This window comes from Lineus longissimus, chromosome 1 (assembly GCF_910592395.1).
Source record: "Lineus longissimus chromosome 1, tnLinLong1.2, whole genome shotgun sequence".
Classification (NCBI taxonomy): Eukaryota; Metazoa; Nemertea; class Pilidiophora; order Heteronemertea; family Lineidae; genus Lineus; species Lineus longissimus.
In genome coordinates, this window is record NC_088308.1 from 17610105 (window position 1) to 17720999 (window position 110895).

The window sequence follows — 110895 nt, forward strand, 5'->3', positions numbered from 1 at the left end:
CCAAACAGATGTATGCACTATTCCAATTTCCTATAAATAAGGAAAAATCGTTTCAACTACTTGTAGCGTGGGGTAAAGCTCCTATTTTTTCAGAAACAAAGTAACAAAGTGGATGCGCAAAAACAAAATTTAGATTTCGAAAACCGAAAGAATTTGGTAGTGAAACATAATAAAATTTGTTGACAAAATTATCTATTTATCTATTTCCCAGAATCTTAAAAAGGCGCGAAATTTTACAGGTATTTCTGACCTATCAGTCAGTAAATCTTCATGATCATTATCTTCCAGATAAAATGAAGTTCGTCATCCTACTGGTCCTGTCCGTGGTCATTTGCAGTGTTGCCACTGAAAGAACCATCAAGAGAGAGGAAGATGTGACCCAGGAAGAGTCCGAAGAGGTCGCCAAGAGATTGTTTTTCAAGAATTTCGTGAAGAGCCACTGGAAGGAAGCAGCCAGGGCTGGTCTTAATTTTGCTAGTAAAGCCCTTGCAAAGAGAGGCGAGGATGTGACCAAGGAAGAGTCCGAAGAGGTCGCCAAGAGGTTGTTTTTCAAGAATTTCGTGAAGAGCCACTGGAAGGAAGCAGCCAGGGCTGGTCTTAAACTGGCTGGTAAAGCCCTTGAAAAGAGAGGCGAGGATGTGACCAAGGAAGAGTCCGAAGAGGTCGCCAAGAGGTTGTTTTTCAAGAATTTCGTGAAGAGCCACTGGAAGGAAGCAGCCAGGGCTGGTCTTAAATTGGCTAGTAAAGCCCTTGAAAAGAGAGGCGAGGATGTGACCAAGGAAGAGTCCGAAGAGGTCGCCAAGAGGTTGTTTTTCAAGAATTTCGTGAAGAGCCACTGGAAGGAAGCAGCCAGGGCTGGTCTTAATTTGGCTAGTAAAGCCCTTGAAAAGAGAGGCGAGGATATGACCAAGAATTAGAAGGTTATTGTAAAGGAAAGTAGAATGGCAGGTGTCATATGAAAAAGATGCGAGTAGGTACTTCCCGTATTCCTATGTAATGGCTAGTCTTCATTCCATCTGAAGATTGAAATAAAATCATCACTGCTTTGACATTATCGTTTGCGTGAGCCAGTCTTTTTTGTTCTGGTGATCTGTTCATCGAATTCACAAGGGTTGTCTAGCAGGGTGTGTTTTGTTTTGGACAGGATTTGTCACTCATAGTTCACGAAGGATTAGAAATAATTTCGTCAAGAGATCACCTCACATTCTCAAATTTATTCACTGATTTTAACCAAAAAACGGTCAATGGCCATAATTGTGCTCAGCGGATTGTCATTTGGATGTGAATGATGTTCCAGTATCTATATACACCCGAACGGCTAAATCAAGATCCCTGATATAACATGACCTAAGAGCACTAATATATACAAATTAATGAATCATTATTCAATTCAAAGATTGTACATGTTGTACTTTACCTATAAGGACATTGTTTTTGACAAACAGGCAAAAACTAACTTATCTATTTCTATTGGGTGTAAGGGTAAAGGTAATTAAAGAATATGGAGTAAGGGTAGGCGTGGGGTCACTGGCCTTTTTCTAGGTCCAGAATCTTTCTCTAACGGTTACTGCGTTTAAATGTCTCGTTGGAGTTTAAGCTGGGTCGATCGCCGTCGGCTAACCTATCATCACCCGCCGCGCCAACGGTCGACCAAGAAACGTACCGGGGTAGCACATGATCATTCTGATGCGATCGTCCAATTGGTTTTAATGTCAAATCATACTCCCCGCGATGTGGTTGGATAACGCTACAAGAGAGCTCCATGTTCATTGCTAATTGACTTCCTACCCCTACTCTTGACCTTGTTTTATAAAAATGCGGGTAATGAAGATTTCCAGATAGAAATGGCTCGCCTAGTGACGCACGTACAGTGGAGCGTGTGATGCACGCCTTAGTCGCCGTTGTTTTGTTGCACCATTACAAAATGTAGATTAAAATGAACCCAACACCAGCGAAAATCCTTTATTAGAGATCAGCCAGTGTTATGCTACATGTGGTGGCGCAAAGTGGCGAGAAGGGGAATTATCATCCTTGCTAGCTATCGCCCACGGCCTAAATGCGCATTTGAAAACACGAATGGAGAGTCTCGTGCCCAGGCCATTTGGGAATTGACTCTCCCTACTGAGTGAGGATGCCATTTCACCGCAGATCATCAGATCAGGCCCCACATGTCTCCGAGATAATTGTTTTTCTTTGGCACGCCACCAAGTAGAAAATGCAAAAATATTCATTAAATTGGATGATAACCAGACAACAAATCCTGATGTCGTGTGCAGGTAACGGACGACATTCATTTCTTCAGATACGCTTACTGTTTTTGCATATTCAAACCAGTCATATGAAAGGTTGAAAGGACAACTATAAGTGACACAGAAAAGATAAAATTATGACGGGTACGCCTAAGATATCTACTTGACCCTCAATGTATTGACATTGTTCAGCTTCCAGACAACGCGGTGCGAAGGCAGCACCGCTGGAAGTTCAGTATGCCTTTCTGGTGGCAACGATTCTGCTTTTCATCGCACTGACCAGTCATCTAATTAGCTGTCACCCATCTGCCTATTTCGTGTTACTGGGTGACTATTCATCAGTGGAAAACCAGTGTCACTCGCATTTTATGGGAGTGACATTGGCTTAAAGATAATGAATGTGAGGAGTATCCCAATTTGGTTATTGAGCCGAGTATGGCCAATCTGAGACAGGAATTCTAAACCTCCGTTGTAATTAGGAAAACACCAGAGTTGTGATAATTGTAACGATGCCTTAATCGTGACGGCTATAACGTCCTTGATCTCTCATTTCCAAAGGTAGCGACTAAAAATAAGACTGCCCATTATGTGTGATATTGCTAAGCAATGAATGGAATATCAGATTTTAATAATAGACATATACACGCCGTGGAAGATATATCTTTGAGAGCTGCTATTAGAAAGGGTTCTTTCAGTGCTATAGGAATATAACTTCTGATTTGGCCAATCCATAGATAAAAGACATAATAAACGCAAAGGAAAATTGTTTTGTTCCGGCGAATTCATCCATTATTACCAAGCCACGGTCGAATGCTTCTCTTCGACAAAAAATTTCGATTATGGTATCAACTACACATTTTGATTTTGATCAGTGATACATTCTGAATCAACTTTTATTTCCAGTTTCCAGTTTTCTGTTTCAAATTTACTTTCGCATTTAAAGACGAAAGGTTAACACGTGGTGTCTTAGTTGTCACATGTATGAGCTACATTTGAAACTTGAACAGAAATTATTTGAAATCCCATGTTTTCAGCTTTCGGAGGCATCTACTATGAAGGACTGACTGGTACCAATCTTTCCTGCTACACGTGTAAGGAAAGTTACAAAATCACGCCATACGACCCAACAGCCCACACCTGCCAGTCAAACCTTCCCAAAGTAGACATCATCTCCTGCGGCATGAAAGATAAATACTGCAAGGTATGACTGCAGAGAATAATTATACCCACGCTAATCTCCTGTAGCGGATAGGTGCCGTCAAAGCAGATCTCACAGACATCCGTGCAGTGCAGGGCCGGAGAAGCGAACGTTAACCCCCGATTTCCTCAGGATGCACATAGTAGGTGGCTTCCTTAAAAGTGGCATCTACAATGTTTACATGTACTTCAGTCAGGTTTGCAAGATATTTCGCGGGTGTTGAACGATTTGAATTTACTTGAAAGTGTTTCTGAATAAGGCCGGGTATAATCATATCAAAATTTTGTTCTCCTCCCTGGACGACTCAATTTATATGGTTCCGTAAAGCAAATATGCCTTTTTAGAAGTTTACCTTTTGCCACCATTTTGCTTTGAGGAGACACATGGGCAGTGTTGCTGAGAGCATATATATGAGTATGGTTCTTGGCACTTCATTCTTGAGTATTTAAAATTATTCGCTCGATCACACTCACACATAGGTTGTTATACGGAGATGCCTTTTGAGGTACTAGTATAAATCATGCTTGGAGACACACAACTTTCATGTAAACCACCAGCGACGAGACGACATTTCGTAGCTAATTATTTTATTCAAAGTGTAACAAACCGAATTACATTAGAGATAATTTTAAAATACCCGAGTGAGAATATTTCATTTTCATAATGGATAATATATAAAGCATCGTTTTCACAACAGTGGTTTGGGCGAGACAACCATAACCGCTTGGGTTAGTGCAAAATGTGGAAGCACTTCAAAAGCATTTAAAACCAAATTATTCAATATTTGATTTGAGATGTTTCAGAATAGAAATTGATACCTCACTGTCGGTATTGATTGTCTCACCCAAACCGCTCGGGTGGAGCTAAATATAGGCTACGCCTCGGTTTTGGTCTACATTACGAGCGGTTTGGGTGAGACAACCAATACCTCCAGTTCGGTATCAATTCCTTAATCAAACAACCTGTACGTATATTTCTAATCTAGAATGAATTACAATTTAAGGTTACAATTGAAAGAAGCTGTACGGACACATGTTATTATGGATGTAAGTTCCAAGGATACGGATTGACCTATCTGAAATGTACGTCGTGCTGTAGAGGACATGCGTGCAACACAGACAGCCACGGAGTGATTATCACGCCAAGTTTATTTCTTTATGTGATGATGATTTTAATTGCTACATTTATAATCCGAGGATAAACGATAAGTCCGTATCGTCGTCTGACGGTGGCCAGTGGTACCAGGCTATATCCGCAGTAGTTCGCGTACGCTCAGGAAAATCTAATGAATATAAAATGAGGTCTAAAAATAGTTTTAGGAATACCATTATTATGAAGTCAGCGATGGAATTTCCTGGTTGGACTTAGGAAATTTATGATAAAATAACTAGGACTGTGCACTTGGTGGGAGTGGCCGTCCCTTCCCTTACTTCGTTACTTCGAGATTTTTTCCAAATGTGCTGGAAGACCTCCAACGGCAGACGAATTTGGAGTTGGTTCTCGAAGTTGTGTTCCGGCGGAGCATTAGGAGGAGAAGATGAACCACCGGCTGGTGACCTCTTAACTCGAACTTCATGGCGACGGCCCGGTTCTTTGATAGGGTCAGGCCAGCGGAAAACCCCAACACCTTCAGTTTTGCTGGAGTTGCCGCAAAACATCGCAGCACAACGCCACCCGACAACCCTTTTCTTTTTCTTCTCCATAATCTTCAGTTCTTATCGTGTATATATTGTGTAAGGACAGGATGGAATGTCAATGGTCAATGGCAGTTGTAAATAAACGAATGAGATTTTTTTTTTCGCGGGAATGTAAACCATCGCGACAGCGAAAATGTTCATGTTGTGACGTCATCAACAAAAACGTCGTCGGCGTAGCGCGATTTCAACGGCATCGAAGCGAGCCGTCCGGGCGGGATTAAAACCATCAATTTCTCGAAAATGTGCATTTCGATTCGAAAACCTTACCGATTTATGAGAAAGTGACGTAGTAATTTGTCAAAAACAGCTAAAACATTATATGGTGAAATTTGACACGAGTTACCCTTTAAAGTTTTTCAATAGAAATATGCATCGATATGATAATCGCCACCCTCGACGAACTTTTTGTTATTTCTGTTGCCTAGTTACTCCGCAAACTTCACGTGTTTGTTTCATATGCAATGATATTAGGAATCAACAGATATATACTTTTGACGACAACGTGTAATTGGTTCCAAAATGGCGCAAGTGAGGGGCATGCTCCTCATATTTCTGGTGTTTCTTCTGGAATGTCAATGGATTCGTGGTGAAGAAGAACCAAGGCTTCCACTGGGAATATCAAAAGGTAAGCCATCAGAAATTCAATTTTGGCTTTCTAAAAGCTGTCCCCATGTAGGAGGCATTGCAGTTTTGATGCACACATTACAAATTCTTAGTGGCAATCTGAGTGATTTAGTGTCTTTCCAAGAGGTCACAATAATCACGGACTTGGTGTGTAGGTCCGTGCAACAAGCGATGTGTTTTGACAACATCGATCAGTAGTTCGCAGCCATGAATCGGCCGGCTGTGCGCCACCGATCAAATGTCGATATGCAGCAAATCTATCAAAAAACCAGATTTGTCGGGCTTCTGTTTACCAAATAAGCTCGTTGCGGAGATTTTGTTTGTTTGGTGATATAGTAGCTTACCGTTATGGATTTTACAATAATTATAGACTGGCTGTCCGGGCTGTCGTGATCTTGCGGGCACATAAGCATGTACATACAATGTAAGGGATATTCCCGTTTTTATGTCGTGATGACGAGTGTTCAAACCACACTCCCGCTTGACGTTCATGTATCATGCTAAGACTATTAAAATGCAAAATGACACTTTTTTTACAAATTTTCGGCCAAAATCATGGTCAAAAACAACTTTTGGTCAAATTCTGTGAGGGGCGAGGGCATTTGCCCCCTGTCCCCGCTAGCTACGCCCCAGCTGTGTTGCATCAAGCCAGCAGCAGTTCTACACACAGCAACTGAGAGATGACCAGCGTTGCAGCCAACAAACAACCCATGGAACCTACCTTTAAATGCACAACTGTCAATAAGAACGGTCGGTGCTAAATCCAGCGAGCTGATAGCAATTAACGGAGAAGAGAGCAGCTTCGAGACACTGCATGGCCTGGAAGCGATCAGTTCTCATAAAGAAAGCCACGCAGAGACGATCAGTATTAGATTCAGGTGAGCAGGCCAGGTGACCTCTCAACGGAGCTTACCAGGAAATTATCATGACATTTCAGCTCTCGAAAATGATTTATGTTTTGAACGAACTCTGAGGATCCGATTACGATTTCAGATCCAGATCATGGGATGAGCGCCGGGTTTTTGCTACTGAAATTTATCTGGATACTTAGTGGTTTAAAGTTGAATCGTTAGGTTGGACTGATCGCAAAACAATTACATGTGGTGATAATTATTATTAGTTTTATAATTGTTCAAGTTTTCGTTGATATTTAATGCTTTCTTCGGAAGGAAGCTTGGTGGTGACATTTGCTGAACCCCTAGAAACATGTTAGCAGCACAGAATCAATTTCATCGATTCCGAAAGGAAGGGTCGGTTTATCTGAGAGCAGTCAGCCTGTGTGTCCAAGGCGCTGTTTCGAAATATCACTAGTGACTTATTTGTGTTTCTATGTAAGTGTGTGCGACTCGTGAGAGTTTTCCCCAGTAACGAATTTAGCAAACCACTAGCGATTCGGTTGACAATACGATCAACATAAAACTTTCTACGCATTTATATCAGACTAGCGGATCCGAGACGACCATTTGGATATTTGATTGTTGTTTATATCCTTTTCAAGTGGAGATATCTTCTTTAGACAAAATATCCGAAAACTTCATCATGTCAACAGTTACTGAAAGGTGACCTCGAATCATCTTTCGTAGCAGTCCGTGTCAACCTGGATGAGTGACAAGCAAGATGGTGTCCAATAAGTGGATAATTATATGGATTGCACTCTTTAATCTACTTATAGACAAAGGTAAGAGCTTCTTACGATACTTAAGAGACATTCAGTGATCAGCACTTCGATATCTGTAAATGTGTCTGGGTGACCATGTGATACATAGCTTTTTTCTGTCTATAATTGATGTGACCAACTAGAATTCACGCAACAGAAGTTATATGGGTTCATGCGTAAGCTTGCACCCATGGGTGATCGGGGGTCATGAAAATAGGAAAAAAAACGGCTCCCTGTGAGAGACAATACAATCCAAGACAGTAACATTTTCCTAATGATCCGAACCCGCTCATTCGGTTGATCCGCCACGGTTTGGTATCTCAAATAATCGCAGTCTTCCCCTGAAGACAACAACTAAATCACTAAATTACGGTATAATCGAGTCCTATCACCCCGCGCCATGTGTGATGCAGAGCCAAGACGCCACCGCTCTGTTAAGATATAATGGCGTTCATATATCTTCATCTGTCGATAAACATGGGAACCAACTCAATCATTTTAAATTAGTTTCTCGTCGTAGCCGAAGGTAAAATACTGTATTATAACGCGCAATTGGAGATGCGGTGGCTGTTCCCTCCGAATGCGACTGCGTCAGCACAAATATCAATTGCAAATATATCTAAGAGTCCAATTTTGTTTTAACTCTTTAAGGCTTTTTTTATACATATAGCTTACATCGCAACTACATGTACATGTTGTTTTCAATTGACAAGGTATGCATTGACAAACTATGACGTTAACCGTTATATCAATGCACATCGGTAATTTAGTCCAATGGAGAGCATTCCAGTCTTCCTACTGGAATGCTCTCCATTGGTGCTTTGGCAGTCTTAGGTGGTGATTTGATCATCTGGCAAGTTGGACATGCTCGTATGAATTCAACCACCAATCGCTTCAAACCTGGTCTCCAGAACCTACTCCTTACTTTAGCATGGGTTTTCAATACCCCAAGATGTGCCCCGGCGTACCCTTCATGAAGGTTACTTATTGCTTGGTCAGCCAAAGATTTTGGAAGGACCCAGCGAGGGTTATCCCGGTACTTTTTCTCTGGCGACCTCAGAATAAGGCAGTCATCCTTAACATCTAGTAACTGAAACTGGGCCATGATAGCTCGTGCAGTGGTGCCGAGGGATCTTAAGACTGCTTCAGATGGCTTCTTGTGCTTTTCTATGTGCTCAATCACGGGGCCTATGTCCGGATCTACCCGTTGAGCCTTTGCCAAGTCTGTTGAAGTCCATGAAAGGATGCTTTGCGATTTGCCTTCTGTTCTTACCACCAAGGTTGGTCCTTTCACTTTTCCCTCTTCAAGGTGTTTTACGCAAGTGCTGTCACCCCTGCAATCCTCGTTATTTGGTTTATCCGTTGGCCCACATGACGGGCAGTCTCCATGTTGGCGGATACGCTTTGGCCGACGAGAGAGTACATCTGCATTCCCATGGAGCTTCCCAGGGCGATGTTCGATCTCATAGTCAAATTCAGCCAATCGCTCCAACCAACGAGCTACTTGTCCAGATGGATTCTTGAAATTTAGCAACCACCGCAGGGCCATGTTGTCCACTCTGACACGGAACTTCTTACCTAGCAAGTAATAACGAAAGTGCTCACAAAAGGTGACTAATGCTAGCATCTCCCGCCGTGTTGTGCAATAGTTACGCTCGTCGCTGTTAAGAGTTTTGCTGCCGTAAGCCACCACTCTTTCAGTGTCACCAGGTTGAACTTGTGACAGGACAACCCCTATCGCAAAATCACTCGCATCGGTATCTAGAATGAAAATTCCAGCATCTTTGGTGCAATCAGGATAAGCAAGGATCGGAGGAGATGTCAACAGTGCTTTTAGCGTAGTGAAAGCTTCTTGGCATTGCAGAGACCAGACATACTCTACTCCTTTCTTTGTAAGATTGTGCAAGGGGGTTGTTATTTTAGAGAACTCTGGGACAAATCGTTGGTAATAGGTTACAAGACCGAGGAAAGAACGTAACTCAGCCAGGTTTATTGGCACTGGCCAGCTAGCAATCTTCTTGGTCTTTTCATGATCAGTGGCGATACCATCTTTGGAAACAACATGACCTAGGAAGGAGACAGACTTCCGAAAAAAGTTTGCACTTAGTCGGTTTAAGCTTCAGCCCGGATGTTCGGATCTTTTTGAAGACCTCCTCCAATCGTGTGAGGTGATCATCAAATGACACAGTGTGGACAATGATGTCATCGAGATAAGCCAAACAATGGGTTAGTCCTCCCAACACCAAGAACATCAGACGGGTAAAGGATGCAGGCGCTCCGGTTAACCCGAAGGGCATGACATTCCATTCAAACTGTTTATTTCCAAGAACAAAGCTAGTCTTAGATCGATCTTCGGGTGCAACCTCCATTTGCCAATATCCGGACGCACAATCTAGGGAGCTAAACCAACATGAACCGTTCAAAGCATTTAGCGTGTCATCCACCCGAGGGAGAGGTTGTGCAGACTTAACCGTACAGCTGTTAACCCGGCGATAGTCAATACAAAGACGTAGGGACCCATCTTTCTTCTTGGCTAAGACGATCGGGGAACTCCATGGACCTTGGGCGCATACTTGATAAGGTTCTTTTCCAGTAGGCCTTGAGCAATCTCCTCTACTGCTTCCAACCTGTGAGGTGGAAGTTGTCGGGGAGCCTGCTTGATTGGCGGTGAGTTCCTAGTGTCAATGTGATGTTGAATTAACTCACTACGGCCAATGTCAAAATCGCCACTCGAAAAGATGTCCTCATAGTCTGTAACCAGTTGTTTTGCCTTTCTTAACTGCTCTGGGGCAAGATCAGTCTGCTCTAGTTGCATCTGAGCAAAGAGGGTCTCCATTTCTTGCTCATCCCTGGGCTTTCTTGCTGCTGACGGCTGGTCTCTTGACGTGTCTGCATCGGCTGGCCTACCACAGTTTTCAGTCTTTCTGGTTGGGTCTATAGCACCAATCAGATGACGCTCCTGTGTGTTCTTTTTTCTGGGCAGTCGACGTAGATTCCTTGTTGTTCATCTCATCTGGGGAGAAAGGAATAGCCTTGGCATCCGATGCACAACTTGGGTGGAACCATCCAAGGGTATGGTGTGACTTGATGTGCACCTCAGAGTCGGAGAGATTTGCCACACGTACTGGAACCTTTCCCTTCTGTGGGACCATTAAAGTCCGGCCGGTAAAGAAGGACTGGTTTCCCTTCCTCCTCTCAATGATGCCAGGAGTGCCTTCATTAAGATGCACCGACGACCTGAGATGTCCTGTCAAAATCATCTCTGAATTGGGTGGTATCGTTACAGATCGGTTAAGGGTCACTCGACTTATCCGTGGGTTTTCTCTGTCCTGATGGAGAGGAAGTTCCTGTCCGGCTATGGCGAGGGTCTTGGTACCATAGTCAATTGTGCAGTCATGTTTTGCAAAGAAATCACTACCAAGGAGACAGGGATAGTCAAGATTATCAATCACATCAACCTTATGAAGAATCTCTAAATCACCAAACTGGAATAAGACCGTGGTGCACCCAAGAACATGCAACTCATCACCTGATGCTGACGTGAGAGAACCATCTGCTGGCCCAAGCTCTTCCCCAGAATAGGAAAATTGCTTCCATACCGCTGCGCTTACTGCAGTAGAAGTCGCTCCGGTGTCAAGCAAAATTGGCATAGACTCCCCATTGACCTGAACAGTGACAAACAAGCTGCTGTCTACCCAGTTAATGCTACCTTTCTTGGGTTGCGCTGAAGTAGGTTCAAATCTCGTTGCCGTTGGGTTCAATTTGGACGTCTGCAATATGTTCTCTGGGCTTGGTCGTTTTTCTTTGCTGATAGGTGGTGCTGTTGGACCTAAAACTGCACGGTCTTCTGAAATTATATGGTAAGCTGGACATTCATTAGATAAGTTTGTACCAATACTAGTTGATGGTTCTATAATGGTATTACCATTCGCAACTAAATCAACCGCAGGAGGCGTTCCCAGAGCAACGTGTAAATCAGTCACCTTGGGTACACCATCAGGCACCTTATTTAATGGGGGCAAACCATACCTCTCAGGCAGATGAGAATTAACTGCCGTATTCTCTGGTCTCAGGGGCAGCTATAGGACATGAAACTTCTCTCCACGATGTACCTGTACTAGTGTTAGGCCCTACATGACTAATCAGTGATGGGTATAGATCACCACCAACTGATTTCTGCTGGAGGACATCCCTAGTGATGTTTACATCAATCACAGTGGGTGTCTCTCCAACACTAATAATATTTACATGTGGTGGGGGCCGTACATTTACAATTGGTGGGAAGCATCTCGGCCCTTCGATACTCCCTGGTTGGAGTTTTCCGACACATTTGTACAATCTCTAGCAAAGTGGCCCTTACCATGACACTGGTAACACTCAGCCATAGGGCACCGGCTAGCCCTGTGTCCCTCATTATTACAAATACGACATTTATTGTCACGCCTGGCATAGGAATTTGATCTCCTTGCATTAGCGCCTTGCTCAAGCTGGCTGAGGCGGGTTTCCATTCTACCTAAAATGTCAAGCATTTTTGCCATTTCTGACTGGTTTTCTTTGTCTACCCTATTTACCTCACCTTGAGTTTTGGTTGAGCTCGTCGCTGCAACTTTCTTTGGTTTTTGAAGAAGCGCCTCCGATTGCCGTGACATCAACTTGGCCGCTTGGAGCTGGCGAAACTTTCTCACAGCTTCACTCAAGGTGGTAGGCGCAGCCAAAAAAAGCTGCTCTCGGGTAGTTTCGGAGGCCTCAACCCCACTCATGAAGCGATCCAATGCCATCTCCTGTTGGATCGAAAACCCACTCCCTGGATAGGCGTTTAATGCCAATTCTTGGAGTGCATCCGCATAAGCTTCGGGGGTCTCACTGCTCTTTTGATTCCGTCCTCGAAGTTGCAATTTGAAATCTTCTTTCGTGGTGTTCATGAAGCGGTTGAGGAGGGCCTCCTTATACTCCTCGTACTCCATCCCCGATGGCAAATGGAGATTTGCAATTGCCACATAGGCCTGGTGGTCCAGCCTTGACTGCAGTTGCTCCCGCCTTTGACTCTGGGGTATCTTGCAAAGGTCGGCATAGGTGTCGAAACGTTCTAGCCAAATTCAAAAGTTTTGACCGACCACAAAGTTTTTAGGTGCCTGTACTTTGTGGGCAAGGGGAACTGCTGAAACGGTGGGTGCGGGCAGGTCAGGGTTTAGACCCGGGGCTGGGTGACCACTGTTACCCACATGACCACTACTTGCAGCCAATTGACTGAGCAATGCCACCACCAAAGCATTCATATCTAGGCCAGAAGGGGCCTGAGAAGCACCTTGTGATGGCAAAGAAGCGAGGTTTGGTGACCCACTGGCCACATCTGCAGTGGGGCTTAGTGGTAGCTTTGGCCTATCGCCAGTAGAACTAACCTTAGGTCTACTACCTGATGTAGACATCGTGACCTCTGCCCCTGACCTCGCGATAAACATGTCACTTGGCTGACTCATCGTCGGCCTACTTATCATTTGTGAGACGGCCCCCGTCTCTGGGTCACTGCCATCATGCGTTGCCATTGTTCTAGCTGGTTTACGTTAATGTACACGAAATGTACGCTATACTCTCAGGCAAGATCGACAAATGGACACTCAGTTCGTTACTGGAGTATTGACACAGCTAAAACTGGCGCCGGCACAGTATATTTCATGTGCAAATGTCGCGGGAAAACACCTGTAGGTTCGCATACAATGTACACAATTTTACACTATGCAATGGCGGAGCTAAAATGCGTCGGCCGGGCTCGATTAATTCTTGTAAATTATCAATGATAATGGGCTTTTATCCCATTCCGCTGCTCACCAGTGTAATATTCGAGTTTCTAGCTACTACGTAATAACTCACGTCTACGATCTATGTATGGTTATTCTTGATTTCAACGCTCTTTATTCTCTTGAAACTACAGTCAAATCGGTGTGTCTCGTCGATCCGCTCAATCACCGCGCTCTGCACTTGCGCGACCTCTCATTCGTCGCTCGCTGGTGAGGGGCCGTCTCATAAGGCCTGCTCACCACATATAGATGAGACAGTTGTCAGTCCATTGCAAGTTGGTGCCCCAAATGCACCGCGGCCAGTGATCCAAAGGTCTGTCCTAATAGCAGTCAGGCTGGATATAAAATAACATTTTCATTAGTCTGCAAATAAAAAAAGCAACCAAATGTGAGCAGGGCCTGGTTGCTCAAAAAAACATTTTGTCACAGGCACTGGCGTCAACTTAACTTGGTATTTATCGTCTTAAATCAAGTTAAGTTAACGGCAGCATCATTGACACTGACACAACTTGCTGAGCTCTGGCTAAATGAGACGCATGACACGTGTAGGGAAAGGGGAAAAGGGGAAAAGGAAAAAAGAAGGTAGTCGTTTTAAAAATTCATTTTCCAATTAGTTAAAAAAAAGCCATAATTACATATTGAGTTGGTGCAAATGTATTGTTGTGAGTAAAACAACAACAAAGTTGCTGTTTCTTGATCTTTTCCACACAATGACGTCTCTTCAAGTTGTTTTTTCCTATTAATCTTTTCCTAAAATCGTGAGAGATATGGGAGTGTTCTCAACTAACTCCATCTCATTTAATTTTCAAGAGATTTTCACTTTTATTGAACTTTACGGATAATCTTGTCAGACATCTACACCCATGTTACATGTACGAGCCTTTTCCAAATCTTTGGCCTGCATATGGTCAATACTTAGCCAGAACCGATCACATGCAAATGACGGTGCCCTGGATATTGATTTATGCTCTGTTTACCTGAAATATCCTCATTTAAAATGCAGGCAGCAGTTGGTAGACATAATTATTTAAATATTGTCATACTTTTTAATCAGATTAGAATCAAATTAGTGAAAAAACGGGCTGCTACACGTATGCGCAGATATCTGGAGCCAACCATAGAGCGCCAATTCTTCCTATTTTTACTGTGGTCCAGTGGCTCTACCCAGGCCATATCTTCCTCGGGTTGCATGCCAAGGTATACATTACCCGGGTCTTTTCAGGATGGGTGACATCTGAAAATCGCCCCCTAGCGGCCGCCATCTTGAATTTCAAAATGGCCGACACAGCAGGACCACTAGACAGTTTTTCATGAAAACTTTTGTTCTAAATTAGCTACAGAGATAGATGAACGGCTAACCGCATGTTCTTGGGTATGGCCAATCGAATGGCAGCGTCAAAATTGAGTCCAGATGCCCGCCGTCTGGGATTTTAAGATGGCGAATGGTAAATGGCACGCATAGTTTTCACACCAACCTAAAGATTGTAGGCTGTCAAACCATTTAAAGATTGGTAACAGTGAAAAGGCGGCTCCTGTTTTGACCGCCATCTTGAATTTCAATATGGTCGCCTCGTCGAAGTCGATCTAAAACAGTTTTTTGGCTATAACTTGAGTTTTAATACGGCTCCAAACAAAACTCAAAGCTAGGTCATCAAGTCTAACCCAACCAATCGAATGGTGCCATTGACGATGACGTCACATGCCGCCATATTGGATTCCAAGATGGCCACCACTAAAATTATGCATCTCATTTGCCAAGCCTGATTATTTGCACAGACATGTATTAAGAGCTTATTACAGCAAAACGTTTTTTGCTCAAATGTACTTAATGACCATTTGCTATATTTTAGGTATCAGTGACATGATAGTAGTACCTGCTGCGACCGCCATTTTCAATTTCAAAATGGCTGCCACAGCAGAACTTCTGGACATTTTTTCGATGATATGTTCCCCAGTTCCCCAGTTCCCCGGAATTTATATCCCCCTTTATTTTCAAAGAGGATGAAAAATGACACTTCAGAAATGATGTTGGACGGACTGGAGCCAAGACCTATTACCTGACACCCATTTGTTAAAACAATAATTATGGTTTCAGACAGGGGGTCTACGTTTAGTTTCAATTACATGTAAGGCAGAATCCTTCAATAATAGATGAATGTCACACCACGTAATGCTACATATACACAAGGCCTACGTTTATTATACACAATGTATTTTACATCGTGCCTCTCACAAACGATACGCGGCATAAAACACCCGAATGTGGATAAAGGCCTTTAATGATTTTCAGCCAGACACTAACAGCTGGGCCAAACCCAGAACGGCAGTTAAAATTAATGACTCAATTTCTATTCGCATTTTTCTAATTCTTAATTATTTCTTGATTAATTCATGAGAAAGACGATATAATGCGAGACCCTCAATGATTTCTGTCAGCATTCGAATCTGGAAGCACCCGTTGATAAGGTAAGTGCCACGCTGTTACATCGTTACTCTTCTTCTCATTATCACTCCCGTAAAACATGCCAACTGAGCCAAACCCAAAATCTGCTGACATCGCCATACTTTCATCCATCGCCCAAAAGGCAGATGTATCAGCCAATGAAAAGGATTTTTCGTCACTACCGGAGTTCCTTTTGATAATACTCCTGATCTGTTTTTTAGCCGAAAGTATAAAACCCAGTGAAACCCCATGATGTGGCGAAGTTAGCAAGTTTTTTCAGCATCGTTTTTCACAAAAACTCAATCGATCGGGGATTGTGCCAACAAAACATTGTACATTTTAAGAAATCTTCCAAAATTCACTAGACCCCGCTTGATAGAATTGCAGATATTTGGTATGCCTGTTTAGAATACCCCTACCTGTCTTTTGAAAGCTATTTACGGGCGTGGAAAAGTTTTTTAGTGCAAAGTGAGCATGTTTGACGGTCCGTGTTTCATCAGCGATAATGTTTCACCTCTTGGGTTTGTTGATGAACAAACTCGTAATACGGGTATATTGGTACATGTATATCACTTTTTTTATTTCCGAAAACCAGTCTAGACAAAAACGTAATTATGCTATTTTAAAGGTTAGAGCCTGTACTCTTAAAACAACATGAAATGCTTACAATTTCACAGAGAACGCAGCACACTTGAAATTCAGTGTTGGCCACTGGCCTCCGACACTGGGATGAAGGCAATACACTGAAGCAAAACACTTTTTCAAATTCTGAGGCAGGAAAAATACCCTGATTTAAACTGCATTAAAAACTGAATAATAAAAACACTAAAAAGAGTTGGGGTCATTAGGCACTTTTCCGAGCAACTCCAATTTTTCTGTCCCGCCCCGTATTTCGCGACGTTCTTTAATAAACTGGTTTTCTGAGACCAAGCCGAACCACATAGCTTATAGTCCATTCATAAATATTATGTCCGCATCGTTTGGGGCTCTGGAGGACGAACAACCTTTCCGGAATTCTTTGAAATTTGGTTTTTATTGATCCTTGCCTCAAAACCAAACAGATGTATGCACTATTCCAATTTCCTATAAATAAGGAAAAATCGTTTCAACTACTTGTAGCGTGGGGTAAAGCTCCTATTTTTTCAGAAACAAAGTAACAAAGTGGATGCGCAAAAACAAAATTTAGATTTCGAAAACCGAAAGAATTTGGTAGTGAAACATAATAAAATTTGTTGACAAAATTATCTATTTATCTATTTCCCAGAATCTTAAAAAGGCGCGAAATTTTACAGGTATTTCTGACCTATCAGTCAGTAAATCTTCATGATCATTATCTTCCAGATAAAATGAAGTTCGTCATCCTACTGGTCCTGTCCGTGGTCATTTGCAGTGTTGCCACTGAAAGAACCATCAAGAGAGAGGAAGATGTGACCCAGGAAGAGTCCGAAGAGGTCGCCAAGAGATTGTTTTTCAAGAATTTCGTGAAGAGCCACTGGAAGGAAGCAGCCAGGGCTGGTCTTAAACTGGCTAGTAAAGCCCTTGAAAAGAGAGGCGAGGATGTGACCAAGGAAGAGTCCGAAGAGGTCGCCAAGAGATTGTTTTTCAAGAATTTCGTGAAGAGCCACTGGAAGGAAGCAGCCAGGGCTGGTCTTAAACTGGCTAGTAAAGCCCTTGAAAAGAGAGGCGAGGATGTGACCAAGGAAGAGTCCGAAGAGGTCGCCAAGAGGTTGTTTTTCAAGAATTTCGTGAAGAGCCACTGGAAGGAAGCAGCCAGGGCTGGTCTTAAACTGGCTAGTAAAGCCCTTGAAAAGAGAGGCGAGGATGTGACAAAGGAAGAGTCCGAAGAGGTCGCCAAGAGATTGTTTTTCAAGAATTTCGTGAAGAGCCACTGGAAGGAAGCAGCCAAGGAAGCTTTGAAATTGGGTGTTAAAGCCCTTCTAAAAAGGAGGGCCGAGGATGTGACCAAGAATTAGAAGGTTATTGTAAAGGAAAGTAGAATGGCAGGTGTCATATGAAAAAGATGCGAGTAGGTACTTCCCGTATTCCTATGTAATGGCTAGTCTTCATTCCATCTGAAGATTGAAATAAAATCATCACTGCTTTGACATTATCGTTTGCGTGAGCCAGTCTTTTTTGTTCTGGTGATCTGTTCATCGAATTCACAAGGGTTGTCTAGCAGGGTGTGTTTTGTTTTGGACAGGATTTGTCACTCATATAGTTCACGAAGGATTAGAAATAATTTCGTCAAGAGATCACCTCACATTCTCAAATTTATTCACTGATTTTAACCAAAAAACGGTCAAGTGCCATAATTGTGCTCAGCGGATCGCCATTTGGATGTGAATGATGTTCCAGTGTCTATATACACCCGAACGGCTAAATCAAGATCCCTGATATAACATGACCTAAGAGCACTAATATATACAAATTAATGAATCATTGTTCAATTCAAAGATTGTACATGTTGTACTTTACCTATAAGGACATTGTTTTTGACAAACAGGCAAAAACTAACTTATCTATTTCTATTGGGTGTAAGGGTAAAGGTAATTAAAGAATATGGAGTAAGGGTAGGCATGGGGTCACTGGCCTTCTTCTAGGTCCAGAATCTTTCTCTAACGGTTACTGCGTTTATTAAATGTCTCGTTGGAGTTTAAGCTGGGTCGATCGCCGTCGGCTAACCTATCATCACCCGCCGCACCAACGGTCGACCAAGAAACGTACCGGGGTAACACATGATCATTCTGATGCGATCGTCCAATTGGTTTTAATGTCAAATCATACTCCCCGCGATGTGGTTGGATAACGCTACAAGAGAGCTCCATGTTCATTGCTAATTGACTTCCTACCCCTACTCTTGACCTTGTTTTATAAAAATGCGGGTAATGAAGATTTCCAGATAGAAATGGCTCGCCTAGTGACGCACGTACAGTGGAGCGTGTGATGCACGCCTTAGTCGCCGTTGGTTTGTTGCGCCATTACAAAATGTAGATTAAAATGAACCCAACACCAGCGAAAATCCTTTATTAGAGATCAGCCAGTGTTATGCTACATGTGGTGGCGCAAAGTGGCGAGAAGGGGAATTATCATCCTTGCTAGCTATCGCCCACGACCTAAATGCGCATTTGAAAACACGAATGGAGAGTCTCGTGCCCAGGCCATTTGGGAATTGACTCTCCCTACTGAGTGAGGATGCCATTTCACCGCAGATCATCAGATCAGGCCCCACATGTCTCCGAGATAATTGTTTTTCTTTGGCACGCCACCAAGTAGAAAATGCAAAAATATTTATTAAATTGGATGATAACCAGACAACAAATCCTGGTGTCGTGTGCAGGTAACGGACGACATTCATTTCTTCAGATACGCTTACTGTTTTTGCATATTCAAACCAGTCATATGAAAGGTTGAAAGGACAACTATAAGTGACACAGAAAAGATAAAATTATGACGGGTACGCCTAAGATATCTACTTGACCCTCAATGTATTGACATTGTTCAGCGTCCAGACAACGCGGTGCGAAGGCAGCACCGCTGGAAGTTCAGTATACCTTTCTGGTGGCAACGATTCTGCTTTTCATCGCACTGACCAGTCATCTAATTAGCTGTCACCCATCTGCCTATTTCGTGTTACTGGGTGATTATTCATCGTGGAAAACCAGTGTCACTCGCATTTTATGGGAGTGACATTGGCTTAAAGATAATGAATGTGAGGAGTATCCCAATTTGGTTATTGAGCCGAGTATGGCCAATCTGAGACAGGAATTCTAAACCTCCGTTGTAATTGGGAAAACACCAGAGTTGTGGTAATTGTAACGATGCCTTAATCGTGACGGCAATAACGTCCTTGATCTCTCATTTCCAAAGGTAGCGACTAGAAATAAGACTGTCCATTATGTGTGATATTGCTAAGCAATGAATGGAATATCAGATTTTAATAATAGACATATACACGCCGTGGAAGATATATCTTTGAGAGCTGCTATTAGAAAGGGTTCTTTCAGTGCTATAGGAATATAACTTCTGATTTGGCCAAACCATAGATAAAAGACATAATAAACGCAAAGGAAAATTGTTTTGTTCCGGCGAATTCATCCATTATTACCAAGCCACGGTCGAATGCTTCTCTTCGACAAAAAACTTCGATTATGGTATCAACTACACATTTTGATATGATCAGTGATACATTCTGAATCAACTTTTATTTCCAGTTTCCAGTTTTCTGTTTCAAATTTACTTTCGCATTTAAAAACGAAAGGTTAACACGTGGTGTCTTAGTTGTCACATGTATGAGCTACATTTGAAACTTGAACAGAAATTATTTGAAATCCCATGTTTTCAGCTTTCGGAGGCATCTACTATGAAGGACTGACTGGTACCAATCTTTCCTGCTACACGTGTAAGGAAAGTTACAAAATCACGCCATACGACCCAACAGCCCACACCTGCCAGTCAAACCTTCCCAAAGTAGACATCATCTCCTGCGGCATGAAAGATAAATACTGCAAGGTATGACTGCAGAGAATAATTATACCCACGCTAATCTCCTGTAGCGGATAGGTGCCGTCAAAGCAGATCTCACAGACATCCGTGCAGTGCAGGGCCGGAGAAGCGAACGTTAACCCCCGATTTCCTCAGGATGCACATAGTAGGTGGCTTCCTTAAAAGTGGCATCTACAATGTTTACATGTACTTCAGTCAGGTTTGCAAGATATTTCGCGGGTGTTGAACGATTTGAATTTACTTGAAAGTGTTTCTGAATAAGGCCGGGTATAATCATATCAAAATTTTGTTCTCCTCCCTGGACGACTCAATTTATATGGTTCCGTAAAGCAAATATGCCTTTTTAGAAGTTTACCTTTTGCCACCATTTTGCTTTGAGGAGACACATGGGCAGTGTTGCTGAGAGCATATATATGAGTATGGTTCTTGGCACTTCATTCTTGAGTATTTAAAATTATTCGCTCGATCACACTCACACATAGGTTGTTATACGGAGATGCCTTTTGAGGTACTAGTATAAATCATGCTTGGAGACACACAACTTTCATGTAAACCACCAGCGACGAGACGACATTTCGTAGCTAATTATTTTATTCAAAGTGTAACAAACCGAATTACATTAGAGATAATTTTAAAATACCCGAGTGAGAATATTTCATTTTCATAATGGATAATATATAAAGCATCGTTTTCACAACAGAGGTTTGGGCGAGACAACCATAACCGCTTGGGTTAGTGCAAAATGTGGAAGCACTTCAAAAGCATTTAAAACCAAATTATTCAATATTTGATTTGAGATGTTTCAGAATAGAAATTGATACCTCACTGTCGGTATTGATTGTCTCACCCAAACCGCTCGGGTGGAGCTAAATATAGGCTACGCCTCGGTTTTGGTCTACATTACGAGCGGTTTGGGTGAGACAACCAATACCTCCAGTTCGGTATCAATTCCTTAATCAAACAACCTGTACGTATATTTCTAATCTAGAATGAATTACAATTTAAGGTTGAGAGGGTCGAGCTTCAAGGTGTGAAGATCAGCATTGAAAGAAGCTGTACGGATACATGTTATTATGGATGTAAGTTCCAAGGATACGGATTGACCTATCTGAAATGTACGTCGTGCTGTAGAGGACATGCGTGCAACACAGACAGCCACGGAGTGATTATCACGCCAAGTTTATTTCTTTATGTGATGATGATTTTAATTGCTACATTTATAATCCGAGGATAAACGATAAGTCCGTATCATTTGAATCGGGCCTAAACTTGTTTGAATGAATGACAACAGAGTGTGAGTACACAGAAGGACATACTAGTTCTGGTGATTTGTTTTCTCTCTTAATACAGCCCGGCTGCAAATTTAGGGCAATGGCGTTAAAAGTTAGAAGTGGGACAATCACGAACCCAAGGGTTTTGTCATTTTGACGCGAGTTGTTTACTACGTTGAACACTAAAGATCTGATTTCACTGCAGTGGTTTGCCGCGGCGTAAAAGTTTTTCCGCTTTCACGAGCTTTGTGGTCAGTTTCATTCCGCTTTCGCGGCTGTATGTACTTGCAAGCAATAGTATATTTATGCACTCTTTACCAGTGTCTCAGATAAGAAGGATTGGGTTAATGTTGTCAAGTGTTGAGTAACGAAAAATACTCGATGCTGAGGGAAACCACAATTCCACACACTGCCATCTATTGGTGATTCATAGTAAAACATGGTCGATCAATTATATATATATACATAACCAGCGGATATAATAAAAGGTTCAAGAAACCTAGTTTAACATATTGTATGACACAAACTTAAAGTGATACTATGATGTGATTTATAACTTGGCGGAAATACGTCCGTTTTTAATTGTTGATCACAAATGTAAAGCTCAAATTTTCCATTTTTGATTCGATTTATTATAAAATCGCTGTTTTAATCGCGTCAGACTGGCCAACTGCCGAAGACGTTTTGAAAAACCCGCACTAAGTCACGTGACCTCATGACCTCACAACATGAACAAGTCAGACCGTCGAATATTTTCCTATTCGCTCTAGGAAGAAGCTATATCCGCAGTAGCCTGGTACCACCGGCCACCGTCAGACGACGCTGTTGTGTTTGACCTATTTTGACTTTTGTATTGACGGGACGGACGGAGGCCAGGTTCCAGCCAATCTTTGCACGACTCGGAATTTTGAGTCACGAAAGTTGTTGATTTCCAACGTCTTTTTATATTATATTGAAATCGTGTTTAATAAACACGAGTTAGTTGTGCTTGCTTGAAATACTCAAATATTGTGTATTAAGTGTAATCATGTTCACAAAAGTTTTTTTCGTAGAATACTTTGTGAGATTACGGATTGGACGTATAATTGTGAACCGACGGCTCATTATCAATAGACGCTTAAAGCTTCATTTTGTCAACCATTCATTTCTGCATCCATTTTCTAGCATCATTTCGATAAAATCTGCCTTTATTTAACCAATGGAATAGTACAAAGAAGTACTGGATTTCTCATTGAAATCCAAACTTGCTTTAGGAAGGGTGAATGTTCGCCGTAGTACTGAATATAAGTTTCTAAAGCCGTTGCAAGCTGTCCACAAGCCACACAGAAATCGCTATCACATTTCAACACATTTTCGTGGAGTAGCCATAGTCTTTTTTTAACGCACTCCGTCTCTGCCATCTGACACAAGGCATCTGACATATGTATGACAGCTAATACACACGTGTTCGCACTTACCTCGCTTTCGGATTTGTTGACAGGCTTCCCCGCAATGACGTCATTGTTCAGACGAACTATGATCAATTTCAAAGCGCCCGTGCGGGTTCCTGGAAAACTCGGTTAAATAAGTACGCGGCCGAATAAGTACTCAACATGTGACAAGTTGCGTAAGACTACTAGTTGTTGATGTCTGAGCGAAAACGAGGCTAGCGGATCGGAGGCGGCATCGGGTTTGGAGGAGCAGGACGTGTTTTCTCATCTCTCCTGAATAGTACAGTTTTCGTCAAGAAGCCGGTGAATCTTTCAACACTACAAGCAGCGAGTTTAGTTAGCACGACTAGATGAGAGTCGAGTGATCCAGTTTCCGAACTTCCGACCAAGTTTTTAGAAGAAGTGGTGCCCCTCCCAACGGACCCAAGCCTAGTTCTGTCTCTCTCCAAACCCAAGAAAACGATGAGCGTCTGAATGAAGGAGAGTGTAGTCCGGACCATAGACATGCCCCGGTAACGTGAATCTTCATTCTTCTATATCTGCCACTCCTAGTTGCCAATGGTTCTGGGATGTTTGGTGGAATAAATACGCTTCATTATAAACAGATCAATAAGCCTGCCGGCAGCGCGGTTCTGTAAATTCGTTTGTCTAAAAACCACACCCAACCGCGTATTATTTCGTTGGGTGTGGCCACAAATATATATATATTCAGGAGTAAGTCTCCTTAGTAAAAGAACACTAGAATAAGCCAAAAATAGTTTATTTAACCGAGTTTTCCAGGAACCCGCACGGGCGCTTTGAAATTGATCATAGTTCGTCTGAACAGTCATTAGCTATTTATAGACGGTGGCTGGAACCTGGCCTCCGTCCGTCCCGTCAATACAAAAGTCAAAATAGGTCAAACACAACAGCGTCGTCTGACGGTGGCCAGTGGTACCAGGCTATATCCGCAGTAGTTCGCGTACGCTCAGGAAAATCTAATGAATATAAAATGAGGTCTAAAAATAGTTTTAGGAATACCATTATTATGAAGTCAGCGATGGAATTTCCTGGTTGGACTTAGGAAATTTATGATAAAATGACTAGGACTGTGCACTTGGTGGGAGGGGCCGTCCCTTCCCTTACTTCGTTACTTCGAGATTTTTTCCAAATGTGCTGGAAGACCTACAACGGCAGACGAATTTGGAGTTGGTTCTCGAAGTTGTGTTCCGGAGGAGCATTAGGAGGAGAAGATGAACCACCGGCTGGTGACCTCTTAACTCGAACTTCATGGCGACGGCCCGGTTCTTTGATAGGGTCAGGCCAGCGGAAAACCCCAACACCTTCAGTTTTGCTGGTGTTGCCGCAAAACATCGCAGCACAACGCCACCCGACAACCCTTTTCTTTTTCTTCTCCATAATCTTCAGTTCTTATCGTGTATATATTGTGTAAGGACAGGATGGAATGTCAATGGTCAATGGCAGTTGTAAATAAACGAATGAGATTTTTTTTTTTCGCGGGAATGTAAACCACCGCGACAGCGAAAATGTTCATGTTGTGACGTCATCAACAAAAACGTCGTCGGCGTAGCGCGATTTCAACGGCATCGAAGCGAGCCGTCCGGGCGGGATTAAAACCATCAATTTCTCGAAAATGTGCATTTCGATTCGAAAACCTTACCGATTTATGAGAAAGTGACGTAGTCATTTGTCAAAAACAGCTAAAACATTATATGGTGAAATTTGACACGAGTTACCCTTTAAAGTTTTTCAATAGAAATATGCATCGATATGATAATCGCCACCCTCGACGAACTTTTTGTTATTTCTGTTGCCTAGTTACTCCGCAAACTTCACGTGTTTGTTTCATATGCAATGATATTAGGAATCAACAGATATATACTTTTGACGACAACGTGTAATTGGTTCCAAAATGGCGCAAGTGAGGGGCATGCTCCTCATATTTCTGGTGTTTCTTCTGGAATGTCAGTGGATTCGTGGTGAAGAAGAACCAAGGCTTCCACTGGGAATATCAAAAGGTAAGCCATCAGAAATTCAATTTTGGCTTTCTAAAAGCTGTCCCCATGTAGGAGGCATTGCAGTTTTGATGCACACATTACAAATTCTTAGTGGCAATCTGAGTGATTTAGTGTCTTTCCAAGAGGTCACAATAATCACGGACTTGGTGTGTAGGTCCGTGCAACAAGCGATGTGTTTTGACAACATCGATCAGTAGTTCGCAGCCATGAATCGGCCGGCTGTGCGCCACCGATCAAATGTCGATATGCAGCAAATCTATCAAAAAACCAGATTTGTCGGGCTTCTGTTTACCAAATAAGCTCGTTGCGGAGATTTTGTTTGTTTGGTGATATAGTAGCTTACCGTTATGGATTTTACAATAATTATAGACTGGCTGTCCGGGCTGTCGTGATCTTGCGGGCACATAAGCATGTACATACAATGTAAGGGATATTCCCGTTTTTATGTCGTAATGACGAGTGTTCAAACCACACTCCCGCTTGACGTTCATGTATCATGCTCAGACTATTAAAATGCAAAATGACACTTTTTTTGCAAATTTTCGGCCAAAATCATGGTCAAAAACAACTTTTGGGCAAATTCTGTGAGGGGCGAGGGCATTTGCCCTCTGTCCCCGCTAGCTACGCCCCAGCTGTGTTGCATCAAGCCAGCAGCAGTTCTACACACAGCAACGGAGAGATGACCAGCGTTGCAGCCAACAAACAACCCATGGAACCTACCTTTAAATGTACAACTGTCAATAGGAACGGTCGGTGCTAAATCCAGCGAGCTGATAGCAATTAACGGAGAAGAGAGCAGTTTCGAGACACTGCATGGCCTGGAAGCGATCAGTTCTCATAAAGAAAGCCACGCAGAGACGATCAGTATTAGATTCAGGTGAGCAGGCCAGGTGACCTCTCAACGGAGCTTACCAGGAAATTATCATGACATTTCAGCTCTCGAAAATGATTTATGTTTTGAACGAACTCTGAGGATCCGATTACGATTTCAGATCCAGATCATGGGATGAGCGCCGGGTTTTTGCTACTGAAATTTATCTGGATACTTAGTGGTTTAAAGTTGAATCGTTAGGTTGGACTGATCACAAAACAATTACATGTGGTGATAATTATTATTAGTTTTATAATTGTTCAAGTTTTCGTTGATATTTAATGCTTTCTTCGGAAGGAAGCTTGGTGGTGACATTTGCTGAACCCCTAGAAACATGTTAGCAGCACAGAATCAATTTCATCGATTCCGAAAGGAAGGGTCGGTTTATCTGAGAGCAGTCAGCCTGTGTGTCTAAGGCGCTGTTTCGAAATATCACTAGTGACTTATTTGTGTTTCTATGTAAGTGTGTGCGACTCGTGAGAGTTTTCCCCAGTAACGAATTTAGCAAACCACTAGCGATTCGGTTGACAATACGATCAACATAAAGCTTTCTACGCATTTATATCAGACTAGCGGATCCGAGACGACCATTTGGATATTTGATTGTTGTTTATATCCTTTTCAAGTGGAGATATCTTCTTTAGACAAAATATCCGAAAACTTCATCATGTCAACAGTTACTGAAAGGTGACCTCGAATCATCTTTCGTAGCAGTCCGTGTCAACCTGGATGAGTGACAAGCAAGATGGTGTCCAATAAGTGGATAATTATATGGATTGCACTCTTTAATCTACTTATAGACAAAGGTAAGAGCTTCTTACGATACTTAAGAGACATTCAGTGATCAGCACTTCGATATCTGTAAATGTGTCTGGGTGACCATGTGATACATAGCTTTTTTCTGTCTATAATTGATGTGACCAACTAGAATTCACGCAACAGAAGTTATATGGGTTCATGCGTAAGCTTGCACCCATGGGTGATCGGGGGTCATGAAAATAGGAAAAAAAACGGCTCCCTGTAAGAGACAATACAATCCAAGACAGTAACATTTTCCTAATGATCCGAACCCGCTCATTCGGTTAATCCGCCACGGTTTGGTATCTCAAATAATCGCAGTCTTCACCTAAAGACAACAACTAAATCACTAAATTACGGTATAATCGAGTCCTATCACCCCGCGCCATGTGTGATGCAGAGCCAAGACGCCACCGCTCTGTTAAGATATAATGGCGTTCATATATCTTCATCTGTCGATAAACATGGGAACCAACTCAATCATTTTAAATTAGTTTCTCGTCGTAGCCGAAGGTAAAATACTGTATCATAACGCGCAATTGGAGATGCGGTGGCTGTTCCCTCCGAATGCGACTGCGTCAGCACAAATATCAATTGCAAATACAATGTATATCTAAGAGTCCAATTTTGTTTTAACTCTTTAAGGCTTTTTTTATACATATAGCTTACATCGCAACTATACGGTGGCCCATACATGACATGCGTTTATTTTCTATATATTTGAAAAAATTCCTAATACAATATGATTTTTTCTCTCCCGATTTACAACCGCCGTCGGATATATTTGTAACCGCCGGTGGAAAATAATTACCAGCGCGGTTGAAAACATTTCTCACCGCGGTTGAAAATTACCACCGCGGTTGAAAATATTTACCACCGCGGTTGAAAATATTTACCACCGCGGTTGAAAATATTTCTCACCGCGGTTGAAAATATTTACCACCGCGGTTGAAAATATTTCCCACCGCGGTTGAAAATAATTACCACCGCGGTTGAAAATATTTCTCACCGCGGTGGTAAATGTTTACAACCATGAGCGTGATTGTTACTAGGAATCAGGTCATGAAGCAGGTCGCTCGCGCAATTACGTGAGTACGGAAAGCTAGCTAAGACGAACGATGAAGACAATTGAAGAGGTAGGTGTACCCGGCCCCAGGGCCATAATCGACATCGTATTATTTACTGCCACTAGCTAAAATCTTAGCATAGTAGTCATGGTAGTAGGCCCCACACGTATATAGTACCACATCACTACGGCTATAGCCCCAACGTTTAGCATGGCAGTTTTGCCAGCATCACGAGGCCTAGAGTCTATTGACCTAGCTTATGCAGTGATGGGCATCCTTGCTGTCTACACGATGTACACTATGCCACCTTGAGACCTATGTTGACCCACAAGGAGGATACCGCGGTGACGTCACGGCTTTTCCAAGATGGCGCTGCATAATGTAAACAAACTCGATCCACGGCCAAGGGAAAATCAAGTCATCAAAAAAGTTAGATTTTTCGCATCAAATCAGAGTTATTAGTACTTTTCTGCTATGAAATAAGTCTTCAGACAATAAGCTATCATTTGAATAATGAAAAGTGCTGTTTTGATGGGGAAAAATAGGGTTTTTAAAACCAAATAGCCGGGCACCGATCTTCCAAAATTAGCGATGGTTTAAAACAGTCTCCCAGATATGGGGCAATCTCTTCATTATCATAATGGGATTTGGAGGCATGTTTACAGATTTTACAAGTTTGAGACCTGTTGGACCTAAAACTCGCATAGATCCCCATAGATCCCCTCTATTTGTCGAGTTAGCGCCCCTGTAAGATCATGCATTTTCGGACACTAGAACGAAATCTTCCTGCGGATATCGCGGTTTCGGTGATGATTTAAGGAGAAATTGACTGTTCTTAGAGTTGTATGGGACAGAAATGAGTTCATACTTCATGAATACATGAATATATTATGATATGGGCGGGCTTCTAAGTCAAAACAATAACAAACTCAACTGCATCTCTACTGTATATTGCGTAGTGCATTGCCTAGTGTATTTCGTAGTGTATTTTAGCGGAGACATTATTTCCGCACTTTGGCCACGCCAAACGTCTTTTTTATTCGTGGAAGTTAATCTGCTCTGTAAATATAATTTTACACAGGAAGAATCCATACTAGGTATTGCAATATTTCATGTCTATTGGTGTTTTTGTGTACAGGAGCGCACCAGACAGTGAGACGTGGAGATGTGTTCAGTGCTGCTGCTGTCAGTAGACTGAATCTGATTGGCCATAGCGATCAGTAATATGGGTCGGGATCACGTGATGTGACGTCACCGCGGTATCCTCCTTGGTTGACCCATGTCGACTCGTATGGTTTATGGCTTACTCGATTATGCGGAAGCAGAACGGCGGATTGACGGAATGGGAGCATCAATTAGTGTAGGCCTACGTAGCTTCTCTTTAAATAAATTGCAGCTACTGTGGCTTTTTTGTTTGTCAGGCGGAGTGTTTCTCATGGGATTCTACACGTAGTCTTTCATTAGCGTCAGAGTTTATATCATCACTCTTCTGTTCCTGATCATCTTCCTTGCCTCCTAGCACGTAGCGGAGGTGTCTAGTCTGCGGTTACGTCTTGAAGTCTTAATCTATGTTCTGACCAGATATGTTCTCGGATCAGATGACTGCTTTCTGTTGAAATCCGGAGAGGTTATAAGGCATATACGGTAACTTGTGAACTGTGATCATCTGAGAGATAAGGAGTCATAAACCATTCAATGTAAAATCAAACGAATGAGGGATGAATTAATATTAGAGATAAATCAGAGTTCACTACAGCATAAATCCATCCTCTGGGGGGGGGGGGGGGGGGGCTTCCAATTTAACAAACAAAAATGTGAAGAGCCAGGGACCGTCTTTATACAAAGTAACAATGATGTGTATATCAAAGTTACTAAGTGCCTAGTTACAAGGCACAAATCAAAGGGCAACAAGGCATTTAATGCCCTTCTTCTCTTGATTTTTTTACATGTAGATCTGTGAGTTCCTTGGTTCAAGGGACACCGACCAGTCCGTGATCGAAACTCTCCGAAAGAATAAGGTAAGTAGCAGTACTGATGCTGAATGTTTCCTGGGGAAACATTTGCAACTGATTATATGTCATTTTTGTTGGTGCATCCTGAGGAAATCAGGGGTTAAATGTTCGCTTCTCCTTCCCAGCACACAAACGTTTGTGTGCAGGGTCTCCAAGCGAACATTAACCCCTGATTTTCTCAGGACGGTTTTGGTGGCACCTCCCGATACTGCAGTCACATCATCGAAAGTTGATCACCGTGAACACGAAAATTTATTCAAAACAGTTTTTATTGAGTTCATGTAGTGTTTGTTGTGGCTCACATGAACAATGAAAGTTGCCTCATCCCCCCATGGGTGCCTTTCATTGGCAGAATGGAGCGGATGGCCCCAGGCGGATGGCTTGAGGATCGATAGTGTATGGTGATAAGTTAAGCCACATTTCATTCCCATCGTGTAAGTGGTCACTGTTCGTTACCCATTGCCTCAAAAACTATAGACTCCCCCGCACTCCATGGAGTTATCGAAGAGTTGACTCCACTGTGTCCGGAGTGTACAAGGAGTTAGTAATCTTTTAATTTTTTTCAGGTTGATGGTGAAGTCGTTCTGTTAATGTCCGACCAACAAATGTTGGAATTTGGGCTAACAGCCCTCGGAGATCGCATGAAATTGAGAGAGTTCTGCTCTGAGAGTAAAACTATAGCCAACCAGTCAAGAGGTGTTACCGCAAGCGGGAGCGCTGCTTCATCAGCTTCAACCAACACAGCACATGACAGCGACAGACGCAAACAGCTTCTTCAGTTGTTAAGGCAGAACTACTCGGGTAGCCGAGGTAAACCTCCCAAAGCGAAAATGCCGCGTGGGCGTGGAAGACAACCACGTAAGGAACGGGTCATCCAGCTTGGACTTCGTTTAAAAGTCAGCTCACATGGACCATCTCTGATGCAACACGAGACCGTAAAATCTCCACTTGGTGATAAAAACACCATCGCCCTAAAGATCGACGTCGAGATAGGTTATGAAGAAGTTTTACAGATTGTAAAAAGTGCGTTTTTTCCTGATGGAGTAAGTCCTGTGCTCGGCGATATTCGTGATTATCTGTCTTTAGAGCTTGTCAATGGTCACAACAACAACGTAAGTGACGGCCTCTCGGTGTTCAACATTCAACAATACATAAAGGAACATATGATTCCGGGCAGCGTCAGGCTTTATTTACTCTGCAGCCCCCATGAGTCTTCCAATTCCGTTGAAGGCGATGAGGATTGCAATGAAGTGGACCCGGATCCATCTTACCTACCAGAATTGGCCTGTCTTCAGCCTTCAGCCAATTTCACAGCCACAAGTCCCAGCAACGAAGTCTTTATCAGGAGCAACCTTGTGTCCAGAACACAAAATACGCGTGCATCAAGAATTGCTAGTTCATCTGCAACAACGAGCTCTGGTATAATGTACCATGAGTAAGTATTGTCAGGCTGTTCAATAATTTGATCAACGGAATAATCTGTTTGTGACAATGCAGTGTATATCCTTCGTTACTCCGTTGGTCCTTTAAACAATTGATACAAGAAAAAAAAACTCTCCCGCTTATGGCAGCTACGGGTCTTGTAAAGTAGTTTGATTACGGCCTTATATGACTTCCGTGTTTGAATCACAGCTTTGTTTAGGGCCGATCTTTGTACATTTCTCATGTCAAATGACTATAGTGTGTGTGTTGAGGGGGGGGGGGGGCGAAAGGCTATAGCAAACAATTTTTTTGCCGATCAAAAAACTCTTGAATTGTACAACTGTGTTCTGAAATTTACTGATATATATATCTTGCAGGAAATACACAGATATTATTGTGGATAGCGATGAAGAGGACGACAATGATCAAGACATGCAAACTGCTTTGAGGGCTAGTTTGTTGGAATCTCGACCAAGGTAATGCATGCTCTCAACTGACTATGGCTAAATGTTAAGATAGGGTTATTTGCCTATGACTTCGCCTGTTCTATATCTTGACCGGGAGAGGAGCAATCCAAAACTAATGTCCACTTGAGTGGGGTCTCCAAGTCAATATAGGTTCTATAACGCAAGGCGACGCGACTTATCCGAAAAAAAAACAGCATGGACGCTGTGAGTTCTTTGATTCAAGTGATTCATTTATTTAACACAAGTAAGCCTATACATACGGAAATCACAAAAACAACAAAGGCATAACAGTAAGACCAGGAATAATATGAAAGTAAAAGTAACATGAAAAAAAGAGTTGAATACATATTTTTTTCCTTTTCAGTAGTTCGTTAAAAGAACTTTTGGTTCAACTGCGTTCTCAGGTAGATGAGACGAGGAGCCCAAATCTGATAAATGTGGCCAGATCAAGGTTGTTGGATGCGGCTTCTCAAACGTTTAAGAGACGCAGTTTTGAACCTGCCTCCCCGATGTCGGTCAAATTCATGGATGATGTCGCCACATCCGAGGGTGCGATTGATGGAGGGGGCTGCAGGCAAGAGTTCTTCACACTGTTACTGCATGCCTTCCAAAATCATGCCATGTTTGAAGGACCGGGTGACAAGCGAATGTTTGTGCCATGTCAAACTGGTAAGTCCAACTTGGGTTTTTGATTTTTCTTTCTAATTGCCTTAGACAGTCATTACGGTTAGGTTCCGATCATGTAGATCGATCGACAAACATGGATGCGGGCATAGATGTTTCCAATTGTTGGTGTCGACAGCCTTTAGCCAATTCACACTTATTCACTACGATTTTACATCAGTGACGAATAAAAAATGCAACCTTCTAGTCAATCTGTATTGCAGCAGTTGATCAGGACCTATACTACCTGTGCGGTATGACAATTGCATTGTCGATAGTGCATTGTTCACGAGGGCCGCATTTCTTCTCGACCACTCTCTATGACATTATCTCGAAAGGGTACGACGCAGTGGAACCGAGGATGGACGAAGTCTACCCAGTACAGATCCGGAATATACTTGAAAAGGTCGGGCTTTTTTCACCGGCCGGTGTAGAAGTTTAAAACGTCCTAGGATAAAATGTCCAGGAACAAAGGGTTCTATTATGCAATAAACATTGTAAAGATGCAATAAACATTGGTGGTTAAGATGATACCACTGAATTATGTCCATTGCTCAAAACCAACATCTAACTTCATATCAGTACCGTAGTAAACAAAAAGGGGAATTAGCTGAATAACTTTTTCATTACTGCATCATCATATCGATTCTCAGGGTAATCTCAGGGTATTCAAATTTCTTTATACTATGGTCGGATAATGCAACAACCATGAAAGAACTAGAGACGGCGATGGACAACGCTACTACATTGAATGAATGAATGAAATTGTCATTTATATAGCGCCCGTATCACTGGAACAATGTTCACAGGCGCTCATAAGCTTGCACAAACAAATATGTTTTTAAGTCTCTGCGGAAAGTATTGACGTCCTGTGCAGCTCTCAGGGTGGACGGTAGTGAGTTCCACACCTGAGGCGCAAGAATGGAAAAGGATCGTCCTCCGAAAGTTTTTAGTCTGTATTTGTTTTCCTTTAGAAGGTCCATAGATCCAGAGCGAAGGGAGCGAGGGGGTGTGTAATGTTCGAGGAGATCGTTGAGGTAATTGGGTGCCAAATGATGGTATACTTTATAAGTGAGAAGAATTAACTTGAACTGTATGCGCTCGCGCACAGGCAGCCAGTGCAGCTCGGCAAGAACTGGAGTGATGTGTGCCATTCCTTGATATCTCCGGGTGTTATATTCCGGTGAGACGGCTGGAGGATAAGCATCGAATTGTGGCGTCTGCGATTCGATTTCAGGTGGTTATTCGGATCAGGGCGTTCATCGAGAGGTGAGTTGCACAAGAAGTTAAATGTATTTATTTTTTGACGAGGAATTCAGAAATAAGAAATGAATGAAGATCAAATTTTCATTTGTCATCGATGCAGAACAGTCATAATCATGACCGAAGATTTATTAGAGTTTGTTGCATGATAATGTTCCTAGAAACCGAAGTTCACATCGCATCTTGGCTCTTCACGTATAATTTTTGGTTCCAGATTCAAAGAAGGACTGTCAGTCCTCGGGGTACTAACTGAAATCAGACGAAACCCCGAGGTCTTCAGACCAATCTGCTGCCACAAACCCGCTGAACCAACAGCGAGTTTAATCAAAGACCTCTTCGCACCAAATCTCCCAGAAGAAGGGCACTACCTGAGGAATGATGCAGAGAGCGCCCGTGCCTTATGGCTAGACTATATTAATGGAGTTGAGGGTGTGTATACATACCCTCAAATCGGCTTCATAAAACCAGACCATATATTTCTTGCCCGGCCATATAACATTTGAATATTCATTGGGATATTTTATGAGCCTTACCCAAAGTCGTTATTCCAACGGAGGTCTGACGAGAATTTTTATAGACCTAGCACCCATGACCTGGATGTATAACCCTATGAATAAACATCATAAATGTGGTATTGGTCGATATTGGTCGATATTACCAATCTGGTCTTATGGAGCCGAGTTAAGAGTATACTCAGCAGTAATGATAACTGAAAAGTAGTGGTTTTACACGTTGTCAGCAGACATGCTGTGGGCTTCGCAGAGCTACATGTAGGCCTAGACAGCTTAATCCTTTCTAAAATTCTATTCAACATTAGAAGAATACACGTTATTAGTTACGTATGTTTCTATAGATATACACATGTCACATCATATTTTTCTTGTTACAGAGGGACGGTGTCAGGCCACATTCAAGCAAATATTGTTCTTTGCCACCGCACATGAGTATATCCCGCCCCTGGGATTTGACGATCCACCATCACTTGGGTATCACCAAGAAGGTCCGTTTCCTCTAGCAGCCACTTGTGGATGTCAGATTCTCCTGCTACTGGTTGAATTCAAGGATTCGGACAAGTTCGAGGCAAACATGGATGAAGGCATACTCAACTGTATGGGTTTCGGTCGGGCTTAGACCTGTATATACAAATATTGGTTTAAAGGTGTGACTGCTAAAGTTATAGTCTTAGGCTGACATCAGGCTTTATCTTTGTCACCTACTGGAATAGTATTTGCTGTTAAAGCCAGGTAATGATGCTGTGAACGTCCTGCTAAAGGTGGAGCTCGACTAGGCTGAACCCACACTATGTCATTTGACAGCAACTTTCAGCAAGAAACCCCCTGTTGAAATTCTTCGTTTCAACCAAAATATTTTCTCCAGTCCAGGAGTTATATCTAATCAACTCCATTTCTCGTTTTACAATTCTCATTTCTCATTTTACAAGATTTCATTCTTGATTTCTTGCTTTAGAGACACCCGATCTGCAGTAGGCCTACCCCGTTTTTCACAGGCCTGCTTTGATAGAAAAGCGACAAGAATAAGACCGGTGTAATATATGGGAGTGTTTCCCGTGTGTGAGTGTTTCCCCTCATTGTTTGGGAACGCTCAAAAATAGATTGACAAGTTTTTCTGTGTATCCCCCCTATTGAAAAGTCGTGGTCTCTCTAGCTGCCTATTGTTTGGAAACACTGACACATGGGGAGCAACCACAGATGTTACACCGGTTCGGATTTCTTGTTAATGCCGGGTGAGTTGAGTGTATAGGACGATTTAAAGGGCGGGCTATATCAATAAAAAAAACTTGTTAAAATCCATGACTGTATGAAAAGATGACAAAGATAGTTGTCTTTTCAGGGATAACATATAAAAGGAATGCATCAAGTATATATCTAGTGATTTAAAAGTAATTGTAGAAATGTCTTGGAGACTGTAACTATAATTCCTTTAAGTACATGTAGTAATTTTAAGGAATAAAAGTCCTGGTGTTCCGGAGGTTACATAAGGTAAAGTGGAGGTAATTGTAGCCCATGCCTGTGTTTTGTTTTGTTTCGTTTTCACTTACATGCTTACCAGATAGAGAGTTCACTACAAAGCAAGCGATACATTATAGATGTTACCTTGTATCATTAGTTTTAGTCAAGAGATTAGTTCTTATGAATAAATACTATATTTAGCAATTGACTGAGTTTTGAGTACGTCTTTCAATCTGCTCATAACAGGGTGATTGACACTGTAAACGCGGTTTTGAGGAGCAAGACACTCCGGTGACCAAAATGTAGCCTAAATTCTGAAATGAACCTGACGTCAGCCACAAACTTCTGACTATATCCCCGGCGGGAATATATCAAGATAAACCAATGCAGCACTCAGACTAAATCACGATTCTCTCTTGTAGTAAAATCTGCCTCAAGACAGCGTTTACAATATAAGTCACTGGAATCAAAAGTTGTCCTTATCAGAGAATTTACATCCGAGCATAATAGTCATCAACGGAATCTAGCAGATTAACGAGTAAGTCGTCAGCTTCCTCTACCGTGGATGGATATGCCACTATATCCCTGTCCAACATCAGCAATTCAAACAGCTCTGAATGCTCTTCCTGACACATGGGTGGTGTAACGGTGAGTATTTCAGAAACTGCAGCGACGTCAGTGGCGTCAACCTGATTCAGATAGTCCATGCCACCAAACAGTTCAGGCATGTAGTAAATGACGTCTGGCTTGCCGTGAGGAACATGCTCGTTGCGAAATTTACGAATGTAGTGTGTGTTCCAAAGTTGCATGATGTCCTGTAGTTCTGCGCAAAGAAGCGGTATGTAGCAAAATCGACAGCATTCAATATGAAGTTCATTTGAGAGGTCGATGATACCGGCTTCAGCCATTTCCTGGAAATGTGATATCCAAAAATACATCCCCTGTTGTCCGAATTTGCCCCACCATCCCTCTATACGCTGATTTGCAGTAGACCTTCCATACATAAATGTTGTGTTCAGTAGAGCGCGCTCATCATGGTGTGCACTGCGAAGAAAAGTCTGCATAGCTTCCACGTTGACATTTTCCGTCCCGCGGTCGGCTCTCACAATTTTCGGGACAGCTTTCAATTCCCCAACTCTGTCGGTAAAGTACCTGCATATGACATACGGATCATTGTTTGTGGAAGCTACTTGAAGCCAAAGTATTCGCCTCGAATAGCCGTCAATGCATCCATGAACACAGAACCCGTAAGGTTTCAATTTGTCCCAACCATCTATATGCCAAATGTAATTAGGGTTAGGGATACGGTATGATCGCCTGCGCAATCGGCGTTGTCTACGCATATGTACACCGTCTGGGTCGAGCTGTTGAAGAATCAAACGCACACTCTCCCGGTCTGTAACAACGTGGTGGATTTTACGCAGCCTCTCATGCATAGATCTGTATCCCAAATCCCTACCAGTACCAGCCAGCTCTTCCTCCACCAACGCAATAATGGTGTGTAAATCGTCCTTCGACTTGCGTCGCTGAAGACCTAGCCTCCTCAGAATTCGATTAAGCTGTCTTAAACTCATGACAATATCATGATAAAGAGCCAGAAATCCAAGGATATCTGAATAGCTGAAGTCCAAATTGAAGTACATCTTAATAACATCATCCCTGTCTGCTCCAACAGCGGCGTCATGCAATGGAAGGTAGCTATTAGAAGCCATAACGAGTACTGTTGACTATAAAAATTAATGAATGGAGGCTGCCATTTGCAATTTCCAGAACGAGGCAATGACTACAATAAACTGACCAATCACGCTCATGGTTGTAAACATTTACCACCGCGGTGAGAAATATTTTCAACCGCGGTGGTAATTATTTTCAACCGCGGTGAGAAATATTTTCAACCGCGGTGGTAAATATTTTCAACCGCGGTGGTAATTATTTTCAACCGCGGTGGTAAATATTTTCAACCGCGGTGAGAAATGTTTTCAACCGCTGTGGTAATTATTTTCCACCCGGCGGTTTCAAATATATCCGACGGCGGTTGTAAATCGGGAGAGAAAAAATCATATTGAAAAGAAAAAATCGCATTGTATTAAGAATTTTTTCAAATATATAGAAAATAAACGCATGTCATGTATGGGCCACCGTACAACTACATGTACACTACGGTCTTGATTCAACATTCCGGTTTGATCACCGTCTTTACCTGTGTCAACGTGTGCAATTTAAAAGGATGTTTATGCCAGCGTTCATAAAATGGTTGATGATCAGTGTTTGACAGCCGTCTTCACTGCATTTAGTACACTCTTAGAAATAAAGGTTTTATGAATGTATACATACATCATACTGAACTTCCAGCGGTTTTGCCTCCGTAGCCTCCACACATACCACTGAAGTAATACGTGTCATTTTTCTGTATATCGCGCGTCTCATTTTACGGTGCACCTCACCCAAATTTGATCTGATTCTGCTGTATGCAATGTACACTATCTGTATACGGTACATAAAACAGCATATGGTGAGCCTGTTTTTCGATCACACCGACTTCACCTTCCATGGCCAATGCGCTGCTAATATGAACTGGATTGCGAAAGGACTTCACGAGGTTTCCCTTTTAATCTTCTCTAGTGACACTGCGGAAAAAGCAAATTGTGGTTTTTGCATGAGATTTAAAAACGCTACACTTGCCGAGATATCAGGCTTAGGTGCACCCAGGACGACATTTACCCTTTCCGCGTTTATGAGTGAGTAAAACTGATCAACTTCAGTGTCAAATAGATTGCATACTTTTCATCAATGTATAGACGCGCGTTGACTGGAAGCTTGGCAATGTCAATATATTGAGGGTCAAGATGTCATACATCCGTGATCAATCCTGTCGCACATGAAAAGAAGGCAGTCATATAAAACTTGCGCCTAATGTCATTCTCCCGTCGGTCATTCATCATATCCTGTCAGAGGATTGAGTTTACTCAGGCTAAGTCGATTTGGTCGTGAAAATTGCGTGAGCCCTCTAATATTTTGCACTGTATTCGTGGGATTGTCAGAATTCGCTCTATATCTCGAACATATGGTTGCCATGTATCCCGATAATTGTCAACCAACCCGACTAAGAATGATAAAGAGAAGGGATTGATTGTATTGGCTAGATTAATGAGAGCGAGCCGCAAAACCACACGATGTCCAGAGCTTAAATCACGGATCTACATGTATATCGCAGTGCTATAGATCCGTGCATAAATATACTCGGTGAAGAATGATTGCCCCATTCAAGCAAACAAGATAATCATCCAGTCATAATACAATGTAATATACCGGTAAATGCATTTTCTGAGCATCTCATGTACATCTTATACACTACATCTCTCTGAGCCAAACTAAGCATCACATCAAGCATTGAGCCGAGCTTTATACCCCGCTTTTCATCCAGCTGTTAATATACGTCGCGTTGCAAATGTCGGATTCGATCGGATCTCATCGGGTTTTTGCCTGTGTGTGTAAGCGGCCTTATACCATTTTGTGTCATTCAAACTTACTAACACTTTTGCATGTTACTCCATTTGGGCTCAAACACAAGAGTATCCCTTTAATTTTCTAAAGGGAGAACTGAGTTAACAGCTCGGCCGCCAGGCGGCGCCCTGACCGATCCCGCGAGATCGCGCCGATCTCATGCCGCCATATTCAGTCTTTACTCTTGTGCTTCTACGAAGCACATCGTTTTTTCAAAGCTGCCGTGAATTCGATTTAAAACCAAATTCAACCAGCCAAGTCTAGACGATTTTTGGGTTCATTCACCTACGGAGTAGACCGCCAAACTAATCTTGGCATTAGTATTGTCCAGTCTATTTAATTATAGACTTTTTCTTAGCTAGCTCAGTCGACCCGGCTCCATTAATAATTGCGTCCTTTCTGGCCTACTTGGGGTTTCCAGTGTTTTTATTGTCATTGGTACCATTTTTTATATGGCGTACCCCTCCGACGGCATCCTTTATCTCACCACAAAGGAATGCGTCTGGTGGCGGGAAACGGGCCGCGAAGACGCCTAAACCCTCTTCCGGTTCCGTTTCCGGTCATATAACCCGGAGGTCTACCAAACCTCCCGCCACCACCCCTTCCGTCAGCCGAGTTCCGGTTCCGGCCGCGGCTGCGAAGGATGCGGGATCAGACATTATTAATGTCTGTGGTCCCAAGGGAGACTTACATCCAGTAAGTCTCCAAGGGTTTAATATACCCTGGACCTCAGGGAACCTTCCGGTTCCTCTGTCGTCCGCTCCCCCGAGTACAAGCCCTTTGTACCCGCGGGAGCACCCTGCTTCCGGTCCGCCGATTGCAGTTCCGGTTGCTGACGCGGGTTCCCGTTTATCAGTAACCGAAGACTCTACTGGGGGTTTTTCTCAGTCTTTACTGCGAAATAACCCCAGTCCTCACGGACACAGTAGAGTAGGGACGGACTATATGACGCCACCTCCGAAACGCCATGCGTCTTCGGTAACAGCGTTTCCGCCCTCCGTACCTCCTTCTAAAAGGGCAACCGGTAGCTCCATACCGGCGAAGGAGTTACGGGCATTTCCGGTTTCGGACTTCGTCCTGCCGGAAATGCAGGCACCTCCCTACGTTGGCCAACCTCTTAGGTGGAGCCAACCGGAAGTGCCACCCCCTCCTCGTAGCAGAGGCGTCGTTCCCATGGAACGAGCTACGCAGAGAGGACATCTGAACTCTAGTTCAGAATATGGGCATCTTCCGCTTCCGGAAGACCCATTCGCCCGTACATACGGCTACGAGGGTTCGCTTATGCGCTCACCCTCGCCTCAACCGCCCGTCGTTGAGAGAAGCCGCACGTCGGGTCCGGAACCCATGTCGGGACAGCAATTGTCCCAGCTCATCCAGATGGTAGCAGGTCTTACTGATAGACTCAGCCATCTGGAGCAGGGTTCCGGTTCCTCTGGTGCGCCTGGTCCCATCGGATACCCACCATCCGACTCCTCTATTTTAGAGGAATTTTCTGAGAACGAGAGTTCTCAGCCAGGCTACCGCTCCCCCAATCAGGAGGAGCTGTCACCAGAGGAGGCCAGTATCTTGTCGGATATGAGGACACTCAGATCCTTGATCAGAGCGTACCTCCCGCAGGATCTGTGCCCTACCCCGCCGGAACTGCCAGCCTTATCTACACCGACCTTTTCACTTTGGGGACAGGAAGTGGATCCCAATCCACAGGTTTCTCAGGGCTCCACTCGGGCACTTGAATTCCTTCCTCCCTCCCCGTCGGTGTTAGCAGTCTCTGAACTTTTGGAGCGTACAATCAGAGACTCCCAAGGCGCCCACCAACGTACTTCCATCCCTGTCCTTCCGGCAGTCGGACCGGAAGCTTGGTGTAAACCGGGGAAGTTGTTCACGGCACAACTTCCTCCCGTTAGGCAGTACCGCGCTGACTATTATCGAGTCAGCTCGGCCGGCCGTCCAGCTGCAGCATCGACTTCCATATTAAAGGACGATGTACAGCTGGACCAACTTGTGCCTAGGGTGACCTCCTCCTCGGCTTACCGAGACCTTAGAGCACAAGAGGGTCTGGCCAAAAACACGTTAGCGGTGCTCTCCTACGCAGAGCACACTAACCTGGCCCTAGCCAGATCCCTAAAGGATAATGAGTCACTATCTGATGACACAAAATCGCTTGTGACATCCTTGTCACATTCGATTAGGCACGCTATTGCTCTGTCCGCCAAGACCGCAGCAAATAGCGTCCTACTCCGTAGAGACGCCGCACTGGGCTCTCTCAATGTCATCAGATCCCTCCAGCTGGAAGGGGCCTTAAGAACCGCTCCTATGGACGGTTCTTTCCTGTTCGCAGATTCTGTACAAGAGGCGGCTCAAGCACAGAAAGATTGGGACAAATTATATGCCCCCACTGCGACACAGAGGGCCAATACCTCTCTACCTAACGCTAGAAAGATAAAGAGGCCCCAGCAGGCATCGGGTTCAATCCCGTACGCCAGGCAGGTCCTGCCTAGGCCTACCCCGCCTAGTCAGCCTGCTCCTGCTGGATCCTTCCGACGGGAAGCGGAGGGTCGCCGGACTGGAAAGAGGAAAAATACTTCCTCTAACCAGGGTGGATCCGGTCCGACTAAGCATTCCTTTCGTCCAAGGGGTGCAGGCCGGAAGAAGTGACTCCCCCCCCCTCCTTTCTCCTCCCGGACGCAAAAAGGAGCCGACTCCGGTAGTCGGGGGCCGTCTGCAAAAATTTGCAGACATTTGGGACGATTGGTGCCCAAAGGGGTCCCCAGTCCCAAACATGTTGAGGTACGGAGTGAAACTAGATTTCAACCGTACCCCCCCCCCCGACTACCATATATCCAACCCCAGTTCAGCCACCGAAGGACCCATTCAAGGCCTTTGCCCTCCAAGCAGAGGTCGCGACATTACTGGAGAAGCAAGCTATCCAGGTCCTTCAAAATCCATGCTCCCCCGGCTTTTACAGCCACGTTTTCTTGGTTCCCAAGAAAGCAGGGACATGGAGGCTGATCATAGACCTTTCCAGGTTAAACACCTTCTTGAATGTTCCTCATTTCAAGATGGAAACCACCAGGTCTATAGCAACGGCGATACAGCCCAACGATTGGGCGGTATCGATGGATTTAACGGATGCGTACTTACATGTAACGATCCATCCAGACTATCAACACTTCCTTCGATTCCATTACGAAGGAAAGACGTATCAATTCAGGGCCCTACCGTTCGGTCTGGCATCGGCACCCCTAATTTTTACGATGATAGTCACAGCCTTCGTCGCTCCCTTTCACGTGATGGGGTTCAAGCTCCATCACTACCTAGACGATTGGCTACTCCGTTGCAAATCGCGGGAACTACTACTGCAACAACTTCAGGTTCTAAAGCAAAAAGTAGTTTCCGCAGGTTGGATTATCAACGAAACAAAGTCAGAATTCATACCATCCCAAGACTTCGTTTACGTTGGAGTTCGGTTCCTTACGGCCATAGGGAAAATGCTGCCCCCCCCTAGACAGGATAAAGAAAATTCTTCATCTCGTCGCAGAATTCAGAGGAAGGACTCAAGCTCCCGCAAGGCGATGCTTGAGCCTTTTGGGACTTCTGAATTCGGCAGCAGACCAAATCCCTCTTGGCCGTCTATATATGCGTCCCATCCAGATGTTTCTAATGTCTCTATGGAAACCCCACAGGGACCCATTAGACAAGTTGGTATTGATACCTCAATACCTACTCAAGAACGTCTGGAACTTCTGGGAGTCGGAGACTCGTCTCCAAAGCGGTGTAGATCTTGCTCCACCGCCCCCAGAAGTGTCCCTGTTCACAGATGCTTCCCTACTAGGGTGGGGAGCACATCTGAACAACGGGGACATGTCCATAAGGGGTCTATGGACAAGGGAGGAGACCATTCTTTCAATAAATATATTGGAAATGAAGGCTGTCCTTCTTGCCGTGAGGGCTCTTTCCCTTCACCTGAAGAATCGGAGAGTAACCCTGTTCTCCGACAATTCTACAGTAGTAGCATATGTCAGGAGACAGGGAGGCACAAAGTCCGGCATTCTTTGCCAGCTAACTTGGGAGCTTTACCATCTTTGTGCCGACCTTGGAGTATCGATATGTGCCAGACACATACCGGGCAATCGCAACATCCTTGCCGACGCCCTGTCCCGTCAGAACAAACTAGTTCAGACAGAATGGACACTCCATCAGGAGATTGTAGACGACCTTTGTCGCCTTTGGCAATCTCCGAAGGTAGATCTGTTCGCCACCAGGCTGAACAATCGCCTTCCCATCTATTACTCTCCACTTCCGGACGAAGAGGCCCTGGAAGTCGACAGCCTTACAGCCTCTTGGGTCGGGCTGAACGCATATGCGTTTCCACCCCTCCCTCTCATCCAACCAGTCCTGAACAAGATCTTGACCAGCCACCCGGTGAGAATAACTCTCATCGCACCTTGCTGGCCAAATCAGGCCTGTTCCCAGCCTTGCTGGAGCTCCTGATAGACCACCCCAGGAGTCTTCCTACTTGGAAGCACCTCCTGTGGCACCCCCTGGGGAGATGCTACCACCAGAACCCTGGATTTTTCAAGTTTCACGCCTGGAACTTATCCAGTTGCATCTCCACCAGAAAGGCTTTTCGGACATCGCTGTCAAGCGCATGTCCGCACCTCAAAGGGGGTCTACCCTTGATGTGTATCAAGGAAAGTGGTCTACCTTCACTTCCTGGTGCAGGGAGAACGGAGTTAATCCGATCTCTCCCTCTATATACAGATTAGTTGATTTCTTCATTGAATTATTCACGGAAAGACAACTATCTGTCAAGGCTATAAAAGGGTACAAGTCCGCCATCGCTTCTACCCTCCGTGTTTTAAGCACCTGGGATCTTCGTTGGGAGGACCAAATAACCCCTCTTTTCAGAGGAATGTTATTAGAGCGTCCTAGACCGGTTCACAACACCCCTAAATGGGACCTTTCTGTTGTCCTTAAGGTGCTCATGAGGCATCCTTTTGAACCCATGTCTATTTCACCCATGAAATATCTGACACTCAAAACGGTCTTTCTAGTAGCCTTGGCTACCGCCCAACGGAGATCAGAGCTCCATGCACTTTCTTTTAAGAAGCTGGCTTTTAGAGAGGGAGGGGAGGTTATCCTGGCTTTCATACCAGGCTTTCTGGCGAAGAACCAGGGACCGGCCGCCTCTCGGCCCCCGGTTACTATTCCCTCTCTGTCAAGAACGATCTCATATGATCTTCCTGACAGAACTTTATGTCCCGTCAGGGCCCTAAAGTTCTACATAAATAGGACAAAACCTCCCGGTATCCGCCAGGGGAGAGAGCGTTTGTTTTTGTCCTATAAGGAGGGAAATAAACGAGAGATAGCGGCCGCCACTATTTCAAGGTGGATTGTGCAGACTATTCGTTTTTCCTACAACACCTTGAAGACTTCCTCTGATCTTCGTGCGCTAGCTAACATCTCAGCGCACGAAGTTAGAGCACTAGCCACCTCCTGGGCTAACTACCGAGGAGTTGCTCTTCAAGAAGTCGTTTCCGCTGCATGTTGGAGTAATCACTCCACATTCTCTCGTTTCTACCTACGAGACGTTTCTTCCCTCGTAGATGGCATGCACACAATCGGCCCGATTGTGTCTGCGGGGCATGTTGTTTGATCCTGGCTAGATCAAAAGAGGGGAGGGGAGCCCGATTGAAGAGTCAAACGCGCATCTTGCGCCATTTTTGATATGCCCTATCTTCAACAATCCAGGCAACCCCTAGTAGACTAGAAAGGACGCAATTTCTTATTGTTGTTTAGCAATAACTCATTCTACACCCTTGAACATGCCTTACTTGCTCTAAGCTCTGTTGCCGGAAAGAAGATGGTTTTATTACGCAATTCTAGCGCTTTCCGGAGAATGGGTCTATTACTCTCTATAATTCGATTGTAATACCGAGATCAAAATACCGGTCCCCCGGTTCTCCCCATTTCTTTCCCCTGGCGGTCCTCCTTAGCTAATATGCCGGTGGTGCCTCCTTGATGGAACAACAGCTCAGCCTTAGGTAAGTCCTCGTTTCCCACCTCCAATAGGTTGCTGGGATTCGATGCAAAAGTGTTCCATAGGTAAGTTTGAATGACACAAAATGCCCATTTCCTTACAAGAAATGGCCATTTTGTTAGTTCATACTTACCTATGGAACACGGCCCTCCCGCCGTCCCCACAAACGGGACATACTCTTTGTTAACGCTCAAGAGTAAGACTGAATATGGCGGCATGAGATCGGCGCGATCTCGCGGGATCGGTCAGGGCGCCGCCTGGCGGCCGAGCTGTTAACTCAGTTCTCCCCTTAGAAAATTAAAGGGATACTCTTGTGTTTGAGCCCAAATGGAGTAACATGCAAAAGTGTTCCATAGGTAAGTATGAACTAACAAAATGGCCATTTCTTGTAAGGAAATGGGCATTTTGTCTGGTCATTTGGCAGTACGGACCCACCTGATTCAGCTAGGATGTTGCGACTGCAACCGCTGGTACATGTCAAAATGGGGCACCCTGCTCTGTCATGTCTGTAGCAATGGAATGTAGGCCTAGGTAAAAAAGGTACTGAAAAAATGGTACAGGAAAAAAAGGTACGGTAGAAAAGGTACTGAAAAATGGTACAGGAAAAAGATTTAGAATTTAAAACAGGAATTTAGTTTGTTTTCTGCATTGTACAGCAGTGCCCAATTTATTATTTAATTTTGATCAGGAAGCAAACTTGTCTTGTCGTGGCTTTTAGGGTTTCTCCAGGATTGGGAATAACTACTCGTACATAATTTGTTCTATCGTAGCATCCAGTCTAATTGGTCCGATCAGGTGATGCGGATAGCCATTAAATAGATCTATAAGCAAATGAGATTGTGATTGGAGTTTTTAAAATTGTTTTCAGATACTATTGTTTTGCTTTAGGCTTGGATCTCTCTGAAGACATACTTAGGGGGAGAGTAACTAGCCAGTTAGATTGATTATAATTATGCTTGTTCTTGAGATGGTATCCGGCTGAACAAGACATATGCAAGAATGCGTGTCTGAATAAATCACCTTTCATTTAATTAAGAATAAAACAACAAAAGATGTTTTTTTAATGAATGGAGTGATACCTTTCTTTCGTGCAGAGGGGAGAGGGGGGGGGATTCAACGTCTTTTTTTGTATAAGATGAAGTTATTTTGGTTTCCCTTTGCTCATAATCTTGCTCTCCCCCTCAAACACAGCTTATTTTTCCTGGAGAAACCCCGGCCTAAGCCACAACAAGACAAGCTTGCTTCCTGATCAAAATAATTCGGCACTGCTGTACTTAAATTCCTATAATCAAGAGAAAAACATTTCCTGTACTTTTTTCCTGTACCTTTTTTCATGTACTTTTTTCCAGTAACTTTATTTCCTGTAGCTTTTTACCGTTCCTTTTTTCCTGCACCTTTTTCATCGTAAACCGTAGCAATGATACACCCGCAAAAAAACCCACTGCCGGATCTGCACAATCATGCATACAGTGATACATGTATAGTCTTTATAACAAGGACACAGCCGCACATGGCTTACAGGATAGAAATGCAAGCGAGCGAAGGAGCATACAGTTGACACTGGTCTGCGAGAATGGGTTTATGGGGACTTGGCTTCATTGTCAATTGTATGAGTTGATCAAGCATATAGATGAGACAGCTGTCAGTCCATTGCAGGTTGGTGCCCCAAATGCACCGCGGCCAGTGATCCAAAGGTCTGTCCTAATAGCAGTCAGGCTGGACATGAAATAACATTTTCATTAGTCTGCAAATAAAAAAAGCAACCAAATGTGAGCAGGGTCTGGTTTCTCAAAAAAACATTTTGTCACAGGCACTGGCGTTAACTTAACTTGGTATTTATCGTCTTAAATCAAGTTAAGTTAACGGCAGTATTATTGACACTGACACAACTTGCTGAGCTCTGGCTAAATGAGACGCATGACACGTGTAGGGAAAGGGGAAAAGGGTAAAGGAAAAAATAAGTAGTCGTTTTAAAAATTCATTTTCCAATTAGTTCAGAAAAAGCCATAATTACATCTTGAGTTGGTGCAAATGTGAGGTTGTGAGTAAAACCACAACAAAGCCACTGTTTCTTGATCTTTTCCACACAATGACGTCTCTTCAGGCTGTTTTTTCCTATTAATCTTTACCTAAAATCGTGAGAGATATGGGCGTGCTGTCAACTAACTCCATCTCATTTGATTTTCAAGAGATTTTCACTTTTATTGAACTTTACGGATAATCTTGTCAGACATCTACACCCATGTTACATGTACGAGCCTTTTCCAAATATTTGGCCTGCATATGGTCAATACTTAGCCAGAACCGATCACATGCAAATGACGGTGCCCTGGATATTGATTTATGCTCTGTTTACCTGAAATATCCTCATTAAAAATGCAGGCAACAGTTGGTAGAAATAATTATTTAAATATTGTCATACCTTTTAATCAGATTAGAATCAAATTAGTGAAGAAACGGGCTGCTACACGTATGCGCAGATATCTGGAGCCAACCATAGAGCGCCAATTCTTCCTATTTTTACTGTGGTCCAGTGGCTCGGGTTTCGTCGGCGTGATACTGGGCAGGTGTCTGCCTAACTTGCTTTACTCTACCCAGGCCATATCTTCCTCGGGTTGCATGCCAAGGTATACATTACCCGGGTCCTTTCAGGATGGGTGACATCTGAAAATCGCCCTATAGCGGCCGCCATCTTGAATTTCAAAATGGCCGACACCGCAGGACCCCTAGACAGTTTTTCATGATAACTTTTGTTCTAAATTAGCTACAGAGATGGATGAACGGCTAACTGCATGTTCTTGGCAATGGCCAATCGAATGGCAGCGTCAACATTGACTCCAGATGCCCGCCGTCTTGGATTTCAAGATGGCGAATGGTAAATGGCACGCATGGTTTTCACACCAGCCTAAAGATTGTAGGCTGACAAACCATTTAAAGATTGGTGACAGTGAAAAGGCGGCTCCTGTTGACCGCCGTCTTGAATTTCAATATGGTCGCCTCGTCGAAGTCGACCTAAAACAGTTTTTTGGCTATAACTTGAGTTTTAATACGGCTCCTAACAAAATTCAAAGCTAGGTCATCAAGTCCAACCCAACCAATCGAATGGTGCCATTGACGATGACGTCACATGGCCGCCATATTGGATTCCAAGATGGCCACCACTAAAATTATGCATCTCATTTGCCAAGCCTGATTATTTGCACAGACATGTATTAAGAGCTTATAACAGTAAAACGTTTTTTCCTCAAATGTACTTAATGACCATTTGCTATATTTTAGGTATCAGTGACATGATAGTAGTACCTGCTGCGACCGCCATTTTCAATTTCAAAATGGCTGCCACAGCAGAACTTCTGGACAGTTTTTCGATGATATGTTCCCCAGTTCCCCGGGATTTATATCCCCCTTTATTTTCAAAGAGGATGAAAAATGACACTACAGAAATGATGTTGGACGGACCGGAGCCAAGACCTATTACGTGACACCCATTTGTTAAAACAATAATTATGGTTTCAGACAGGGGGGCCTACGTTTAGTTTCAATTGCATGTAAGGCAGAATCCTTCAATAAAAGATGAATGTCACACCACGTAATGCTACATATGCACAGGGCCTACGTATATTATATACAATGTATTTTACATCGCACCTCTCACAAACGATACGCGGCATAAAACACCCAAATGTGGAATTACCTTTAGCCAGACATGTGGGCGGTTATTGCCGCAAATATTCACCAACGCGCGAGGGATGGCAAGTGACTCCTAGTAGCCGATGAGGCGTATAGTTCGTGGCGCGTACAGCTGTAATTTCTAAAATCTGCATTTCCTAGAATCGTCGTGAGGGATAGATACCGCGAGCTCTAGAACCCGCAGGTTCTAGAACCGTGAGCGATAGATCTCGTGAGGGATGGAAATTCCAAAAAATCCGTTATGTGGCGCCACTGTCGCATATTGACGTCGTCGTATTGTTTTTGCTGTAAGCGACACTACTGTCAGTTGGCCTCAACACGTGGTACTTGTCACTGTCAGAAAGCGCGTACATGCGTAGGCTACTTTCGTTGCAATTTTAAAAATGTGCGACCAGTCGCAGCTGCAACAGGCAGCACTACTGCTTCAGCAAGTAGTGCAGATTTCAGACCAGCAGCAGCCCGATCAGCTGCAGCCTCCAGCAGAGGCTAGTGATATAAACCCGAGTATAAACCCTGATTCTACACCATAATATTCTACACCACGAATATGCGACAGTGGCGCCACATAACGGAACTCGTTTGAACTGCTATCGCTTACGAGATAGTGGCGCCACATAACGGATTTTTTTTTTGGAACTTCGATCACTCACGAGATCTATCGCTCACGGTTCTGGAACCTGCGGATTCTAGAGCTCGCGGTATCTATCCCTCACGACGATTATAGGAAATGCAGTTTTAGAAATTACAGCTATACGCGCCACGAACTATACGCCTCATCAGCATCTAGGAGTCACTTGCTATCCCTCGCGCGTTGGTGAATATTTTCGGCAATAACCGCCCATACAGACACTAACAGCTGGGCCAAACCCAGAACGGCAGTTGAAATTAATGACTCAATTTCTATTCGCATATTTCTAATTCTTAATTATTTCTTGATTAATTCATGAGAAAGACGATATAATGCGAGACCCTCAATGATTTCTGTCAGCATTCGAATCTGGAAGCACCCGTTGATAAGGTAAGTGCCACGCTGTTACATCGTTACTCTTCTTCTTATTATCACTCCCGTAAAACATGCCAACTGAGCCAAACCCAAAATCTGCTGACATCGCCATACTTTCATCCATCGCCCAAAAGGCAGATGTATCAGCCAATGAAAAGGATTTTTCGTCACTACCGGAGTTCCTTTTGATAATACTCCTGATCTGTTTTTTAGACGAAAGTATAAAACCCAGTGAAACCCCATGATGTGGCGAAGTTAGCAAGTTTTTTCAGCATCGTTTTTCACAAAAACTCAATCGATTGGGGATTGTGCCAACAAAACATTGTACATTTTAAGAAATCTTCCAAAATTCACTAGACCCCGCTTGATAGAATTGCAGATATTTGGTATGCCTGTTTAGAATACCCCTACCTGTCTTTTGAAAGCTATTTACGGGCGTGGAAAAGTTTTTTAGTGCAAAGTGAGCATGTTTGACGGTCCGTGTTTCATCAGCGATAATGTTTCACCTCTTGGGTTTGTTGATGAACAATCTCGTAATACGGGTATATTTGTACATGTATATCACTTTTTTTACTTCCGAAAACCAGTCTAGACAAAAACGTAATTATGCTATTTTAAAGGTTAGAGCCTGTACTCTTAAAACAACCTGAAAAGCTTACAATTTCAAAGAGAACGCAGCACACTTGGAATTCAATGTTGGCCACTGGCCTCCGACACTGGGATGAAGGCAATACACTGAGGCAAAACACTTTTTCAAATTCTGAGGCAGGAAAAATACCCTGATTTAAACTGCATTAAAAACTGAATAATAAAAACACTAAAAAGAGTTGGGGTCATTAGGCACTTTTCCGAGCAACTCCAATTTTTCTGTCCCGCCCCGTATTTCGCGACGTTCTTTAATAAACTGGTTTTCTGAGACCAAGCCGAACCACATAGCTTATAGTCCATTCATAAATATTAAGTCCGCATCGTTTTGGGCTCTGGAGGACGAACAACCTTTCCGGAATTCTTTGAAATTTGGTTTTTATTGATCCTTGCCTCAAAACCAAACAGATGTATGCACCATTCCAATTTCCTATAAATAAGGAAAAATCGTTTCAACTACTTGTAGCGTGGGGTAAAGCTCCAATTTTTTCAGAAACAAAGTAACAAAGTGGATGCGCAAAAACAAAAATTGAGATTTCGAAAACCGAAAGAATTTGGTAGTGAAACATAATAAAATTTGTTGACAAAATTATTTATTTATCTATTTCCCAGAATCTTAAAAAGGTGCGAAATTTTACAGGTATTTCTGACCTATCAGTCAGTAAATCTTCATAATCATTATCTTCCAGATAAAATGAAGTTCGTCATCCTACTGGTCCTGTCCGTGGTCATTTGCAGTGTTGCCACTGAAAGAACCATCAAGAGAGAGGAAGATGTGACCCAGGAAGAGTCCGAAGAGGTCGCCAAGAGATTGTTTTTCAAGAATTTCGTGAAGAGCCACTGGAAGGAAGCAGCCAAGGCTGGTCTTAAATTGGCTAGTAAAGCCCTTGAAAAGAGAGGCGAGGATGTGACAAAGGAAGAGTCCGAAGAGGTCGCCAAGAGGTTGTTTTTCAAGAATTTCGTGAAGAGCCACTGGAAGGAAGCAGCCAAGGCTGGTCTTAAATTGGCTAGTAAAGCCCTTGAAAAGAGAGGCGAGGATGTGACAAAGGAAGAGTCCGAAGAGGTCGCCAAGAGATTATTTTTCAAGAATTTCGTGAAGAGCCACTGGAAGGAAGCAGCCAAGGCTGGTCTTAAATTGGCTAGTAAAGCCCTTGAAAAGAGAGGCGAGGATGTGACAAAGGAAGAGTCCGAAGAGGTCGCCAAGAGGTTGTTTTTCAAGAATTTCGTGAAGAGCCACTGGAAGGAAGCAGCCAAGGCTGGTCTTAAATTGGCTAGTAAAGCCCTTGAAAAGAGAGGCGAGGATGTGACAAAGGAAGAGTCCGAAGAGGTCGCCAAGAGGTTGTTTTTCAAGAACTTCGTGAAGAACCACTGGAAGGAAGCAGCCAAGGCTGGTCTTAAACTGGCTAGTAAAGCCCTTGAAAAGAGAGGCGATGATGTGACCAAGAATTAGAAGGTTATTGTAAAGGAAAGTAGAATGGCAGGTGTCATATGAAAAAGATGCGAGTAGGTACTTCCCGTATTCCTATGTAATGGCTAGTCTTCATTCCATCTGAAGATTGAAATAAAATCATCACTGCTTTGACATTATCGTTTGCGTGAGCCAGTCTTTTTTGTTCTGGTGATCTGTTCATCGAATTCACAAGGGTTGTCTAGCAGGGTGTGTTTTGTTTTGGACAGGATTTGTCACTCATAGTTCACAAAGGATTAGAAATAATTTCGTCAAGAGATCACCTCACATTCTCAAATTTATTCACTGATTTTAACCAAAAAACGGTCAAGTGCCATAATTGTGCTCAGCGGATCGCCATTTGGATGTGAATGATGTTCCAGTATATATATACACCCGAACGGCTAAATCAAGATCCCTGATATAACATGACCTAAGAGCACTAATATATACAAATTAACGAATCATCATTCAATTCAAAGATTGTAGATGTTGTACTTTACCTATAAGGACATTGTTTTTGACAAACAGGCAAAAACTAACTTATCTATTTCTATTGGGTGTAAGGGTAAAGGTAATTAAAGAATATGGAGTAAGGGTAGGCATGGGGTCACTGGCCTTCTTCTAGGTCCAGAATCTTTCTCTAACGGTTACTGCGTTTAAATGTCTCGTTGGAGTTTAAGCTGGGTCGATCGCCGTCGGCTAACCTATCATCACCCGCCGCACCAACGGTCGACCAAGAAACGTACCGGGGTAGCACATGATCATTCTAATGCGATCGTCCAATTGGTTTAAATGTAAAATCATACTCCCCGCGATGTGGTTGGATAACGCTACAAGAGAGCTCCATGTTCATTGCTAATTGACTTCCTACCCCTACTCTTGACCTCGTTTTATAAAAATACGGGTAATGAAGATTTCCAGATAGAAATGGCTCGCCTAGTGACGCACGTACAGTGGAGCGTGTGATGCACGCCTTAGTCGCCGTTGGTTTGTTGCGCCATTACAAAATGTAGATTAAAATGAACCCAACACCAGCGAAAATCCTTTATTAGAGATCAGCCAGTGTTATGCTACATGTGGTGGCGCAAAGTGGCGAGAAGGGGAATTATCATCCTTGCTAGCTATCGCCCACGACCTAAATGCGCATTTGAAAACACGAATGGAGAGTCTCGTGCCCAGGCCATTTGGGAAATGACTCTCCCTACTGAGTGAGGATGCCATTTCACCGCAGATCATCAGATCAGGCCCCACATGTCTACGAGATAATTGTTTTTCTTTGGCACGCCACCAAGTAGAAAATGTAAAAATATTTATTAAATTGAATGATAACCAGACAACAAATCCTGGTGTCGTGTGCAGGTAATGGACGACATTCATTTCTTCAGATACGCTTACTGTTTTTGCATATTCAAACCAGTCATATGAAAGGTAGAAAGGACAACTATAAGTGACACAGAAAAGATAAACATATGACGGGTACGCCTAAGATATCTACTTGACCCTCAATGTATTGACATTGTTCAGCTTCCAGACAACGCGGTGCGAAGGCAGCACCGCTGGAAGTTCAGTATACCTTTCTGGTGGCAACGATTCTGCTTTTCATTGCACTGACCAGTCATCTAATTAGCTGTCACCCATCTGCCTATTTCGTGTTACTGGGTGATTATTCATCAGTGGAAAACCAGTGTCACTCGCATTTTATGGGAGTGACATTGGCTTAAAGATAATGGTTATTGAGCCGAGTATGGCCAATCTGAGACAGGAATTCAAAACCTCTGTAAGTTGTAATTAGGAAAACACCAGAGTTGTGGTAATTGTAACGATGCCTTAATCGTGGCGGCAATAACGTCCTTGATCTCTCATTTCCAAAGGTAGCGACTAGAAATAAGACTGTCCATTATGTGTGATATTGCTAAGCAATGAATGGAATATCAGATTTTAATAATAGACATATACACGCCGTGGAAGATATATCTTTGAGAGCTGCTATTAGAAAGGGTTCTTTCAGTGCTATAGGAATATAACTTCTGATTTGGCCAATTCATAGATAAAAGACATAATAAACGCAAAGGAAAAGTGTTTTGTTCCGGCGAATTCATCCATTATTACCAAGCCACGGTCGAATGCTTCTCTTCGACAAAAAACTTCGATTATGGTATCAACTACACATTTTGATTTTGATCAGTGATACATTCTGAATCAACTTTTATTTCCAGTTTCCAGTTTTCTGTTTCAAATTTACTTTCGCATTTAAAGACGAAAGGTTAACACGTGGTGTCTTAGTTGTCACATGTATGAGCTACATTTGAAACTTGAACAGAAATTATTTGAAATCCCATGTTTTCAGCTTTCGGGGGCATCTACTATGAAGGACTGACTGGACGTACCAATCTTTCCTGCTACACGTGTAAGGAAAGTTACAAAATCACGCCATACGACCCAACAGCCCACACCTGCCAGTCAAACCTTCCCAAAGTAGACATCATCTCCTGCAGCATGAAAGATAAATACTGCAAGGTATGACTGCAGAGAATAATTATACCCACGCTAATCTCCTGTAGCTTTGATAGGTGCCGTCAAAGCAGATCTCACAGACATCCGTGCAGTGCAGGGCCGGAGAAGCGAACGTTAACCCCTGATTTCCTCAGGATGCACATGGTAGGTGGCTTCCTTAAAAGTGGCATCTACAATGTTTACATGTACTTCAGTCAGGTTTGCAAGATATTTCGCAGATGTTGAACGATTTGAATTTACTTGAAAGTGTTTCTGAATAAGGCCGGGTATATCATATCAAAATTTTGTTCTCCCTGGACGACTCAATTTATATGGTTCCGTAAAGCAAATATACCTTTTTAGAAGTTTACCTTTTGCCACCATTTTGCTTTGAGGAGACACATGGGCAGTGTTGCTGAGAGCATATATATGAGTATGGTTCTTGGCACTTCATTCTTGAGTATTTAAAATTATTCGCTCGATCACACTCACACACAGGTTGTTATACGGAGATGCCTTTTGAGATACTAGTATATATCATGCTTGGAGACACACAACTTTCATGTAAACCACAAGCGACGAGACGACATTTAGTAGCTAATAATTTTATTCAAAGTGTAACAAACCTAATTACATTAGAGATAATTTTAAAATACCCGAGTGAGAATATTTCATTTTCATAATGGATAATATATAAAGCATCGTTTTCACAACAGATGTTTGGGCGAGACAACCATAACCGCTTGGGTTAGTGCAAAATGTGGAAGCACTTCAAAAGCATTTAAAACCACATTATTCAATATTTGATTTGAGATGTTTCAGAATAGAAATTGATACCTCACTGTCGGTATTGATTGTCTCACCCAAACCGCTCGGGTGGAGCTAAATATAGGCTACGCCTCGGTTTTGGTCTACAATACGAGCGGTTTGGGTGAGACAACCAATACCTCCAGTTCGGTATCAATTCCTTAATCAAACAACCTGTACGTGTATTTCTAATCTAGAATGAATTACAATTTAAGGTTGAGAGGGTCGAGCTTCAGGGCGTGAAGATCAGCATTGAAAGAAGCTGTACGGATACATGTTATTATGGATGTAAGTTCCAAGGATACGGATTGACCTATCTGAAATGTACGTCGTGCTGTAGAGGACATGCGTGCAACACAGACAGCCACGGAGTGATTATCACGCCAAGTTTATTTCTTTATGTGATGATGATTTTAATTGCTGCATGTATAATCCGAGGATGAACGATAAGTCCGTATCATTTGAATCGTGCCTAAACTTGTTTGAATGAATGACAACAGAGTGTGAGTACACAGAAGGACATACTAGTTCTGGTGATTTGTTTTCTCTCTTAATACAGCCCGGCTGCAAATTTAGGGCAATGGCGTTAAAGTTAGAACTGGGACAATCACGAACCCAAGGGTTTTGTAATTTTGACGCGAGTTGTTTACTGCGTTGAACACTAAAGATCTGATTTCACTGCAGTGGTTTGCCGCGGCGTAAAAGTTTTTCCGCTTTCACGAGCTTTGTGGTCAGTTTCATTCCGCTTTCGCGGCTGTATGTACTTGCAAGCAATAGTATATGTATGCACTCTTTACCAGTGTCTCAGATAAGAAGGATTGGGTTAATGTTGTCAAGTGTTGAGTAACGAAAAATACTCGATGCTGAGGGAAACCACAATTCCACACACTGCCATCTATTGGTGATTCATCTATTGGTGATTCATAGTAAAACATGGTCGATCAATTATATATATATACATAACCAGCGGATATAATAAAAGGTTCAAGAAACCGAGTTTAACATATTGTATGACACAAACTTAAAGTGATACTATGATGTGATTTACAACTTGGCGGAAATACGTCCGTTTTTAATTGTTGATCACAAATGTAAAGCTCAAATTTTCCATTTTTGATTAAATTTATTATAAAATCGCTGTTTTAATCGCGTCAGACTGGCCAACTGCCGAAGACGTTTTGAAAAACCCGCACAAAGTCACGTGACCTCATGACGTCACAACATGAACAAGTCAGACCGTCGAGTATTTTCCTATTCGCTCCAGGAAGAAGCTATATCTACGGTGGCCCATAGAGGACCGATTTAGCGCCACAATGCGGGTTATAATGGTACTATGCAAGCTCGTTCTTATGTTAGCTGCTGTCTGGCTTCCGCTGAATGGATTGATCGCTCCAAATATGTATGAGATCGAAAACAACCGTGTCCGTGAACTTATCCTTCACCATATTGGTATAATGAAAATAAGCCAAGAGAAAATACTATAAAACTGACAATCAAAACGACATTAATTCCCGCGAAAATACACGTGTTTATGATGAAAGGAAGTATTGCCGAAGTACCATATCCAATACGCATGCGTGTAGGTAAAAAAATCAGTCCAGATGAGACCGCATTAGGCCCGATCGCGTTTAGACGACCAAATTTGATCCGGATGCATCCGGATGCATCCGGATTAGCCCCGATGGAACCAGCAAAAGAGGTGGACCACTTGAAGACCCGATGGGACCACATGAGACCCGATCGGTTTGCGTTTACACCAGAGAAATTTAGACCGCATTCGGATTCGATCGGATCTCATCGGGCCTTTTTTCTGTCGTCTAAATTCAGGTGAGCAAGCCAGGTGACCTCTCAACGGAGCTTACCACGAAATTATCATGACATTTCAGCTCTCGAAAATGAGTTATGTTTTGAACGAACTCTGAGGATCCGATTACGATTTCAGATCCAGATCATGGGATGAGCGCTTAGACGCTTTCCAAAAAGACCGCATAAGACCGCATTCCGATCCGATCCGATCGAACCCCATTCCAGACCGGATGTGGTCTCATTTTAATGTACCTGTTTAGACGCTAACAGCAATGAGGACTGATGTGGACTAATTTCTTTTGGTTCCACCAATAATCCGCATGATGTCGCGGTGGCGTCACCGATTTAGCGCCACAATGCGGGTTATAATGGTACTAGGCAAGCTCGTTCTTATGGTAGCTGCTGTCTAGCTTCCGCTGAATGGATTGATCGCTCCAAATATGTATGAGATCGAAAACAATCGTGTCCGTGAAATTATCCTTCACCATATTGGAATAATGAAAATAAGCCAAGAGAAAATACTATAAAACTGACAATCAAAACGACATCAATTCCCGCGAAAATACACGTGTTTATAATGAAAGGAAGCATTGCCGTATCCAATACGCATGCGTGTAGGTAAAAAAATTAGTCCAGATGAGACCGCATTAGGCCCGATCGCGTTTAGACGACCAAATTTGATCCGGATGCATCCGGATGCATCCGGATTAGCCCCGATGGAACCAGCAAAAGAGGTGGACCACTTGAAGACCCGATGGGACCACATGAGACCCGATCGGTTTGCGTTTACACCAGGGAAATTTAGACCGCATTCGGATACGATCGGATCTCATCGGGCCTTTTTTCTGTCGTCTAAACGGCCCTACTGAAAGGTGACCTCGAATCATCTTTCGTAGCAGTCCGTGTCAACCTGGATGAGTGACAAGCAAGATGGTGTCCAATAAGTGGATAATTATATGGATTGCACTCTTTAATCTACTTATAGACAAAGGTAAGAGCTTCTTACGATACTTAAGAGACATTCAGTGATCAGCACTTCGATATCTGTAAATGTGTCTGGGTGACCATGTGATACATAGCTTTTTTCTGTCTATAATTGATGTGACCAACTAGAATTCACGCAACAGGAGTTATATGGGTTCATGCGTAGGCTTGCACCCATGGGTGATCGGGGGTCATGAAAATAGGAAAAAAACGGCTCCCTGTAAGAGACAATACAATCCAAGACAGTAACATTTTCCTAATGATCCGAACCCGCTCATTCGGTTAATCCGCCATGGTTTGGTATCTCAAATAATCGCAGTCTTCCCCTGAAGACAACAACTAAATCACTAAATTACGGTATAATCGAGTCCTATCACCCCGCGCCATGTGTGATGCAGAGCCAAGACGCCACCGCTCTGTTAAGATATAATGGCGTTCATATATCTTCACCTGTCGATAAACATGGGAACCAACTCAATCATTTTAAATTAGTTTCTCGTCGTAGACGGAGGTAAAATACTGTATCATAACGCGCAATTGGAGATGCGGTGGCTGTTCCCTCCGAATGCGACTGCGTCAGCACAAATACCAATTGCAAATATATCTAAGAGTCCAATTTTGTTTTAACTCTTTAAGGCTTTTTTTTATACATATAGCTTACATCGCAACTACATGTACATGTTGTTTTCAATTGACAAGGTATGCATTGACAAACTATGACGTTAACCGTTATATCAATGCACATCGGTAATTTAACTAGTCCAAGCAGGGTGACACACGTGTGCGTCCCGAATATCAATCAGCGTTTAATTTCACTAGCAAATATTGTTTCATGAACTAAATAAAGAGTGTATCGGTCTTGATTCAACATTCCGGTTTGATCACCGTCTTTACCTGTGTCAACGTGTGCAATTTAAAAGGATGTTTATGCCAGCGTTCATAAAATGGTTGATGATCAGTGTTTGACAGCCGTCTTCACTGTATTTAGTAAACTCTTAGAAATAAAGGTTTTATGAATGTATACATACATCATACTGAACTTCCAGCGGTTTTGCCTCCGTAGCCTCCACACATACCACTGAAGTAATACGTGTCATTTTTCTGTATATCGCGCGTCTCATTTTACGGTGCACCTCACCCAAATTTGATCTGATTCTGCTGTATGCAATGTACACTATCTGTATACGGTACATAAAACAGCATATGGTGAGCCCGTTTTTCGATCACACCGACTTCACCTTCCATGGCCACTGCGCTGCTAATATGAACTGGATTGCGAAAGGACTTCACGAGGTTTCCCTTTTAATCTTCTCTAGTGACACTGCGTAAGTTTCAATAAAAAGAAAATTGTGGTTTTTGCATGAGATTTAAAAACGCTACACTTCCCGAGATATCAGGCTTAGGTGCACCCAGGACGACATTTACCCTTTCCGCGTTTATGAGTGAGTAAAACTGATCAACTTCAGTGTCAAATAGATTGCATACTTTTCATCAATGTATAGACGCGCGTTGACTGGAAGCTTAGCAATGTCAATATATTGAGGGTCAAGATGTCATACATCCGTGATCAATCCTGTCGCACATGAAAAGTAGGCAGTCATATAAAACTTGCGCCTAATGTCATTCTCCCGTCGGTCATTCATCATATCCTGTCAGAGGATTGAGTTTACTCAGGCTAAGTCGATTTGGTCGTGAAAATTGCGTGAGCCCTCTAATATTTTGCACTGTATTCGTGGGATTGTCAGAATTCGCTCTATATCTCGAACATATGGTTGCCATGTATCCCGATAATTGTCAACCAACCCGACTAAGAATGATAAAGAGAAGGGATTGATTGTATTGGCTAGATTAATGAGAGCGAGCCGCAAAACCACACGATGTCTAGAGCTTAAATCACGGATCTACATGTATATCGCAGTGCTATAGATCCGTGCATAAATATACTCGGTGAAGAATGATTGCCCCATTCAAGCAAACAAGATAATCATCCAGTCATAATACAATGTAATATACCGGTAAATGCATTTTCTGAGCATCTCATGTACATCTTATACACTACATCTCTCTGAGCCAAACTAAGCATCACATCAAGCATTGAGCCGAGCTTTATACCCCGCTTTTCATCCAGCTGTTAATATACGTCGCGTTGCAAATGTCGGATTCGATCGGATCTCATCGGGTTTTTGCCTGCGTGTGTAAGCGGCCTTATACCATTTTGTCTGGTCATTTGGCAGTACGGACCCACCTGATTCAGCTAGGATGTTGCGACTGCAACCGCTGGTACATGTCAAAATGGGGCACCCTGCTCTGTCATGTCTGTAGCAATGGAATGTAGGCCTAGGTAAAAAAGGTACTGAAAAAATGGTACAGGAAAAAAAGGTACGGTAGAAAAGGTACTGAAAAATGGTACAGGAAAAAGATTTAGAATTTAAAACAGGAATTTAGTTTGTTTTCTGCATTGTACAGCAGTGCCCAATTTATTATTTAATTTTGATCAGGAAGCAAACTTGTCTTGTCGTGGCTTTAAGGGTTTCTCCAGGATTGGGAATAACTACTCGTACATAATTTGTTCTATCGTAGCATCCAGTCTAATTGGTCCGATCAGGTGATATGGATAGCCATTAAATATAAGCAAATAAGATTGTGATTGGAGTTTTTAAAATTGTTTTCAGATACTATTGTTTTGCTTTAGGCTTGGATCTCTCTGAAGACATACTTAGGGGGAGAGTAATTGGCCAGTTAGATTGATTATATCTATGCTTGTCCTTGAGATGGTATCCAGCTAAAGAAGACATATGCAGGAACGCGTGTCTGAATAAATCACCTTTCATTTAATTAAGAATAAAACAACAAAAGATGTGTTTTTTTAATGAATGGAGTGATAACTTTCTTTCGTGCAGAGGGGAGAGGGGGGGGGGGGGATTCAACGTCTTTTTTTGTATAAGATGAAGTTATTTTGGTTTCCCTTTGCTCATAATCTTGCTCTCCCCCTCAAACACAGCTTATTTTTCCTGGAGAAACCCCGGCCTAAGCCACAACAAGACAAGCTTGCTTCCTGATCAAAATAATTCGGCACTGCTGTACTTAAATTCCTATAATCAAGAGAAAAACATTTCCTGTACTTTTTCCTGTACCTTTTTTCCTGTACTTTTTTCCAGTACCTCTATTTCCTGTAGCTTTTTACCGTTCCTTTTTTCCTGCACCTTTTTCATCGTAAACCGTAGCAATGATACACCCGCAAAAAAACCCACTGCCGGATCTGCACAATCATGCATAAAGTGATACATGTATAGTCTTTATAACAAGGACACAGCCGCACATGGCTTACAGGATAGAAATGCAAGCGAGCGAAGGAGCATACAGCTGACACTGGTATGCGAGAATGGGTTTATGGGGACTTGGCTTCATTGTCGATTGTATGAGTTGATCAAGCATATAGATGAGACAGTTGTCAGTCCATTGCAGGTTGGTGCCCCAAATGCACCGCGGCCAGTGATCCAAAGGTCTGTCCTGATAGCAGTCAGGCTGGACATGAAATAACATTTTCATTAGTCTGCAAATAAAAAAAGCAACCAAATGTGAGCAGGGTCTGGTTGCTCAAAAAAACATTTTGTCACAGGCACTGGCGTTAACTTAACTTGATATTTATCGTCTTAAATCAAGTTAAGTTAACGGCAGCATCATTGACACTGACACAACTTGCTGAGCTCTGGCTAAATGAGACGCATGACACGTGTAGGGAAAGGGGAAAAGGGTAAAGGAAAAAAAAAGAAGTCGTTTTAAAAATTCATTTTCCAATTAGTTCAGAAAAAGCCATAATTACATCTTGAGTTGGTGCAAATGTGAGGTTGTGAGTAAAACCACAACAAAGTCACTGTTTCTTGATCTTTTCCACACAATGACGTCTCTTCAGGCTGTTTTTTCCTATTAATCTTTACCTAAAATCGTGAGAGATATGGGCGTGCTGTCAACTAACTCCATCTCATTTGATTTTCAAGAGATTTTCACTTTTATTGAACTTTACGGATAATCTTGTCAGACATCTACACCCATGTTACATGTACGAGCCTTTTCCAAATATTTGGCCTGCATATGGTCAATACTTAGCCAGAACCGATCACATGCAAATGACGGTGCCCTGGATATTGATTTATGCTCTGTTTACCTGAAATATCCTCATTAAAAATGCAGGCAACAGTTGGTAGAAATAATTATTTAAATATTGTCATACCTTTTAATCAGATTAGAATCAAATTAGTGAAGAAACGGGCTGCTACACGTATGCGCAGATATCTGGAGCCAACCATAGAGCGCCAATTCTTCCTATTTTTACTGTGGTCCAGTGGCTCGGGTTTCGTCGGTGTGATACTGGGCAGGTGTCTGCCTAACTTGCTTTACTCTACCCAGGCCATATCTTCCTCGGGTTGCATGCCAAGGTATACATTACCCGGGTCCTTTCAGGATGGGTGACATCTGAAAATCGCACTATAGCGGCCGCCATCTTGAATTTCAAAATGGCCGACACCGCAGGACCCCTTGACAGTTTTTCATGATAACTTTTGTTCTAAATTAGCTACAGAGATGGATGAACGGCTAACTGCATGTTCTTGGGTATGGCCAATCGAATGGCAGCGTCAAAATTGACTCCAGATGCCCGCCGTCTTGGATTTCAAGATGGCGAATGGTAAATGGCACGCATAGTTTTCACACCAACCTAAAGATTGTAGGCTGCCAAACCATTTAAAGATTGGTGACAGTGAAAAGGCGGCTCCTGTTGACCGCCGTCTTGAATTTCAATATGGTCGCCTCGTCGAAGTCGACCTAAAACAGTTTTTTGGCTATAACTTGAGTTTTAATACGGCTCCTAACAAAATTCAAAGCTAGGTCATCAAGTCCAACCCAACCAATCGAATGGTGCCATTGACGATGACGTCACATGGCCGCCATATTGGATTCCAAGATGGCCACCACTAAAATTATGCATCTCATTTGCCAAGCCTGATTATTTGCACAGACATGTATTAAGAGCTTATTACAGCAAAACGTTTTTTTGCTCAAATGTACTTTATGACCATTTGCTATATTTTAGGTATCACTGACATGATAGTAGTACCTGCTGCGACCGCCATTTTCAATTTCAAAATGGCTGCCACAGCAGAACTTCTGGACAGTTTTTCGATGATATGTTCCCCAGTTCCCCGGGATTTATATCCCCCTTTATTTTCAAAGAGGATGAAAAATGACACTACAGAAATGATGTTGGACGGACCGGAGCCAAGACCTATTACGTGACACCCGTTTGTTAAAACAATAATTTTGGTTTCAGACAGGGGGGCCTACGTTTAGTTTCAATTGCATGTAAGGCAGAATCCTTCAATAAAAGATGAATGTCACACTACGTAATGCTACATATGCAGAGGGCCTACGTATATTATATACAATGTATTTTACATCGCACCTCTCACAAACGATACGCGGCATAAAACACCCGAATGTGGAATTACCTTTAGCCAGACATGTGGGCGGTTATTGCCGCAAATATTCACCAACGCGCGAGGGATGGCAAGTGACTCCTAGTAGCCGATGAGGCGTATAGTTCGTGGCGCGTACAGCTGTAATTTCTAAAATCTGCATTTCCTAGAATCGTCGTGAGGGATAGATACCGCGAGCTCTAGAACCCGCAGGTTCTAGAACCGTGAGCGATAGATCTCGTGAGGGATAGAAATTCCAAAAAATCCGTTATGTGGCGCCACTGTCGCATATTGACGTCGTCGTATTGTTTTTGCTGTAAGCGACACTACTGTCAGTTGGCCTCAACACGTGGTACTTGTCACTGTCAGAAAGCGCGTACATGCGTAGGCTACTTTCGTTGCAATTTTAAAAATGTGCGACCAGTGGCAGCTGCAACAGGCAGCACTACTGCTTCAGCAAGTAGTGCAGATTTTAGACCAGCAGCAGCCCGATCAGCTGCAGCCGAGACAGCCTCCAGCAGAGGCTAGTGATATAAACCCGAGTATAAACCCTGATTCTACACCATAACATAACATAACATAACATAATTTATTTCTCTCCAAAAAACCCTTTCGGGTATAAGAGGTTATATGATTTAACATTTACATATGGTGGACCAAGCTGATGAATTCTTTACAAAAACCATGAATATTGTCTAAGTTTACCCGGGAACATTTAGTCATAATGCGATTGAAAAATTCATGATAAAAAACCTGAGGTAATTCTTTTAAGTTTGGAAACAACCTTACTCGCATGTGACGGAAATACGGACACGTAATAAAATAATGAAGTTCGTCTCTTACACAAACCTGGTCACAAAGACCACAAATATTTTCTGCAGTTTCATTTCTATACATTCTGGTTACTGTTTCTGGGAATTTTATAGATCCAGTACGAAATTTACAAATACTGACCGTTTGATATAATGGTAATTTTTTAACATAGGGCTCCATATTCAGGTTTTGTTTAAACATTCTATAAATTGTACATCTGAAATCGTTATTTACCTCGTTTCTCCATAGTTGTTCACACTGGTCTCTCATTATCTGTTCAACTACAATTTTCAGTTCTCGTAGGGACAAAACCTCAGGAGTATACCAAATTTGAGTGAGGCCACAGCTGTCTAGAACAGTTTTCACACTTTTACACCAGCCTTGGTTTAAATAACCCTTGTCTAAATGCTCCCTAGTTATGTTATAAAAGATATAAGCCCATTTATCTATTTTTCCAATTCTGAGTCTGTTCCAAAAAGATAACATTCGCACGGCTATGTGAATCTTCAAAGAGTGTCGCCCAAGTTCTCCCATTACCATTACTGTAGGAGTTCTTAACGGTAATCGTAGCAAATATTTACAAAATTTAACTTGTACACGGTCCAGCAACTCGGTGTTTTGGTTACCCCACACCTCACTACCATATAGCAAAACTGGTGTGACTACTTTGTCAAATATGTCTAGACTCAATTCGACCGTAAGAGAAAGTCTTCTACACGCTCTTCTACACCACGAATATGCGACAGTGGCGCCACATAACGGAAATCGTTTGAACTGCTATCGCTTACGAGATAGTGGCGCCACATAACGGATTTTTTTGGAACTTCGATCCCTCACGAGATCTATCGCACACGGTTCTGGAACCTGCGGATTCTAGAGCTCGCGGTATCTATCCCTCACGACGATTCTAGGAAATGCAGTTTTAGAAATTACAGCTATACGCGCCACGAACTATACGCCTCATCGGCTTCTAGGAGTCACTTGCTATCCCTCGCGCGTTGGTGAATATTTGCGGCAATAACCGCCCATACAGACACTAACAGCTGGGCCAAACCCAGAACGGCAGTTAAAATTAATGACTCAATTTCTATTCGCATATTTCTAATTCTTAATTATTTCTTGATTAATTCATGAGAAAGACGATATAATGCGAGACCCTCAATGATTTCTGTCAGCATTCGAATCTGGAAGCACCCGTTGATAAGGTAAGTGCCACGCTGTTACATCGTTACTCTTCTTCTCATTATTACTCCCGTAAAACATGCCAACTGAGCCAAACCCAAAATCTGCTGACATCGCCATACTTTCATCCATCGCCCGAAAGGCAGATGTATCAGCCAATGAAAAGGATTTTTCGTCACTACCGGAGTTCCTTTTGATAATACTCCCGATCTGTTTTTTAGACGAAAGTATATAACCCAGTGAAACCCCATGATGTGGCGAAGTTAGCAAGTTTTTTCAGCATCGTTTTTCACAAAAACTCAATCGATCGGGGATTGTGCCAACAAAACGTTGTACATTTTAAGAAATCTTCCAAAATTCACTAGACCCCGCTATTTACGGGCGTGGAAAAGTTTTTTAGTGCAAAGTGAGCATGTTTGACGGTCCGTGTTTCATCAGCGATAATGTTTCACCTCTTGGGTTTGTTGATGAACAAACTCATAATACGGGTATATTTGTACATGTATATCACTTTTTTTACTTCCGAAAACCAGTCTAGATAAAAACGTAATTATGCTATTTTAAAGGTTAGAGCCTGTACTCTTAAAACAACCTGAAAAGCTTACAATTTCACAGAGAACGCAGCACACTTGGAATTCAATGTTGGCCACTGGCCTCCGACACTGGGATGAAGGCAATACACTGAAGCAAAACACTTTTTCAAATTCTGAGGCATGAAAAATACCCTGATTTAAACTGCATTAAAAACTGAATAATAAAAACACTAAAAAGAGTTGGGGTCATTAGGCACTTTTCCGAGCAACTCCAATTTTTCTGTCCCACCCCTTATTTCGCGACGTTCTTTAATAAACTGGTTTTCTGAGACCAAGCCGAACCACATAGCTTATAGTCCATTCATAAATATTATGTCCGCATCGTTTGGGGATCTGGAGGACGAACAACCTTTCCGGAATTCTTTGAAATTTGGTTTTTATTGATCCTTGCCTCAAAACCAAACAGATGTATGCACCATTCCAATTTCCTATAAATAAGGAAAAATCGTTTCAACTACTTGTAGCGTGGGGTAAAGCTCCTATTTTTTCAGAAACAAAGTAACAAAGTGGATGCGCAAAAACAAAAATTGAGATTTCGAAAACCGAAAGAATTTGGTAGTGAAACATAATAAAATTTGTTGACAAAATTATTTATTTATCTATTTCCCAGAATCTTAAAAAGGTGCGAAATTTTACAGGTATTTCTGACCTATCAGTCAGTAAATCTTCATAATCATTATCTTCCAGATAAAATGAAGTTCGTCATCCTACTGGTCCTGTCCGTGGTCATTTGCAGTGTTGCCACTGAAAGAACCATCAAGAGAGAGGAAGATGTGACCCAGGAAGAGTCCGAAGAGGTCGCCAAGAGATTGTTTTTCAAGAATTTCGTGAAGAGCCACTGGAAGGAAGCAGCCAAGGCTGGTCTTAAATTGGCTAGTAAAGCCCTTGAAAAGAGAGGCGAGGATGTGACAAAGGAAGAGTCCGAAGAGGTCGCCAAGAGATTGTTTTTCAAGAATTTCGTGAAGAGCCACTGGAAGGAAGCAGCCAAGGCTGGTCTTAAATTGGCTAGTAAAGCCCTTGAAAAGAGAGGCGAGGATGTGACAAAGGAAGAGTCCGAAGAGGTCGCCAAGAGATTGTTTTTCAAGAATTTCGTGAAGAGCCACTGGAAGGAAGCAGCCAAGGCTGGTCTTAAACTGGCTAGTAAAGCCCTTGAAAAGAGAGGCGAGGATGTGACAAAGGAAGAGTCCGAAGAGGTCGCCAAGAGGTTGTTTTTCAAGAATTTCGTGAAGAGCCACTGGAAGGAAGCAGCCAAGGCTGGTCTTAAATTGGCTAGTAAAGCCCTTGAAAAGAGAGGCGAGGATGTGACCAAGGAAGAGTCCGAAGAGGTCGCCAAGAGGTTGTTTTTCAAGAACTTCGTGAAGAGCCACTGGAAGGAAGCAGCCAAGGCTGGTCTTAAATTGGCTAGTAAAGCCCTTGAAAAGAGAGGCGAGGATGTGACCAAGGAAGAGTCCGAAGAGGTCGCCAAGAGGTTGTTTTTCAAGAACTTCGTGAAGAGCCACTGGAAGGAAGCAGCCAAGGCTGGTCTTAAACTGGCTAGTAAAGCCCTTGAAAAGAGAGGCGAGGATGTGACCAAGAATTAGAAGGTTATTGTAAAGGAAAGTAGAATGGCAGGTGTCATATGAAAAAGATGCGAGTAGGTACTTCCCGTATTCCTATGTAATGGCTAGTCTTCATTCCATCTGAAGATTGAAATAAAATCATCACTGCTTTGACATTATCGTTTGCGTGAGCCAGTCTTTTTTGTTCTGGTGATCTGTTCATCGAATTCACAAGGGTTGTCTAGCAGGGTGTGTTTTGTTTTGGACAGGATTTGTCACTCATAGTTCACGAAGGATTAGAAATAATTTCGTCAAGAGATCACCTCACATTCTCAAATTTATTTGAACCTTTCCGGAATTCTTTGAAATTTGGTTTTTATTGATCCTTGCCTCAAAACCAAACAGATGTATGCACCATTCCAATTTCCTATAAATAAGGAAAAATCGTTTCAACTACTTGTAGCGTGGAGTAAAGCTCCTATTTTTTCAGAAACAAAGTAACAAAGTGGATGCGCAAAAACAAAAATTGAGATTTCGAAAACCGAAAGAATTTGGTAGTGAAACATAATAAAATTTGTTGACAAAATTATTTATTTATCTATTTCTCAGAATCTTAAAAAGGCACGAAATTTTACAGGTATTTCTGACCTATCAGTCAGTACATCTTCATAATCATTATCTTCCAGATAAAAATTGGAAATTTTGGATAACGCTACAAGAGAGCTCCATGTTCATTGCTAATTGACTTCCTGCCCCTACTTTTGACCTTGTTTTATAAAAATACGGGTAATGAAGATTTCCAGATAGAAATGGCTCGCCTAGTGACGCACGTACAGTGGAGCGTGTGATGCACGCCTTAGTCGCCGTTGGTTTGTTGCGCCATTACAAAATGTAGATTAAAATTAACCCAACACCAGCGAAAATCCTTTATTAGAGATCAGCCAGTGTTATGCTACATGTGGTGGCGCAAAGTGGCGAGAAGGGGAATTATCATCCTTGCTAGCTATCGCCCACGACCTAAATGCGCATTTGAAAACACGGATGGAGTCTCGTGCCCAGGCCATTTGGGAAATGACTCTCCCTACTGAGTGAGGATGCCATTTCACCGCAGATCATCAGATCAGGCCCCACATGTCTCCGAGATAATTGTTTTTCTTTGGCACGCCACCAAGTAGAAAATGCAAAAATATTTATTAAATTGGATGATAACCAGACAACAAATCCTGGTGTCGTGTGCAGGTAACGGACGACATTCATTTCTTCAGATACGCTTACTGTTTTTGCATATTCAAACCAGTCATATGAAAGGTAGAAAGGACAACTATAAGTGACACAGGAAAGATAAACTTATGACGGGTACGCCTAAGATATCTACTTGACCCTCAATGTATTTACATTGTTCAGCTTCCAGACAACGCGGTGCGAAGGCAGCACCGCTGGAAGTTCAGTATGCCTTTCTGGTGGCAACGATTCTGCTTTTCATCGCACTGACCAGTCATCTAATTAGCTGTCACCCATCTGCCTACTTCGTGTTACTGGGTGATTATTCATCAGTGGAAAACCAGTGTCACTCGCATTTTATGGGAGTGACATTGGCTTAAAGATAATGAATGTGAGGAGTATCCCAATTTGATTATTGAGCCGAGTATGGCCAATCTGAGACAGGAATTCAAAACCTCCGTTGTAATTAGGAAAACACCAGAGTTGTGGTAATTGTAACGATGCCTTAATCGTGACGGCAATAACGTCCTTGATCTCTCATTTCCAAAGGTAGCGACTAAAAATAAGACTGTCCATTATGTGTGATATTGCTAAGCAATGAATGGAATATCAGATTTTAATAATAGACATATACACGCCGTGGAAGATATATCTTTGAGAGCTGCTATTAGAAAGGGTTCTTTCAGTGCTATAGGAATATAACTTCTGATTTGGCCAAACCATAGATAAAAGACATAATAAACGCAAAGGAAAATTGTTTTGTTCCGGCGAATTCATCCATTATTACCAAGCCACGGTCGAATGCTTCTCTTCGACAAAAAACTTCGATTATGGTATCAACTACACATTTTGATTTTGATCAGTGATACATTCTGAATCAACTTTTATTTCCAGTTTCCAGTTTTCTGTTTCAAATTTACTTTCGCATTTAAAGACGAAAGATTAACACGTGGTGTCTTAGTTGTCACATGTATGAGCTACATTTGAAACTTGAACAGAAATTATTTGAAATCCCATGTTTTCAGCTTTCGGAGGCATCTACTATGAAGGACTGACTGGTACCAATCTTTCCTGCTACACGTGTAAGGAAAGTTACAAAATCACGCCATACGACCCAACAGCCCACACCTGCCAGTCAAACCTTCCCAAAGTAGACATCATCTCCTGCGGCATGAAAGATAAATACTGCAAGGTATGACTGCAGAGAATAAATATACCCACGCTGATCTCTGTAGCTTTGATAGGTGCCGTCAAAGCAGATCTCACAGACATCCGTGCAGTGCAGGGCCGGAGAAGCGAACGTTAACCCTTTTTAGAAGTTTACCTTTTGCCACCATTTTGCTTTGAGGAGACACATGGACAGTGTTGCTGAGAGCATATATATGAGTATGGTTCTTGGCACTTCATTCTTGAGTATTTAAAATTATTCGCTCGATCACACTCACACATAGGTTGTTATACGGAGATGCCTTTTGAGATACTAGTATATATCAGGCTTGGAGACACACAACTTTCATTTAAACCACCAGCGACGAGACGACATTTAGTAGCTAATTATTTTATTCAAAGTGTAACAAACCTAATTACATGAGAGATAATTTTAAAATACCCGAGTGAGAATATTTCATTTTCATAATGGATAATATATAAAGCATCGTTTTCACCACAGAAGTTTGGGGGAGACAACCAAACCGCTTGGGTTAGTGCAAAAGTGGAAGCATTTCAAAAGCATTTAAAACCACATTATTCAATATTTGATTTGAGATGTTTGAAATTGATACCTCACTGTCGGTATTGATTGTCTCACCCAAACCGCTCGGGTGGAGCTAAATATAGGCTACGCCTCGGTTTTGGTCTACATTACGAGCGGTTTGGGTGAGACAACCAATACCTCCAGTTCGGAATCAATTCCTTAATCAAACAACCTGTACGTGTATTTCTAATCTAGAATGAATTACAATTTAAGGTTGAGAGGGTCGAGCTTCATGGCGTGAAGATCAGCATTGAAAGAAGCTGTACGGACACATGTTACTATGGATGTAAGTTCCAAGGATACGGATTGACCTATCTGAAATGTACGTCGTGCTGTAGAGGACATGCGTGCAACACAGACAGCCACGGAGTGATTATCACGCCAAGTTTATTTCTTTATGTGATGATGATTTTAATTGCTACATTTATAATCCGAGGATGAACGATAAGTCCGTATCATTTGAATCGTGCCTAAACTTGTTTATGAATGACAACAGAGTGTGAGTACACAGAAGGACATACTAGTTCTGGTGATTTGTTTTCTCTCTTAATACAGCCCGGCTGCAAATTTAGGGCAATGGCGTTAAAAGTTAGAACTGGGACAATCACGAACCCAAGGGTTTTGTAATTTTGACGCGAGTTGTTTACTACGTTGAACACTAAAGATCTGATTTCACTGCAGTGGTTTGCCGTGGCGTCAAAGTTTTTCCGCTTTCACGAGCTTTGTGGTCAGTTTCATTCCGCTTTCGCGGCTGTATGTACTTGCAAGCAATAGTATAGTTATGCACTCTTTACCAGTGTCTCAGATAAGAAGGATTGGGTTAATGTTGTCAAGTGTTGAGTAACGAAAAATACTCGATGCTGAGGGAAACCACAGTTCCACACACTGCCTTCTATTGGTGATTCATAGTAAAACATGGTCGATCAATTATATATATATACATAACCAGTGGATATCATAAAAGGTTCATGAAACCGAGTTTAACAATATGCCTATTGGCAATTAACAACCATTATTATATGACACAAACTTAAAGTTTTTCAATAGAAATATGCATCGATATGATAATCGCCACCCTCGACCAACATTTTGTTATTTCTGTTGCCTAGTTACTCCGCAAACTTCACGTGTTTGTTTCATATGCAATGACATTAGGAATCAATAGATATATACTTTTGACGACAACGTGTAATTGGTTCCAAAATGGCGCTAGTGAGGGGCATGCTCCTCATATTTCTGGTGTTTCTTCTGGAATGTCAATGGATTCGTGGTGAAGAAGAACCAAGGCTTCCACTGGGAATGTCGAAAGGTAAGCCATCAGACATCCAACAGGGTTATTTCTCGTTAAAGAGAACATTTATGTTGATGTTGAAATTTTTATGAAATGGCGATGAACTACGTCTCCGTGTATATGTCGATCTCACAAAATATCGCCCAGGTTGAACTGTGATTTCACCGAAGCACAGCGAGGCACCTCGGTTTCGGGGCCGACATGTACATTTGTTAAGTTCTACCCACCTCGTAGTGTTTGATCAGACAGTGACAAGTATCTCCAGTTCGGTATCAATTCCTTGATATAATAAGCTGAGAATGACACCAACGAATGGGTATGAACATGGCGTATGGAAGGCTTTGCCCTTTTCTGACAACTGATGAAACAAACAAGTATTAACATATTTTATATCATTTTTTTTCTCAGAATTATATTGCGAGGGATGTGAAGCTGCTATAAAAGGTGTGTATTTAAGATAGATCATAAACAGCTGGCCATTTTCGTTTTAAATAAAAATCTATCATAATAATCAGGATCCGGATTCATAATCAGTAATCAGTATTCCTCATACTACCACACTAGGCGTGCGTATTTTTGCTATACTCTGCGCCGTGATCTTATCTCTTAGAATGAACCAACAACATCCATCGATGACTAACCCAACCGGGTCGTACGCAACTGTATTTGTAATCTTCTTCTTCAGAAATGGACAAAAATCTGTCCAAGAATGCAATAGACAATGTTATGATTAGGATCGTAGAAGCTATGGATGCCGTGTGTAGCCCAAGGGTACTCACCGTTTACAAATGGAGTCCGCCCAAAATGACCAAGGCCTGCCTGCACGTAATTGGTGAGTAGTAGAATCATTTCAATAACTCATTAAGTCATGATGGCCACCGGACCTTGTCAAGGTTTGTTGTGATATAAGCCATTGCCTAACAAACAATCATGATCCTGAAACACTTCGCAGTCTCCCTTGAACATATCAAATCAAGTCAGACCTTGGTCGTGGAAAAAAAAGTGTCATTGAGTTTGTCTCGCTATTTGTCAAATTGTGGTTCTTTCAGGCACATACGACGAAGACCTGGAGGAACGACTCTACGAACAGTACAAAAACCCCGGCCGACCGAAGATGCCCACGCAAGAGTTTGTTGACCACATCTGTTACGACTGGATAAAAGCCTGTGTGGATGTGGACAGGGACTATGAACCGGTAAGTGGGTTCGTTTGTTGATGTCCCTCTTTTTTTAGACTTACTTCAAGCTTTGGAATCTGCATCATTCAGTACTGTTACCTGCTACTGACTAATGTTGTTCCAAGATGTTGGACACATTCTCTGACATTATCTTTTGGCCTCTGTGCCTAAGTAAGTTCCAGGAGGGCTTGGTGAGACGGGACTTACTTCAGACAGCCTGCCACTCATCATAGCGTTGACTAAATGATGAGAAGGTCATAACAAAAATTGATAATGTCTAGTCTTTCACAGTTTCATAATCCATAGTTTTCATTCATTCTTTGTTTCACATACATTACAAAAAGTATATAGTATGTCATGCATTTGTGCTTTTGCAGGATGAAAGCGTTGACGGGCCTGAGGGTGAAGGTCTGGAATCCCAAGGAGGTATGGCTGGACCGATGGACCATGACGGGATCAGGACGATGGGGGACAATGGAGACGGCAACGAGAGTGAGTATGAGACCACATGGGAGACGGACAACGAAGCGGAGGAAGAGGGGACAGATGTGGACAGTGACGAAAAGGAGAAGATTGTTCCGGGCACTGGTCGCGCAACTCTTACTGAGTCTGGGAAGAAGTCGGATGACGGGAAGGATATTTTGAATCGCAAGGCGAATGACTTTAAGGACAGTGGCGATGAAGATACTGGGATGAGATCGCATCGGGATGAAAAAAAAGAGGCTAGTGATGGGAAGAAGAAAAAGAAGCTGCTGATTGATAACGATGCTGATAGGGATGGTGAATATGAAGATACGAAGAAGACAAGTAGAGATGGTAAGAAGTTTAGTGAAAATGTTAAGAAGAATACTGCGGATAAAAGGGAGAGGAAGAAACTACATGTATTGGTCGATGACGATGCTAGTGATGATAATTATAAAAATACTGCCTGGACGGAAGAGGAGAAGGTGAAGCGTAGAGAGGCAAATTACATAGATGATGGTGATGATGGTGATGATGATGATGAAGTAGTTGATAAGAAGGAAACTAAGAAAGGTAGTACTAAAGATGAGTTATAACCATGAAGTTTGGTGGATGTTTTTTTAACGTTATAGGTATCATTCCCTCAAGTTACTTTTCATATTAATAAAGTTTCTGAATAATTGTGGCTGGTATATCTCATCTCTCTGAAATACTATTACATATTATCAGGTATACACTTGTGACTGGTTCTTGATGAACTCTAAAAACATTTTTACTGAGACTCAGTATACTTTTTCTAATTGCAATGGCGTGTCATATTGCCCGCAGGTGACAATCTATACAGTTATTTAATGTGTAACTTAAATGTTAATTTTGATGATATAATTCTCGTTTAAATACTTGCAATCAATAACAAACAATTGGGGAAGTGTGAAAGACATTGTTATATTAATATTGGGATAATTATTGGATTGCTATTGTAAGAGTGAATGAGAGGCATCCACGTGTAACTAAATTTGAACAATATATGAAACGAATTTTTTTCCCAGTTGCATTTCCTGGTTATTCACAGGCGCACTGAATGCGATTAATTAATAAAGCGCCAATTGTTTATTTTCAGATAATATTAATCTTAATGAAATCTAGATGTAACTTTAGAAACTTTAGTTTTGTTGACTCGATGTTAGGTGATCATTAGTACATCAGCCCTGTGTAATTAGGTTTTTTGTCGTGATATCGTATCAATGAATTGGATGTTTCCTAAAGGCCTCCATACACTGCATGACAAAAGTCATTTAGTGGCTTATTTCCAAAAAAATGTTGCAATGTGTATACGATTGTACGAAGTATCCATATGTCCCGCCTTGTTGAAAGTTGTATAACGTTAACCACAAAAGTCAATAGGTGTGTAGATGATTACGACTATTGTGACCGTGTTTCAGGTGGCCGTTCCGGCTTCAAACTCTTGAGTCATCTTTTACAAAAGTCATTCAGTGTGTATTCACTCAGTGACCTTTGTGGACATGTTTACCCCTGTGGAAAGCCTGTGGAAAGCTGTGGACAGCTAAATTGAACTTGTTCAATTTTTGGAGACCTGTTGCTCATGGGACAGGAAGATGGCTACTTGGTATTTAGAAAAAAACATCAAGATTTTGTGACCTTCCGGGGGCGCAAGAATGTCTTTTCAACGTCAAGTCCCCTCTGTTCCACGATAGGAACGAAAAGAGGAAAAAGATAGCCGAAATCGCTACTGAATTTGACGTCACCGGTAAGGTTCACATTGGTAATGTTGGTAAATATGCCCCGACCAATTCCAATACACGTTTACCCAAGAAATAAATGAACAAAATATTAATATCCAGTTTAATATTTTTGCTTGGAAGACAATACAAGAAAATTGGATGTAAACCCTGTGATTTTGATTGCAATTCATCCACTACTTATGAATCAATGTTCATTGGTCGTTTAAATTAGAATGAGGACAGAGCAAATCGCACGCGGAGCCACTTCTCTTTGCGTGCTACACAGGCTACAGTCCTATAGTCCGAAGATTCTGAGGCAAAATCTAAATGTCATTCATGTTGATTTATACTTGAGAGCTTGTACTGTTTTAATGCCCGCCGTTGTTTATGTTAACAGCAGATGACGTAATCAAGAAAATCGCATTTGTCTGGTTCGTCTTCGCCGAATGATGATAATGAGAGACAGACATACCGATGCGACCAGTTCGGTGTCTGCCATGGTTATGAAGTGTGACGTCGGTGTAGAAGAGTTTTAGTCATTGTTGACGTGTCATGAATGTGTAGTGACCAGTCAACAACTTTGGAAAGTCGAAAAAATATTTGTGGCAAATGGTGATTTCTGTGTCCTGTCGGGATCATTTTGTAGCAAATGTCGAGTGTCACCTGGAAACATATGTCGCAGGTGCGTTTTGGACGTCCACATGTCTATCAGTGTGTGGAGAAATTTCGATTTCTGTGGAATGTCACCAGAATGTCTTTTGTCGAAGATGACTTTTGTAGCAGCTGATTTCTACTTTTGTCATGTAGTGTATGAAGGCCTTAACATCTACAATAATACAGAGCGATCAAGTTTTCTCCACTGTGATTTTAAACATCTTCTTTTATGTTATACAGAGGTATTGGGAATGAAGGGAATAAGTGGATTCAATTGCAATGGGACTAATACACGTTAACATGGGTTACTGTACAGATGTACATGTATACGGCATTTCCCGCGTATCTCCGTGTCTGACACCGTAGTCTGGCCGCACGTACACCACCTGAAAATGGACCACCAATCTTGGTTCGCGAACCAATGCCGCACCATCGAAAATCCACCAAGCGCTTACACCAGCGCTGCAGCTAGTTATAAAATCCGGCTACAGATGGCGCGCAAACAATAAGCAGAAAGCGCCATTTCGAAAACGCCGCCTGGAGCCGAACCATCTAACTAGCTAATTGCCGATCCATTTGCTCGTACACCACGACAAAGCCGAGCTTTTAACAAGCCGGGCGAATTTGGACCATCAAGCTTGGTGGGACAAATTCGCCCGGCAATTTGTATCGGCAATGGATTGCCGAACCAATTTGTCGCGGCAATGTGGTGGTGTACGTGCAATTGGTCCACCAATATTTCGTGGTGTAAGCGCAAAAGGGAAATTGATTAAATTTGATTTATCTGTACACAAATACATAACAGTTATATAACAATGCATGTTTATTGTCGTATGTTGTGTTTGATGGTTTTATAATGTAAATAGTCTGTTAATGGGATTGTTGAAATATACCAATTCATATTTGCATCCAGGTCTTTATTTCTTTCTCTAAATTATCATCTGAATATTAGTGAATCCCCCAAGCGTCATCATGAAGAGAATGGGAGATGATAGAAACTGATAGTTCCTGTAGGTCGGCTGTATTCAAAGCTACAGAACCATTATTCCGACTTGAGGAGTCACATCGATCTATATACAGTGGAACCTCCCTTAGCGGACACCTCTCTAATAAGGACAACCTGTCTTGGTCCCAAATTGATTATTTCCATTCAATTTGACCTCTCTAATCAGGACACCTCTCTATTAAGGACATCACTTGTCAGTTCCATGGGTGTCCTTAATAGAGAGGTTCTACTGTACTCTTAATTCCCTTTTATAAGGTCGGTGGAAACAAATCATTTCTTGCCGCAGTTATTATCTTTCTTCAAACGGAATGAGGCCGATTGGTACAAAGCTTGGCGCCTTTGAAAGATAAACCATTCTGGGTGTAGTGGATAAAGGCAATGCAGTTCATGTGCAAGACGTGGTATTGGCAAAAATGAACTGACCTTACAGAAGTAAATTTAAACTAGATAGGTGCACAACTGTGAGTTTATGGTGGCATGGCCAGATAAAGAGAACATTACGATGGATGGAGAATCATCCTTCCAGACCGGAATCATTGGTTTGGACGATCCGTTCAATAGAGAGGTTCTAAAGATTTTGATCCGAGAATGAAAACGAGGTGATCTTCTACTAAAGTTGATGATAAATTCGATTGTCGATTGTCGTTTTTTTTATTTACTGTTACGGCAAACGAGACAAGACACACCGTATTTCTTGACGCTAAATGTCAAAATGTCACCTCAGTCTTTCTCACAATTAAACGCTGAGCCCTTCTAAAGTTGAAGCTTAAGCAAACGTCTGTACATGACTGTACTACATTTACCATGTCATATTCGACTCAAACAGCCAACTCTCAAATGTCAATATGGGTGGTCGGAAGCAGCTTGCCATTGGTCGACACGCACATCATGCAGAAGTCAAGGGACCAAGAGACGATATGAACAAAGCTTGTATAAGATCAAAAAGATATTTTATTGGTAAGAATGCAAAATACCCTCTACCATCATGCAACAATCGTCTACATACGTATGATAATACCTTCCAAGAATTCCCTTAATGCAAAACGTAGCTCCGGCAGATTAGATGTACGGTACATTTTTTATCTGAGCCCCACTCCCCGGGCATATATATGGCACATATACAAAAGTATATTCATGATTTCTTTTAGAATGGTCCGTTCGTTGGTCCTCCTAGCTAGGCTGACTCTTCATCAGGTTTCAGTTATAAGTATACTACAGTAGAGATGAAAGTAGTCTCTATTGGTCTTAGTCTTCGCTGTGTCATATCAGAAATAGCACAAAACAGTTCTCCGTGCATTAACACGACGTAACGCACGAGGTGAAGAAGCATTGCAAGTCTTACAATACAATGTATGTACATTACGTAACAAGATTTTGGAATGTGGAAGAGAACGGAAGAAGAAACCTCCTAAGGTAGCCTACAGAAATTGAAGACATGTACAATGTACAGTGTAAGTGACTACACTTAGCTGCTGAAGAAGACGCAAAGCCATTCGGCATGCACGAGCGATGTGTAGAAGACAATAATAATATGTGGACCGATTGCAATGGATTAACAGTTAAACAGAGATGTCGAAGAAAAACGTTTAAATATTGACTTGAGCATAATATCGGAAGAGCAATTGATGCGAATTGAAAATATATGCAAATGTTTCGATATGAAAACGTTGTTTGAGGAATGTTTTTTTATACAGTTAGATATTGTCCTTCTCAAGACACACATTGCGTCAAATGCCAGCCGATTTTGTCCCCTAGAATAGTTGTCTGTCCCCGCTGACGGTTAGTGCCGGTGGGTACTTCTGGCCTCCTTTGGCTCCCCCAATGCCGAAAAAGCTGACTAGATGGCAATGATAAAAGCCTACATTCGTGCAATGCAAATTTTAAAAAGTTTGACTTCAAGAAGTTTGGAGAAGGACATCATTTTGCTTCAATAATGTATAACGTTTTGAAGAAATGTAATTAGTTGACAGTTAGTGCACAGTTTTCAAATCATGCAATGAAGGAAAACATCATGAATGGCACCTTAAGTGATGCCCACGGGTATCACCTCGACCTCTTTTTACCTTAACGTCAATGTCTGGTGGACTTGCACAAGCAGTGAAAAGAAACTTAACCATGCAGTCCTATCATTTTAGAAAAGAAGTTTCTGTTTCTTTAACATTGTTTGTTTCCATGGTTTCAGTTCATCGAACTCATCCTTGGTCATTCCAAACACGACTTCAAACTCTTCATCAGTCAAGAAATGCTGGAAAGATAAGAAAAACAGTTCTTACAGTATAAGCTTTAGTCCAAGCGTTCCGCAAACGACATAGTTCTCTAGTTTTCACCATGATAAATCCACAATTCACCATGGTGTATTGGGGCGGTGAAATATTTCGTGGTGAGCATGGTAAAATCTGCATTCACCATGGTGAGCATGGCAAACACTGATTTCACCATGGTGAATTCAGATTTTACCATGGTGAATACAAGATCTTTTTCGTAAGGGTGTCAGCGACGCTCAATAAGTATCACATGCCACAACAAAGACAACAGTTTGTGGTGTTGATTGCAGCTGCCATGCAGCTACATGAATCGGTCGTCGGATAGATATCAAACAAAGCTATGATCGGTTTTACCTGCAGAGAAGAGGGCTTTTTTCGCTTAACGCTGCACTAAATAACTCTTGTCGTCGCAGGAATAAAAAGATCAGTCGTATTTATGTCCCAAGGTAAGCTACCACAGCACGACAATAATGCTCAAATACATGTATATGCATTATTGAGACACCTGTCCACTTATTTGAAAAGACAGAGCAATATTTGTTGCTGCAATAATATACATGTAGTCTACTTATCATTATTTTACATGTGAACATTTCATGATCATGTCTCTAAAAGATAGGGTTTAAATATACCGAGAAAGAAATTCTGTAAAAATGTACAGAGTAACGTGACTGCATGGATGCCATCTACTATGCATGTATGTACGTGTAGCCATAATAACGTTCTCTCGTTCGACAGTATTTTCTATTTTTAGAACGATTTCTTGGCGAACGTGTGATTGTAATACACATGTACCTCTTTCCTTAGCTCATCCACACCCTCCGGAAGAGGTTGATCTGGATCAGATAGTCTCTCGTACGGATGTTTTGCATTGTATTTGGCCAGCTCCTTGAAAGGTAAATAAATGACTGAGAGATAATTTCATTGTATCGTGTCAGAAGCAGTCTAGATTTGAATAGCGCTACATACAAATAAATGCTATATGGACAAAGCAGATGATTACATTACTGAAAAGCTAAATTAGAGCCATCGTTCCTATTAACTGTTACAAGTGCAACTGCAATGCTTTTCAGAATCTCGATGAACATGCATAAGCTTTCCTTCACCCTGAGAAATCAGTATAACTGATTCTCTTCGTGTTTTTAACTAGCACCCCAATGCCCGAGTCAAAATGCTATCCATCAACACGAGTCAAATCTCGCATACCCAAAATGCATTATTGAATTAAGATACAGTAGTCACTTTAAATTACCTCACGAACAGTCGTCACAGGATAGACTGTACTCTCTGCATTCGTGGGTGCAGCCCCAGGTACGCTTTGGCCGTTATCAATCGTTTGTTCCATTGCTGCAAATTTCTTTGAGTCCCAGGCGTGGAAGTTGACAGTGAAGTCCAAAGGCTCGTGCCCTTGCTTCACGTGGAGTAGCTCTGTGTTCGCCTCCGTACGACCCGTGGGTTCTGATCCTAGGTATTCCTTGAAGTTTAAGAAGAACGGGTGCTAGAGATGACTCCAAGCAAGTTATGATGATTTGTTTTCCCTCCAAATTTCACGGCTGGGTACCATAATTAATTTATCATCATATGTCAAGTCTTCAAAAGCATATAATTTTCATTGACGTGCATTTACATTTTGTGTGGTATCACATACCGTAAAAGTGTTTTTCAGGTCAGGATAACAAGCTTTGGTTATCTATACATAATTGTTTCGCTAGCTCGCCGACAGACTAATATCTTTAATCAAATAAACAAATTATATTCATTTTGTATATATATCCTTGTGAGAATAATGTGCATATTTCTCGGCGATTCTCCGTCCTGTCAATTCCACTGCCGTACGTAATCAGAATAACACTTACAATTGCCGCCTCCAGGGCTTCTTTCTTCTCGAAATCTCTCGCCCCACTCCCAACCCAAACGAAAATTTGATCAAAGGCGTCAAGGATCATTACGTCATTTTGATTAAGGTCCTAAAGAGAGCATAGCTCAAATTAGCATTATGTACATACATGTACAGTAAATGGAATTAGATGAGCTTATATCAAATGCCTGGTTATGCATATTCTGCAGGATGAATTGTAAAAAAACAGTAGTCCGGCAGCCGAACACCAATACACTGACAAGTACAGGACTTATTCTGCGGCCTGAAGATTTATTGACTGGAGTTAGGCGTTTTTTAAAGTTGCTGGGGACATTGAGTCCAACACTGGCCGGTAATTCTCCCCTACCTCTTGAGCAAAGTCCAGGATCTCCTCAATCATGATCTTTCCGGATGCGTTGGAGCACTGGAAGAGACGTGCCAGTGTATCATTGTTGCTGTCCTTTAATCGTGTTCCTGTGGCGTATTCTGCCTTGCCGCCGAGAGCCTCCCAGAACTCGTGAACCTCAACCCCTTCTTCAAGCTTGATCACCTGCCTGCAACAGAAAGGACGAGTTCACATAACGCCGTCACAAAAGTTATAGATTACAAGTGCTTTTAAATTGACAGGGAGCAACTTGTTTTTATTAGACCAGGTCCTGCTTCAGGCGACCCGAGGCATACAGTTAACCACAGCTAATCTAACAATGCTAATTCTTTTCTTAAGGTCTCAAAGAAAGTGTGATGATATAGCAAATGCCGAGAGGGGGAAGAACAATAATCTCCGGCTCTGGAGCAAAGTGTATTTTCAGCGTGGCAGCAACAAAAGTTCGTAAACGCCACTCTTGCATAAAACAATATTTGTAACCACACTTACTGGCCATTACAGATGCCTCTAGCGACCGTTACTGACATTTCTTTCTCTTCAGCATTCGCCCCCTGAAATGTAAGAGTAGTACTAAAGCCGCAGGGGATGAGTAGTGTATCAGTGTATCTAGAGACCCTAACATGTAACATCGGCTTGATTTTACTTGAAAAAATGACTGGATTTATGCGCAGTGATAATTGGGCAGAGGCGCGCATACATGTAAAAACGCAGTGGGAATATGTATGATCGAAAATGCACATGGTGAGGATAAAATAATAATTATGCGACTTATATAGCGCTAAATCCAACGGGTTGCAGTCGCTGAAAGCGCTCAATACTACTTAATGATACCACTTATCATAAAATTTCACATGCAATAAACTGCACATACATTGGATTGCCAGAGCTATTTTGTTGAATTTGCAGTGATTATGCCGACGTAAATAAACCCATTCATTTGCACTAAAGTTAGTCTGGTTTTATTTATTTCGAAATCGGGCGGATATTGCCTGCATCTATACCTAAAACATGTTGGGTATCCTAGCTGGATAAATAATCATCTGGATTTTATGCCTGCCATAACTTGAAGATGGGTAGTTCGATATCGATGCTGTTTTCACCACTACGTTTGTTATCTTATGCTCTATTATTTCCTAAGTTAAAAAGTGTTGCAGGTGACCTTCAAGTTCTTACCGCTCCTATCCAAATGAGCGTCTTCTGCTTCTTTCCTGATTTCAAGATGAATACGTCATTCGAGTTGAGTGATAAAGCATGACAGGGAACCTTAATCACGAAATAGAAAATATTGCATTTAAATAGATAGTAAAGATTCCTAAGAATGATGAATCATTGCGAGACTCCTAATTCACCACTTAAATGTACTAAACTAACTACAGTGTAACGAGTTAAGTAATGCTTCCGAATTTTGGCCACAGCCAAGATCGATAACCGAGATAAGATTCTTATAAAATTTCTCGTTAAGATTTTATCAGGCTTCGTGTATATGAGCATGTACATTCGTGACCAGATTCTTTGCCATTCTCAGTTAAGATCTTAAAGGCCATATATCAAGGTTTTTTGCCATTTTCTGCTGTAAGACGATTTCAAAAGTGTACCTAACACTTTATACAATACAGAAAACCAAATGCAATTAGCTCCATCCATTTTGAAGATATAGCCAATTATGTGTTTGACAACTTGATTACCTAATCAGGCTAGCAACTGGCTTGTTAGAGCCAGGCGGCGGGTTCAGCAAAAGTTGTGATGTAGATCAGGTTATCTGTACATGTCATGCAATCATAAAAGCAGGAGGGCCTTGATTAATTATGCACACCTGGAAGTAATGTGTTTCATTCACTATGGTGTATTGTGTGGCTCCGAATTGTGTCAAGGATAGCACAAAGAACAATCGAATGACGGATGGGACCCATTTTCATGAATTTCCAAAGCCAGTTGAACGAGATAGGAGGAAGCTGTGGATTCGGAAGTGCAAACGTTTGGAGTGTTGGAAGCCTGGGCCTTCGGCCAAACTTTGCAGTGATCACTTTATCGATACGGATTATCACATGAAGCCGGATATCTGCATCCAACTGAATATTAAATGCCACTTGTTAAAAACAGCTGTTCCAACCATGTCAATTGCATTTAATGCCCGAGGCTGCTGAGGTCGGTTGTTATACATAATGTGTAGGCCCTATTGGGGCCTGTGATACCGCATAGTGTCTTCTTGTGTTCCAGCCATGGCAAGGTGACAACGACACAGGTCAGTGTCAGTGACAGCCACTGTCAATGACAGATTATTGTCATCTGACATCTAGGCCTATCTAACGTTGCACGGCATTATATCGTCACGTCAAGATGATTGTGCATAATACCGTCACTTTTCAATAGTACATGTAGTTCAGCGTCATGACATAACTGGCGATACAACACTGACGAGGCGAAACAATATTGTGCAACATTAGTCTGTTCAAAAATCATACATGTTATGCATCTGCAACCGTCTATCAATGTCTTCTTTGCTATATCGGCAGGTCTGCCATGCAAATTGATTAACCGCAAATTCTAATCACTTTCGTCCGAATGATCACTCTCATTATGATCTAGTGATATTAATGGCTCGAACATGTACGGCTCAACGTTTAAATATCCTTCTGTATCGACCAAAACATCCTCAAATTCACTGCTCTCACTCTCTGAACTGTATGCGGAAGCCATCTTGCTTTGTTCTGACTGACCTGATCTACGTCATCAAAAAATCCCTAGCGGCCACATGTGGAACTAATCTAAAGTTGTGTGTGGTGGGAAATTCAAATAGTTTAAAATTGAAAATTGAAATAACTAAATAATGACTTTATTATTATAATTTTTTTAATGTCTGGGATCTTGTTTTTTTAACCCTCAACATATTTCATGAGTATCAAGCATGTTTTCAAACCTTGATATATGGCCTTTAAATGAGAAAATTACAAGAATCTCATAAAGATGGCACATGCACGTGCATATACGGAACTGAATAGGGATAGAGATAGAGCGACAGCGATAGATGTTTGGGTTTACTCTGAAGTTGATGACAGACCACAGCAAGAAAATGGCGCATCGCTGCTGTTTTTACGGGCTGATTTGTCACGCGATCGCCACCGTATTCAATCCGGTCGTATGATATGAATCGCCTATGAGCAGTGCAGCGTTACCACAGTTCCAGGCACTGTCCGTCTATAACAGACTTATACGTTAAACGTAGTTCTGAAAACGACATCACACCTACCTGCACTGCCCTAGTATTGAATGCATTCGTGCCTCGGACTTGGAAGAGCATGTTTTCATCCTTGTCTTCTTCTTCGATCTCGTTCCTGTTTTTGAACCCACTCGCTGTGCCTCCCTTGTAGACAATCATCTTACCTTTGAAGATCTTCAGGAAGTGTTCAGGCTCTTTATTCTGAGGTGCTATGAACTGAAACAGCACAAGTGGGCATTAGACACGATAGAGACGTTTTGAAACGCCAACGTGACGACATCTAATATTCGGTAATTTGACGCTTATGACGATCTTGCCGTATACGACTGTAACTTTCTAACAAAATATTGTAACTTTTTAACAGGACGTATAATATCGCCAGTCATTAACATATTCTCACCATTTCTGCCATGCCGTCAAATTCTTTCATAAACATGTCTTGCGCTAACATGGCTGCTGCTGCTTTCTCGTCCTTCGAACTCATCGTCCCCTGAAACGCAACGATGTTCTCGAAAGGTACAAAACATAACGAAGGTTCGTTCAAACCTATCGATTTTTGCATCATTACTGATCGAGAACAAAAATCTAAGATCTTATGCTGTTTGTGATCATACTTTTAATCAACAATCCCTACAATATTATTGTAAGATTATTGCTTAAGATCTTAAACCTTGACCTTACAGAATTTGTGTATATGTGCAAATTGTACATTTGCCTGCAAACATCCTAAACAGGAATCATATAAGAATCTTGAAAGTTTTTTTAACCTGGGTGTCCATCTTGCAACCTACTGGCAATTTACACGGTCAAGCAGTTTGCATCATGATACACTGTACGGTGGGACAGACACCAAATGGTATTAAAAAAAGAGAATCATACATGTAGCATGCTCGGGCTGAATCTATAACTCCAATGGGTGGGAACATTTTGGCAATATCTCAGTGTTTTAATAAAAGTTAGACACGTACCTGCCAGTAATAAATGACTGGATTTTTCTTGCCCTTTTTGAAATATGAGTACAATATGACGTAACTGTCTCCTCCGAAGAAGATACCGTACATATCGTCTGGAATCTCGGATAATTGGAAGTCTTCAATACGCCAGACCTGAAAGGGACAAAAGAAAAGCCCGTCCCAGAAATTGCAACTGATACCGACAGATTCCATGCGCCCGGGCACTACTACAGAAGCCTTTTGAATCACCGATACGTTTTTAACAATACAATGAGTTCAGAATGCTACAGTTTACGACAATCATTTTAATCGAAAGTTACCAGGCCTTTCAATGGGTCATGTATTAGTTTACAGGTTAATGTTAGAATGTATACGCGGAAGATTTCTGACGATTGTGAAACTTACCTGCACCAGTCCGTGGCCATCGTCGGGCATGAAGACTGCATCTTTCTCCTTTCGCGTATGAAGTGTATTAACATCAAATTTCTCCTGTTCAACCTCTGAAAAGAATGAATGGATTTTGCAGTACTGACCCACCTGATTCAGCTAGGATGTTGCGACTGCAAATGCTGGTCATTGTATAGGTCTTGGCCAATATTTGAAAAAAATAGGGCACCCTGTAGCAATGGTACACCCGCAGAAAACATCTCACTCGGGAGGATACAGATACTGCACATGGTTCACGGCGAGTAACTTTTCGTATAAAAACCTACGCGAGTGTATCAAGAAAAGAAGTAAACGAAAATCATATACTAGTATATATACACATATCAATAATCTCGGCACTTCAGACCAGGTGATACCAGTTTTTTACGAACTCCGCATGCTCGTGCGGTTATGGATGTTTGCGTGCGTGTTAAGGGGGGGGGGGGCTATGTTGTTAGAAGTCTTTTTTTCCGTTGATGTAATCTAACAGATTTTTCAGTACATGTACTTCTTACTTGCTATGGAACCAACATTGTGAACCTTGCCGAACCCTTCTTGTGCATCTTTATCTCTCCAGTTCTTGAAGCATTGTTTAAAAAGAGGCGTCTCCCCATCCTCCACTACTCTTGTGCACTGGGTCCACTTTGGATAACCTTTAGAGTCGAGAAAGTCCTGGAATGGAAGAGATATAAGACGTCGGCTGGCAGCCACTTTTTTAGGTTGGCCAGACGTTGCAATTCGTTTCGTTTCCTGAACCTCCAAACATTCTAGGAACCTGACTGAAAGGATTTATTCAACGGCCAATGCAAACCCTGATCCCCCGCGGTCAGGCGATCGGAGAATGTGAACTTTGGTTCCAATCACCACCTGCAACGCATACACAGATCATACTGATCCCGTTAACAGAATTTCTCAGAACTGCCATGAATGACTTTGAGAAAATGTCACCCACGTGGCTTTAACGGATAGAAAACCCGGTTTTCCCCGTTTTGGCGCGGCCATTGCCAGAATGAAGCTTATACTACAGACTTACAAGAGCTAGCTTCCAGGCACTCTTCTTCTCATTATCAGTGCAGCCCTTTCCTACCCAGACAAATATGCCGCTCTTTCCTGCCTCTAGGATGAAACAATCCTGTCAAGAGAGAAATACAGACACATAACTATTGAAATGTCAACCTACATGAAAGATAATCTCAATAAAATATTAAAACGTCCTATTTATACCAAGATAGCGCATGACGGTACATGTAATTATTGTGATGAGCCAACGTTCTAATTCAACAATTGGCTCCTACCCGTAGGCAAAACAGGGGTATCCTGCCGTCAGGCATGGCGCAATTTTGATTCTTTTTTTTCTTCTGGAATTGTGCTGTAGACGGTGACTGCACATGTCGAAAATCCGGATAAGATGCTTCAAAAGATACTAATAAGATTTTTAGTTAACACATCATTCAGTTTCAGGCATACACATGAGCTTGTGCACTCGTTACACGAATCTTGTCAAGAATGAAAATGCACATAATGAACAAACTGAGTAAGACATAGACTAAGCGTAATCTTATTTTAAGTGGGCACCCACCACCATGGTAATAACGACCATTTGCACTCTGTTGGTTCTTTAAACTCACCTCTGTATCCAAATCCTTTTGGGTATATACCATCTTATCAATTGTGTGAATCTCTGTTTGACCACTCGAATCACAAACCCTGCAATGGAAATAATGATCGCATTAAAGGCCTACGCTTGTCTTTGTCACAAGTAAATAGAAATAACATTGCCGATGTACAGCAACTAGAGATTTCAAATTGATGAAAATCTACCTACAGTGTATTGGCAACACAAGAAGTGCACTTTTGAAAGGAAGATAGGAAAATAGATGTACTTTGTGTGTCGAGTGAAAATAATAAAAAGGAACTATATCCCCATATGATGCGTTGTAAGGAGTTAATTCAACAATGATTTCGACGTCATTTTGTATGCTGAAGCATTTAAAATGTAGTGTTGATTGTCGATGACATCGAAACATCTCGGGTGTGACAACTTTGCGAATTTCAACAACTTCAGCCCAAATTAACTTACTTCATTTGTGCTATGTCATATTCTTTATCAGCAACGAAACTACGAGTTAAAAATACTGAATGTATTCAGAAAGTTTTCTTTAAATTAATGAATAATGCTTTCTATGGGAAAACTTAAGAAAGCATCAATAAGGCGTCGCATACCAAATAACTTGCATTATGATTATCGATGTGGTTTTGTAAACTTTTTCTCTAATGGCTTATCGGTCTTCTTCCTTTTTCTTCTTTGGGGAAAAACGTTTTCTAAGAATGACCTCTCTTTTGACAGTAGGAATTCCAAGCTATACAAAAAATATCACAAAAATGGCCGAAAATATACTTCTTCATGTGGGGTAGTGGCATAGTAACTTTCACACAAATGGGGATATAGTTCCTTTTTATCATTTCCACTCGACACACAAAATACATGTATCTTCCTTCGTATTCTTTATCGTACTCCTCGCTCCTTACATTTTTCCTGCAACCCCCAACCTGTTCTCCAATCAGCTTCTTTGAAGCCGGTCAGCCGGTCAGCTCCTTCTTAATTTGGTATGGCAACTTGTTGCCTGCCCTTGATACCTGAGCTGGCTACCTTGTGATCTGACCAGGTGAGGGTTGGCGAGGGTAAACGCATTACTCTACACATTACTGTAACAACCTAATATCTGAAAGTCACAATGATGGTCCCCAGGTTAACCGTTATATAGGTAGCCTACCTATGTAATTTTGTTTCTGCCTGGATTTCCTTCTCAAAGTCAACATCATCGCCACCATCAGAAGCAGGTCGAATAGTGACCTCCTCTGTTTTCACGTCTGTGCCAAGGGCTTCATAGAATCGCACATGCGTGGTCGCAAATTCGGGTTCTATAAAAAGAAAATGTTTGCACAGAATGGCAACTGAGCGCTTCACATTCGCCACTTTCCTCAAGCAGCAATTTGCGACTCCCTGACAGGTATTGACCAATCAGAAGAGAGCTAACATGCTTCTTCAGCAAAGACAGCACGGCCATGATCACATACAGGGTTTTTTATTGGTCAAGACCTGTCATCTGATAGGAAGTCAAACATGATTTCCGCTTGAGCAAAGTGGCGAAAGGCTGGAAGGAAACTCACACATACGCTTGAATAATGAAATCGTATTCCTAGTCATATTGTTGACCTCAAGTTGATATTCTGTTAAAACATGAACGAATCGTATGCGTGTCAAGGATTGCGTACTTGTCAGGACGTGTAGGCTATATACTAGATATCTTTGAATAATCCTTGTCAATGTGGCCAGCTTCGCCCTTGTTGATATTCACCATTCTGGTAATGGCTCATCGTTTTCATGTTTCGAAACGTTCGAATTGTATCGATTTTATGTGGACGTACACAGACAGTAGAAATGCAATGCCACAGAACAGATGGGATATAAGCACTTTTAATCTTGGGTTTGTGCTTCTAGACTTGAGTAGTCATTGAGAAAACATACGGTCCAATTAATAATGATTAGCACTATCTCCTAATAGAGTTTTTTTACGGTTATACAATAAAGAGACTGAAGAGAATGTAGAGACCCATTTAATAACGGCTCTGGGAACAGAGAGACAACATTCTGACATCACGTTTGTGGCAAACCAAACTCATCCTGAATGTCTCAGAGACTTACCAATAATGGTTATTTCAGCTTTTCCTCCTCTTTGATCGTCACGAATTTGCCGAGCTACTTCCAGCCCCTGTCGTACAAATAAAGTTAACATTACAACCATCTCATCCAAAACGAGAGAGTGAGAGGAACGGGTTAAATAATTGTGCACATTTTTTAAAAGATGTGTTTACTTATCACGTATAATTAACAGGAGCAACACAACAGCTGATGAATTGGTTACAGTATGTTTTTCTTGGACTGCCCAGACTTGGCTAGGACCGTGAACCATCTTACCTTCATCCTTTCGACCCTGCTGCTCTCGGGACCGAACCAGGTAAACAGCTCGAGACCACAGTCAAGGATGAACACATCACCAACATTGAGAGAGTGGAAGGACAGCTCAACCTAAAGGATATGTTGGATTAGGATGGAATTTACAGTCTAAAACGGTTCCTCGCGATTAATTGTACGCTGGCTCCTCAGTGCCAGAATAAATATTTAGTCATAAAAAAAGAGATAATGAAAATTAAAATAACATGGTCGAAAAATATTTTCTCACACATTTTAACAGTTTTGCGAGATCGAAAAATTTTATCGGGAAAAAGTTACAGAATATAGCAATAGGGAAAAATTCGGCGAGAACGAAAAAATCTGCACGCAAAATATATTTTAGCTCGCCAAAACAAATGCTACAAAGTAGCCGCAAAATATTGAACGGGAACACGAATTTATTTCTAGCGAATAATTCAAAAAGAAAGTAAAGAAGAAAGCCTATACACAACAAAAGTTGAAATTGTGAGCTGGCAAATTTATATGGAATTCATACGTTGAATTACTTTATGGATCATATCATCGACTGGCTGACACAAAAATGGTTACCTTCGTTTGATGTTCAATAATATCAATAGAATTATGAATAAATTTACCAAATTTCGGTCACATGTAGCCAAGATCGATAACTTGTTTTTGCTCACGAGTTGCTGTGCAAAACGTTCGCCCTTTTTCAGTTATTCGAACGACTATTTGACTCGGACATACATGCAATAGTTACATCCAATGTTCGTTTTGTTGTTCTGATAATTCTAAGCCAAAACAGTTTAAAGAAATCCACTGAAATGACTTGAAAATCTATAACACATCTCTGGTCATGCCAGCCGATTGTCTCACCTGCCGGGTTCTGACTGTCCTCCTCCCTTTGAGCTGGAGTAATCGTTTGTCGTATTTATTGCGGTCAACCTTCTTGAAGCCCGAATCGATGCCCCCTTCCATATAGCTAAAAAAGAGACAGTTGGTTAGCGAGGCCAAGACTACAGGAACAGAAATTGGTAGGATATTTAACTGGCGCAGAATTCAGTTTGGTTTACAATTAACACTGTATTAAGCTTAAGTGGACGAGTTAATGTTGCTATATTCCATTTAAATATTCAAATTGGCAAAACCCGGGCGAGAAATCAGGTCAATTTTTAGGTTTTTGTTCACCTTTCTTGTCCTCATAGGCTAAAATCTGGATGGAAAACACGTTTTTATCGACTCTTTGGAGGCGTTTGCCACCTGCCAACCCTTATTTACCTGATTCCCTTTTTGAAGTAGGCCACGAATTCAGGCGATTCATGCTCTTGTACCTGAAAAATTGAATGATATCAAGAGAAATGACTGAAATTGTAGTCTACTTCTTTTAAGAAGATACAGTCATGCCTTATTCTTGGTTACAATGTTTTATTCTTCATAAGCCTCGTTTTGACCGCCGAGGACATAACCTCTTACGTAGGTTGTAATAAAAATGTGTCGAAAGCAGATTTTCGTTGGTTTATGCCTAAAATGTATCAAATTTAAGGCGTTTTAGAAGAACACTTGCCGCCTCAGCTTTTAGCATATATTCCAGCCCCATCCTCGCTGTGTTTGGTTATAAAACCAATACGACAGTGAGGTATCAATTCCTTAACAATATGACTCTACTCACTTCTCTGTGCTGCACTGGTGCTCCGCCAAGACTTTCATCAAGTTCCACGGTTTTGTAGGCCGCTATGCCAGCTTCATCCTGCAATGGTACATGTATGTAATACGGGTGATCCATAACTCATTCATCTCCGTCATATCTGCATATTAGCAAATAATCTCTTGTCACGTTTAAAGGGTCTGTTGCTTTTTAAGGCACTGTGCTGTTGGCCAAAGCCTTTGCAAGAGACCCACGGCGCTGGTTTATCTGACGATCAACCCAAGGCCTTTAATAGTACGCACGGAACAAGTTTTTCGTCCGTATCGATGGACAATCATTAACCGGAAATAGTACGAGCACAGCTTGTATATCTGACCTTGTATATCTGACCTTGTATATCTGAAAAAGGTATTTTCTGAGCAAACTAATGTTTCTGATATCATCGCATCATTAAGAAATCGATCGGTTGCGGGGCGCTTTTGATAGGGTACGTGAGGAATGCCGAAAGGATAGCGTCGCACTGAACAGTGTGACCAAAAAAGATTGTCAACTACTCACCTGCGATGTTTCCTTGCCCAGCCAGAAGTGGATGTCCCATTCAAAGCCATCCTTTTTTGGCGGTTTCTTCGTCTGAAACAAAATTTTAGAAAGAAACTTAAATGACGATTAATTTTTTAGTGGCCAACAACTTAAAGGGTATGAAATGAACAAACATGTACCCGTGAAAAGACAAGCTCCAAGAAGTGTAAATCCTGTGCAGAGGGAGTACTGTACCGTGTTGCAATGGATCCTGGAAACATATTTTAAAAATCTGCCGATAGGTGGCCAAATTTCTTTGTGAGGTTACAAAACAGCATTTAGATACTGTTCAAACAACATGTGCCACGTGATGAAAAGACAATTTATCGCATCGGTTGGATTGCCGGAAAGGGCCATTTTCAAACTAATATGATAAACGTCTGTCTGATGATGTTACGACCACTTAATTTTATACGGCATAAAATACACACTTGCCTGCCATTTGTGCTCGTACCGTAACATTTTCAGCTCCAGTCAATGCATATTCAAACTAATGATGTTTGCTACCATCGTGAGCATCGCATATACGGAGTTTGACTTATGATTCTTTCCTCTAAGTCTACATACCATAAGACATATGTAAGAATCTCCTGAGAAGAATTGTCCATACGTCTTTGGGTCCTGCCGCACAACCTTCAGTTTCTGCAATGCAGATAGAAAGATCAAGAAAAATACTATCATCATTCCGGTGCTGCATGGAATCATTCAGCTATCAAAATTACCCCACATGAAGTTTAATTACCCGAAAATTTAGCTCCCTTGTTGAATGTTTAAGTAACATATCTCACAGAATTGTTGCGCACCATCTGTGTACCAAAATCCCTATTGATCGGTGTCATCATTTTTCATGAAGTTAGCTCACAACACGCCCATGTCAGCTGGAGCTATTCTAGTTTCTCAATGATCTGAGACCGATTAATTAATTACTATGAAATCAAAAAGCCAAGCCAGAACATAATGTCAAGACCACAGGAAAAGTTGGTGTCGCCAACTGAAGTACCTTCAGATCAAAAACATTGAATGGCATCGAACATGTCGAACGGCTATGTGCATGATATCTCCCGTTACTTATTCAAACACTGTCTGAGATAGGTGAAACTTGAGTGTATTGTCAAACAGTTGTCGAGCAAGGGTTCGTCAAGGATGGAGACTTTAAGCATCAATTCAGAATAACTTATGTCATATCTAAAAAAACATTGCGCTAAACGATGTCAATTTCAGATGGGAAAGCGGATATTTGCGTAAGTAGAGCATTTTGGAAGCCATTAGTAGCCGTTATGGAGTGGTACCAACAACAAGCTGATGTTCACTGAAAAGAGTAATATGATCCACTGTGAGGAAATTCATACAAACTGTCATATCAACTTGCATGTGCACTATAGTTTGGTGAATGTTAGTAAATTTGAACAAAAACACTGTTTACGACAAGCAATAGAACAGACCTTATTACACACCAAATGTTGCAAATGGCAAGTGCAAAACTATGAGAATTTATAACTTCTTGTTTTTTTTTAGATTGATATAGTTTTTCATTCAATGTGTCATGCATTCGCCTCAATAAAGATGCCGCATATCGCATTGGGTAAACATTCAAATAATCGATCGTAGATTACACTAGGATTATGAGATATGAAAGATTATAATCTACTAAAATTGTCCCAAGTCGTCCTAGAGGACTCAGCATCTACTTCTTCTTATTTCAAGTTAATGCACGTATGCACTTTGCATATCATCTGAGGCCTTGAGTGGTTTAGAATACTGTCAAAACATTTCCAACAGAATTACTTTGCGCAACTCCATATACATGTAACATCTTCTACATTTATAAAGCATCGGATACATGTATAGTACTACTATTTCCAAGTTGATGAAACGAATTTTATTGTCTTTTGATAATATTAATAATTATCTGTGTTTTGGCAGATATTTTCAGGGGTGGCAAAGTTACCTTCAAGTAGACAAAGCATGTTTTGTGGTAACCCCATCGCCGAGCAAGTCACCCTCTTACGATCACGTTTCGGAGACGAAGGATGGATGTGCTTCTCTCCTGAACAAAACTGATGCTATAGACGATCCAGATGTGCCAGGTGTATCACTGTTCGTCAACACTATCTACACTTGTACGACGAATATTTTTACCATATTTTCATCACAAATCACATATTGGCATAAGTGAACGGCAAACTTAGGAATTAATTCTCATGGGTGATACGGTATAAGCAAGTTGTACATTAATTACTTCACCAAATAGGTTCTGCTGTCCATATGCTACCAATGACGCCTCAAGTAGGTTCAGAATGTGCCATGATGAACTGCTGAAAGCCTTCATAGACTTAATTACTAAATATATGCACATGGGTGTCAACAGATAGCGTTCTTACCTATGCATGATATAGATGCGGCAACGATAACAGCAATTAAAGTCACGGCAGAACCATCTGTTGTTATAATAGGGCCCTATACCTGGGGAATGCTGGCAGCTGTTAGACTATGCACCAAGTACAATGAAGTAGAATGAAAACCCTATGACAGGCACATTCCATTTATATTAAGCTTACCTTCGAATAAATGATATCTACACACCTTATTTGGGAGTTGCTTGAAATCCGCAATCGGCTCTAAATGTCTTGTCTCCATCAAGAAAGATGGGGACAATCTAGCTATACATGTACATGATTGCCAAGAAAAAAATCATCAAGGAAAATCAAAAGGGTATGTGCATATCATTGCCCAGGATTGTTTTTGTACCCCCTTAGATTATATTAGGAAATATTTCCATTCAGCATGATTATATAGAATGCAGGACAAGTTTATAAATACATAAACTGCTATCATCAACAGAAACAAAACGAAAGTATGTTCCGAGGTCACAACAATTTTTATACCGAGTCAAGTACTCCGGCAATGGCTGTAACAGACAGTTCAATGGCGTAAAATTCAAAGAGTTTATCCAATTTACGCATATTGTGCAAGATCTTCGAATATAATCGGACAGTAACTTTCTCAGGATAATTTGAATCTGGAGATGCAAATTACTGTAAATTGTAGAAGTGGCATTGCTCGGTGTGAAAGTAATAGGCCTAACTCAGTCACAACAGCCTTGCAAATGTTTCGGTCAGGGTTGACAGCATCAACGCTCTTGGCTGTCCTCACTTATTGTTTTGAAACACTCATTCCAGTAGGACATGCATAACTATCACAGCCTCGTTATTTTGGCGATATGAGAATTTTGCAATATTACGTCATGATTATTGCTGTAAGGCCCCAACAACAAATGAGAGTTCTGCTTGTCATAAAAATAATTCATCATGGCCATAATCTGAACGCAGCTTGATATCAAATAAATACCCGTGAACGCAGCTTGATATCAAAGTAAATAACCCTGTATTAATTAAAAGTGTGCTGGATGCACAGGTTAGGGTATGACAGGGGTTGATAATTGACAGTGTGCTGGATGCACAGGCAATGGTAATGTTATTCCTTTGATGGTATATGTATATTGATGAGTTGAACAATCAATAATAAGGGTCTTCCTGAGGTCGAGAAATAAACATGGTATAAAAGAAATATCAGCCAAGCGAAAGTGTTATCAAGTTTCCCTTTGACATATCGCTTTTTCCTGGGCCTTAATCATTATAAAATTAAGGGTTATTCGATGGTTCATCCCCACAACGCGGTGTAGATATTTCTTAAGCCAAAGGTCTACGGTAACACTCGATGGTCATCACCTCACGTTCTATCGTTGTACTAGTATGCAAAAAAATTGCCAGGTCAGAAACAAATCCGATCCTATGTATTTAGCGGACCCTGACCATCGCTGTCATTACATCTGCAACATCCCTGCTGGCGAGTTAGGCAATTTTCATCAGCCTTTCCCGGCCCGTTTTCAAACGATCATTTCTGCACCATTTTTGCGAAGTCCTTATAGTAAACTTTGAAAACATTTTTTATCCAAGAACAGCAACTCCTATGCATTATCAATACCCAAACAGTTAGGCCACTTACCTCGATTCGCCATATTTCCAATCCAGGTTTCTGGCCGGCTCCATCAAAAGCCGCGTCGAACGCCATCATGCCCTGCCAGCGAGTAGGCCTATCAATGTAATGGTAAATCATCACGCGCCGTCGAGGTATACTCCAATGTGACGTCACAAAACAATGCCCGGTACTCAGGCCTCCTACACCCAGCCGTTGATGATTTCAAAATAACAACAGGTCGATTAAACATGACTGGGACTCTTCCTAATCGATGGGCGGCTTTACTTACTCATCAAGCAGCATTGGAGCCCAATTGTTAATATTGGGATGAGTAGCTTCATGTATTAATCTTTAAGTACAGTCATTTACAAAATGTTTAGGCCAAATATACATGTATAGTTATCTCCCATTTTAATTACCAAATATCAATGCAACTTATAGCAAACAATACTAAACTTGTTTGCACTTGTAACAATGTGAAATTCGCAAATCTTCATAATGCATAAACAAATTATGAGGGCACTCTCGGCTACATTTCAAAATAATTATCTTTATGAATTATTTGGTGAATCTTGCATCTAATTTCTTTGACTTCACTGGGCGATTAATTTTTTAAGGCGAATTCTCTTAGATCATACAAAAGCCTATGATGACCAAAACGTTCCACTGGCCATGGCCCAATGGATATGGAATCGGTTTAAGGACGCAGCATCCCCGGTTCGAATCACGCTGCGGTCATTTTTTCCTTCCGGGACAACTGGCCCGCAACTGGTATCGTTATTTGAATCACCATCGTGATGATTTCATCGATTATAGGTATATAATTCATGAAGTATTGATAATAGGAAGGTGTATGAATAAGTACCAGGCTGGCATTGGAAGATAACCGAGCTGGGATGGACCAGCATCCCAGTTACACCCTCTGACTTTTTTCTGAAGTTTTGTTGTGGAAATAAATTCATATTTATTATCCTTGATTCGAATTCTATCCTTGATTCGAATTCGAAGTACAGTGTAATCATAACATATTACGAATTAACAACTTAAAACACGTTGTTGCTCTTCATTAACAAATGGATTTCAGTTCATTTATTGAACAAATGATGTCTCTACTCTTCATTTGCTCTACACAATACAATTTTCAATATGAACGGATTCGATATCCAAAACATGACATGTTGACATAAAAGAATATATAAGTTACTCAGTACATTTACATTGTACGTTCCTCTTGAAAGGACCGTCAAAATCCATTGTTGTCGGCCTACTTCTTCGATCTTCGACATATCAAAACCAACCTGAAGAGGAAAAATTCATTTTCATAATCTTATGCGTTGAAACATGAATACATCATGAATACACCATGGTGCAGAATCGAGTGACACGCATGCGCGAGCCGCTGCATGTTTTAGAGGTCACCGCTATCAGCGTAAGTGCCGGTTCGATATCGTCAGCGACTATGACCGAATTTTTTAAACAGATATTTGGGGCAGGAATTGGACTCAGTGAATAATTTCTCGTTCATGATACTAAGGTAGGATGAATAAATACGTTTGCTGGGCACCATTTTCGTATGTACCTGTCAAGCTGTGTCAAATGTATTACCGATCAGCTGATCTCGTGTGTGCTTCCTTGGGAATGAGTCGGGGAATGGTTTTCCTTAGAGTGTAGAAATTAATGTAGGTTCTGGTACCTGTTAGATATCCAATATAATACTGTATTATCAGTTAAAATAATTCATGTACATGTAGTTACATTGTACCAACGAAATGCAACGGGGTTCATTCACCGATCCACAGCCGTATGTGCTCCCATGGTTACCCCCACGGCCCTACCATGATTGAAGCCAGCCATATGCGTTAATATGACTATAGTCGTTAATTCTGATCCGTCTTGCGTCAGTTTGCCCTCAACGAATGATAAAAAAATCATCCGACAATGACAAAGCGCCACGATTTTCTTGTGGCAGATGATTTCGTAGTGTGTGACCCTGCAGCGTAGACCCGTACCCGTTTCTACAAAATTAGCATGCCTTCTAATGCTACGCATCTGTTATTTCATTTTCTTTCTCGATGTACAGCATCGGCCTGCCAGACTTCATGAAATGATTTATTGCTATCGACTGACTGACACGCTTACCGTTTATTCATAGCCAAGGTGACCGCTTCGCGGTCACGTGGGCTAAGTCACGTGTATAAACAGAGTAGTGATAGGCAGTTTCCGCTGGCGGGTATTTCGTGCCCTTATGGCGTATGACGTATAGCTTTAGGTATCGTCACGAATTCCATCACGTCATACGTAAGATCGGTACGGGTACGCCGTATACAGGAGCAACTTCTTTTATTTGCCAAGACTTGTTAATACCTCGCCTCCGGCTCGTTACCGCAAGGTGCGCTCTTGTCTATTTTGAGCAGTGTAAATCTATTCGCCAGTGCCACAGATATTCGAAAAAAGTCAGTTATAATTGACCTACCATCCTGAGGAAATCCGGGGTAAATGTTTGCTTCTCCGGCCATCTATCGAAGTCGTGCTGTAATGATTTATATAATGTCGTTGTCATTCGTGCTAATTGTTTCAGAATTTGCCAGCGAGGAATCTGATCAACTATGATTGATATGAAGGAAGTCACGCGGCTTCTCATACAAGACGTGAGAGAAGATCCGACCTATCTCTGCATCTTCACATTGGTCTTTCTGATGGGTATCCTCGCATACCGAAGGTTGTACAGAAAAGTGTACAACTTGCCACCTGGGCCGCCAACCAGATTTCATCATGGGAACTTAAAAGGTAGGCATTTACTTCATCAAAGAGCATGATTGAAGATACTTCTACAAGGTGGCCAAAGTGCCATTTTTCCGTTTTTGAGATAATGGGAAAGAACACGATCAGTCTGCAATAGGACAGCCGTTTCAATACTTCACACTGACATCGACTTAAATTAGGAAATTTCTCTTTTGGACATATAAATAACTAGATAAAGGAAGTAGTTGTCAACACGTCAGCAAACAGTAAACTTTCTAATGGGTGTTTTTTATACAGATTTTAATAAAGACCCGAAGATATACCTCACGTTAGCAGAAATGGCCAATGAATATGGAAGCATTTACAGGGTATACACAGGTGGGTGGAATTTAATCTAGTTTAAGATTAATCCAGTAGATGTCGATACTGTCGATACTGTCTGAAGCACTGTGATAAGAGGTGCTCAGATGCATCCAACGTAAGGGTCACTAACAACTCTCACATGTAATTGATACTTGAAAGACCAATACCCTTTCCTTGCAAGCTTACTGTAACCAATTGTTAAATATATAAACAGTGCTGTTCATGTAACAATGCATCGCCCGCTTGCCGCCCGCTTATCTTCTATCCATCTAATATGTTTCAGGACCACGTCTCGTTGTAGTACTTAATAGTTATGAAATGGTAAAGGAGGCCCTCATTAAAAAACAGATAGACTTTTCGGGCAGGCCAAGAAATCTATCAAGTACGTGAAGGACGGTAACAATAGTGTCCAGAGTGAAAAAAGATTAGTTTTTATGTTTCTTTACATAATTTATTCTTGATAATGTTCACCAATTCGAGTTTTTCTCCGTCCAGAAGGTGTGCAATGTGAGCGGTTAACTGTTGACTCAATGTAAATGTATATGTTTCTATTTCTGCGAGGGAAGTTCTGATCGGTGATACCAGTAACCATTACGGCTGGCCGGATTATTGGAGGGAAAGTGTGGAATATCGATCGGAGATAGCCAAACGTAATCGAATAACATGGGAATCTTTCCTGCGACGGACACAATATACGTTCATACCGAGTTACTTCAAGCACTCGCTTAATTGCAGTTTCCTAGAAGATAACACAAATTTGAGGTACCATTTCATGCTTGGCATCAGTTTATCAGTCGAAATTATGGAAGTCGTCATGCTTTGACTTACTATTTCAGATGAAATTCAGTCGGACCACTACCATGGGGTAATCTTTGCTCCTTACTCCGAACGGTGGAAAGCACATCGCAAAATGCTGAATCAAGCTTTAAGGTAAGACCAAAACGAAATCTCGACCGGTTCAGTCCCCCCGAAATGCTATATGGGGTAATTCAATTGTGTAAATAAGAACATAGGAGCAATGTCATCGAATTACTGTGAACTCGCCTCCATCCCTATTGTAAGAGACACCAATTTTAAGTTACCGCTAACTTAAACTCAACAGCATCACAATTAAGAAGTTTAAGTAGTGTGCCGATACGGATACACTCGAATGCACGTGGAGGAGGCGAGTTGCTAGAAGTTACCTTCATCACTTCAGCACAATAGCGTTTGCAGTTCACCATATGATGTGTCTAAATGCTAGTCATACCGTTGGGGCAAGACGGCCATACGCGGTAATATGGACCCTCCACTCCTCCTTCAAATGCATTCTCTGAATTTGCCGTTTTAACGTCAAAGCATCGATTTTGGAAAGTCATACCGCTCCTTTCTTGTTCCACTTTCAGGAACTTCGCATCGGGTGACCTCCTCGTCCAAAATATCCACGCGAGCATGTCAATAGCATCACATTATCTTCATCCTGATCTTGGGAAAACATATGACCCATTTCAGTTTGTAACTCTCATCATCTACAACTTCATATGCGCCATGTGCGTTGGTAAAACGTAAGTTTACTTTTTTATATAGATACTGCTTCCTTTAAGCCTGGCTTGGTGATCAATCACTCATGAATCAATCACAAGAAAATGTGTCATACACTGGTACCATCCTTTCAGATTTGATCCAAATGACGAGGAATACAAAATGCTTTGCTTTAGGCGTCGAAGCATCACGGACATCATCGGCAATGGTTTCGATGCTGATTTCTTTCCTTACAAGAGATTCCTCGAGTCCAAGCGCATCAACAAAGCGAAGGACGTAATCAATCAACTCCTCAATTACGCAAAGAGCATTATAGATGACCACAGGAAAGGATTTTCTCCTGGTACGTATGATTGTAGGTCAAGGTCTGACTTATGCCATAGATTTGAATTATATGACTTAAGAGGCAGTTCAACACTTATTTTGGGCCATACCTTACCTAACTGGTAAGTCCGTCAGGCGGATAATGTACGCGATGACCTTTGACTAAAAGTCGTCTTTACCGCCTCTGATAAACTACAATTGTCTTGCCAATGGACATCACCATAGTGTGACCGTCTATTGTTCAGACTCGAACTCCTCTTCCTGCCCCCGTTATATTTTCGTCTACAGTCTTCCACGTGATATCTTGCCACTCCAGTAGGTTTTCGTCGTCCCGAACCCGAATCAAATAAACATTTTGTGCATGCGCGTCATCTCTTTCTCACGCAACTTCTGTCAGAAAGAGATCGTCATAGACTGTAGCCGAAATGTCAGTTGCACCAGTAATATCATCCCAGTGACAAGCTGTAACTCTCTGTATCTCTGCATTCTTGATCTCATAGACCGCGACGTTGTGGTGACCATTGACGAAGATGAACCTACCACCGCACGTGATTGTGTTACAGTAGACTACATCGTCACCATCATGATCAATGATATAATCATATTCCACAGCCCCATCCCTACTTACTACTGTTATCTGTCTTTGCCCCACTTCGTTTTCACCTAGAATAACGAACTGGGATGCAGGGTAACGCCCACAGACATAGGACTGGCTATTTCAATATTCCGAGTCGAGCTTAAAAGGCCAGTCTCGGGGTCGTACAGCTTAACACTACAAGTGGCACGGCCAATTCCATCGGAGAGAACCGCAATTTGACCATCAGGAGTAGATGTCATATCGTACAACAGTCGGACGTGATCGTGCAGCGTTCCTTTCAATGTTCCTGGATAGTCATAGATATCTATAGAATTTGAGGGTTCTCCACTTCTCGTTGGATGAGCCACTGCAAAGGATTTGTACCCAAGGCTAGCAACACACGGAATGAACATATCGTCGAAATCGGTTTGCATTGTATGAATGAAGATTTCTACTGGTCTAAACTCCTCATCTGGAATGGGCCGCTGTTGTAATCTCCCCAGACGATCGGGTAATGCTTCAGCGAGGAAGGTATGGTCCTCCCCGTGCACTCTGCGGAGGAAGTCGCTATAATCTCTTCCCCTCATATCGTCCCCTAAACCAGCAATTGCTCCTAAATCATGCTGCAAAGTATAGTCAGTTTTTGAAAGTATTCCGCGTGATGAACAGTCTCCGTGAGAAGTTTGGCTCCTCTGTTAATTGACCCGTTCAGCTTCTGGACAGTCTCCGAGACCTTCTTCAAACTGACAGGAATATCTTGTACCACTTTGAACTTCGTCTTAACCTCTTTCTTAAAGTCCTCCTTCCACTCGATAATCTGTTCAATACTCTTCTGAGCATGGTCCTCAATTTCTTTGACCAACGTGTCCTGTTTGTCAACGAGTGGCGCCATTGCTTTCAACAGTGTCAGTTCTTTCTCTAGTTGTTTCATTTCCTTTAAATTGTCCCGTCTGATTTCTAGCACGTGTTTGACCCTCTCGACCTTTGCCCGTATCATTTCGACAAGTTTTTCCACATCATGATCTCCATGAGCGATGCAAACACAAATATTACATGGGGTTTGCACGTCACCTTTTCTTCCCTTCCAGTGAGTATTGGAGTTAGCATGTGACCGCGAGTGGCTTTCTTTTTGCAGTGCGACTTGGCGCATTCCACGCAGAAGTTCAGTTGATTGCATTCTAAACAAAACTTCACAGCGGAGATATTTTTATCGTTATGAAGGCAGATATCACAGTTTATGTCGACTTTTTCATCTTCTGGTTCAAGTCCATTGCTTTCCATCAAATTTTCCTGAGATGTGGAGGCTTCTACATGTACATCCCCTTCGAAATCCGGCAGCTCTTTTACACCATTAGTCGGCCGTGGACAACCAGATTGGCACGAAGGGCATGGAAACGTCTCCTTCCCACCCTCAAGGTTTCCCAGGACTGTCGCCAGGCATTTAGCGCAGAAGCTGCATTTTCCAACGATCTTTAGGGGTCTGGCCTCGAAGTATATTAGACAAGTTGAAACAAGATCTATCTGCTCGGACGCCATCTTCTGCCGAGATATTCTGTAGATAAAGATATGTAAATTACTTTGGTACTCAACTGGAGCTTAAGATGAACATATTATCGAGAATCGGGATGGTGCCTGTTTTATAGCGGGACATCGGGACAGCTAACCCTGTTTCCCGTATGTGGGAATAGATTAGGAGCTTCAGTCATGTCGCCTATATCATTGAAAGATAGCCCTGTGGCGTTAGCGTTCATGAACTATGACATATCGGGTGAGCCAGTGAAAAGAAGTACACTACTCAGTATGTAAGTGAATTGCAATATCGCAGTCTGCAGACGAGGTTTATTGTCAAGGTTGGTTGAGTCACATAATTGCGATATATGATCTTCCTGGTTCGGCAACTGTGAAAGCACAAAAAAGGCTCGAGGTCCTAAATCAATGGCCAGGATCTCACCACTCATTTTTATGGTCTGTTTTCTAGTGAAGGTGCATGTATATAATAATGTTATAGTATGGGTTTCTGATTTGACACACTCTTCAAGGTCGCGAAGGTCGAGGGTCTACATTTCCATATTGCGTTGCGTATTACATGACATTTTCAAAAATTCAAATGACAAACCCAGGTGAGCACATGGTTCATCGACCAATTCATTTTAGTACATCTCGGTATTCTAACAGAAAAACGGTATTGCCAGTGTCCAGGATACCACAGTTCCTACACTACCAACAGTTCATAAAAATGAAATATGGTTAGTAGCTCTGGTGAACTTAGCGTGCTCACCTTTCTCCCACTAGTTGCAGTTGGCGACTGTAATGCTGAGTGTGTCTTGGGCTCGGGTGCGGGTGGCGATGATGATGGAAATAACGACAAAAGGATATGCACTGTAGTCCAATATCCAGGAAATAACTAATTTGAAAATCCGACCGGGAAAATAATGATGCTATTTATAGCAAATAACACAGAAAAACAGGTCAGACTCTTCCATGAGTCTGCTATTGTGGTGAAGATAAGTGGAATATTGTGGGGCTCCCCTCATGTACGCTGGCGTATCGGCCCCTAAAGAAATTTCAGATCACTGAATGGCTGCTAGATTTTTACATGCCTTTGATGCTCCCTATTTCTAACTATTGGCTCCTAATAATTACAGATGAGCGTATGGCATGTATTATGTGCCATGAAACATCGCATTTTGGTACCCTAATCAGTTGAACTCAGCTTCTACCGTCAGTCAAAAACGAAATAGCTTATTTTTCCAGGGGTTATTAAGGACTTCACTGACCATATACTTGCTTCCCAACGAGAGAATTTCAAAAAGGATTCCCCAGAAGAGAGCAAACTCCATGATAGACATCTCATCAATACAATCATGGATATATTCTCAGGTAAATCAGGAAAAAAGAACGGTATATCTGCAGTTTCCATTCTCTATTGTCGCGACTAAAAACTGTGTGTACTCGTCTCTTCACTGGTACATGTACCAGGTACTAAATTCTGACAGCAGGGGGCTTAAAAGATGAATTAGCTGTTATTCAATGGCTATAGATTCTACTGCCTGGTGTAGCTTGATAGCCTTTCATCGATTTCTTGATCCACAGTTTTATTGTTTAAAACCTACATGTAACTTATGGTTTTAATACAAAGGCATTAAAAAAGCAATTCTTGTCATTTCAGCTGGTACAGAGACAACCGTCAACACAGTTTATTGGGTTTTACTGTATGTAGCCAGTTATCCTGAGGTACAGGCGAAGATGCACCAACAAATAGACCAGAACGTCGGTGAGTGGGCCTACTGTATGGTTTCAATGTCTGATCTTAACATTAGGAAGGTTATCATTCATTTCAGAGATTTTGTGCAGTTATGAATCCTTTCGATGCGGTGGGGAAATAGTACTACTGTATAAGTACCCCTCTCTTGCCTTTTCAACTGTGCTTGCATCAAAATAGTAACTTGCTCAAACTTCTTAATACTTTTTAGGTAAAAATACTTTGATTGACCTGAAGGAGAAAAAGAAGCTGCCATTCATTGATGCGACTGTGTTCGAAGTGATGCGTCACCGACCTGCTGTTCCTCTGGGTATACCAAGAAGCACCATATGTGATACAAAAATTGGTGAGACCAATTATTTATTTCTCGATCAATCAATTGATAATCAAAATCACATCAAAATTGCCAAAAAACTTAGATATGACGTGGCCAGCTTTGTGTTACCTTAGTAATTTATGCATTGTATAACACACTCTTAGGGACCGTATACTTCGATTCATTGGCCCGCCTGTAAATAACTGCCGACATAATGTTGTGTTTTTCTCTTTATTATATATTTCTAGGCAAATATGATATTCCAAAAGACACTGACGTCATAGTCAATATTTGGAAGCTCCACCACGACCCTGCTGAATGGGACGACCCGGACGTCTTTAAACCAGAACGCTTCCTCGAGGAAGACGGGAGCCTGCGAGCAAAGCCACAGGCCTTCCTACCCTTCGGAGTGGGCAGGCGAATCTGTGTAGGCGAGTCCGTGGCCAAGCCGGAGATATGTTTGGTCACTGCCCTACTGCTACAAAAGTATAAATTCTCCCTTCCACCGAACCGCGAGCTTTCGTTCAAACCTGCAGATCTTGCATTTACATCGTATTCGAAGAGTTATGAACTGGTCATCGAAAAGAGATAGTCTATAGACAAGTTGTGGATGCATATTCCCCCTAATGTTGCCCCTGGGATAGGTATCCTGCTTCGTTTCCCGAGAGCCGACTCAGTCAACTTGTCCTGAAATTGAAGCTGACCTGAAATACCATAGTTGACTTCGAAAAGAGCGTTATACGTGTACCATGTAGAATGAACTAAAACATGCCAAATATGTATTTTATTTTCATCTGGAATATTTTGTAGAAAATACTAATTGCAATACACGTAGTTTTTCTCTAGTGTTAAAACACTTGAGAAAATGCTAATAGCAATATTTTATAGAAAATACTAATAGTCATTTTTAGGTCAGGACTTATTAATGGGTAGCTGTAAAGAGAAGTGATGATAAAAGAAGTTACATGTACATGTACGTGCATGTAGACTTAATATTTCATTTCACTCCATTCAGAATTCCGACTCTTAACCTGAAGTGTTGAAAACTGTCTCGTAACATGACCACTCTTGATAACTAACACAGTCACTAATTGTTTTCATGAGAAAAATTGTTTTTATATTTTTAATGTGCCAATGTTGCAAATTCCGTGTCTTAACGAGACTGAATAAAAAATATATACGTGTACATTGCGTACCAAAATGAAACTCTATGTATAAATCTATCTTTGTTCCGCGAATCATATCCCCAATATAAAGTTTACAATAATCCCATATGCTAACGTTATCGTTATTTAGTGTGAAATAATTGCCATGTAGTACACATGTACCTGATACAGTGATATCATGCTCGTTTACAGAAATAGACCGGGATGCCAAAAACAATTGGGCTAGTTGTCCAATACCGTAGCTCAGGACCCCATTCAATATACGCTCATCCGCGCCTGCAATGTCGCCTTCTGGCGGACATAATTTTTAGATATTTTGCTGCCATCTGTCATGTCTGTAAAGGTGCGACGTTCCCTGACCTATTTTACAGTACATTGTATTTGCCTTCGTCATGTACACTTGCTGTCATGTACACTTGCTGCCATGTACACCTGCTGTTATCACAGATCAGTGTTATGATTCCCGAGTAAATATACAACATATATTATTTTTATGTGTATATTTGGAGTGTTGAATACCTTATTTGACTTTTTCGTCAGGAAAGCTTACCTTCGTTTCGGAAAGAGTCAATTTAAGTAGTTACCCCGTCCATTACCGCCGTGGATATAGAGTCGTCATACTTGAGAATAACCCGTATAATGATCCGTTTTTGTTACGAATGCCATGCCTTGGTTAGCTAAGGCGGTGCTCAAGTCCAAAGCATGGCCCATCACCTTGTGGCAACCCTCATACCCCCCCCCCCCCCTCCTTCCAACTACCAACAGTCCCTAGGCACCAACCGTTCAATCTAGTTCGGCGGTGGCATTGTACACCTCGGCTCAGTCTTCTTCATAATCTGATCCTGAACTCGTGTAGGGACTGCACCCATAACCCACCGTTTGATGACATAGCTCAAGGTGATAGCATACGTCAGTTTGGGCCGTTCTGACGTCACAGCATCCAACATGCAATCGACGACCTCGTGTGTGTTTGGATTGACCGCTTTTGTCAGGATGTGTATGACGTTATCCATAAAAGCGTTGAAGTAACCTTCTGTATAGGCTTCTTTGATTTCATCAGGTGTGTTCTCCCAAGTACTCTTTGCCATCTTCACCTGAAAGTCCATAGAGGTCATCTCAGTTCTGCAAAAAAACAATGTTGCTGACAACCTAATACGAAAACAACCATTAAAAATGGACCGCCATTTAAACCAGGAAATTCCATTGCACACCAACCATCCGAATGTATTGATACACATAGGTTCAGTCCACATCACGGCATCGTGTGCTTTTCTCAGGGACGATAGATCTAAGGAGAACAACCCTGGAACAGTCGACGGCAACGGGTGACACGTCCAATCTTGCTCAATTTCATGCAGACTAAATGGGACCATGCATCTTATCTCCACTATTTACAAGGAAGAAGATAGCATACAAGAAGACAATCATCGGATGATATTGCTCGTACATTCATGTGTGTCGATCCAATTATTGACGTCCTTTGTATATTGGCGAGTTTCGGCAAAATATAATCGCTTAGGCCCGTGATGCGGTATTGCGAGAAGAAAACCGCCTTTTTTCCATTCAAGGTCTTTGTTGTGGTTTTCTCAACCTGACACATCGACCCTTCTGTCTGACGATGTACTACAATTTGTTAAGTGTCTAGTCATACGTACCGGAAAACGACACAGAAAAGGGCATACGGGAGCGATGTTTTGCCGAACCTTGCTATTGTCACCCTCGATTACAATGTACCTACTTGTAAAAGGCAGGTTCAATAGTATGCACTGTGACCCCGAATTTCCTCATCTCACGTCGAAGGGCATCGGAAAAACCAATACAGGCGAATTTAGAGGAGCAGTAGGCAGAAAATCCACTCAGGGCAAAGCGACCTAAACAGAACGTACAGGAACAACATAATCTAACAATTAGTTCAAAGATGTCAAATTACATTTCGACTTTTTGAATCATGAATAAAATATCACAACTTACTTGATATTGTGCCCTACTCTTGCACCATGTGAACAGCTGACCGAAAGTCACTCTGAGATATATCTTGTCATCTCCAATTCTTGTGCTGACCGTTCTGTTCATAAGACTTTTTTTTGGAAAATAAGACCGGACGTCTAATAATTTTGACTTGGTAGGAAGTGTTGGCTCCTAAAAACTCTCCTTACTGACCTGCCATGCTGGCGACATTGACGACTCTTCCCCTAGTTTTTCTAATCAACGGAAGGAACGCCTTGGTGACGCGGATCACCCCGAACACGTTCACGGAGTAAATCTTCTCATAGGTACTGACGTCCGTCCACTCGGTCTCGCCAGTCCATGAAATACCCGCATTGTTGACGAGGGCCCACAACCCTGAAAGATAACTCATGATTGCAATAGTTTCCCCTACATACACCACCGGTCTCAGCTGATTTTCTGCGTCAATCGACTTAAACTTAAAAAATCTGTAAATATTCTGCCGATCCGCGATATCTGTTTTCAAAGTCCTCAGAGGAATATCACTGGTTGCTTCAATTACGAATACAGCATCAGTGAAGCAGGATCTAGTGTGTCTGATTGGAAATCACGACATTCTGTTTTAGAAGGCATATATACAAAGAGGATATGTTGCGAATCTTCCTGAATGATATATTAATTAAAGTGTACACGCAGGCCGAGTCCTAAATGTAGCAAACATGTACATACTACCAAAATTGTATAGGGAGTTTTCATGTACATTTGCATGTTCCTGTGTCAATACAGCTCAATAGTTTTCGACGAGTTGCTTCCGTTTAGTCATTGAAAGAAGTGCCTAGTGGCCTATGTAGACACATCTCTGAGTAATAAATCAACCACAAACTTGCCAGATGGACATAAATGGCACTTTCAAAAAGGAATCCGTCCCTCTGTGATTGATGGAGTAACCAGCCTAAAGCGAACCTAGGTTCCTACAAAACCTCCAGATAAAAACATTACCGTTTCCTATTTTGTCCTTTACATATTTAACTGCAGCGTTCACGTCCTCATTACTAGTGACATCTAAGCGCAAAATGTGGAGCCGTGAAGAGCATTTCCGGCGAAGGTCGTCAGCGCCCCCTTTATCTGGGAACATGCAACAGGCGATGACAGTGAAGCCAAGAGCATCAAGTTTTTCGGCCAGCCATTTGCCGAATCCACTGTCGCAACCTGAAATGTAAATAGCAGGCAATTGCAACAAGAGCGTACTCAAGATAAATGCATTTACTTTTGCAAGCCCAGCATGCTGTGAAACAATAGAGATACAAAAAGCATGTCCAACTCCCAACCAGCTACCTGAAGTTGCCACCGGGACCCGTTGATGACATCATACTTCTGACTCATCGGAATTATATATGTGAAAAGTGTTAACATCCCAGGGACTTTAAATTTAGCGAAATCTGATCTTTTTCCCGTATGGATAGGAACTTTATCACTAACAACGAATGAAAAAGTCTTACCTGTGATAAGCACAGCTTTCTCACCTACTGGGACACTCTTTCCATGGAAAAGTGACGAATTATACACGGCATAACCGATCCCTGCGAGGGCGATCAATCCAACACAAATACAGGACCCTTGCAGCCAGAGGCCTACGATTACACCTCCACAGAGTGCGGCAATGGTAGCAGACATAGCGCCTCAAGAGTTATCTCAATGCACAATGCGATTTCGTCCGACAGTTGCTCCGTTCCTTCTGTAATTTTGCATTAACCGTAGTCGACAGGGAGCTCTTCTTTCACCCAGCTTATCCTGATTCTCTCTTATCAACACCTGATATGACCCCTAGGTCAATCTCGTCACAAGTGCATCACCATACCAATTAAAATAGGAGGGAAAGCAGAATTATGACACGTCTTTTGTCAAAGGACGGGGCTACTCACTTTTATATAAGGCCTTGTATAGGCCTTGGCCTAGGTCTACCATGCCGTGGGATTGGTTTAATTCTCATACAAAACCTCGCACAAACAAGATATATTTGCGCTTGCATACATGTTATGGATGTCGTTTTACCACTCATTGAATGTCCATAAAAACGCGATAAGATCGGCCTGATCGAATTCGAAATCATTTCGTGTCGGCTCGTCGACATAAGATAAAACTGTATGTTTTAGTAGGTCACACTTTACATGGCAAGATGCCTATAAAGAAATGCGGAACTGCTGTTCTTAAAAGTAAAGAGAAAATTATAATGACATTGACACCAATTTATTAAATGAATACGATTGTCTTATTGATTAAAATGAATAAGATGTATCAATAATTTTGGATAATTTGCGCAATGAACTAACAATTTTGGATTTGAATCACTAGATTTTATCTGAAACAGGGCTTGGAATAGGATTTGTCCCTGAAACTTGATCATTCGGAAAACAGCATAAAGAAAATAATTTGATACAGAAATCATAAACATCACCCGGGATGTGCTACATACATACAATGAGAGAAATATTTACCTTACTTGAATACACCGCACATATATATACAACGTACCTTTTACGATTATAACTCGCGCAACAGGTGTGAGTCGTATGGTTACGTGTATGTACATAGATAGGTTTAATTAAACGTTCCTTTTTAAAAAATAGATGGTGTTTCTCGTAGGTTGTCACGT

The 110895-nt window shown here is 41.9% G+C and overlaps 8 protein-coding genes and 3 long non-coding RNA genes across 15 annotated transcripts in view; 9 read left to right on the forward strand and 2 right to left on the reverse strand.

Annotated features, from left to right (window-relative positions):
* The window catches only part of LOC135489361 (uncharacterized), a 2145-nt gene extending 1096 nt beyond the window's left edge, over window positions 1–1049 (forward strand). Inside the window, exon 2 of the mRNA XM_064774693.1 lies at window positions 289–1049. Coding sequence (XP_064630763.1) covers window positions 294–917 — 624 coding nt within the window. The 5' untranslated portion in view covers window positions 289–293 and the 3' untranslated portion in view covers window positions 918–1049. The remainder of the gene's footprint in view (window positions 1–288) is intronic.
* Window positions 1–5428, forward strand: part of LOC135489363 (uncharacterized) — a 14588-nt gene extending 9160 nt beyond the window's left edge. Inside the window, exons 2-3 of one of the 2 annotated variants that reach the window (XR_010447143.1) lie at window positions 3284–3589; window positions 4451–5428. This is a non-coding gene — a long non-coding RNA (uncharacterized LOC135489363). The remainder of the gene's footprint in view (window positions 1–3283; window positions 3590–4450) is intronic. The other variant, XR_010447144.1, reaches the window with a different exon arrangement.
* A 1811-nt stretch (window positions 5429–7239) lies between these two features.
* LOC135492194 (uncharacterized) lies at window positions 7240–21228 on the forward strand. Its single transcript, XR_010448043.1, has 3 exons — window positions 7240–7446; window positions 20006–20172; window positions 21173–21228. It is a non-coding gene; the product is annotated as an uncharacterized LOC135492194 (long non-coding RNA).
* LOC135489372 (uncharacterized) lies at window positions 15619–17768 on the forward strand. Its single transcript, XM_064774713.1, has 2 exons — window positions 15619–15686; window positions 17005–17768. Exon 2 carries the CDS (start codon window positions 17010–17012, stop codon window positions 17634–17636), a length of 627 nt encoding a protein of 208 aa, XP_064630783.1. The 5' UTR covers window positions 15619–15686; window positions 17005–17009; the 3' UTR covers window positions 17637–17768.
* A 28374-nt stretch (window positions 21229–49602) lies between the features above and the next one.
* On the forward strand, window positions 49603–51882 carry LOC135492239 (uncharacterized). Its single transcript, XM_064778606.1, has 2 exons — window positions 49603–49670; window positions 50990–51882. Exon 2 carries the CDS (start codon window positions 50995–50997, stop codon window positions 51748–51750), a length of 756 nt encoding a protein of 251 aa, XP_064634676.1. The 5' UTR covers window positions 49603–49670; window positions 50990–50994; the 3' UTR covers window positions 51751–51882.
* Window positions 51883–57703: 5821 nt separating this feature from the next.
* On the forward strand, window positions 57704–71414 carry LOC135492374 (uncharacterized). The gene is made up of 3 exons (XR_010448073.1): window positions 57704–57847; window positions 69684–69850; window positions 70625–71414. It is a non-coding gene; the product is annotated as an uncharacterized LOC135492374 (long non-coding RNA).
* On the forward strand, window positions 65264–67611 carry LOC135492310 (uncharacterized). The gene is made up of 2 exons (XM_064778732.1): window positions 65264–65329; window positions 66587–67611. The coding sequence occupies exon 2, from the start codon at window positions 66592–66594 to the stop codon at window positions 67477–67479; it is 888 nt and encodes a 295-aa protein (XP_064634802.1). The 5' UTR covers window positions 65264–65329; window positions 66587–66591; the 3' UTR covers window positions 67480–67611.
* Window positions 71415–71637: 223 nt separating the features above from the next.
* LOC135492419 (protein starmaker-like) lies at window positions 71638–76624 on the forward strand. Its single transcript, XM_064778940.1, has 5 exons — window positions 71638–71720; window positions 72111–72146; window positions 72388–72534; window positions 72752–72897; window positions 73257–76624. The coding sequence occupies exons 1-5, from the start codon at window positions 71711–71713 to the stop codon at window positions 73935–73937; spliced, it is 1020 nt and encodes a 339-aa protein (XP_064635010.1). The 5' UTR covers window positions 71638–71710; the 3' UTR covers window positions 73938–76624.
* A 1079-nt stretch (window positions 76625–77703) lies between these two features.
* Window positions 77704–96224, reverse strand: LOC135489382 (advillin-like). The gene is made up of 23 exons (XM_064774724.1): window positions 96052–96224; window positions 92614–92688; window positions 92026–92097; window positions 91492–91569; window positions 91101–91153; window positions 90699–90804; window positions 89826–89936; window positions 89553–89619; window positions 88621–88768; window positions 87475–87553; window positions 86880–86978; window positions 86362–86518; window positions 85826–85920; window positions 85436–85573; window positions 84868–84957; window positions 84498–84683; window positions 82424–82513; window positions 81740–81801; window positions 81233–81419; window positions 80864–80974; window positions 80260–80481; window positions 79803–79895; window positions 77704–78988 (listed from the first exon to the last, which is right to left on the reverse strand). Exons 1-23 carry the CDS (start codon window positions 96160–96162, stop codon window positions 78875–78877), a joined length of 2544 nt encoding a protein of 847 aa, XP_064630794.1. The 5' UTR covers window positions 96163–96224; the 3' UTR covers window positions 77704–78874.
* A 1105-nt stretch (window positions 96225–97329) lies between these two features.
* Window positions 97330–105798, forward strand: LOC135489391 (steroid 17-alpha-hydroxylase/17,20 lyase-like). Of its 3 annotated transcripts, none has more exons than XM_064774743.1 (11): window positions 97330–97453; window positions 98603–98811; window positions 99064–99144; window positions 99413–99511; window positions 99966–100059; window positions 100515–100673; window positions 100785–100993; window positions 104306–104431; window positions 104721–104825; window positions 105025–105159; window positions 105378–105798. In XM_064774743.1, exons 2-11 carry the CDS (start codon window positions 98631–98633, stop codon window positions 105719–105721), a joined length of 1533 nt encoding a protein of 510 aa, XP_064630813.1. In that variant the 5' UTR covers window positions 97330–97453; window positions 98603–98630; the 3' UTR covers window positions 105722–105798. The 3 variants fall into 3 exon arrangements, with proteins under 3 accessions (XP_064630813.1, XP_064630806.1, XP_064630821.1); XM_064774736.1 differs by having other exon boundaries at window positions 97443–97558; XM_064774751.1 differs by lacking the exon at window positions 99413–99511 and having other exon boundaries at window positions 97443–97558.
* Window positions 105799–105898: 100 nt separating this feature from the next.
* Window positions 105899–110308, reverse strand: LOC135489411 (D-beta-hydroxybutyrate dehydrogenase, mitochondrial-like). 2 transcript variants are annotated; one of them, XM_064774763.1, is made up of 5 exons: window positions 109742–110305; window positions 109242–109451; window positions 108456–108638; window positions 108034–108166; window positions 105899–107417 (listed from the first exon to the last, which is right to left on the reverse strand). In XM_064774763.1, the coding sequence occupies exons 1-5, from the start codon at window positions 109914–109916 to the stop codon at window positions 107084–107086; spliced, it is 1035 nt and encodes a 344-aa protein (XP_064630833.1). In that variant the 5' UTR covers window positions 109917–110305; the 3' UTR covers window positions 105899–107083. The 2 variants fall into 2 exon arrangements, with proteins under 2 accessions (XP_064630833.1, XP_064630840.1); XM_064774770.1 differs by having other exon boundaries at window positions 107275–107389; window positions 109742–110308.
* Between the last annotated feature and the right edge of the window lie 587 nt (window positions 110309–110895).

Excerpts from the sequence above, each read along its gene's own strand:
- LOC135489372 (XM_064774713.1), top strand. The coding sequence starts at position 17,010 with ATGAAGTTCGTCATCCTACTGGTCCTGTCCGTGGTCATTTGCAGTGTT.
- LOC135492239 (XM_064778606.1), top strand. The coding sequence starts at position 50,995 with ATGAAGTTCGTCATCCTACTGGTCCTGTCCGTGGTCATTTGCAGTGTT.
- LOC135492310 (XM_064778732.1), top strand. The coding sequence starts at position 66,592 with ATGAAGTTCGTCATCCTACTGGTCCTGTCCGTGGTCATTTGCAGTGTT.
- LOC135492419 (XM_064778940.1), top strand. Across the intron at positions 72,147-72,387 it reads ATGTGAAGCTGCTATAAAAG|AAATGGACAAAAATCTGTCC; the intron begins GTGTGTATTTAA and ends CTTCTTCTTCAG. Across the intron at positions 72,535-72,751 it reads GGCCTGCCTGCACGTAATTG|GCACATACGACGAAGACCTG; the intron begins GTGAGTAGTAGA and ends TGGTTCTTTCAG.
- LOC135489382 (XM_064774724.1), bottom strand. The coding sequence starts at position 96,162 with ATGATTTACCATTACATTGATAGGCCTACTCGCTGGCAGGGCATGATG. Across the intron at positions 91,154-91,491 it reads CACCAGTGCAGCACAGAGAA|GTACAAGAGCATGAATCGCC; the intron begins GTGAGTAGAGTC and ends TCAATTTTTCAG. Across the intron at positions 78,989-79,802 it reads TGGATGAGCTAAGGAAAGAG|CATTTCTTGACTGATGAAGA; the intron begins GTACATGTGTAT and ends TTATCTTTCCAG.
- LOC135489391 (XM_064774743.1), top strand. The coding sequence starts at position 98,631 with ATGATTGATATGAAGGAAGTCACGCGGCTTCTCATACAAGACGTGAGA. Across the intron at positions 99,512-99,965 it reads CAGGCCAAGAAATCTATCAA|ATGAAATTCAGTCGGACCAC; the intron begins GTACGTGAAGGA and ends TTACTATTTCAG. Across the intron at positions 104,432-104,720 it reads AATCATGGATATATTCTCAG|CTGGTACAGAGACAACCGTC; the intron begins GTAAATCAGGAA and ends TTGTCATTTCAG.
- LOC135489411 (XM_064774763.1), bottom strand. The coding sequence starts at position 109,916 with ATGTCTGCTACCATTGCCGCACTCTGTGGAGGTGTAATCGTAGGCCTC. Across the intron at positions 109,452-109,741 it reads GAAAGCTGTGCTTATCACAG|GTTGCGACAGTGGATTCGGC; the intron begins GTAAGACTTTTT and ends TTTACATTTCAG. Across the intron at positions 108,167-108,455 it reads CAATGTCGCCAGCATGGCAG|GTCGCTTTGCCCTGAGTGGA; the intron begins GTCAGTAAGGAG and ends CGTTCTGTTTAG.